At 46.4% G+C, this 112,902-nt stretch overlaps 3 protein-coding genes and 5 non-coding genes across 10 annotated transcripts; 1 reads left to right on the top strand and 7 right to left on the bottom strand.

The window, feature by feature from the left end:
- Positions 1-18,794: 18,794 nt before the first annotated feature.
- IDH3B (isocitrate dehydrogenase (NAD(+)) 3 non-catalytic subunit beta) lies at positions 18,795-24,232 on the top strand. 3 transcript variants are annotated; one of them, XR_004957036.1, is made up of 13 exons: positions 18,795-18,852; positions 18,977-19,057; positions 19,184-19,282; positions 19,382-19,502; positions 21,545-21,605; positions 21,682-21,814; positions 21,918-22,051; positions 22,144-22,246; positions 22,344-22,490; positions 22,676-22,770; positions 22,867-22,927; positions 23,819-24,012; positions 24,121-24,227. XR_004957036.1 is itself a non-coding variant. In XM_036244439.1 (12 exons), exons 1-12 carry the CDS (start codon positions 18,817-18,819, stop codon positions 24,220-24,222), a joined length of 1,173 nt encoding a protein of 390 aa, XP_036100332.1. In that variant the 5' UTR covers positions 18,795-18,816; the 3' UTR covers positions 24,223-24,232. The 3 variants fall into 3 exon arrangements, 2 of the variants coding, with proteins under 2 accessions (XP_036100332.1, XP_036100334.1); XM_036244439.1 differs by lacking the exon at positions 23,819-24,012 and having other exon boundaries at positions 24,121-24,232; XM_036244441.1 differs by having other exon boundaries at positions 23,819-24,223.
- Positions 24,233-24,243: 11 nt separating this feature from the next.
- On the bottom strand, positions 24,244-29,696 carry NOP56 (NOP56 ribonucleoprotein). Its single transcript, XM_036244438.1, has 12 exons — positions 29,579-29,696; positions 29,335-29,424; positions 28,898-29,012; positions 27,973-28,134; positions 27,600-27,798; positions 27,056-27,243; positions 26,823-26,974; positions 26,536-26,636; positions 26,037-26,185; positions 25,690-25,811; positions 25,364-25,501; positions 24,244-24,689 (listed from the first exon to the last, which is right to left on the bottom strand). Exons 1-12 carry the CDS (start codon positions 29,579-29,581, stop codon positions 24,315-24,317), a joined length of 1,794 nt encoding a protein of 597 aa, XP_036100331.1. The 5' UTR covers positions 29,582-29,696; the 3' UTR covers positions 24,244-24,314.
- Positions 25,574-25,644, bottom strand: LOC118619450. Its single transcript, XR_004957225.1, has one exon. It is a non-coding gene; the product is annotated as a small nucleolar RNA SNORD57 (small nucleolar RNA).
- On the bottom strand, positions 25,900-25,969 carry LOC118619451. The gene has a single exon (XR_004957226.1). It is a non-coding gene; the product is annotated as a small nucleolar RNA SNORD56 (small nucleolar RNA).
- Positions 26,387-26,472, bottom strand: LOC118619490. The gene has a single exon (XR_004957258.1). It is a non-coding gene; the product is annotated as a small nucleolar RNA SNORD86 (small nucleolar RNA).
- Positions 27,374-27,507, bottom strand: LOC118619471. The gene has a single exon (XR_004957244.1). It is a non-coding gene; the product is annotated as a small nucleolar RNA SNORA51 (small nucleolar RNA).
- LOC118619492 lies at positions 28,282-28,348 on the bottom strand. The gene has a single exon (XR_004957260.1). It is a non-coding gene; the product is annotated as a small nucleolar RNA SNORD110 (small nucleolar RNA).
- A 9,349-nt stretch (positions 29,697-39,045) lies between the features above and the next one.
- Positions 39,046-99,418, bottom strand: TMC2 (transmembrane channel like 2). Its single transcript, XM_036245499.1, has 20 exons — positions 99,377-99,418; positions 98,730-98,777; positions 91,687-92,005; positions 88,863-89,015; positions 80,882-80,972; positions 77,850-77,931; positions 77,377-77,483; positions 71,036-71,134; positions 69,565-69,707; positions 67,508-67,655; positions 64,528-64,716; positions 61,576-61,755; positions 59,975-60,124; positions 58,233-58,361; positions 55,916-55,983; positions 54,970-55,209; positions 46,785-46,910; positions 43,580-43,658; positions 42,338-42,440; positions 39,046-39,263 (listed from the first exon to the last, which is right to left on the bottom strand). The coding sequence occupies exons 1-20, from the start codon at positions 99,408-99,410 to the stop codon at positions 39,046-39,048; spliced, it is 2,706 nt and encodes a 901-aa protein (XP_036101392.1). The 5' UTR covers positions 99,411-99,418.
- Positions 99,419-112,902: the final 13,484 nt, after the last annotated feature.

Here is a 112,902-nt window from a genome sequence, read left to right as displayed (position 1 = left end):
GCTCCATGCCTTTACTCTGGCGTTCCTTCTGCCTGCAGGGCCCTCACTTCAACGCCTTTCTTTTCTGGGAGGCAAGAGGGTCCACATTCCTTTTCATGATTGAAGGGCCTTGGTGTTGCAGATCTTCATGGTTTTAAAAGACTCTTTCGAAGGTACATTTGGGAGATAGGTGCTCAGTGTTAACCTGGGGCAAAAGGGAAGTCAATCAACCCAGGAAAGTGGTACTGAGCTAAGGCCAATCTGGATGGGCTCCTGATTTATATGGGTTTCTATTCTATCCCTATCCCTATCCCTATCCCTATCCCTATCCCTATCCCTATCCCTATCCCTATCCCTATCCCTATCCCTATCCCTATCCCTATCCCTATCCCTATCCTAACCACGTGGATGAGAAAGGAGCCAACCAGGGTGGTGTTTGAGGCTTCTCAGGGTCTGCAGCCCCAGAGAAGGGCTTCTGGGTTAGTACCGCTGAGCCAAGGGGTAAGGCCCCTGGGTGATGAGGGTGCCAACTGGGCTCAGCAGGTGAAAGGCCAGTGAGTAAATTCTGGATCAGCCTTTGGGGTCAAAGGTAATCATCTCTGCTTTAGATCCAGCAAGTATGTATGTTTCTTGGGGCCTCTACATGTGAGTATTTTTCTCATTTAAAAAATCCTCACCAGAGGATATGTTTTCACTGATTTTTAGAGTGGGGGGGAGGGATACACGCACACGCACACGCACACGCACACGCACAGAAACATAGATTGTTTGCCTCCTGTATGTGCCTGACCAGGGATCAAACCTGCAACCTGGTAATTACCTGACTGGTAATTGAACCTGCGACCTTTTGGTACACAGGATGACGCTCCAACTGAGCCACAGTGGCCAAGGCTTTACATGTGTTTTTATTTTGCATTATTTATCTTGGTTCCTTTGGCAAATGTCTACTCTCAAACTGCTGTAACTTCTCCATGAGGAAGGGATTTGGGGGGCTGCTGTGACTGTGGTCACAGAGAGCTGGAGGGGTGGTGGTGACATAGAGGAGGCTGGGTCCAAGCCCTCAGAGAATGCCATCTTTCTGGCTCAGGCAGAGGCTCAGCTCACATCACCAGCCCAGAGCCTCTAACCTCATCCTTCCCTGTCATGGACATTTATGCTCACATTCACGGGAAGGGCTGGTGTCATGTGCCCAGTGCTAGAGTAAGCGAACACTAAAACACAGACGCTGTCCTTATGGGCACCACTGAGTGTCACTCCAGAGTGACCTGGGCTGTTAAAGACACACAGGCAAGCATGGGGACCAGCACCGGAAGGCCTGAGCCTGAGAAGAGGCAAAGGGGGTCTTGGGCAGAAGGACCAGCATATATAAGACTAGAAGAGCTCAGTGAGTGGGTTTGGGGCACTTGCTTCATAGTGGAAGCTTTTAACACCTGGAGCATCATGCTTGTGCCTAGGATGTCACACTGAGAAGCCTGAAATATTTCTTGTACCTGGACTTAAAACAGTATCTTAAAAATTGGCAGAACTGCCCAGCCAGTGTGGCTCAGTGTTTGAGCATCGACCCATGCACCAAGAGGTTGCAGGTTCGATTCCCGGTCAGGGCACATGCCCAGGTTGTGGGCCAAATCCCTAGTGGGGGGCATACAGGAGGTGGCCAATCGATGTTTTCTCTCATCGATGTTTCTGTCTCTTTCTCTAAAATCAATAAAGGAAAAAAAATATATATATATATATATATTTTTTATTATCCTCACCCAAGGACATTTTTCCATTTTTGTTCAGGTAGAGTGGGAGGGAGAGAGAGGAACAGAGAGAGAGAGAGAGAAACGTCGATGTGAAAGGGACACATCGAGTGGCTGCCACCCGCACAACCCAACCAGGGCCGGGGACAAACTGCAACCTAGGTACATGCCCTTAGCGGGAACCGAACTTGGGTCTCTCTGCACCGCAGGCTGATGCTCTAACCACTGAGCAAAACCGGCCAGGGCAAGAAAAAAATATTTTTTTAAAAATTGGCAGAACTCTTCCATACCTTCCTCTCTCTCTCTCTCTCTCTCTTTTTTTTTCCCCAAAAGGGGGTGCAACGCCATAGAAAACAGATCCGAAGTGGTGCAGTGGCAGAAGTTGGGCTGTCGCGCCCCCTGGAGGTCCCAGGGTGTCAGATCGGTACTTGGATCCACTTCACAAGTTCCCTGATGGAAATTAAAATATAGGAAGAATAAAAAAAAAATTCAAGCATGAATTAAATATAGCTGTTCAAATAGTTCCACGAAGAAAGCAGAAGTGACTAGGGCCATCCCAGAGTTTTCCTGGTCAGTGTGTCCAGCTCTTAGCCTTCCTCCCTGTTGACTCCTGTGGGCTCTTCAGCTGCTTCAGGAAAAACCTGCTCTACAGGTGTTAGTCTTGCCTTAGGATCCATCCCATTTGCCACATCTGGGCCGAGTTATTCAATCCTAAATAACAAGACAACGAGACTATCATGGTGGATGCTTTGGCAGGGGAGTTGAGCTGCTGGAACAAAGGCTGTGTGTCCCCTCCATATTCCTGGTTGTTCACACCCCTACCAATCACGAACCATCTCTAAGACAACCAGTTTGAACCCCACTGAGGAAGATGAAGGGAACCATTTTTCTTGGCGCAGCAAGATCTTCCCTAGGCTGGCCTCTTTGCCCATCTTCCAGCTTTAAGAGAGGGCCCAGGACCTGCAGTGGCTAACCTAAAGCTGTAACAGCACCCACACTACCCCGGAGGACTGCCCCTTAGCTACCCACAGGCAGAGGCACTTACATACCCCGCCCTGTTCTTCCCGCCCTGGTTGGGGTCCTGCAAGAGGCAACCGGTCGATGTGTCTCTTTCACATCGATGTTTCTTTCTCTCCCTCCCTCCCACTCTATCTGATGATAAATAGAAAAGTATCCTTGGTAAGGATTAAAAATAATAATAATAATAATAATAATAATAATAATAAAACTACCAATGTGATGTTACTGAGCATATTGGGAAAAGATACTCACAATAGGTTCTCCAGAGCCCGTGGAGGCTGACTCGAGCACACCTCAGTGTGATGCCTAATGACAGAAGTCTCCCCTTATTTGAAAAAGAGTGATGGACAGCCCTGGCCGGGTGGCTTAGTTGATTGAGCATCGGCCTGTACACCAAAAGGTTGAGGGCTTGATTCCAGGGCACATACCTAGATTGTGGGTTTGATCCTCAGTCGGGGAGCGGACGGGAGACAACCAATTGATGTTTCTCTGTCACACTGATGTTCTCTCTCTTTCTTTCCCTTCCTCTATCTCTAAAATCAATAAAAATAAAAACCATATCCTTGGTTGAGGATTTTAAAAAAAGACTGGTGGACAAAGGGGCCTCATACTCTGCCAGGCTGTATGTGGGCATTTCTATTTACTGGTAAGATCATTTCATGTGGGTGAAATGTATGTGGATGATCAATGTGATCCAGTGCAAAACTTTTTTTTTTTTAGCTTTTCAAAAAAGTTATTTGATTTTTAAATTATGGCACAACACAGAAAATTGCACATGTGTGCCTCAATAAAATTTTACACATGTATATACACATATAACCACCACCCAGATTAAGACACAAGCCATTTTCCAACATCCCATCTCTGGTACCTCCTCCCGGTCAATACCATGCCCCTTCGAAGTGACTCCTCTCCTGACTTCTAGCCTGTCAACTGATTTTTCCCATCCTCGGAGTTCACATAAATGGTATCATGCACTATGTAGTTTTTTTTGTATCTGGTTTTCACTCATCATTATATCTGTAAGATTTATCCATGTTGTTTTATGTAAGAGTGGCTCATTTATTTTCATTTGTGTAGTATTCCTAGAGCATACTTTTTTTTTTCTTTATTGATTTTAGAGGGAGAGGAAGGAAGAGGGAGAGAGATAGAAACATTGGTGAGAGAGAACATTGATTGGCTGCCTCCTGCAGCCCCGCACTGGGGATCGGGCCCACAACCTGGGCATGTGCCCTGACGGGGAATCGAACCAGTGACCTCTTGGTGCATGGGTCGACGCTCAACCACTGAGCCACACTGGCTGGGCCCTAGTGCATACTTTTAGTAACTTTAAAGTTAAAAAAAAAGTTTTTTTGTGCTTCTCATGCCTATTTTTGTCACTCATTTATGAAATTGTTGATCCCATAGTTTGGCCCTTCTGGACATATCCAGTCCCATATCGCTCTTTTCTCCCTGGCCCTGACTCATCTCTATCACTTCTTCATCTCCCGAAACATCTGCCATTCCCTCCAGAAACCCTTCTCCAGTATTAGTCAACTTTCTCACATTTTCAACATTTCTTCTAGAGATTTCTCTCACCCCCAGCCTTAACTGAAACCTGGACACCTGTTTATGGACTGAATGTGTATGTCCCCCTGAAATGTATATGTTGAATCACTAACACCCATTATGACTGTGTTTGGAGATAGGGCCTATAAGGAGGTGATACAGGCTAAATGAGATCATAAGGATGGAGCTCTAACCTGGAGAGCTTGGGCTCTTATAAGAAGAGAAAGAGAGACCAGAGCTCTCGCTCCACCATGTAAGGACCAGCAGGAAGGCAGCCATCTGCGAGCCCGGAAGAGAATCCTCACCAGGAACTGAATTGCCTGGCACCTTGATCTTGGACTTCCCACCTCCAGCACGATAAGAACACTTTGTTTTTGTTTTTTTTGCCATGGCGGTGTAGCTCAGTTGGGGTGCCATCCTGTGCACTGAAAGGCTGCTGTTTCGATCCCTAGTCAGAGTGCATGCCTGGGTTACAGGCTCGATCCCTGGAAGGGGGCATGCAGGAGGCAGCAGATTGATGTTACCCTCTCACACTGATGTTTCTCTCTCTCTCAAAAGCAATAAAAAAAATCTTAAAAAGAAAAGACATTTTTTTGCCCTGGCCAGTTTGGCTCAGTGGTTAGAGCGTCGGCCTGCGGTCCGGAGAGACCCGGGTTCGGTTCCCGCTAAGGGCACGTACTTCGGTTGCAGTTTGTCCCCGGCCCTGGTTGGTCGTGTGGGTGGCAGCCACTCGATGTGTCCCTTCACGTCGATGTTTCTCACTCTCTCTCCCTTTCTCTCTCTCTCTCCCATTCTATCTGTACAAAAAAAAAAAAAGGAAAAACATCCTCGGGTGAGGATAAAAAAAAAAAAAAGAAAAGACATTTTTATTGTTTGAACCCCCAGCCTATGGAATTTCGCTATAGCAGCCTGAGCAGACTAAGACCTGGACCCTCTTTCCTCTAAGGTAAGGTCCTTTCTAGCAGTTACTGTTTATTCTCTTTCATCCCACTACATGTAAACATTTGGAATCTGCCACTCCACCCACCACTGCTTTCAAGCCAATAAATTAAGCTCTTAACTGTTTCATGGATGCTGGCAGAAGCATGAAATTCCTGGAGCAGAAACAGAGAAATGTATTACAGCACAGCACGTAGCAAAAGCATCATGTTTGCATCAGTTCTTCTTGCCCCCAAGTCCCACAAGGGCAATGCGGAGGAGCCCTGTGGGTGCTGTGCAGACAGTGGGTTTGTGTTGCGTCTGAGGAACATGAGCATGGGGAATTCACTTCTTCCGTAGAAGGCAATAGCATGCTCTTTGTCCTGGAGAAGACATTACTTCGTTCCTCAAGGTTGACTGCTGCACACACAGCCCTGAGAAATAGTCCATGCAACAAACAAACAAAACAAAGAATCCCATAGATACAGAGGACATTTTGCTGGTTTCCCGGTGGGAGGCAGGTTGGGAGACAGAGTGGAAAAGGTGAAGGGGTTAAGAAGTATAAATTGGCAGTTATAAAAATTCTCATGGGGACGTAAAGTACAGCATAAAAAATATAGTCAGCAATACAGTAAACACTATATATGGTGTCAGATGCGTGCTAGACTTACTGGGGTGATCCCTTTGTAAGTTATATAAATATCTAATCACTATGTTGTACACCTGAAACTAATAAAATACTGTATTTCAACTGTAACTGAGAAATAAATAGAATTATAAAAGAAAAGAAATAATCTAGGCAGAGTGGTCAGGGCCTTAGATTCTGGGCATGCCCAGTATAAATGAGCAGTGACACACAGGGCCTATGGCAGCTTGTCTCTCCCAACAACTGGCCCTATACGTTCTTGACTGAACGCGAATATTCACATGAGTATGCCTTGCCACCCACCACTCTGATTAATCTGATCAGCAGAGGCTGTGACCAAATCCGTTCAATCAGTCTCATACAGAATCTAATTAGGGCTACTATCGTAGAACTTCAAGCAGCAAAATGAGGCCAACCTGAAATGTTGGCTTCAACCATGCCACCCAGGGTCCCACACTCGCATGTGAATAAGTCCCAAGAGGTTCAGTATGTCTTTTTTTTTTAAGCTTTTAGAAACCAGTGTTTATTGCCCTGGACAGTTTGACTCAGTGGTTAGAGAGTTGGCCTGAAGACCAAAGAGTCCCGGGTTCGATTCTGGCCAAGGGTATGTATCTTGGTTGCGGTTCGTCCCCGGCCCTGGTTGGGGTTGTGCAGGAGGCAACCAGTCAATGTGTCTCTCCACATCGATGTTTCTCTCTCACTCTCTCTTCCTTCCTCCCTCCTTCCTTCCCTCCCTCCCACTCTATCTGAAGATAAATGGAAAAATATCCTTGGGTGAGGATTAAAAAAACACACCTCAGTGTTTATTTTAAAAGTAAAATGCTTAAGAGACTTATAAAAGGTCCAAAAGCCTAGAGATATCCAGGTTTCAGAGAAGATTATAGGCAGGTGCTGACTGTTGGTTTCTTCCTGGCTAAGGCCTAAATTTCCATTCGCTCAATTCTGTACCTACACGATTCTTCTACTTGAGGAACAGTGAATTTCCTCTGACTCGGCGTACGTGGCCGTTTGCCATACTAACAGCGATAAGAAAAACAGTGGCAGTAGCAATCGTTGTCATTGCATTGGGAAACAGTTTATGGCCCAGGGTGAAAGCTGCCACAGCAATTCCAAAAATCACAACCATTAATCCAGTAAAGAAGAAAAAAAAGGTCGTTTGCAGAATCTATATGTACACTTTTCTTGGATTATGCTCTGCAACCCGGACTGCTGACTATAAACTTGAGATGCCGAGATTATGATGATGAGTCTTATCTGGTATTAAATGCAGCTCTTGAACAACCAGAAAAGTCAAACTCCTTTCAAGATGAAAATTGAAGTTCACTATATCTTATTTCAGGCAGCCAGGATATAGTCCAAAACCAGGTTATTATCTATCAAAATTCTCACAAGTGAGTTTTAGACTTATCTGCAGATCTTTGTTGTCATTGCCAACAATTATAGGAGAAAGCAGATGGGCCAAAAAGCAATTCCCAACCCTAATAAGGAGACATTCCATGGCCCACATATGCATATACACTCTGAAGGGTCACATACAAACATACACATGTCACTCCAGTTCAAGGTCTGGTGTTACATCTGATTTGCATCACCATTACACTGGTTTGGTTGTCACATGGGCAGTATTACGAAACAGTTGCAGCCTTAGTTGCCATATGTGAACCAAGACCATTTGGGTAACTGGAAAAATATGTGCATCTGTACCAGTCAGTTTGAAACAAGCTTGTGCTGGATGCTGTGTTTGTACAAGTATGGTGGTGGGGGAGGTTCCACATTCAGGAGCTGTCACTGATGGCAAAGGGCACAAATAGCTTAGGAATGACCGTGCCCACATGAGTTCTGTTTCCATAGCATGAGGACAGAATGACAAACCCAGTCAAGCTGCAGTTTGACTCAGATGAACTCGGTGATGGTTGTGTGGCTGCAGTGCCGGATTTAGGGGACAAAGAGAACATTACCACCCCTCTCCCTGCACCTGCTGGCATTTAAGGTGTCTTCTCACCAGGCCTCCACAGCCACCAAAGCAGTGTCCCATTCCAGTAGTTATGACTTCATCTCTATTCCTACTCGTACCCTGACCTTTCACTTGGAGGGGCCAGATACAAGTGAGGCAAAATTGACGAAATTGACAGAGACCCAATATATTTCCCACCCTGGCCTGTGTGGGCCAGGGTAAAGGGACTTGGCAACAGTGTACTCAACCAAGTCGTTGTCACTTTTACGAATCATGTAAATCCAAAAAGAGAATCCAGGTGGTAGAACAGAATTGCATTTGAACCTCCCCGTGCCTTCTTTTGCCAGGCTGACACCTGGGGGGTCTACACACTGGGATGGCCTGTGGTTGTTGTCGGTGGGGGAAACATGCCCAGAAATAGTAAAAATTTAAAATCTTCAAAATAGGTTTATATAACCTTCCACCCTTTATGTCTTGAAAATTGCTCAGGAAATGGTTGAGAGGAGATTATTCTTGTGTGGAGACAGCTGCATCCAGTGACCACACTGCCTCACCAAGTATATGGGTCAAAAGGAGATGCGGGAAGTAGTCAGAAGCCTTTTGAGTTTACTTTTGGAGAAGCCATTCCAGAGCTCAGTAATATGGGATGCCTGTAGATGGTAGGGAGCAAGGCATGGTCATTGAATACCTTGACTATTGGCTCACTGTTGGGTGACTTTTGCAACAAAGATGGCGTCATTGTCAGACTGTAGGTGTTCTGAAAAACCCAAAACTAGACATGGCTTAGTTACAAGGGCCACAATGGTATGGCCAGAGTCTCCTGATCAGACTAAAACAGCAGCACTGTAACTTGAAAATGTGCTCTCAGCAGTGAGGCACCAATGATAGAGAGGGGGTTGAAAGACTGAGGTAGCCAATCAACTGGGAGCAGGCAGTAGCAACACCTGTGCAATGTGACCACTTTACTGTAAGACTTTGGGAGGTGTCACAAGTCTGGTATGTAGCAGTGGTTCTGCATCAGAAACGTACAGTCCTTTACTTTGTGACCAGTCTATGACGGCGGATGTGTTGCCATGATTAGTGCCATCGTGGTGGTGGTGGTTGTATGGGCAGTGCAGGCAGGATCAGCAGCTTGATTCCAGTTGGTCTCATCAGATACCCTTACCATGAGCATCTCCATGAATGACACAGACTGTTTGGCAGCTGAATTTGTTTCCATAGTTTGCAGCTCCAGAGGATGTATTTAATCTGCCAATCTTGCAGACAAGACAGTGAGGCCATTGGCAACAGCACAAAAGACAGTCAAAATGTACCAAGCTTCGTCAAGGAGTTCAGCCCATTGAGCAGAATGATGATGCCTGCTTTTGAAATTCTGCCGATCTGGTGCTGAGGTCGAATGTGGACGCCATTGGGTGTCAGCATAGCCAAACCACCAGCGAACCGGGCAGGCACTTAGGGGGTCCTCTGTGAATTGTGGGCCCCATTGAGCTAGCAGCCTTGCTTTAGGTGATGAAGTGAGGAATGAAGTTTCCCCAAAGGAATTGCCTCCACTTTTTCTTGTAAAACCCACATAGTGTCAGGGCTAGGGCAGCTGTGCTCTTGAATACAGCATTTACATTTGGCTAGTAAGACTTTTTGTGCCCTTCCCTTGGTAACCACCAAATCCACGTTGATTTGTATTAGTCCTGAATAGGGATGTCAGGTTGGAGAGTCACAGGACTTCTATGGGTCAGTAAGAGGTTAGCTTCCTTTTTATTTATTTATTTATTTATTTATTTATTTATTTATTTATTATTATTTTTTAATCCTCACCCCAGAATATTTTTCCATTTATCTTCAGATAGAGTGGGAAGGAAGATACACTGGGAAGAGAGAGAGAGAGAGAGAGCGCGCCCCGGGACGAACCGCAACCAAGGTATGTGCCCTTGACCGGAATTGAACCAGCGACTCATTGGTCTGTGGGCCCACGCTCCAACCGCCGAGCCAAACTGGCAAACTGGCCAGGGTAAGTTAGGGTCCTTTTTAAAGGTCCGCAGAAACATCACGTGGATGTTTCTCTCTCTGTCTCCCCTCTCACCCCCCTCTGTAAAAATATCCTCAGGTGAGGATTTAAAAAAAAGGGGGATGTACTTGGTGACTATGTTCGGCAGGTGGCGGTGTTGTGCTGAAAATGGGCTCAGTAATTGGAGCCATTGAGTCCATTTTTCCGTTAGGTTTCTCCTCTTGGAAGCCTGTATGGTTTCTTCCGGACCATCCCAGACGGTTCAGGGATCACCTCTGTGCACACAGCAGTCTCTGAATGGGCGAACCCCCTCGGCACTTCGGGGCGCTTACAGTGCAATCTGGACAAACATCAATACCAGTTATACTTTCAGCAGTGGCAGCCCCAAGGGCAGTGCAGTACATTGAACTGACCCAAAGGACCCGCCCACGAGGCCACTTCAATTTCCCTTTCCCACGGAAAACGTTGCTCAAAGCCATCCATTGACATTGGGTGATTTTTTTTTTTTTTTTTTTTTACCTTGTGGGAAAACAAACCGAGTTTAGTGTGTGCAGATCAGGAGCTATGGCAACAGCTACAGATGATGCTATTCCAGCAGGGAGAGCATGGAGTGTGGGGGAGGCTAACCCATGCGTGTGGGGCAGCTGGGAGGCTGGCATTTGCCCTTGCCCTCTGGCGTCAGGGTTGGTGCCACTTCATTCTCAGTGCAGACAGCACACAAGCCCAGGACCATCGCCCCCCCCCCCCCCCCCCCCCCCCGCCCCGCGGAATTCCTTGGTGCCTTCAGCCACCCCTGCCTGATTCCAACAACAGGACTGGGTAAGGCGGTGACATGGTGCTCGGGTCCCACAGAGTTATAGACGTTTGCGGCCTTCTCTTCCACGAAAGTTCCCAGCACAGGCCACTGTTTCTCAAAGCAGCTGAGGGTGGGGTAGTGTGGGAGAGCTGGGGGAGCCAGAGGGAGGGAATCGGTCTGTGCACGAAAGCGAGACTTCTGCTCACTTTGGGATTGAATGGCCACTGTGGGACTCAGCCAAATAAACTGGTGATGTTTTTGGTTCACCTAAAGCTCTATTTCAGCCACCCTGGCTAATACCATTTTATTTCAGCAGCCACATCCATATTACTTTTCGGGTGGGTCTCTGGGGCTTTGTCACAGTTTCCCTCCCAGCAGGGAGGAGTGAGGAAGAACAAGGCACCGTTCAGGTGGCTTGTGTCCATTTGCTTCTCACTGCTTGGCCTTTTTTATTTTTTTTTTATCCTCACCCGAGGACACTTTCCCATTTTTTGTTCAGGTAGAGTGGGAGGGAGAGAGAGGAACAGAGAGAGAGAGAGAAACATCGACGTGAAAGGAACACATCGAGTGGCTGCCACCCGCACAACCGACCAGGGCCAGGGACAAACTGCAACCGAGGTACGTGCCCTTAGCGGGAATCGAACCAGGGTCTCTCAGGACCGCAGGTCGACGCTCTAACCGCTGAGCCAAACCGGCCAGGGCTGCTTGGCCTTTTTAATAGGACAGTGTGAGACCCCCTCTCTAGCCACCTTCTGCCTGCCACCCACCATTTGGAAGATTCACTGACATACGCCAGGGGTCTTTCCATATCCTCTGATCTGGTCCACAGGGACCTTGTCCTCCCTCTTCCAGAAAGCCATGTCTCTGTCAGCACACCATCCTCAGTGCCCAACTATCAAGGTCTGCTGATAAGTGACTACTCTCTCACTATTCCATGGATGCTGACCAAGACGAGACTCCTGGGTCAGAGACGAAGGACTTTATTGCTCATGCCACGGCAAGTGACACAGCATAATGTTTACACTGTCTTCCTTTCCCCCACGTCCCGCAGGGCACCGTGGATGGCCCAGTAGATGCTGCAGTAAATGGGTTTGCGTTGCATCTGAGAAACATGGAATTTGGGGAACCCAACTCTTTTTAAATTTATTTTTTTGTTAATCCTCACCCGAAGATATTTTTTTCCATTGATTTTTAGAGAGAGTGGAAGGGAGGGAGGGAGGTGGAGAGAGACAGAAATATCAATATGAAAGAGATATATCGACTTGTTGCCTCCCACATGACCCCAACTGGGGCCGGGGATGGAACCTGCAACCCAGGTATGTGCCCCTGAGCAGAAATTGAATCTGTAACCCTTCAACCCATGGGCCCACGGGCCCACGCTCTAACTGCTGAACCAAACAGTTCAGGGCTTGAACCACCTCTTTTATGGCAAGAAATAAGCAAACTTGCTCTTACTCCTAGAGGGAGATATTACCTCATCCCTCGAGGTTGTTCAGCAAATACAAGCCTGAGAAATGGTGTGGGCAAAGAGCATTTAGGACCTTGCATTCTTGGCATAGCCAGCAAGAATGTGCAGGGACACCCAAGGACCATGGCCAGTTGCCTCTCCCAGTAGTTCTTACCCTATGTCCACTTCCCAGTCATGCTCGTCTCTTTTTTAAAAGCCCTGTATCTCTCTGGCCAGTTTGGCTCAGCGGTTAGAGCGTCAGCCTGCGGTCTGGAGAGACCCGGGTTCGGTTCCCGCTAAGGGCACGTACTTCGGTTGCAGTTTGTCCCCGGCCCTGGTTGGTTGTGCGGGTGGCAGCCACTCGATGTATCCCTTCACATCGATGTTTCTGTCTGTCTCTCCCTTCCTCTCTCTCCCTCCCACTCTATCTGTACAAAAAATGGAAAAATGTCCTCGGGTGAGGATAAAAAAAAAAAAAAAAGCAGCCCTGGCCGGTTTGGCTCAGCGGTTAGAGCGTCGGCCTGCGGTCCTGAGAGACCCGGGTTCGGTTCCCGCTAAGGGCACGTACTTCGGTTGCAGTTTGTCCCCGGCCCTGGTCGGTCGTGCGGGTGGCAGCCACTCGATGTGTCCCTTTCACATCGATGTTTCTCTCTCTCTGTTCCTCTCTCTCCCTCCCACTCTATCTGAACAAAAAATGGAAAAATGTCCTCGGGTGAGGATAAAAAAAAAAAAAGAAAAGAAAAAAAAAAATAAAAGCCCTGTATCTCAGTCATGATGCCTAAACTAGTTGGTGGCAGAAGAAAGAAAGAAAAGAGAAATCCAAACTCTTTTAAGATCACAGATGCAAGTGACTTAAACAGATGTTAGCTGATCGAAAAGAGTAGCATACTTAAAGAAGAACACATCGCAGCCAAGCTGGCTTTTCTAACATATAAGGATGGCTCAGCATTGAAATGTGTGTCAATATATATTAACAGATTCAGAAATAAATTTCATGCATTCAGTTAGCAGATACATATGAGGCAGTGGTCGACAAAGATGACAAAATCCCAGCCCTCATTGTACTTACATTCAACTGAGAAACACAGACAATAAACAAACAAATATACAATATTATATCTAGTGACAGATGTAACTGAGAAAATAAAGCTGAGTGAGGTAATATATATTGGCAGTTTCACATGGTTTGACTTACTATATATATGGGGATTTAGTATTTGATAAAGGTAGACTTTCTTATCTGGAGGAAAAGATAATAAATGATACTGAAGCAATTAGCTATCCTTTTGGAAAAGATAAAGTTAGGTATTTATCTTTCATTTTTTACAAGACTACATTTTAGATAAATTAATGGCCTAAATCATATAAATACACAAAACCATAACAGCATTAGGAAAAAATATTGCAAAGTATGCTTATCGTTTTAAGAGAAAGGGGGTCTTCTGGGACAAAAGCTAGAACTTTGAAGGAAAAAAAGGCTGACGTGTTCGCATGTATCACATGTGTCCATGTATCACATAGGATGTAAGCAGAAATGGTGTGTGTGATTTCCAGGAAGTGCCATTAGAGGGCTGGGGGCTGCCGCTCTCCTTCCCTGTCCTTCTTACTGGTTGAAATACATGCACGATGGCTGTAGGTAGAATAAATGTCTCAGATCTTGAATGAACTTGAGAGTGGAGGTCTTGTCAGGTGGACCAACAAGATAGCAGAGTCTGAGCCTCTGACACTATGGAGGACCAATCCAGCCCTGAACCAACTATTATTGAACTTTTATGTGAATGAGAAATAAACCTCTCTCTTGTTCGGGCTGTGGTTATGCTATGCATTGTCATTCACTTATCCTAACCGATGCACCTGCCCACTCCCAGGTGAAGGATCATGATTGGTGTAAACCACTGGTTCTCCTCTATGATAACTTTTAGACTCATCCAGGGAGCTTTCAAAGAACAACAGTATCTGGGCCCCACTCCTCTGGTGGTGGGATCCAGACATAGGTATTTTTTTTTTAATGTTTTTATTGATTTTTTTAGAGAGAGATAGAAACTTAGATGTGAGAGAGAAACATCGATTGGCTGCCTCCTGCATGGCCCGTGCTAGACCTGGGCATGTGCTCTGACCAGTAATCGAACCAGGACCTCTCAGTTCATGGGACAACGCTCAATCCACTGAGCCACACCAGCTAGGCCAGGCATAGGTATGTTTTCAAAGCTCCTCAGGTGAATCTAATGTACAGCCAGGGTATGAAGAATTACTTTAAGCCAATCAGGACAAACCTCTTTTCCTCTTTCCCAGTTTTTCTTTCTTTCTTTCTTTTTTTATCTTCACTTGAGAACATATTTTTTTCTTTTTGATATTTTGTTCAGATAGAGTGAGAGGGAGAGAGAGAGAGAGAAACATCAACGTGAAAGGGACACATCGAGTGGTTGCCACCCACACGACCCAACCAGGGCCGGGAACAAACCACAACCGAAGTACGTGCCCCCGCAGGCCGACGCTCTAACCACTGAGCCAAACCGGCCAGGGCTTTCCCAGTTTTTCTTGCAGTAGGAATGGTCATGCACCTACTTCTCGTCTGTCATGGACCTACTTCTCGTCTGTGATACTTAAGTGGAAATCTGCTGAAAGTGTTTCTGAGAAAGGTTTTAGATTTCTGATAAAAGGAAGCAGATATGGCTGAAACTGTTCTTTCTCCCCCTTTCCAACTCTGAATGCAGATGCAATGCCCAGAGCTGCAGCAGCCATATGGTTAGTATGAGGCACCCAAGACACGTATCTGAGACAACACACTGGGCTGGCAGAGTGGAAAGTTAGAGTCTGGATCTCAGAGGGCATCTCCAAGCAGCTAAACCAATTCCAGGAACTCCTTTCCTTCTAAAGCAAAGAAAAAAAACCCCACAACCCTTATTTGTTTAATGAGTTATCATTTATTGCAGCAAAACACATTCCTAACTGAAACATACACATGGGCACAGGTGCTTCGTAGGGGGCGTTTTCTAGCATTTATCATGTGTACAAAGAAAGTCGTACAGAGATGTACACAGCAATATTGCTGATAATGACCCAAACTAGAAACCATTTAAGTATCCATCAACTTGAGAAAGGCTCAATAAGTTGAGCATATTCAGAATACTATGCAGCAAAATAAAATAATGAGTCTGCTCATTCTCTAAGACATGGTATCTTATATCTCTAAAACAGTGTTGAGTAAAAAAAGAAAACTGTAGGACAGTAAGTATATAGAATTTGAAACCATTTATTCTGAAGCACACACCCATACTCTAAAAACAATACTGTATAGCCCTGGGGGTGTGGCTCAATTGGTTGGAGTATCATCCCATGCACCAAAAGGTTGTGGTTCCATTCCTGGTCAGGGCACATACCTAAGTTGTGGGTTCAGTCCACAGTCGGGGCACATATCAGAGGAAACTGGTTGATATTTCTCTCTCACATTGATGTTTCACACACTCTCTCTCTAAAATCAAGAAGCATGTACTTGAGTAAGGATAAAAATTTGTTTTGTTTTTTTATCCTCACCCGAGGACATTTTTCGATATTTTGTTCAGGTAGAGTGGGAGGGAGAGAGAGAGAGAGAAACATTGATGTGAAAGGGACACACCCACATGACCCAACCAGGGCCAGGGACAAACTGCAACTGAGGTACATGCCCTCAGCAGGAACCGAACCTGGGTCTCTCCAGACCGCAGGACAACGCTCTAACCGCTAAGCCAAACTGGCCAGGGCAAGTAAAGATAAAAATTTAAAAAAAAAATAAATAAAAACAATACTATATATTCTGTGTGTGTGTGTGTGTGTGTGTACATGTGTAGGAAACAAGATTCTGAAGGAGACAATTAACTGCCTCTGAGGATTGGGGGCTGTGGTTGGAGTGGTAGAAACTTTGGCTTTATTTGTAATGTACAATATTTTTATTTATTATTATTATTTTTTAAAATATGTTTTTATTGATGTTTTGAGGGAGAGAGAGAGAGAAACATTGATGTGAGAGAGAAACGTTGATCAGCTGCCTCCTGCATGCCCCCTACTGGGGATGGAGCCTGCAATCCGGGCATGTGCCCTGACCAGGAATGGAACCGTGACCTCTCAGTCCATGGGATGATACTCAGTCCACTGAGCCACACTGGCTGGAAATATGTATAATATTTTAAAAATATTTTACAAAAAATATTTTATAATATTTTAAATTTATCATTTACTTGCTGTCTAACTAAAAATACCCAAGCATAAAATAAAACAAATAAGACTACAAAGAAAACTCATTATATTGGCATATAGTAATGATAAATAACCTTGTTATATAGTACTATGTGTGCTGTTTTATTAAGAATTAAATAATAAAATCTATTGGGTCAAATAATACCAAAGCAGGAATGAGAGTAAATGATATTTCAGGAAATCTGCCTCAACTGAAATGCAGTATGAAAAATAATTTCTATTAGTGACAAAGTCAAGGGCACCACAGGTCGCCCTGTGGTTTCATTATACATTCATTATGAAATAAAAATCTAAATTTCAGTTAGAGGTTATGAGGATAGAGATATGATTTTTAGATTTTCTCTATCCCAGTTCATTGTACTGATTTGTATTCATGGACACCTGAAGGTTCTGTGGACCCCAGGTTAGGATCCCTGTACTAGATGATTTGTAGACCTAGGAAACTGATATTCAATTCACTCAGCCTCACACTGAACACTCATATATGCTCCATAAGAGTCATAAGGAACAAACAAGATGATTTGCCCAAAAGACTTGTTAAAGAGATTTTCAAGGGTTCTAACTGAATTTCCCCATTCTCAGGCAGTATCAGTGAATTCACCAAGGCCAGGAGAACTCATCAAGCTCACAGGGAGAACACAATGGTCTTCAGACAATGGTCTCATCTCTTCTGCCTGAGTCAATTAGTACACTTCATCAGTCCCTTTCACCCTGCTGACGGCCACATGATGTTATATCAGTTAGCAGATATTGTTTGAGTGTCAGACTGGGTTCAGGTCTGTGCAGAATTTAGGAATGTAAATAGTATCTTAGTTACTGTAAAGAAAATTAGTATTATCTGAGATGAAAATGATTATTTTCAGATTGGACCAAGATGGCACATCTCTCTTCTTTCCCATTTAATTTCCTAAAGTAACATAAAATATAGTTTTTAAAAGAGTTAATCTCCCACTTTTTCTTCATCAGAAAGAGCAATATTTGGAGGAGAAAAATGGTGGTGGGTGGCAATAGCAGTGTGGAAGCTGGGACTAGAAAGTCTATGAAAACAATGTGGTGAAACTCTCTTGTTTTGATTTGTTTCGTGGACTATATGAGTGGAGATAGAGTATTTTACATTAATATTATACATTAATAAATTATATTATGTATAATAATATATATATCTGTTGTAATTATTATACCTGATATAATGTATGTATATATATGTATATATAGATATTATTTACTTGAAATTTTACACATTGGATAAAATTTTATGCATTGGTAAAACTCAGAAAAGAGGTGTGATGTCTTTGGTAGAGTATCTGAAGAAGGCACAAGGGCATCTTCAACAGTCTTATATTTATTTATACATTGTTTTATTTGTTCAAGACTCTTACAAATTTATTATCTAATTTTCAAATCTACAAATCTCTTCATTCCACTACTGTAGAGAATGCCCTGACTAAAGGATACCGAGACAGAGGCACAAAACCTGTGCTTGGTTCCCAAGATTAGAACCACTGCATTCCCTCTCTCAGGCTGGGAGAATGCTCTGCACTTTTTTTTCTTTTTTGGGGGTGGGTGGGTGAGGTATATAAATCACAGATAACTTAGCTAGTGATTCTTAAATTTCAATGTGTTATCACCATTGAAACATGTATTAAATACACCATTAAATATGTATTTTTCTTGGTTCCCAATATTGACATTTGGATTCAGCAAGCCAGGGGTGGGATTCATAAGTCTGCATTTTAAACAAGTGCCCCTGGTCCACTTGGACTGGTGATTCAAAACCACAATTCCAGAACACTGGCTTAGGCAAATCCTCCCATTCTTTTGTTTTTAGGCATGTCACTTGTAAACAGCGTGTGACTAGAATTTTAAATATCAGCCTGAAATTCCCCTTTAGTCATGTTTATATGCTTAAGATAATTTCTGTCTCCATTTACAGTCCTGTGCAGGGGAGTTGAGGCCTGGGACACACTCTTAGAGAAACAACTGTCTGAGCCAAGAACAAGACAACACAAAAACAATGAGGAAACATGACTAATGCCGAGTACCTGGGCAGGCTAGAGGATTGAAGGAGAAACCAGACACACACACCTTCTCCCACGGACTGTGTTGCGTTCATTCACGCCTTTAGTGCCTGTCCTATGAAAGTTCAGCAAGGTATTGGTTAACAGAATAACAAGGAGAGAGACACAAAGAGCATTAAGACAGATTCCCCAGTATTGTCTCAACTTGGTATCAAATTCAGGTCTTCCTTTGATAAACATAAAATCTCCTATTCTTCTTTAATGTTATTTCGAAGTCGCAACATAAACATGGTGACTGAAAATAAAACACTAAACAAAGTGGTTGTGTGTCCCGTCAGCCCCCAGGGGAGGGGGTGGGGAGAAGAGGATGAAAGAGAAGGATGAAGAGAAGTGGGAGGGGGTGTTGGTTGGAGGATGAGCGACCCGTCCAGGGTCCTGGGACAGACCGGAAGTCAGCGTGCCGGGCCGCGCAGGCTTCTGGCGTCACTTCCCTCGCGACTCCCTACAAAGAACATGGCGGCTCTCAGCGGTGTCCGCTGGCTGACCCGAGTGAGGCCCGGGAGCAGGCCGGGCGAGCAGCGGGTGGGGGGTCGGCGGGCTTTTACCCGGCTCACTGCAGTATTCTGGATCTGGGGGCTCCAGACCCGACTCACAGGCTGTGTCTCTGTCGCAGGCGCTGGTCGCCGCCCCGAAACCCGGGGCATGGAGGGGCCTGTGTACTTCGGCCGTGGCGCACTCCGTCTCGCGGAACCAGGTAAGCGCAAGGCCCGCTCGGGTCTCGCCCCCACCCCTATCACCCTCTTCCCCTCCTCCCCTCCCCCCCTCCCCCCCAGGGCTCCTGCTCCTACCCCAGCACTGGCTCTGATGGTCCCGGTCGCAGGCCGAGGACATGAGGGTGGAGGGCGCCTTTCCCGTGACCATGGTGCCAGGAGACGGCGTGGGCCCTGAACTGATGCATGCTGTCAAGGAGGTGTTCAAGGCGAGTTGTCTGGGGGAATCAGCTGGTAGGGACGATGGGGTGGGTTGGAAAGAACTTTCTTGAACCTGACCCTGTAATTTTTGGGACCTGTCCCTGAAGGCTGGCTGTGTCCCGGTGGAGTTTCAGGAGCATTACCTCAGCGAGGTGCAGAATATGGCTTCCGAGGAAAAGCTGGATCAAGTTCTGAGTTCCATGAAGGAGAACAAGGTGGCCCTCATCGGTATGTGTGCCCTCTTACCCACGTGTCATTTAAAATGAAATGAACAGTCCTGGCTGGTTTGGCTCAGTGGGTAGAGCTTCCGCCTGCGGACAAGAGTCCTGGGTTCCGTTCCTGCTGAGGGCACGTACCTTGGTTGCTGTTTGTCCCTGGCCCTGTTGGGGTCATGTGGGTGGCAGTCACTCGATGTGTCTCTCTCACGTTTCTCTCTCTCTCTCCCTCCTCTCTCCTTCCTGCTCTATCTGAAGATAAGTGCAAAAGTGCCCTCTGGTGAGGATAAAAAATGAAATGAACAAATGTTCATTAATCTTCCTTCTGCCCATACTAATACATTGACTCCCCCTGAACCCCCATCAGGTTTGTGGCCATTTGTTCCTTTCAGTTGGGAACATAGGAGTTGAGAGATCGGGTTAACTGTCTCTGTAGGAAGACTCCAAGAATTCGGAGTCTATCATGAGGCTACACCATGGGTCCACAAGCCTTGTTGTGTTTATAGAATGCTACTTCTAGCCACCTCTTTTCTATCATCCCTCTGCTTCCCTACTTGAATCTCCTCCTTAGATTTTTTTGGCTTCCAGTTCTGCCCTTGCAGTCTATTTTCTGCATCTGTTCTCTTGGAAGGACCAGCATGACTTTGCCAGGCCCAGCCTTAGCATAGGAAAGTAAGTTCTTTATACAGTGACCCTCAGCTTTCCTGCCTTTATTTCCACAGTTGTTCTGTGCTTTGGTCACACTAGTGTTAGTTTCTAAATACATTACTATCTTCACTTACGCTGTTTCTTCGGACCAGAATGTTTTGATACTACCTGTCAGAATCCTCTTCACTTACTGTATTACTTTTCTAGGACTGTCGTAATCAATTGTCACACAACTGGTGACTTAAAATAACAGAAATTGTATTATTTCACAGTTTGAGAGGCCAGAATTCCAGAATTAAAGTCTTTGCAGGGCTCTCTCTGAAGCCTTAGGGGAGAAACCTTCCTTGCCTCTTCCAGCTATTGGTGGCTCCTGGTGTTCCTTGGCTTGTAGATGCATTACTCCAGTCTCTGTTCCTGTCTTCATATGGCTTTCTTCCCTCTGCCTGTGTATCTGTTTCTCCTTTTCTTTTCTTTTTTTTTTCCTCTGTCAATTTTTATTAATTTATTTTTATTACAGATGTTTTTCCTTTTCTCCCCCCTAAACACCCTCCTTCCCATCCCTCCCCCACAACCCCTTTAGCATTGTTGTTTTTGTGCATGCATATAAGTTCTTTGGTTTGGGTTGTCATTGGATTTTTGGGCCCACCCTAATCCAGGCTGATTTTATCTCAAGATCTTTAACTTAATTATATCTGTGAACACTATTTTCCTAAATAAGGTTACATTTACTGGTCCTGAGGGTTGAGGCATGCACATACATTTTGGGGGTCACTCTTCAGTCTACTATACTCGTTTAACCTAAGATCTGGCTGAAGTGCCAGCTATTCAGTGATATTTCCTGATATTACCAGAGGGAATTTCTTTTCTGTGTTTATGTATGTCATTAATACCTCTTCCATGGTTTTTAAAATCATGTCCTTCATATTATCTGTCTTCCCCACTGTATTGTTTGCCCCTTGGGGACAGGAGTTATGTGTTGTGTTTTTGGTTTATATCCCTAGTACCTTTCTTACATAGTCAATATTCAGTAAATGTTGGTTGAGAAAATGTCAAATAGGTAGACAGAAATATCAAGAATGGTCACATATCCTCCCTCTAGCATTGTTTCTCAACATTTTAAACCCAGGCTCTTTGATAATGTGAAAAAATTTTCTGTTCTCATATAAGGTAATTTTGAGATTTCAACATAAATATGGTGACTAAAAATTAAACAGTAGACAAAATGTTTTAGGTTTTAACTGCATTATTTTCCTTTGCCCCTTGCATCCAGAGGAGTTTAAGGGTCACTGATTGGGAGTGATAGATGGGAGTCTGGTATGTCACTGAGGAGATTGGACCCTGATCTGGGTTCCCTTGGGCTTGGTTTGTGCCTGACATTTTCCTACTCCTGCAACTTTGTTTGTGCAGGAAAGATCCATACCCCGATGGAGTATAAGGGGGAACTAGCCTCCTACGATATGCGACTGAGGTAGGTGGTGGGGGCCATGGGTCAGAGGGGTACTGGGGCATCAGGCACAGTGCTAATGGCTCTCCCCCACCCACAGGCGTAAGTTGGACTTGTTTGCCAATGTAGTCCATGTGAAGTCACTTCCTGGGTACAAGACTCGACACAATAATCTAGATCTGGTGATCATTCGAGAACAGACAGAAGGGGAGTACAGCTCTCTGGAACATGAGGTGAAGAGGTCCTAGAAATTGGGGGCGGCAGGGGTGAAGGTGGGAGAGAGGCATAACTCCTTCCTTTCCAGTATTACTCAGCTCTTCCTCTTTCTTTACCTAGAGTGCCAGGGGCGTGATTGAGTGCTTGAAAATTGTCACCCGAACCAAATCTCAGCGGATTGCAAAGTTTGCCTTTGACTATGCCACTAAGAAGGGGCGAGACAAGGTCACAGCTGTCCACAAGGCCAACATCATGTGAGGGACATAGCTTTGAATGGGGTAGGTTCCTAGGAAGGTAGTGTCCTGCACTCTCTTGACTGAATCTGTTTCCTTTGGCCCATGGACAGGAAGCTTGGGGATGGATTGTTCCTGCAGTGCTGTGAGGAAGTTGCTGAACTGTACCCCAAAATCAAGTTTGAGACAATGATCATAGACAACTGCTGCATGCAGGTGAGGCCCTGACCCTCCCCATGTGTGTACTTTCACAGTGCTGAGGGAGGACGGGGAGTGGAGTTGACATCTCCTTGCCCACATTTCCCCCTGCCAGCTGGTGCAGAATCCTTACCAGTTTGATGTGCTGGTGATGCCCAATCTCTATGGGAACATTATCGACAATTTGGCTGCTGGCCTGGTTGGGGGAGCTGGTGTGGTACCTGGTGAGAGCTACAGTGCAGAGTATGCAGTCTTTGAGATGGTGAGTGAGGTTACCTCCTCTCTAGTTGGGTGTACCCTTCTTCTGACCTCAGGTAGCCCTTGATAACTCCCCCCCCTGCCCCCCGCATGCCTCTTCTCAATGTACCTGGCTTACCTCTCTCTTCCCTGATCTTATTTTCTGCATAATGTTTGCTCCCAGTGACTGGCCTGCCCCTCTCTTCACAGGGTGCTCGGCACCCATTTGCCCAGGCAGTGGGAAGAAATATTGCCAACCCCACAGCCATGCTTCTGTCAGCTTCCAACATGCTGCGACACCTCAAGTAGGTTGTGGTGGGCTGTGGTGAGGGGAGCAAGAGTGGGGAAATTGGGACCTCGTGAAGGGGGTAATCTCAATTTCTTCCTGTCTACATCGACAGTCTGGAATATCACTCCAACATGATTGCAGATGCGGTGAAGAAGGTGATCAAAGTTGGCAAGGTGAGTTTAGAAAGACTATGGGGCTCCAGGTCTCAGCAATACTTTTCTGGGTAACCTGAATTGGGGTTTCCTTTCCTTTCATGTCCCCAGAACATCTGTTCTTTGATCTTGACCATCACTCTCAGGGCTGCTCTTCACTACCCTCCTCTTGGCTGTTTCATCCTTTTGATCTTTGTCTTTGAGTTCCCATGTGCTATTCCCTCTTTCCTGCTCCATTGGCTCTTTTATGGGGCATCTCTTATTTTTTAATCCTCACTTGAGGACCTGCTGAGAAAGAAACAGAAACATCACTCGTTTGTCTTTTGTATGTTCCCCAACTGGGGATCAAACCCACAACCCAGGGACGTGCCCTGACCAGGAATCAAACTGGCAACCTTTCCGTGCACAGGACAGTGCTCAACTGAGCCACTCCAGCAGGGCTTATGGAGCATCTTAATGCTGAACTTGCAGCTCTCTATCTAGGGGGAGAGCATTGGGGATGGAGTAGAGGGAAATAGCAGGCAGGATGAGGAAAGGGTGTCAGTCACCTCCACCCATCCTCATTTGCATTCCCCTGCCATTTTGTTTCCTACTTGGTCTCTGTCTCCTTATTTCCTCCAAGGCATCTTCATCCTCTCTCCAGTCTGCGTTTCCTGTCTTACTTCCTGCTCAGCCTCCCATTCATTCTGTCTAGGCTGCAGCATAGCTGTAGTGGTGACTCTGGCCCTCAGAAGACCTGAGTGGACAAGTCCACGTTGTTCCAAACCTAGCAACCTCCTTGCATCTCTGCTGCATTTTCTTGTTTCTGGCTGTCACCCCTTCTTGGACTCCCCTTTTCATCACACTGCCCTACCCCCCCTTCATGGGCTCTCTTCTCTTCTTCCCCACGGCTGCTGCCGGTGGTGACTGTAGGTACGGACACGAGACATGGGCGGCTACAGCACCACAACTGACTTCATCAAGTCTGTCATCGGCCACCTGCACCCTTATGGGGGCTAGAGCTCTTTATTCCCTCCAACCTCACTGAGGACCATTCTCCCTTCAGTACAGTGGACCAGAGAAGAGCCCTTAAACCTCTAGACCATAATCACCTGGGCAGAGCCTAGGTTGTCCTGGGGCTGGCTTCCTTAGGGAACTATATATTGGGTGGGGGGAGGGGGTGGGTGGTAGGGATGGGCCCAGGCCACAGGGGTGATGACAATTCTCCCCCACAGGTTCGAACTCCTGACATGGGTGGCTATGCTACCTGCAGAGACTTCACTGATGCTGTCATTGATGCCCTGTCCCAACCACATCCATGTAAAGGTGGCCAATAAAACGCATATATCAATCAACTCTGTATTTATTTTTATTGGGAAATAGGGGTTGGGTGATTGGGAGGTTATGCCCCACCAGGGTGCTGTCCATTCTAATCTTCCTGGGATAGCTTTTGGAGCTTTTTCTTTTTCTTGGAGCCGCTGCTCTTGCTACTAGCAGCCTCTTCAGGTCCACTGCTAAGAGGCTCCTCCTTTGAAGAGAATTTCCTCTTTTTCTTGGGGGCACTCCTGTTTCCTGCCTCTTCAGGGTCGCTAACCGGTCCCTCTTTGGGGAAAGATTTCTTCCTCTTGGGAAGATTTCCGCTGCCAGTTGTCTGTTCAAGATCACTGTTAACCAGCTCCTCCTTGGAAAAAGATTTCTTTTTCTTGGGTTTGGATAAAGAGACAGGTAGGTCTTCCATTCCATTCTCCTGAGGAGTCTCCTGGAGCTTTTGCTTTTTCTTCTTTTTGGGTTTTTCACTTGTCTCCTAAAGGGGGAAATGAGCATATAACAGTGTCACTCACTGTTATCAACACCCCCACATCCAACCCCGTTAGAGTTCCAGCAATTAAGTAGGGTAGAGAGACTGGTGAAAATGCTGTTAAATTGTCCAATGTTTCTGAGATGGGTGGAACTTTGGAAATGTATCCCAAAGGTGACTCCCACTTAGGTGGGGATAAATATATTATTGAAGCCTATTTAAATAAGAGAAAAAACTCACCATGTTGATCACAATAGAAGCATCATGCCCAGTTCCAGAGGGGACGCTGAAATACTATTTGACAAACTGGGCACTATGAAAATCCCAGGGAAGATTCTAATGTTGGAGACCTCCCTGTTTGCATTCCCACTATGAAACTGCTATCACCTCCAGACACACAGCCAGGAATAAACAGTAGGAATTCACGCTACCCCCAGTTGAGGACTCCTGGGAGGCAGCTGAGGACAGAACATGCCCAGGGAACCAGTTTCCTACAGTCCGCTCTCTGGGCTCTATCTCCTTCCTATAGAATCAAGAGGCAGTTTTAGAGGTTTCAGGCAGGTTCCTGTTTCAGTCCAAAGGCCTGGATTCAAGACCATGGCTTTGAGGCCACACATCTTTTGTTCTGTTGAAAATCCTACAACCCAGGATCTTCACTCAGAGCCTATCTGCCTACTGACCTCACACTCCTCTGGTGCACTACTGCTGTTTCCTGAAGACGCGAGGGCAGCTGCAGCCAGCCGTTTCTTTTCCTTCTTCAAGCGTTTCTTCTCCTGTTTCTCCAGCTTCCTAGCAATCTCAGCAGCCGCTTCCTCTGCCTGACCAAAGAAAAGTGCTGTAAAGGTTCTGAAGACCTCTGGCCCTCCAGAGTTCTCCCTCCTGGCTGCACTAGATCAGGCTCATTAAATCAGTTTTTTGCCTCCACTCTCCAAGGTCAGGCCAAGATAGTTCATCACCTCCAACAGCCAGCTATGGTTCACCCCCACCTAGCAAAGCCCAAACTGACCTGAACCATTGCCTCCTTCATGACCTCCAGGTTCTTTCGTGGGATCACTCCAGTCTCATAGAAGGATAGCCGCTCCTCCACTTGTTCTCGAAGCTTCTCTCCAAATACATTTGTGGGTACCTCTGGATATGTGTATGTGCATAAACAAAGCCTGTCAGCTCCCCAAGGGACAAACTATTCCCACCCCTACTATTTCCTCCATCCTTAGCTTCACTCAGACCCAAAGTATCAACACTCACTAGGTGAACTCTGTTGACGAAAAATGTTACCATCATTGTAGAAGCTAAAGTGTGGAGTTCCCCACTCCCTCCCAGCCCTTTCTCACATGCCAACTCCCCGACCCATACCAGAGAAGCAATCAATTCGTGAGGCAATACTGCATTTGTTTGCCAGGTATCGGGAGATGCGGCCTTTGTTCTTGGCAGCTGCTCGGCCAATGAAGGTGGAGTGGAAAATGAGTCCATATTTTGGGGTGTTACCCCTTGTCTTCAGGGCTCTGGGAGAATAGTCAGTAGACAGTTTAAGATCAGAAATTTCAACCCTGTTAGCCAAGGTAGCCCCTCCCCCCAGTCTCCAGAGTGAACCTTAGGCTGGTGAGTCTCTATCCCACCTCATGCCAACCCACAGCTCCCAGAGGCAGAGAGAAGGCATCCAACGTCGCTGACCTGGAAACTTGGTCCCTTTGCTGGGCCCTGGGAATCACTCAGACACCAGGACTGGCCATCATCCCCATAGCAGAGGCCTGTATAGGTCAGGATGTCCTGGTCAGCCATCACTGTGATTCCTCAAATAAGCAGTGCGCACCAGAAGCAGCACCTGAGTATGGGCAGGTGCCCTCACTGGTACCTGAACAGGGCCTTTTCAGCCCCAAGGATCTGCACTGTGGATGCTGGATACTTGGCCAGGTTGGTGAGGCTGCCAGCATGAGCAATGAGACGTGCGCCTACCTAGAGAAGGATTCAAGAAATTAGTCACAAAAGCTAGATTTGCCAACCTACCAACCGCATAATCCTGCTTTACTTCTCCCCATCAAGTGCATACAGGGAAAACATGGAGGATCAGGAAATACAGCAGTCTGGATATATATGGTTAGCAGTCCTTATTCTCCCATTTTTGTGTTTCCCATGACGCACCGCTTCTCCAATTAGGGCCGATAAGCTGGGGGCTACTTGGCTCATCTTGGATCGCAGGTAAGTGTGCAGGCTCTGGCGGTACTCTGACAAAGACACCACACGACTGGAAAAGCTCTCGATGTTTATCAAGTCGATAGCTGATATGTCCATGCCTGAAGGACACAAAGTATGAATGTGGGAGCCAGACATTCAGAGCCCTGTACCTTATTTTGGCTGCCAGGCTCTGTACTGACCCATGGAGGACCGCGAGGCATCCAGAATAGCCTTAGCCTTGGCCCCATCCATTGTCAGCTCCTCCAACTTCTCTAACTTTTCTTCATTCAGTTCTCTTCGGTTCCCAATGAACTGAGCAACGCGGCAGTATGTGGCATTGTCATTGATGATCTTCACCAGCTCAGGAAAGTGATACCCATACCACTCCCTAAAAAGAACCACAATCACTCCCTGGCCCAGCTGCCATGTTTCAAATAAAGCTACAGCCTCAGCCCTGTCTACACCTACCATTTGCCTGGTGGAAGTGAGAACAAGCCAGATCCCAAACCTCCTTGATCCCATGTCCCCCCATTCACAATACAAACCAGGCAAAGGGGGCCTGGGTTGAGGTGTATATGGGGTGGGTTTACTCTGCCTCCTCTTTCTATACAGTCAGTGTAAGAACACAGCCTGTGGTAAGCACCAGGAGGCCCAGCCCCCGCCCTGTGAGTCCTCTTATCAGGATTCAAAATAAGCTAAATCATAGACCACAATCTGTTTGCAAGGGTCGCCCCTACACTTTACCTGACACGCATGGAGAAGGTATTGATGTCCTTATCCAGCTGGTCCAGGAGGCTAATGGACTGTATAATCATATTGTCCACCCGGTTCACATTAAACTTAACTTTGGCACGAGAATAGCTGTGTCCCAGCCCCAGCTGGGCCTTACAAGCAGATATGTCAGTCAGGCCCTTCACCAGGTTGTGGAAGTGGAGGCGAACTCCTGGAGAAGGATGTAAGACTATGAGCAAGGAGGGCTCTGAGCTAGCTTCTGCACCCATGCGCAACAGCCAAGCAGGACAACTACCCAGAAGCAACCTTCAGTATCCTAATATTTCCAGAACCCTCCTTAAAGATGTCAAGAATGGCAATGCATGGTAACAGAGGATGGTCTCACCTCGAAGAACCTCAGCTATCACACCTCCAGTCTGGCAGTTGTACCCTAACTCCTCTTGTATAGCAGCACCAATCTTGGGGTCACCAACCCCCAAGAGCACTTTCTTCTTTTTGGATGGCAGATGAGTCTCCAAAAACAGACGGAGGTCCTCATGAACAACACCTCAGGGCAAAAAACAGAACTTTCACTAACAGACCGAAGAATGTTTAAATCACAAAAGAGACCCTTGTCCCTTAACTGCTGACTGCCACACCTCTGGTCTAGAAGAGCATGCTGGGATGGCTTTCCTAGACCCCTCCCCTTCCGGCTTTGCTCAGAGACATGGAGACATCAGTGATTGCATCAGGGGATTGACAGACTCAAGTCATCACTGCAAAGCCTGCACTAACCACAGGAGGAACAGCACTCAAGTTGAATAATACAAATGTGAAATGCATAATTGAAAGCTTAAAACACACCCTGGAGTACTATGAAAATATTTAGCGCCCGATTTGCCTTCTGGGACCAAACACTTTTTTTTTTTGGTTTTTATGTATCAAGATTGCTCTTTCCAATCAATTAAACAAAGTAGCTGAGAACCACATGTCATATGTCATTGGGTTTAGCACTAAACTAGTCCTGTCAGATTTCGTTCACCAACCATTTATCACTAGTACCCACAAGTTAGGACTGCATGCTGAACTGTGCGCTTTAAATATAACATTTAATCAACCATATCCCCCAGAGCCTGAGTTCGGTGAAGACTATCCTAAATTACATCCTGTACACATCAAATACCACCCAGAATATATTAGATTTAGAACAAATTAGCCCAGGAAAGGCAGAAATACTATCACAAGCTCCGTAGTAAAAAGAACCAGACAGTAGCAGGAACTACATCTCAGCTTATCTTCCTAAAATACCTGGAGGTGGCTTATTCACTCACCTTCAGACACAGCGTTAGCATTTTCCAAGGCAACCTGGGATGAGGCAAAGGGACAAAAGGCCACGAGACGAACAATGTTGTGGAACTTGCCCAGATTGAGCACGGACTCCTCCACCTGGGGGTGGGGGAAAAAAGGATGAGTATCTTCCTTAGCTCCTGCCTCTAGGGTGCCGTGAAGCAGCGTACAGAAGAACCAATAACCCTTAAGAATGAACTTGTCATGGGCCCTAAATACCGGTTCTGCTTCCTCGGTAGCGGAAGGAGTGCGGAAGGCTTCTAAATGATCCTAACGCAATTCTACTCGCTAGTGCTGGTAGGACCCTCTGCTCTGGAGTTTTCGGGCTCAGCGTACACCCCAGTGCGCGTGGCCGCCCACGTGGGAGCGCGCGGTGGATGCTGGGGCTCTCGCAGCCCCCAAGCCCACTGCTCGCACCCACCTGCGGCTGCAGCAGGCTGATCTCCTCCACTTCCTTCAGCGCCAGCAGCGCGTAGCCGACCGCGTGCTCGAACAGCACGTGCAGCAGCACCTGGAAAGAAAGCCGGGGCGCCCGCGTCAGCGCGGTCCCCACGTCCGCCCGGCCCCACTCCCACGGCAGCCCCGCGCTCCAGCCAGGGCTCCGGCCCGAGCCCAGGCCCAAATCGCGGCCTTCGCTTCTCCAGCACACTACCACCACTCCTCACCATGGCGCCCGCTCCTGGCCCGGCTCGCAATGCGGCGAGCGGGGTCTGGCGCGCGGAACCAGGTTCCGGAAGCCACGCCCCCGCGCCGCCGGCCAATCGGAGGCCTGGGACGATACCTTTCCGGGTCCTCGGAGGGGTCCGCTTGTGGTATCGCCCGGCGGGCTGTGGGGGTGGTGCGAGCGCCGGCGGGCCGGCATTTTCCGGCCTCAGCTGTGGCGCGGGCTGGCGAGGTGGCAGGGGAAGCGTGGGTCTGGGCCAGGCTCTGCAGTCTGCAAAACGGTTTGGAAAAACGCTTTGATGTTCTCATCATATAAATTACGGGCCGCCTCTTCTCCTCATATAAATTACGGCCCTTACGTTCTCATCATGTAAATTACGGGCCGCAGAGATAGGTGAAGTCCGGACCGGAGGCCCCGCATCGGCTGCGGTGACCGTTCCCAGGCAGGAAACGGACACCGAGCTCACTTTCCCCAACGCCGGCCCCGGGCCCCAGAAACCTCCCCGCGCCCCATGCCCCCAGGACCCTTTCGCCCCCGCGTCCCACTAGAGGCCGCCCCGCCCGGGAGCCCGGGAGCCGCGCGCCCCGCCTCCTCACCCGCACGGAAGCGGGGCTGGGCGTGCTGGCTCAGACCTGAGGAAACGTCACTCCTGGGGCCCGGTGTTGTGCTTTTACATGGTGTTTCGTGTATTTCCTTCTTAAAAACGAGGGTGGCAGGCGAGAAGGTAGAAGAGAAAGACGATTCCACCTTTTCCTAGGCCGGGTTGTCGTTCCCCTCGAGCAGAACCGGCGCCTTTTGGGGGAACACGTGCTGCTTGCCCTGTCGAAGGCCCTTAAATCTCAACACCCGCTTAGCTCCAAGTGAATCGGAGCTGCTGCTGGCGCAGAGGGTGGCTTTTGGACACTAAGCAACTTTTGAAATTACCTTTGCTTTAATAAATATTAAAACTTGGCTATCTTAAAGTAGTATATGTGCTGATAAAATTTTAAAACATCATTTTAAGGGTTTTTTAAATAAATTTCTATAACTAAAGTACATTCGTAAATTTAATATATTTTATTTTCTTCTTAAGCAATTCAGTTACTTGACAAAATTCAAGTACTGAGCACCCTCTTAAAGCCGAATATATTAAACTTAAAAATATGGATGGGCCGTGGCTAGTGTTGTTCAGTGGTTAGAGAGTCACCTGAGCACGGAAGGGTCTCAGGTTCTAGTCACCATCAAGGGCTTGCACCTGGGTTGCAGGTTTGATCCCCAGCCCCATAGGGGCATGTGTGGGAGGCAGCCAATCGATGTGACTCTCTTACATGGATGTTTTTCTTTTCCCCACCCTCCATCCCTCCCACTCTCTCAAAAAAAAAAAATCAATGGAAAACATATTCTTGGGTGAGGATTAACAAATATATATATATATATACACACACACATGCACACACACACATATACATATACACATATATATGCATATATGTATGATTGTAAATATTAAAATCTCATAATCTCAATATTGCTTGCAAATACTAATCCACTTAAAATTATGAGTCTAAACCAGTTATTCCATTCCACATTAAAATTTTTTGTCTTTATTGATTTTAGAGAGAGAGGAAGAGAGAGGGAGAGAGAGATAGAAACATCAATGAGAGAGAACATTGGCCGCCTCCTGTATGCCCCCCGCACTGGGGATTTGGCCCACAAACTGGACATGTGCCCTGACTGGGAAACAAACTGGTGACCTCTTGGTGCATGGGTCGAAGCTCAACCAGCCAGGCCCATTCCACATTTTAAAATGGAATTGCAAAATTAATTTATAATGTTAAATTCTCTTGAATGTAATAAATACCAAATTAAATAGATGATTTTAAAATGTAATGGAGAATATTAATGCTATGACTTTGTTTTACTTCATTATTTCTATACTTAATCCTAAATATTCCTGGGGTTATAGGTGTTTATCTGCTAAGGTAGGGATTTTCAAAGAAGTCAGAATCTATTAATGGGTTGAGGATTAAATTAGACAGTCTTGGCCAGCATTAAAAAGAAGTAGGATGAGCCCTGGCCAGTTTGGCTCAGCGGTTAGAGTGTCGGCCTGCGGTCCGGAGAGACCCGGGTTCGGTTCCCGCTAAGGGCACGTACTTCGGTTGCAGTTTGTCCCCGGCCCTGGTTGGTTGTGCGGGTGGCAGCCACTCGATGTGTCCCTTCACGTCGATGTTTCTCACTCTCCCTCTCTCTCCCTCCCACTCTATCTGTACAAAAAATGGAAAAATATCCTCGGGTGAGGATAAAAAAAAAAAAAAAGAAGTAGGATGAAAGAGAGTAGGAAATAATAGTATGTCACATAGAGTAAGGGGTATTGATTTGTAAAACTGGTCTCAGCTAAACATGTATATGTATACATATATGTATAAATATATATGTATATATATATATGTAAATAGTATATGTACACATGTAGGAATACATATTGTACACACACAAATATATATATAATTTCTGTGGATTAAATACAAAAAGCCTGAGAGTTATAAGCTGCACGTTAACCACATTCATATTTTGGATAGATAAATTTGCATCTGAGTCTGAAAGCATGAGGACCAGAAGCACCGATGTCCAAAGGGAGAAGATAGATGTCTCAGCTTAAGCAGAGATAGAATTAATTTGTTTTTCTTTCACCTTTTGTTCTGTTCTGGCATTCAAAAGGTTTGGGTGATGCCCATCCACATTTGGGAGAGGCAGTTCACCAGTTCAAATGCCTATTGCATTTTTAGGTGAAGGGATACAGTAGTAAGCAAACCAAGTCAGTGCCATCATGGAGTTAACATTCTCTGGGGAGATAAAAAATCAAGTAAGTATGTTGATAAATGTTAAGGGATGTTGCATTGTTATAGAGGCCCTTAGTGAAGAGGTGACATTTGGGCAGAGATTTTAAGCAAGGGAATAAGCGATGCAGAGACCTTGGAGGAAAATAAAAACATAACCCTTGACCTCTGTTTTCAAAGACTATAATGCGAGAGGAATGAACATAACTGACCAAGAGCTGAAATGCAGAAGTATGAGAGGCTGACCAGGAGACAGTTTGGGGGGTGCGGGGCAGTGCTCCTGAGGAAGACTTCATGGCCAGAAGGGGTTTTAGACATTTATAGAAGAATGTGTAGGTTGTTAAGAGATGAAGGAAAGAGAGTGGGAGCAAAAGCCAGAAACAAGAGAAGAACCTGCTAGAGGTAAGATTTATCCTGGTCAGTAGTTGGTGAAAGACGGAAGGATCTAGCATGTAAGATTTAAAACATAAGCCTTGAATGAAGGCCAGGATGAATGGCTTGGTCTGATGAGAAATCTTATTCTCCACTAAACAGTGTTTGATTGGAGATTAATTTGGAGGTGATTGAAAGACAGATTTTCCAAAAAATTCCAGCTGAGAAAATGTCCTTTAATGGCAGCAGGTCCTAGGGAGAGCTGTGGGTTTCCCAGGCATGTTCCAGACTCAAGCTTTAAAGCCATGTGGCATCTGGGGCCTTTTCTTTCTCTTTGTAGATAGGACTGTTTACCCATGGGGAAGGACCATACACTGTAGCATCTATTACTCCAATATTTAGCCTAGTCTATTGTTCATTGTGTCATTTTGGTGTAAATTAACCCAATTTTTACTTTGAGCATTGGGCAATGCTAATGGAGACCTACGGAAATGGAATGAATTATAGTCATGTGCCACGTAAGGACTGGCCTGAATGTGACAGTGGTATACCGTATAGCATAGGTGTATAGTAGGCTATACCATCTAGGTTTGTGTCAAGTACGCTCTGTAACATTCGCACAATGATAAGATTGCCTAACAACACATTTCTCAGAACTATCCTTGTGATTAAACTGAGGATGACTGTTTAAATCTGGCTCGGGCCAGATGGCTCAGTTGGTTAGAGCATTGTCCTGATACACCAAGGTTTCGGGTTCAATCCTGGGTCAGGGCACATATAAGAGCCAACCAATGAATGCATGAAAAAGTGGGAAAACAAACCAATGTTTCTCTCTCTCTCTCAACAAAAAAAAAAAAAAAAAAAAAGAAAAAAAGAAAAGAAATCCAGTCACTAGGAGAGCTTCAGGAAAGTAAATTGCATGGAACAATCACAAATTGGCGGCACTTTACACTCATTTCACAAATGAGACAACCCATCCAAGTTGAAGGCTTCTGGCAATTCCTTAGCCCTTTTCTCAAATGTGGAAAGAAACTCTGCAAAAGTCTTTGGTGATGAGTTACCCATATAGGCAACATTATTTCCATAGACACAGAAGAATGAAAAACATTGAGGAAGGCCATTTAGCCCAGTGTTCCTTGTCTTTTTGGCCACAGCTTCTGAAACTCAGAGTTGATTAGAATTATAGGGTGAGCCCTGGCCAGTTTGGTCCAGCGGTTAGAGCATCGGCCTGCGGTCCGGAGAGACCCGGGTTCGGTTCCCGCTAAGGGCACGTACTTCGGTTGCAGTTTGTCCCCGGCCCTGGTTGGTCGTGCGGGTGGCAGCCACTCGATGTGTCCCTTCATGTCGATGTTTCTCTCTCTCTCTCCCTTCCTCTCTCTCCCTCCCACTCTATCTGTACAAAAAAAAAAAAGAATTATAGGGTGAAAGTTTTGTTCAGTTGATGTTAGTGTTGGTGTTCATAAACAACCTGAGGATATTTTATCTTATCTACACCTGTGATAATGTCTGCTATTTACTGATCACTTAGCATAATGCTTGGCACTTAGTCTTACATATGTCAACTGGTTGAATCTTTATAACAGAATTTGGAGGTTGAGTTTATTTTATTTTATTTTTATCCTCACTCGAGGACATTTTTGCACTTATCTTCAGATAGAGTGGGAGTGAGAGAGGGAGGAAGAGAGAGAAACATCAATGCGAGAGAGACATATCGAGTTGTTGCCACCCACACGGCCTTAACCAGGGCTGGGGACAAACTGCAACCAAGGTACGTGCCCTTAGCGGGAGCCATACCCCAGACTCTCTGGTCCACGAGCTGACACTCTTAACTGCTGAGCCAAACTGGCCAGGGCTGGAGGTTGGGTTTATATGGCTTATATTCCAGACATGGTTTGGTGATGGAGATATCTGTATGCTGTATATACCTCATGTGCCCCAACCATGAAGTTGGGCCTCTCTTTTTTTTAAAATCCTCACCCGCAGATATTTTTCCATTTATCTGCAGATTGAATAGGAGGGAGGTGGGGATGGGGGGAGAGACATCGATGTGAGAGAGACACATGGACTGGTTGCCCAGACCAGGGCCGGGGATGAACTGCAACCAACGTACGTGCCCTTGGCTGGAATCAAACCCCGGGTCTCATTGGTCTGTGGGCTGACGCTCTAACCTCTGAGCCAAACCGACCAGTACTTGGGCCTCTCTTTACATTTTTCAAACTAACTGCATTGAAGAATAAATTATCTGGCATAGTACTGCAGACAAGTGCCTTCAATAGAAATTACTCAAAAACAAGCCCAGCTTACAAAGTGGGATGTACTACGTACCTGGTGATTTTACCCTTGAAGATTATATTTCAGTTTTTGTTTCCTAGGAACCAAAAGGGATAAAGTGCCTACTTGCCCTGGTCTTAGGTTTGAAAGGTATCTCTTGGATACAACACATGGGATTTAAAATATTAATTTGATAATCTTTGTGTTTATCTGGAGAGTTCAGTCCATTAGCATTTATTTTGATTTCTGATATATTTTATATCTATCCTCTTACACGATTTCTATTTATGTTGTTGTTTCTTTACCTTCCCCCTCAACCCCGTCTGTCTTGGAAATACTATTAACCTAAGATCACTTTAAAATTTTCCATTTGACTTTTTTGGAACATATAGTTGGTATGGGAATTTAGATTCTTTGTGTGAGGACTGCCTTGTGGATACAAATTCTCAAGGGAGACCTTTTTCCTCCACTTTTGGCAAGACCAAGAGAGAGAAATGCTCCTTTCTGCAAGGCAGGTTTATTTCTTATTGTTTCTTACAGATGAAGAACTCTGATGCCCCAGCTTTAGGTGGGACTCTGCAGAACATATCAGAAATGACTTTACTGAACTGAGGATCACCAGTGGATGCTGTTGGTGCTCTGACCAGGTCCCCTTATTGGCTGGTGCATCACTCCCCGGTTCCTGTGAGTGTGCAAGGCACAGGGAAATCAAGTGTCCACTTGATCTTCACCAAAAGTATGTTCCTGTTTACCTGGTTCTGTGTGAAATGGAGCTCTTTATGGACATTGAGTGTGTAGAGTATTAGAAACGAAAGGATCTGCCTGCAAAAATAGCTTTTGACAGATAAAATTCAGTGTCTGTTTCATTTTCCCTCGGTAAGGAATACACAGACAAACTGGTAGAGTAATATCAGTAGTGCACTAGTTATAATTCTCTGGATACATTTTTAAGTGGACTTTATAATTCAAATTATTCTTAGATGACCTGAGGAAAGAAAGAGAGAAGGAGGGGGAGGAAGGGAGGAAAGAAGAAAGGGAAGGAGGGAGGAAGGACGATGGTTTTCATGCCCGATGGCCCCTGGACAGGCTGAATAGTGAAGTTTTAAGATGGAATGAGCTGGAAGGTCAAACCAAGAGTGCAGAGATGATAACAATCTTTGGACAGTTCTCTAATCAATGTCCCAGCTGAAAAGCCACGGCACAGCAACACCTTCCCTCCCTCACCTATGCCTTTTTCCTCTACCCATTTCCCACCCTCACCCTAGCTTGAGGGTCCAGGAGCCACCATTAACTAATCCTCTGATGGATGCCTTTCAAAAAAGCTTTAGATTTTTCTTGATAGAGGTCTTGCAACTACTTGAATTAGGACATCTCCTGTTAAAATATTTTTTAAAATTCTTTGATAACCATCCCCTGAGATGCAACCTAATCTCCCTCCTTTTGAGTGTGTGCTAGACACAGTGACTCAGTTCTAAAGAGTAGAAAGTGGTAGAATCGATGGTGTAACTTTTGAGACTAGGTTGTAGAGGTGTTGTGGCTCCCCCCGTGCTTTCTCTCAGATTACTTGCTCTGGGAGAAACCAGCTGCTATGTTATGAGGACACCCCGTCGGCCCTGTGGAGAGGTCCATGTGGGGAATAATCAAAGTTTCCTGTCAGTAGCCAGCAACGAACCAGAGCGTCCTGCCAACAGCCATGTGTGCGCCATCCTGCGAACAGTTCTTCCAGCCCCAGGCAAGCCTCCCCATGGTTATAGCCCTGCCTGAGTTCTTGACTGCAGTATCCAGAACCGCAGTGGTCCAGTGAAGCTACTCCCAAATTCTTTTTATTTTAGTTTATTATTTAATGACAGTTGACATCCAGTATTATTTTATATTAGTTCAGGTGTATAGCATAGTGGTTAGACAACTATATAATTTACAGTGATCCCCCTGGTAATTCAAGTACCCACCTGGCACCATGCATGGTTATTACAGTATTATTATTATTATTTTTTTATTTTTTTATCCTCACTCAAGGACTTTTTTGCATTCATCTTCAGATAGAGCAGGAGGGAGAGAGGGAGGAAGAGAGAGAGAGAGAAACATTGTTGTGAGAGAGAGACATCATCTGGTTGCCATCCACACAACCCCATGGGGCCGGGGACAAACTGCAACTGAGGTACGTGCCCTTAGTGGGAACCGAACTTGACTCAGAACAGGATAATTTGTGTTTATGGTGGGTGTTTAGATATATTGATAGCCATCAGAAGCCTGACAATAATCACTAGGAGTCTGATGACAGTCTCTCTTATTCCCTTCCCTGGGGCTTGGATGGGAGGGACAGGATGACTTGAAGGCCAGGTGTCAGCATGGTGGCCATTATTGGGTCTTCCAGACATGTTTGATAGGGTTAGATTCTGTCAATTCTTTTGTTGAAGTGTCAGGTAGATTAGTTCAGAGCCAGGGTGTATCCTCCCAAAAAAAGTCATATGATGCACAAACATTTTTAAAAATATGTTTTTATTGATTTTTTTAGAGAGAGAGGAAGGGAGAGAGAGCTAGAAACATCAATGTGAGAGAGAAACATCGATCGGCTGCCTCCTGCATGCCCCCTACTGGGGATCAAGCCTGTAACCCAGGCATGTGCCCTGACTAGGAATGGAACCGGGACCTCTCAGTCCACGGGACAATGCTCAATTCACTGAACCGCACCGGCCAAGTCACAAACGTTTTTGGATTTGGGGGTTGGATCTCGGTTCCATGGAGATGGGGCATCTTAGTTTTGTCTGGAAATGGGTCGTGGTGATTTCTCCCAGTTATGTGTCCTCATTCCTACTCCATCCATATTGTGTGTGAAGTTTTGGAGCTGGATTGGTAAGGGGAAGGAAGTTAGAAATTATTTTACTTGTATAGCTTATGAAATCTCTAAAATCTCCAGCAGGACTTTGCCTGACTTTCAGGGTGGGGGGATATGGTGACTGAGGGACAGGACTCCTTTTAGAACATGCAGAGATGGAGTGAGATGGTCCCTTGATCCTGAAGCCACACGCTCACCTGGGTCTGGGAGCAGCAGGTAGAAGAGAGGAGGGAACTGCCTGAAAGATACCTGGGCTGTTGAAGAATCTTGGACTGACTTGCTGAGCCTTTGCCCTTCTGGTAAAGCCTTCTCAGTGGTCTGGCCTTCCTGGCTTATGCTGCCTAGGAGACATTCTGCATAGAACCCTGGGACACTAGGTGAACACAGAACTGTCAGAGACCAGGCTCTGCATTGCACCCTTTGCAAAACTCCTTAAAGATCCTCTTCAACTTCTCTTATACAGTAAACAGCCCATCACTTTCCTTTTAGGATTTGGTGTATGAGAAAGATTTTTCTTCCCTGAACAATCTTAAGTTTCTTCAATCGGATAAGAAGGACGATGTTACTCACTCGCTCCTTGCCCTGCTGCTAGGAGGCTCCGGTGCTTTTCTGGTGCTCCATGGCGTCAGCTCCCCTCAGACTGGGTCTGGGTCACCATCTTCCCACTCACCGGCTGGACTTTGATCCATTGACTTTTGTTTTCATTGGCCTCATGTACCTTTTATTTTAACCATCTCACCTTTGTATAGAGGTAATGGTCAGGAATATGGGCCCCTCTGCACCCTCCTCCCAGTTGGTGGAGCTGACAGAAACCTGTGTCCCAGCGTGAGCACCATGAAAAGAATCTATGATGATGGACACAGTCACACGCCATCCTCCCAAAGTCTGGAGCCAAGGGAAACCGCCATGAGTGCAAGGTCCAGAGCTACCTGAACCAAGCTACTGGGAAGGCCAGCTATGAGGAAGCAGAAGGCTCAGCTCCCCTAAAGAGCAGGTGAAGCCATTGTCCTCCAGTTTGGATAGGCAGCAAGGACTGAGACGAGGAACTCAAAGTCCCCACATTCAATAAGAGGAGAGAGAACGTGTGTGTGTGAGAGAGAACGTTGATTTGAGTGTGTGGGTTGATGGGGCTCAAGGTTCAGCCCCAGGATGGGGCTCCTGTGAGTCCAGCTGTCAGTGGGGAGGTCTCTGAGCACTCTTTCTAGAGGTTGACCTCCCAGGATGAGTCTGAGGCCTGGCTTGGCCAGACTCTGATCTGATGCCAGGAGGCCGAGATATAGGGAGGTGACCGGAGGCAGGCAGCATGTTCCGCCCAGCAGAATGGGAGGTCCCAGGGCCCTGCACCTTCTTGTCCAGGCTCTGGCTTTGGCTGGCAGAGTGAGGCATGGTCCCTGGAAAAAGAACCAAGATAAGAATGAAGATATGAGAGATTTTGCTACAGTTTTTTGGTATCAAACGGAGCCCCTGGAGTTGCCCCGCTCTGTACGTAGATTTCTGTCCTATTGGGTGATTTGAGAAAGGTCAGATTACCCTCAGGCATCTGAGGGCAACTGGCCTACCCTTTGCATGAACAAATCTGCTGGAGGAATTTGCTCTGCTGTCTGGGGAACTAGAACTTGAATGCTGGTCCTAGGCTAGACTCTCTGAACCTGGTTTTCTTTAGTATAAAATTGGGACAACAAGAGCCTCACAGGTGGCTGCCATGGTCAATTATGATGATGGAAGGGGCTGTGTAAACTGGAATCAGGTCCAATTTCCAGCTTTCACTCACTTGTTTTCTTCCCTCACCCTAACTCCAAGTTAGGGCAATTACTGGCTTGTTCTTCACCAAACCCAGTTCCTGGGACGCAGAAATGGCTAAGTTTCCATTATGGACGGCTGTGGCCTATGACTGAAGTCCAGGCTTTGATGTATGCCACTTCCATGTGTCTTCTAGGTTTTCCCCTTGCATTAGCTTGATGCACGTGGAGTCACAGGATAGAAGGAGCCGTGGTTCCCCCACCATCACTTGGGAAGAAAGTGGCCATCAAATGGAAACACCCAATTTGGACATTAGGTTGACTGAGAAGTAAACTTTTATTGTTTGAGCCATTAGCTGTTTGGGGCCTGCTGGTTACAGCAGATAAGATCATTCCAGTGAATACTTTCAGAAGAAAAGCTAAGTGAGGCAGCAAGGGGCTATTGGAATTTTCTAGACTAAAGCTACCTAGATATTTTCCTGGAACGTATCTTCCTAAGCTCCCATGGATATGTACATATTACACTTTCAGTAAAAAAATAAAATAAAATACTGCAGTACTGATTTAATCAATATAAAACCGAAAGAGCTTTAGATCTGTAATAAAAATTAAAGTTTGAAGAACAAACTTTAAAACAGCCAGTAGAGAAGGGGCGGGGGGTAGGTAAGGTGGACAGGCATCTTGGGATTCTGGGGGCATGAACTGACCACTGACAAACCAGTGTAAGTTTCTTGGTTTCTCATGGAAAACATTTTGTACACCTATTTTTTCCTCCCATGGTTAAGTCCATCAGTGTCCAAATATGTCCATTTCATTTTTTTTCCTCACCCAAGGATATTTTTCTATTTATCATTAAATAGAGTGGGAGGGAGGGAGAGAGAGAAAAAGACAGAGAGAAACATCAGTGTAATAGAGCCACATCGACTGGTTGCCTCCCTCATAAACTGACCAGGGCTGGGGCCAAACCACAACCGAGGTAGGTGCCCTTGACTAGAATCGAACCCATGACTCACTGGTCTGCGGGCTGACACTCCAACTGCCGAGCCAACTGGCCAGGGCTCATTTTTTGTTTTGTTGGTGATATTATACCATAGTATTGCATTTACTCCATTTTCTGACCTGTGTGGAAAGATTAGGTGGTTTCGGATATATATATCCAAAAATACATATGTATTTTTGGTACGTGCCCTTAGCGGAAACTGAACCCGGGACTCACTGGTCCGCAGGCCAGTGCTCCAACTGCTGAGCCAAACCGGCCAGGGCAGGTTTCAGATATTTTCCTCAGCTTCACAATAATAAGCTGCCAGTCAGCCACTCTTCTGCATTTCTTCTCTGACCCAGTCCGTGAAGCCACCGGCGGACTGCGGCTGATCTTACTGACAAGAAGGCCTGTAGCTGTGAAATGTCTTCTGTGCGTTTTAGGAGACTCATCAGGCATAGGTTCTGTTTTGACACAGACTTCTTGTCCTCTTTTTGCAACATCCATTTGTTTACTTGTAACTTGTTACTATTCAATAGTAACTTGTTACCATTCTAATATCAACACTCAGTACTAGAATACTTACTATATTAATATCCACAGAATGTTTGCTATGGATGTACATGGGTGCCCTGTTTCTCCTGATCTGTTTCCACAGTCACTCCCTTTCCTAGTGGATCTGGAGAACTGAAAATACACTGATGGCCGATTTTTGTCTTGCAGGGAAATACTGCTAGGTGCTTAAATTCTTGTTTCTTTTTCTGATAGTCTTTCCTACATGTTCTAAAAACATCAAATACATGATAAATAATTTCTGCACTAAAAATTGTAAGTCCTAAACTATCAGCCATTTCTTGTGCATCTTGCTCAGTTCTTACACCAAAGGCCAAAGTCACAGCATGCTGGCACTGTTGACTTTTAAAACGGACAATCCTTGGAAAATGGGGTCGCCCCAGAAATGATCTCTTTCACTTTGACATTTTCTTACTCCCAAGCTGAAGATGGTTTTTGATTAGTCCTCTCTGAAGCCCTGTGACACTTTCTTCAGAACATATGTGGCCATTTCTTACCCTTTCATTCTAGATAGTCTAATGTTTTCTTTTTAAATGTAGCAGCTGCTGGATACAAATCTCCCTATTTGTCCTAAAGAAATCATTCAAAACAACACAGGAAACAAATACCTCCCCCATCCCCAGGCAGCTGGGCCCAGGTCAGCCAACACTTTGAGCATCTTAAAGGGGTGTGCTGGGACACCAGTAGTGCTCCTACATTGGGGTAAGGAGCCAGACATTAAGGGGATGTGACATGGGAACTAACAGATTCAGAAGGAAGAGAAACTGAAGAAGACAGAATCACTTTAGAAACGACTACATTACAAGGAACATAAAGAAGAAAGGTCACCACAGAAGGTGTCGTGAGAGACTTGGAGGATAGAAGTGAGTGAGACAGCCCTGCAAGACAAGTGATGCTATTTCCCCATTTTATAAAGGTCTGTACCGCCTACCAGCTCATTTTCATTGCCCTTTCTCTGTGCCAGGAATTCTGCGAAGCACTTGAACACATGATCCATCTCATTTCCACCACCATGAGGTCGGCACTGTAATTTATCCTTATTTTCACTGGCCCAACTTCATACAGCTAATAATCATCTGGACTCTGATTCAATCCCAGATCTGTCTGATGTCACAGCACATGCTCTTTATACCTTTCCATGTGGCTCTGTAAAAAGTAATTATGAACAAGTTACCTGCTTTGGTGGCATTTTTGGAGCCACCTTTAGCTGTGTCCTCCGACTCTCTGGCTGCGGCTCTGCCTTTGACAGATTTGTGGCTCTTTTCAACTTCACGGAGCTGCAGGAAAAACATAACAGTTGTTCTTGGCCAGGGAAATGGGTGTTTGAGGCTCAGAGCCCAGGACGGTGCGATCTAGGGGGCAAGGACTATCTTCCATTCTCGGGAAGACCTTGCATTGCCTGTTACTAGTACTCGTGGCTGACTGCAGAGGGCAGCCAAGACTCAGTTTGCACAGCATTTGAAGGAGCATCAGGCCCGGAGGCAGAAGCCTCCAATCCTCTAGTTCAATGGTTTTCTTTATCTGGGCAGGAGACCCAGTAAGATTAAGGAAGTGGGGATGGGGATGGGGATGGGAAACTGGCTGTGAGGCAGACGAGATTAGTTCCGGAAGAGGCATCGGAGAAGCAAGGAGAACAGAGCTTAGAGAGGGTTTACCATATGAAGGAGGTGGAGGAGGGGGCTGGGAGAGTGGAGAAGGCAGGCAGAAGTCACTAATGTTGAGAGGCTGCCTGTGCTTGGAACTTACAACCCTCCTAGACCACAGGTCACAGGCAATATGTGATTTTGACAACACTATTTTCTTTAGTCTTTATAGTATTAGTTTTAATCTATAGGAATTACTACAGGTACTGGTTTTATTATGTGTGAACACTGGTTGAAATTGAATTTCTCCTGTTCTTCAGCAACTTCTCAAAATGTAAGTACTTATTGTAATCTATACGCAAATATCCTCAAATATAAATGCATGCTGTTGAACCTCACAGGCTGCTACCTATCATACAGATCTTTTTGGCTTTGGTTTAGAAGAAAGCCATTTAAAGCATGCAACTGGGTTCACAGAGCCAAGTAGCAAAACACAAAAACATGACATCATTTTTACCTTCTAGAATGAAACTCTCTCTCTTTTTTTTTTTTATCCTCACCTGAGGACATTTTTTCATTTTTTGTTCAGGTAGAGTGGGAGGGAGAGAGAGGAACAGAGAGAGAGAGAAACATCGATGTGAAAGGAACACATCGAGTGGCTGCCACCTGCACGACCGACCAGGGCCAGGCACAAACTGCAACCGAGGTACGTGCCCTTAGCGGGAACCAAACCCGGGTCTCTCAGGACCGCAGGCCAACGCTCTAACCGCTGAGCCAAACTGGCCAGGGCTAGAACGAAACTCTCGACAGAATACAACTCACAACAGACTCACCGCTTGGATTTTCTTCCTCAGCTGGGCATTAGCTCGGGAAAGACTTTTGGAGACTGAGTTCAGGTAGTAGATGGCCAGGCTGTAAGAGAAAAGCATGCCTTCTGTGGTATGCTGCCTTGGAGAACTACAAGAGCTGGATGTCTTTCCCAAGAAATCAGGGCAGGCTTCCTGGAATAGGTGCCAAGGCTCTGCCTCTGGGCAGGGTGGAGGGAGGTCCTGCCATCCTAGTCCCCCACTTAACATGGAGCAAAGGTCCTGGACAGCGCTGCTCTCTCTCTTGGATGGAATGTGGTAATAAGCTACACATTTCTACCCCTCAGAGTGCTCCATAAAAGTTGGCTAAAGGAATCATCCCTCTTATGGGAAATCTGAAGAGGAGGGGGAGTGGCAGAGTTTCTTGTCTGCAGAAGAAGCTGCTTGTGTTTCCTGGGCACCTGCCCGGTGCCAGACTCTGTGCCATGTGCATCCCACCCCACATCTCACTAGGTCTGACGAAGCTCCATGAAGTAGAAAGGGTGACTCCCATCTTTACAAATCAGTGTCCTGGAATTCAGAGAGGTTAAGTAATTTGCCCAAGGTTACCCCACCGATCAGCACTCCTCAGAGCCCACAGTTGAAGTCAGAGCTCTTTCCCCAATCTTCAAGTATAGAGAGAGGCAGAGCTGCTAAGGACCTGCTTGAAGTTCGCCTAGAAACACAACTGCAGATTCCCTGAGGTCCTCTGCTCAGGTGCACTGATGGGAATGTCTGTCCCAGGCTGCTGGTCTCAGTGTCTGGCTCCCACCAGCTGACTTCATGACGGGGAGTCCTTTGAGGCTGTCACCTAGACTTCCTTTTCACTGGACCTGCTGGGGGCTGTGGCCTGGACTGTACCACCTGAGAACAGAGGGGCCACCTGGATTGGATGCTCAGCCAGCCTGTTACCTGGGAGCTTTTTAGGTTCATCCTAATTATCACTTTTCTCCATGAATTTCAAGCCTTAGCTACTCCAGCTTGGGTCTTCTGAACCTTTCCCACAGGGTGGGCCACCCACAGCCACTTCAGGAGAGTCTATAAGCTCTCTCCCTAGAGAGAAGAGGAACCACATCATCTTTGGAGCAGAATGTAGGTCGAAGGCTGTCATGTGAGCCCCCTGGAGCAAAGGAGAGAAGGGAGGACAGGTAGGGGACCACTGTCTGTTTCAGCACTTGCTCTGCACCAGGCCTTGACCTTTCTCCTAATTAACAACCCATTTGTTAGGGAGGAGCTGGAGGTCAGAGAGCATAAAGTGTGGTGGGTGGCTGGGATCCTCCTGAGGCTGCCTGCAAGGGTCAGGCTTGGTGTCTGGGTTCCAGAATCTTCTCAGGCATCACAGGGCAGTCCACGTTGTTATATCATGTCAGCCCTCTCTCATGCCAGGACTAGAAGCAGATGTTTGAAATTGAGGATGTAAGGAAATACACCTATTTTGGAGAGCAATTTAGCACTATCTAAAAAGAACAAAGTAATGCATACATACCTATGACCCTGCAGTTCCACTCCTAGAAGAGAAACTCACACAAGGAGACACATACACAATTGCAATAGCAACAAAGTAGAAACAACATTAAGAATGTCTCTGCAGAAAAATGAATAAACTGGTTTATTTACTCATACAATGGAACATAATAGAGATAAAATCTGTGCTCATGTATCCACATGGGTAAATCCCCTAAACATAATGTTGAATGAAGAAAGCTTCATGAACATTCATGAAAAAATGTTAAACTTAGAAAACAATAGTATATACACACATGATGAAAGTATGAAAATAAGTATGAAAATGATTAAAACTAATCAAAATAGTGGTTACCTTTGGAGAGGGAGGAAGAGAGGATTAGGTAGAGGTTGAAGTGTATCTGTAACATTTCGTTTCTCTTAAAAAGAGAGATCAAGCCCTGGCTGGTTTGGTTCAGCGGTTAGAGCGTCAGCCTGTAGTCTGGAGAGACCCGGGTTCGGTTCCCGCTAAGGGCATGTATCTCAGTTGCAGTTTGTCCCCGGCCCTGATTGGATTGTGTGGGTGGCAGCCACTTGATGTGCACCTTTCACATCGATGTTTCTCTCTCTCTCTCGCTCTCGCTCTTCCTCTCTCTCCCTCCCACTCTATCTGAACAAAAAATGGGAAAGTGTCCTCGGATGAGGATAAAAAAAAAAAAAAAGAGAGAGATCTGAAGCTAATATTGCTAAATATTAACATCTAATCTTGTGATCACGTATGTGGTTTTACTTTTCTGTATGTTAGGAATAGTTCATATTTTAAAAAATGCATGCCAAAAATAGGTATTTATAAAGAAACAATTCAGTAGTATATTTTTGATGATGGTAATTCAAATTCAGGGCTCCAACTTCCTGCCTTCTTTTCTCCTTCCTTCCCCTGGTCCTCCCTTGAGCATTCATTGTTTGCCTCCTATGCTAGGTGTGGGGCTGGTGTTAGGGATACATAAATCATCAGACCCACCCACTCTCCTTAGGGGTTTCTCAGTCTTTGAGAGGACCATTGATGATTGCATGAACCAGCTGTTCTAGGGCAAGGGTGCTCTGTGGAGAAGTGCCATGGACCCTGCCAGGACAGGCGGAATAAGCCCCTCAGCTTTCTCAGAGACTCAGAGCCCAGAGGTCTTTGATATTTCTAGTGAACGTTTAGGAGGGTGTTGTAGATACTGTCAGCACCCACTCATATTCCTTGGCACCTTTCAATGTACTTCCTGAAAGACTTGCAACTTCCAATGCCTTTACCTGTGTGCCTGACGCTTCCCCTGCACCCCTCTCCACAGAAACCGTTCTACCAGGGACGGCTGGCCCACACTGCCGGGCAATGAACCGGCGCCTCTCCCTCCTGGGGTTCCCAGCGGCACTCAGCCTGTGGCTGATGGGAGCTGGTGTACAATGCCCCAGATCCCTCACCCTTGAGCAGGTAGCTCTGAAGCCACTGTTTTCCAGAGTTCTCCAGAGGAACTAAAGTCATCCCAGTCATAATAAAACAGCTTCCTATCCCTTCTGTCTTCCCTACCCCCTTCTCCTAAAAACTACTTGCATTTGAATCTTTTTCTCAGGATCTGCTTCTGGGAAATCCAGGCTAGGAGGGCAAGAAAGAAGGACCTGCTGAGGAAGTTTCAACTGTGTGTGTGTGTGTTTGGGGTGGGGTGGGGGGTGTATGAGGCAGAGCCATGGGCCTTGGCTAACTTACAACATCAGCAGGATCGCTGGAATGATCAAGCCTGGGTTGGCGAGGAACGCAAAGATCTTGCCCAGGAAGGTTGGGAAATCGTTTTCAACGGTCTCTTGGATGACATCATACATTCTGTTTTTCCCACTGGAAAGAAGAGAACATGTTATGGTATGCTGCAAGGCTCACATGGCACCCGACTGTGTGCATGCCCCCCTGCTCGCCCCCTTGCAGATCCCACGCTGCCATTCACCACGGCTCTGGAAGAACCAGAGTTCTGCTCCAAATGGACTGCAAATAAAAAATGTCCCACCATCCCTGGCCAGTCTGGCTCAGCAGTTAGAGCGTCGAGGGTTTGATCCCTGGCCCTGGTCGGGGTCATGCAGGAGGCAACCAATCGATGTGTCTGTCTCACATAGATGTTTCTCTCTCTCTCTCACCCTCCTCACACTCTATCTGAAGATAAATGGAAAAATATCCTTGGGTGAAGATTAAACAACAAAAACAAAAACAAAAAAACCTTACCAAGGGCTGCCCTTTTGGTTTGGGATTAAATTTAGGTCAGTGCTCTGGCCACCAGATTCACGTCCTTAGTACTTCACAACTTCTCAAACTACACTGGTTCCTGTGTCTGACATCTTACGAGCTTTTGCCTATACTCTCGTGGAAGGAAATTGCCAGTGATAAAGCTATGAGATCGACATAGAGCTTCCCCTGCGTGGAAGCCGTTCTCCAGGGGCTGATGTGATGGACAACCTCATGGTGCATTTCGGAAATACCCACAATGAGTCTTCAGATGAGAATTCCAGGAGACTGGATTGTGAAGCCCTGATAAACAATTTGCATAGGAGAAAAATGAAGCTTCTAGCTGTAATATTTCAGAGGGCGCTCATAATTTGACAGTCCTATACTCAATAATTTAAATGAATTTATAACAAGCTACTGACTTCCACAGATGCTTGTCCAGAGATTACTGGCCACTGCTGGATTTTGGCTGGTAGTTTTAGTGCCATGAAGTAGACTTTGGGGGTTTAAAATTCCTGGTTTAAATCTTTGCTTCTCCATTTATTAACTGTGGAATACCATGAATAATTTATTTATTTTCTTGCCTATATTCATACCCCTACTCTCCCCACTAGAGCTGTACTGTCCAATGTGGCTATTATAAATAAAATTTAAATTAAACTAAAAATTCAGTTTCTTAGTCACATATTTCAAGAGGTCAATAGTCAAGTGACCAGTAGCTGCTCTATTTGAAGAGCAGATATAAAAATTTTTCATCATATAAAAAATTATACTGGTCAGTGCTGCTTCTGAGGTTTGATATCTTAGGGAAAGATACTGAAAATTTATCAGCCCTCATTTCCACATCTGTATAATATGGTGTTATAAGTATAATAATAGTGTTTTTCTCCGAAGATTGTTATAAATTCCTATTAAACACTGAGTATGGGGCTGTCTAATTATAAGTGCCCTCTGAAATGTCTCAGCTAGAAGCTTCATTTTTCTCTTATGTAAAGTGTTGATCTGGAGTTGGCAAATAATAACCCATGCCACCTGCCATTATTTGGTGTGTGGGCTAAGAATGGTTTTCATGTTTTTAAATGGTTGTAAATATATCAAAAGAAGGATATCTTTGTGACACATAAAAACTGAAGTATGAAGTTCAAACTTCATTGTCTATAAATAAGGTGTTATTGGGCCCAGCCGGTGTGGCTCAGTGGATTGAGTGTCGTCCCATGGACTGAGATTCTTGGTCAGGGCACAAGCCCGGGTTGTGAGCTCGATCCCCAGTAAGGGGTGTGCAGGAGGCAGCTGATTGATCTATCTCAGACTGATGTTTCTATCTCTCCCTTCCTCTCTCTCTAAAAAATAAAAAAAATAAAGTATTATTGGAACACAGCCATGATCGTTTCTTTGTACTTGTCTATGGTTGTTTTTGCACTATAATGGCAGACATGAATTGTGTCTGAGACCCTTGGGGCCATTGAAATACTTAGCACAGCTACACAGCGCATTATGAATGGTAGTGATGTAGTTGTAACACGACAGCACTTCAAGTGCCATGCATCTCACCATAATATGACAGTTAACTATTTCTTAAAGTACCAGTGCATACCCACCATGTAAAAACAAGAAAAGGAAAGTGGACTTCAAATGTTATGCTCTTAAGTCATAGTTGAGTGTGGATTATATGATGTATTAGTTTTCAATGCCCACTGTAACAAATGATCACATTGGTGGTTTAAAACAATACAAATTTATTCTCTTACAGTTCTGGAGGCCAAAAGTCTGAAATGGTTTCACTGGGCAGACCAACGTATTGGCAGGGCTGCTCTCCATCCCAAGGGGGCCCTAAGGTAGACTCTGTCTCCTTGCTTTTCTTCAGTTTCTAGAGCTCATTCCTTGGCTCATGGCTCCTTCCTTCTTCCATTTTCAGAGCCAGCAGCGCAGAATCTTCAAATCTCTCTCTGCGTCCATGGTAATTATCCTTTTCTGTTCTTTTTATAAGAGCACTTGTGATTTAGGGCTCACCTGGCTAATCTCCCTATCTCAAGATCCTTAACTTAATCACACTGACAAAGGCCCTTTTGTTTTATAAGGGTAACATGCACAGGTTCCATGGATTAGGACCTGGATGTCCTTAGAAGCCATTCTTCAACCCAACAATCTGCTCTATGGCCCCCAAAGATTCACATTTATCCCACCTGTAAAATACGTCCCCTGCCATCCCCACATCCCCAACAGACTCAACCCATCAACTCAAAATCCAAAATATTATCAGCTCAAAAGTCCCAAATCTCATCTAAATCAGGTATAGACCCACCTTGGGGCAAAACTTCTATCTGTGGACCTGTGAAACTAGAAAACAAGTTATTTACTCCCAAAATACAAGGGTGGGCCAGCCATAAGATAATGGTTATAGATGTCTAATTCCAAAAGGGAGAAAACGGAAGGAACAAGGGAATCACCAGTTCCCAGCAAATTTGAAATCCAATCAAACTGATGAAGCCAAACTTCATCAGTGTTCAAAGGCCTGAGAATAATACTCTGGACTCTTGGATCACCCTCTGTAGCTGCAGCTCTGCCTCCAGGCCCAAGACTCTGCCCTCAGTCATCCTTCCTTTTTCTTGAAGAACAGTACTCGTTCTGGTGAGCAGATTTTATCAGCCTGTTTGCTAATTGCCTGAAGAAATGTCGGAGTCCAACAGCTTTCCTTCATTTTGTCTCTTCTCTGTCCCTTCCAGTCGAAGCTGGTACAGTAGTGTTACTGCTCAAAAATCACTCTCAATACTCCGTGGGTCTTCATTCAGTCCATTAGGCAAGAAGGTCCTACACAGATCTTTCCTGGATAAATCTCTCTCTACTTCTGGCTTCTGCTAAGACGGATGAGAGGATCTGAGTCACATGCTAAAAGGATCCTCCGTGCGAAGGCATATTCCGATCTTTGGAGTCTTCAGAAGCACTAGCAAAAGATGTCCAGCCTCTCCTTTGGCTTTCTTTTCAGAACATGTGTTCCTGACAGCAAATCTAATTTTGGTATCTTTTGCAATCTGGGTAGACAGAGAATTCATCCATCCTGGTTTCTTTTGTTTATCAGTTCTTTCTTCAAATTACCTCTTTCTTCTCACATTTTAGTATAAACAGAGAGAAACAAGGCTGCACCTTCAACACTTTGCTTAGAAATCTTCTCAGCAAAATAACCAAGTTCATCATTTATAAATTCAGCTTTCCATGCGACTGTAGGACATATTCATCTGCTTTCTTTCTCTATAGATCTCCTTTTTTCCAGTTTCTAACTCATGTTCCTCATTGAGCTGTGGTGAAGTAATTAAATTGTGTTTGAGGGCAGGCACCAAATAAATATATCCAGAGAAAATAAATGTGTTTAAGACTTAGAATTTCCAGCAAGAGCAGATGCAGGAAGAGTTGAGGACTCTGACACCCTGTCTGGTTTGGCTCAGTGGTTAGAGCGTCAGCCCACGGACCGAGGGGTCTCCGGTTTGATTCCCGGTCAAGGGCATGTACCTGGGTTACAGGTTTGATTCCTGGCCCTGGTCAGTCATGGTTGTGTGGAAGGCAACTGATCGATGTGTTTCTCTCACATCAATGTTTCTTTCTCTCCCTCCCTTCCTTCCACTCTATCTAAAAATCAACGGGGAAAAATTCCTTCAATGAAGATTAAAAAAAAAAAAAAAAAAAAGGATCGAGGACTCGGAGAGCAATGTCCCATTCAAAAACACGGCAAATGATTTTGAGTGGTTTCCCCTGTTCTTTTATGAGTTGATAGATGGTGCTGATACTGCTCAGTGGCCTATTTGAGGAGTTAATGCCAAGTTAGAAGTGACTGAAGAATTAACTTCTATAAATATTCTAAATGTGGGTGAAATTTTCTCAAAGAAATTGAGAAAACACGAGTTCAGTACAACTCAGTGGAATGGAATGAAATACAACTGAATGAAGTGGCATCTCCTGTGATGTGCTATAACTGATAATGGTCAAAATATAAGCAGACTAACTACTATGCTGTACCTGAAACTAATATAAAACAACACTGAATGTCAACTGTAATTAAAAAATAAAAAAAATGTAATAAATAAAAAATAAAAATAATAAAATATATGGAGAGAAGAATGTAAGGACAGAAAACTGAGCTTTCTTTTTGTTATGATTTTTTTCCACAATTTATGAGAAGCACCTGGTAATTAAACATGGAGATTGCTGGTGTCTGCAACTTGAAACTGCCTTTCTACTCAAACAGTAGAATAGATAAGGGCTGGGCTGTCTTCATTCCCCCCTTCCCAGCTGTTTTTAGCGACTCAAAAGTAATTCACACAAAAGCCTCTAATGAATAGAAACTTCCCCCTTCAAACAAATCTCCCTCTTCTAAGCTCTTTGCAACCCCTTCAGATGAAATCCCCCTTTTTATACTCTCGGTAACTCTCTTTATTCCAAGGCATATTTTATAGGCTGAAGAAGATATAATAAAACACAGCTCGTCTGTCTTTTGTTGCCCTGTGCCACCTGGGACTTGGCCCTTTCCCTGACTATGGGGTGAGTAATAAACTTTCTCCTTTTCTCTCTCGTCTCACTGTTGTGAATTCTTTCACAAGCCTGCATCACAGGCCCAATCCCCTAACAAAGAAGAAGGCTAAGCTGGACAATTTACAAAACTTGTGAAATTTTAGGTGTGTCCAGACTATGGCTATACATTGTCTTACTCATCCATAGGTAATTTGCAGAAAATATCTGAATCTATCATGTATAATTGAATCAATAATGTCAATGGTGAACTTCATTTGTTCTCATGACCTAATTAATTTTAATATCTAAATTTTTGTTAACATAAAAGCTGACTATCCTGACTTCTCGCAACATAGCCGTTCAATGGCTTGGCAGTAGTAAAGCTTCGTGAGATTTTTCCTATGGTAGTAGAAGTGCTGCCACATCTGGTACAATGGTGGATCCAGGAGATCTGGACAGTGTAATTGATCCTTGAGGACAGGAAACAGTAACTTTGAACCTCTATCTATTGAAATATTATCACCCCCCTCCCCCCAAAAAAAGAATTTCATTCTTCTCATTGGTAGACCTGTTTACAAAAAATTATGCTCTATCATCATCATATTTTTCATTTTGTCAATTAAAATTTTCTGGGCATTTGTTTCTCTCTTGTTATATAAGTATCTACATAATAGCCTTGTTTTGTCTTTTGATCCCCAAAGCCTAAAACATTTACTATCAGGCTCTTACAGAAAAGGTGAGCCTATCCCTGGGTAGATAATTCTTTCCACTTCATGGCATCGTTTTGAGTACCTGCTACCCCCAACCTGGGCAGGGCTCAGGCTTAATATGTATGCGCCTTACTATGGGTTGGCACTTTACAAATAATAACACACTAAATCTTCAAAACGACCCTATGAGGTAGGCCCTACCATTATTTCCATCACATAGGCACGGAGCTGTGGTGTAGGGAGTTAAGTCACTCGCTCAAGACGACCCAGCTGGCGGATGGCAGAGCTGGTCTAGAGCCCATGCTCTAATCAGAGGCCTGGCGATCGTTTTCTGAAAAGGGCTGGATAGGAAAGATTTTAGGTTTTGTGAGCCAGAAGATCTCTGCTGGGACCTACTCAGTTCTGCTGTTGCAGTGAGAAGGCAGTCAAAGATTTGAGGTGAGCGGGTGTGGCCGTGCTCCAGGACAACCGTGTTCACAAAAACAGGTAGATAGTGGTCTGGATCTGGTCCGCGGGCTACGGCTCACTAACCCCAACTTTCACCTGTTCGCTGTGCCCGTTCCATTCGTTTATGTTGCCTGTTGGGATCTGATCCAAACCCCAAGTCCCTCCATGTAAAAGTGAATTTCTGTGAGGTGAAGGGTCTAGTTTAAGCATTGACCCAGGGTTCTCTTCTACACAGTGGGTATAAAGCAGCGAAAAAGGAAACAAAAAACACACCTTCATGGCGTTTATGTCCTGGTGGGGGAGACAGACAACAAACTAGATAAACAGGCAGAAGGAATGGCGTGCTAGGTGTTGGTAAGGAGATATAATAAGCAGAAGCGATGGTGTGTGTACGTGTGTGTGACATTTTCGTCAGGGTCTCCAGGGAAGGCCTCACTGAAAAGGTGACCTTTGAGTAAAGACCTGAAGCAAGTGACAGAACAGTTGGGAAAATGTCTAAGGGATGAACATTCCAGCTGTTGATGAGATTTGTTCAGAAGAGTGACGGGAAGGAGGTGGCAACCACGTTCTCTGCTGAGTTCCATGTTCAGGTCCCTTCCCCTGCCACCTGGGTGGCGGCTGTTCGGGCCTCTGAGGGTAGCAGATGAAGCAGGGCGGGGCAAAGGGTGAGGACCGGGCATGGCACAGGCCCACTCACTGACGCCTGCCTGGAGACAGATGGGCAGCCCGAGCAAGGGCGCTGGTGTTTGCATCCAGAGCCCAGCCTCCCAACCTTGCTCAGGAAGGCTTCCACCACTTGTACCATGTGGTCTGCCTTCAGCCAGGCATTCCTGGTCTTCCACAGCTCAGCCTGTTCTTCCACGTTACATCTCCTTCCTTTTCCTTCTGTCTGAACCTCTGTTCAACCAGACTGTAGTCTGTTGTGAGCACTCCTGCCAATGTCTCCTCTGAGCTCCCATGACACTCACCATGGGGCACTAACCACGGGCTTTCCCTGGCTAAGTCCCCAGGAGCTGAGAAGCACCAGATCGGCATTTCCCACCGTGTGCTGATCCACGCTAGCAGGCAGGGCAGGGATTAGAGCAAGGCAGGTGAGGCTATGGGGTGCACAGTCCAAGGAGGTATTCACTCAGGATCATGCAGGGCCGGCACCTGCTCCTACTCCTGGCCTGGGTGGGCATTACGTGAAGAAAGGGTCTGTGGCCAATAAGGATGGAAACATTAGCTTGCACATCTTATCGTATTGCACAATTCCGCCAAGCCTTCAATAAAGGATTGTGCGTTGAGCATTTGTAAGGGAGGAAGTGGCAGATAAAAGGAGCAGCGTGTTCCCAACTGCTTTAACCACATACCCCTTTATATGGAGTAGAGAGAGGGCTTTGTTTCAAGAAGGTCTCACGTTTGGAAAGAGAGTAGTAGATGCACATGATTTCTCTATCTACTTCCTTACATAATTGTCGATCTCTTTATTTAATATCCAGTCTCCTAAACTAGTCTGGCTTACGCCCTGAACTCATAGTACTGGCAAATGCTCTGCATATCTTGGGGACCCAGTCAGGAGTCTCAGTAGCTGACATTTGAATGACATTTGTCAATATATGGTCATTTCATCTTCAGAATACCCACCCCCTTACATTACTCATCCTATGATGAGGTAATCCGGGGCAGTAGGTTATCCATCCATATGTTGAAAGGTTAGAGCTATGCTGTCCAGTATGGTAGTCGTTAGCCACGTGGGGTTATTTAAATGAATATTAATTCAAATGAAAGAAAATTAGAAAGTCAATTTCTTGGTCCTCATTTCAAGTGTTCAACAGCCACGTGGCTGGTGGCTACCACACCGGATGGCGCAGACACAGGACATTTCCATCCTGCAAAAAACTGCTGAGCAGCACTGAGAGTTGCCGAAAGCTCCACGGCCTTTCGCAGGCCGATGTGACACCAGAACTGGGATTCCGAGCCACTGTCCTCTGAGCAGGCTGCCTGGGGGTGGGGGAGCTTCTCGTCTGCAACCCAGACTGCACCTGAATGGCCCGCAGTCAAAGGAGGGCGGCAGGGACATGATGGTGTAGGCCACGGGCAGGAGGCTGAGGAAGAGCACCAGCAGCAGGAGGCCCATGTAGAAGTTGTTGGATCGGGAGGCTTTGAACACGCGTTCGTGGGGGACGTTACTGCTCATCACTGCCCAGCACTGGAAGTACATGGAGGTCAGCAGGCGCAGCACATTGATGCCCACCAGTCCCGGAGCATAGAAGGAGCCCATCCTGGAGGGGCAGAAACCACACACCTGGTTGGCCTGGCAGCAGGAGAGGCCAGGGAAGGATGACCGAAGGATGTGGGACTGATGGGTTAGGGGACGAGGCCTCGCTTTCTCTGCAGGTCCCAAGGGAAGGGGCCTCCCATTTAACCAGGACATTTATCACCACACCATAGCCATTCATCCCTCAGGAGAAGGAGACACTCCAAACGTTATTGCCTTACCACAGGCATCTAGTAAATTATATGGTCTCCTCTCTGTTTCTCCATGGTCTCCCTAAAATAACACTGCTGCTCAGAAAAGTATGTGAAAAGTTCTTAAAGTAAGAGAGTTGGACATTGACTTGCACTGAGCTGCTGGCGTCTTGAAAGTCATGGCTGAACATCCTCTAACTCCCTTCTTAGAGGATGTTCCCTAGTTCACTTATCTCCCTCCTTCTCTCCTTGTTCTCCCTTCCTCCTCCTCCTTTCTGCCCTTCCTCCCCTCCTCACTCTTTTCTTCCCTCTGTCCTCCCTCTGTCCCCTTCTTCTTTCTGTTTTCCCTCTCTCTCCGCCTCTTCTTCCCTCGATATGCCCATCAGCGCCCAGGGTGGGCACACACTGTCCTGGTCCACCTAGTCCAGCCTCTCCCCAGCTAGCTGAGAGGCCAAGCCCGGGATTCTAGTTTTTCGACTTCCCAAATGAGGTGAGCCCCAGATGAACTGGATAACTCACCAGATCATTCCTTGGTTGAAGATCAAACCGAGCACATTTCCACTAATATCAAACTCAGCGTATGAAGGCTGGAGAGAGAGAGAGAACGTGTTAGATGGCGTCAGCCAGACTCTACTACCAGCCGACTGGCCAAGCCAGGGCCACTCCATCCCAAAGAGCCTGCTCTGCTCTGGTGGCCAGAGAGGAACCTTAGACTGAGGGTACTGCTCAAAAATGCTAGAGTTTATGCCTTTTAGGGCCTGCGGGCTGGCTGTGTGCTCTTGAGAGGACCCTGGCCCCTAGAGAACATTTTGTCAATGCTCTTGTCAGAAATGTACCTTGCGATTCTAATCAAGGGGTAACTCTAATACATAAGGAAGTGCAAATAATTAAACGAGAAGTCAAATGAAAAGGAAGCTTAAAAAACAATAAATAAATAAATAAATAATCTCCTCTAATTCTTTTCTCCTTTTCATCTTCCCCCAGCCTTAGAGCATCCATGGCAAAGAAAAAGCTCAGCTAGATACGTATTTTCAGCTTGACTCCAATTGTCAGAGTTTGAGAGATTTGTGACGTATGTGAAAGAATACACATTTGTGAGCACCGGGTCCTCATGAAACATGCTTAAACCTTCTTCCCAATTTGTCTTCCAGGAATGGAGGCGAAAGGTTACAGGAGTGAGAAGTAGGAGAGAGAAAGGGAGGCCAGGCGAGCATTAGGTCGGAGGAGGAAGTGTGCATAATCCAAACACATGAAGGTTAAACCTTGGGAATGCATAATTTAACATGTAAAAATATTTTTAAAAAACTATTAATCTATTGGGTTTTGAATCTTCCTTAGAAAAATCTGCCTCATTCCAAGATTATAAGTTTTATATTATGTATGCCTTCTTTTAGAAAGTTATGATTTCATTTTTTTGATGTTTAAAAGTTTGATTCAACTCCAATATGTTTATTTAGGACAGTTCATGTGAAATGAGTGAAAGATATAACTCCCCTTCCAATGGTTAGCCAGTTGTCCCAACACCTTTGCCATATAATTCTTTCACTTTCCCACTGATTTGAAAGACTCCCTGTATCATAAATTAAATTTCCATATAGAGTGCACCCATTCTGGACTTTCTATTCTATCTATTGGTAAGTTTGTCTATTTCCTAGTATCAGTTTTACTTACTATAGTTTCTTAGCATGTTATTTATTTATTTATTTATTTTTAATTTTTTATTTATTAATTTGTTTTTGTTACAGATGTTTCTCATTTTTTCTTAGCATGTTTTAATGCAAGAGGAGGCCCAGGCCCTTTCACTCTGCTGTTCTAACTTCACCCTGCCTATTTCCATATGCTTGTTTTTTAAATGAACTTTAGCATTATTTTGGGATCTTGCTGAACTGATAAACTATTTTGCGAGCAATGACATCTTAGCAATGTCATGACATAAAGACGCCATCTTTGTTGGGCACGAGGTTCTTGCACCCTTGTTCTCAGATAAGATTATACAGTTTTCTTCACTGAGGGGGAGTTGAGTAGGTCTGTGTAAAACTGGCTGGCGACTAAAGAAAAAATAAAAGACAGAGACTGATACTTGGGCCCTTACCTGGGCCAGGTGCCCTGCTGCAGGCCAGGATGAGGATCACAGTAAACAAAATATGGAGTCTGGTCAAGGTGCAGGTCCCTCCCAAGACCACTGGGTGGGTGAGTGGGGTGTTTTTGGAGAGACACTCACAGGACAGATGGGGCTAGAGGTCCTGCCAGGTCATAGAAGGCCACGACAGAGAGGCAAAGACACACATTTAGAATGAGCAGTTTCCCAGGTAGGTGGGGAAGAGGAGTAGCCCAGGTGGAGGGAATGAGTCAAAGAGCTTAGTCAACGCACAATCCAGAAGATGGGCCAATGGTTATTGTGTTCTTGGTGTGTTCCAGAAATTTCTGAAACATTCACGTCCATGTCTGCCCTGCCCCACTCCAGGATTTCATTAGACTTTTAAAAATGAGGAACTACCATTTCCCCTCATCACTCTCACTCCGTTCCTGTAGCTTGCACAGTGTGGACGCCGAAGCCTAGTGCTTCAGCATTTCTCTACCAGCATCTGCTCGGCAACGAAGCATCTGGTCCACCTTTCCCAAGGCCAAACACCTCCATTTCCCAGAGAAGAATTTCATAGTATTAACTGCATTGGGAAAAGGCAGATTGGATACTTAAAGGAAATACACATTAAATATGTTTCTACTTCACAGACCAGCCTTGAGCATTTAAAGAAATGCACAAGAATGTGTGAGACTCTATCAAAAAGGATGGTTCAAACAGCTTTCTGCAGAATGTCTGTGAACTGTGACATACAAATCCAGCCTCCAGGTCCCAGCACCAGCAGTAGTTCATGAACCGGACGAAACAAGCCCGCAGGAAGTCCCCCAGCAGGATGGTGATGTACGTTACCAGCATGTCGGACACTGTCAACCTCATGAATTCCTGCAAGGAGGAACATAGAGGATGGTCAGGATTGGACCTTGCCCACTTTCCCCGACTGCAGCCATGAAAACTCTCCCCCACCCACCTGCATTCTTCTCTGTGGTCCTCTGATTTTGGGGGGCAGAGCGGTGGAGGTACAGAGCAAGGACCCAGGCTTTGAAAAATTCTCTTATAGGTCTCAGCTCTATAATTGTATTGCTTTGGAATAGTCTCTGAACCTCTTGAAGTTGGTAATATTAACCTTGCAGGGTTAATGGGAAGCTTAGTGATTACGTGTGCGAGTTGCCTGGTACGCTGGCAATGCCCGGTGCGCTGGCAATGCCCCGTGCCCGGTAGTTATCAGCACCACTGCACAGATATAGGATCTGAAGGCTCACTGCTCACTTTCTGCACCTGCTCTGAAATACCAGCTGCCCCAGCTAGGACCGAATCTGATCCTTGTCACTGGGGAAAACAGCAGGCTTTCTTTATCGCCTGCTAATTGGATTTTCATGTTATATAGAGAAAATAATGTAGATTTTTCACAGAAGCACATAGCAGAAGAGGAATAAACAAAAACTGTTCTTTGTAAAGTATATATGTGTTGCTCTTTATATATATTTTTTGATAGATTTAAAGAATAGGGGGGTGGAAGCGGGAATAAAGGGGGGGCATCTGTAATACTTTCAACAATTTAAAAAAAAAAGAAAAATTTAATAGACTATCAGATGTCATTACAACCTTTAAGACTCGGGCCCTGGCCGGTTTGGCTCAGCGATTAGAGTGTCGGCCTGCATTCCAGAGAGACCCGGGTTCGGTTCCCGCTAGGGGCACGTGCCTCAGTTGCAGTTTGTCCCTGGCCCTGGTTGGGGTCGTGTGGGTGGCAGCCACTCGATGTGTCTCTCTCACGTCCATGTTTCTCTCTCTCTCTTCCTCCCTCTCTCCCTCCTGCTCTGTCTGAGGATAAATGCAAAGATGTCCTCTGGTGAGGATAAAAAACAAAACAAAACAAAAAACACTCTTGTTTGATGCTCTGTGTGAGTGGATTCTTCAGGGAACACACGGAAAGATAATAAAATCTGCATTTCAGTGGGGTTGCTGATGAAAGAAGCCTCATGCAAAGAGATGGACTTGAGGAAGAGAAGGCTGCTGACCCCTGTGTTGCCTGTGAACTTGGCGTTGCTGCCTGTGAAGGCCAAGAAACTAGGCTGTGAAGTCCTCCCTGTGCAAGTTACAGGAACGGTGGTAAAGGGGGATACGGGGAAATGGTAGTTGTTCATTTCTGAGACTCTAATGAAAAACATTAATTTTCTCTTTACAGGAAAATGCGCAGATGCATATACGCACAAAGTCCTGAATCCAATTTTTAGGAGTATTTATGATTTCCAGGTGGAGAACCTTGGGCTTTTAGGAAAATCTACAGTAAAACTCTAAATAAAGTAAAAAATTAGATTAATGAATGAAGCATATAGAGAAATATATGAAATATTGAAAAAAAATGGGGAAGTAAAAAAGTGGAACTTCCCTAAGAAATACTGGCTGGACATTTTGGTGGCTTAAAATGGAAACATCAAGAAGAGAGGACCGAGGACTGAGGACAGGGATGCCCTTTTCGGGAGAGCACAGCTACTCACAATGCCCACAGCCGTCTCCCAGCAGGAGCCCCGGGGCACGTCGGCAGGGTGCAGGGGTGGCCGGGGGACACTCTCGTTCCAACCCGAGGAGTTGTAATAGTTAAACAGAGTCCAGTGAGTAATGTTCTTTATTGTCTCTTCATTAGAAAGCTGGAACAAAAGATGGAGATGCGGGGTTGGAAGGAACCAGGAACGGCCCAACTGTTTCCACAGGAACAACAATTAAAGCCAGCACGGGCCCATCCTTACCACTTCACCTCTGCCCCACCCGCAACAGGGTCCCCCAAATCTAAACAGAAGAGGGGCAACTGGCTGAAGTCCTTGGGTCTTTTCCAAGAAGTTATTATCTTCCATCCATCCACCCATCCTTCCATCCATCCACCTATCCTTCCATCCATCCATCCATCCATCCATCCATCCATCCATCCAAACATTCATTCTTTTGAGAATAATTTATTCAGGGTCTCTTACGGACGTGTAAGGCTGTGGTTACACAGGAGTGAACAAGAGAGCTGGACCATTCCTCTGGAAGTTCACAGTCTTGTAAGTGACAGAGATGAACAGACAATTACAGAATAGAGTGATAAGAGCGATGGGAAATTTTCTCTGGGGATCAAGGAAATTCACTTCGGACAACGGGGGCCAGAGAAGACTTCCTGGAGGCAAAGACATCTGAGCCTAAACCTCAGGGAGATTAGTCAACTAGTCAAACATGGGAGGAAGGCTGGAGAGAGACGTTTGCCCTGCGGAGGAAATGTGAGCGTTAGGAGGGTAGAACAGCCACTGGAGCGAGAGGGAAGAGGGAAGCCAGAGACGAGGATGGGGCGGTGGGCAAGGGCCAGATCCAATCATTGCCATGCTTAGAACCTTCTTCTAGCTTCCCTGTTAACCTCAGGGGAAAGGTTCATGCAGCTCAGTAACAAGGAGAGAGGGGTAAGGAAGAGGAGCCTCATCATCTGGGCCTCCCCCAATTTCATTTTTCTCTTTTTCCCCTTGACTCTGTTGTTCAGCCATCCTGCACCAGCTGGTCTCTCTGCTCTCCCCCATCTCTGCTAAGATGCCCTGGGGGGCGGGTCTGGAGCCCCTCCTGTGCCCTGCAGTGCTGCCCTGGGCTTGCCCCCACTGACGCATGCAGAAATGAATGGCTTTCTGCTGTGCCCTGAGGCCTGGCACAGTGGGTGCTCCATAACCATCTGGTCGATCATGACATGTCATCTCAGTGGACACTTACTCAGCTGGTAACCCTACGGCAGCTGTGAAACAGTACGGGACAGGCTGCAGATAAGACATTAAGCTTCCAATTGACACATGTATGACGTGAAAAAAGACAACCGAAGGGAAACAGCACAGAATTGCAGCCAAATGGTAACAGTGGTTGTCTCTGTACCGCAGGCCGACGCTCTAACCGCTGAGCCAAACCAGCCAGGGCGTAACAGTGGTTATCTTTGGGTCAGATCCTGAGGATATTTTCTCTTCATTTTACTTTTCTGAACTTTGCAAAATGTATTTAAGTAATATGATTCATACATTAGGAGAGTATTCTATTTTTAAAAAGTTAATTTGGTGGGCACCAGGGACTGGGGGGAGTTTGTGGTCTTTACCTTGAGGTGGACGTCATCCATCAGAGCCAAGAGAAATGTGTACAGGTTCCCCAGGAAGAGAGCGAAGATACGTCCCAGCTGCCACTTCAGCCCAATGCGTGGGTGGTAATTCTCCAGGGCAGCGATCGTTTCAAACAGAGGGGGACAAAACATCCCAAGCAGGGACATCACGATTTCAACCTGAGAGATCAGCAAAGCCTCATCAGCATCACTTGGTTGGCCACCATCTCTGCACCCCCAGGGCCATGCAGCTCCCTCTCCTTGTTGTCCCCCCCTCTGCCTCTGGAGATACCCTGGGGTCGCCAACTTGCTGTGTGACCCTGGCGAAGGCGCCAACACGCCCTGAGCAGACAGCATATGTGTCACGCGTCATAATTGCTCTGCCACTGGCTGCTACCGTGATTGTTGCTATTGATATTGATAAAAAAGCAAATTCTTTGAGAAGTAAATGAATTAACAACCTATGGGACACTACTCGGCGTTCTGTAAAGTTGTGAACTAGTTAACACCCCATCTCAGGAGACCGGAAGTCAGGAAGCTCAGCTCACACAAGGGAACTGTGGTTGAGAGCGTGGCTTTTGGAGTCAGCTCTCTGAGCCTGAGCCCGGCTCTATTACTTGCTGGTTTGGTAATTTAGGAAAAGTTACCTAACTTCTCTGAGCTCCTTCTGTCTTCATGTGTAACACAGTCCTGACAGTCCTTGCTGTGAGCATCAGAAGAGACAATAAGCACACATCTACTCGCCCAGAACCTGGGAGGTGGGAAACACTCAATTTCACCTCCAAGTTAGGGAGAATCCTGACTCTGTGACTGAACCTGACCGCAGTAGAACATTCTCTCTGCAACTCAAACTGCTCACCCAGGGGAGGGTAAATTCTTGAGCTGCTGACCAAATTGTAGGTTGGTCAATATTTCTGGGCTGGTCCTGACTCCCCCAGTCTCTCACACTGACTATTGGCTTGGCTTCTCATCACCTCACACCTGTATATGTGCTTAGTCCTTCCCACCTAGAGAACCTCCCACCGCTGCCTTTCTTTACATTGTTTGTCTGATGCTCAGCCTAATTCCTGCCTTTGCCCCCAAATCCTGATCACGTCATTCCTGTCTACTGCTGTTTGTGCTTTGGTTTATTCTGGTCAAGCCTGCTTCCTAAGGAAACTGTAATCCACTTAAGGAGCAGAATCCATCTTGGGCATCTTTTGTACCCCCACATAGCTTAGTGACTTGATGTTTTAGATGAGTTAATTGCAAATAGCATGTACTTTAAAAAAAATTCAATCTGCCCTGGCTGGTTTGGCTCAGCGGTTAGAGTGTCCGCCTGCGGTCCAGAGAGGCCCGGGTTTGGTTCCCGCTAAGGGCATGTACCTCGGTTGCAGTTTGTCCCCGACCCTGGTTGGTCGTGCGGGTGGCAGCCACTCGATGTGTCCCTTTCACATCGATGTTTCCCTCTCTCTCTCTTCCTCTCTCTCCCTCCCACTCTGTCTGTACAAAAAATGGAAAAATGTCCTCGGATGAGGATTAAAAAAAAAAAAAAAAATTCAATCTGATCATGATTGCCTTTAAACTGTAGCTTTAATTCAGTTTACATTTACTGTAACCACTGATATATTTAGATTTAAATCTATCTAATTTTGTGCATTCTATTTGTCCTACCAGTTTCATTTTTTTTTTTTTCCCTAGCCTTCCTTGCTTTGTGGGAGTGACAGATTTTTTTCTTATTATTAAATTTACTTAGCTTATGATTCTGATGGTCAGTATTTGTTTCTGGGCTTCGCTAGGTGGTTCTTTTGCTGGTCTCATCTGGATTAATTCATGAATCTATGGTCAGCTGAAGGTTGGTGGCTTCATTCACATGTCTGGTGGTTGACTGGCTATAACCTGGGGTGATGAGATAACTGGGCCGGGAATCTCACCATTCAGCAGTCTAGCCTGGGATTGTTTAAATCATGGAGGTCTCAGGGTTCCCAAGAGAGCAAGTTCCAATGCACAAGCACTTTTCAAGTCTGCTAGTATCATGATGGTTACTGTCCCTTTGGCTAAAGCAAGTTACATGGCCAAACCCAGCTGGATTCAAGGGACGGGGAAGCAGATTCCACCTCTTCATGCGAGAAGCTAGAAAATCACATTGCAAAGAAATGTGCAGACAAGGATGGGAGGACTTTGCAGCCATTTTGCCAACTACCACAGATTTCCCCCAAATATTTATGGATTCAATATAGTCACAATGAAACTTTAATGTGTTTATTGTGGATCTCAATGAGAAAAATCACTCTACCAGCTATCAAGACATACTATAAAGCCATAGTTTATGTGTGTGTTATTAGTGCAGGAATAGACAAGTAGACCAATGGAATAGAAAGGGGAGTGTGGAATCGCAGCCACGCATGAAGAAACACGTGATTTATGACAGATGGCCCTGTGGAGCTGTGGGAAAGGACCACCTGTTCGTGGCTGGTGTTGAAGGCTGTCCTGACTGACATGCTAATTAAATCCAGCTCTATCTAGCTACAGAAGCCTAATAATGGGCGACTCTTGGTTCAAGACGTTTGTACTACCGGACTAGAAAGAGATGTCATTTCACTTTTCTTTTTTTTTTTTTTTTTATCCTCACCCGAGGACATTTTTTCGTTTTTTGTTCGGATAGAGTGGGAGGGAGAGAGAGAGAGAGAGAGGGGGAGAGAGAGAAAAAAACATCGATGCGAAAGGGACACATCGAGTGGTTGCCAACCATACGACCCAACCATGGCCGGGGACAAACTGTAACCGAGGCACATGCCCCCAGTGGGAACTGAACCCAGGTCTCCCTGGACCACAGGCTGACGCTCCAACCACTGAGCCAAACCAGCCAGGGCTAATTTCACTTTTTAAAACAAGTCTTCAGCGGAATGGCACAGGAACCAGGTAATTTTAGCATTTGCCCTTATTTCACTTCCACAGAGATGCCCTCTTTACCTCATTCCTTTCATACCAGCTGACGTTCTGCATTTTGGAGAATTCCTGGGATCGCTTCACCACAAAGTAAATGAGGTACCCACTCCCACACAAACAGCAGATGATGAGGAAGTTGGCCAGGACACGGAGAAATCTGGTCAAGTGGATGTTTTCTTCTTTGTTACTTTCTTGTTCGTCCACTATTGATTCCTTAATGTGTGAAAATGAGATATAAATGACGTAAGGCCAGGGACCATTGTTGGGTTCCTGAGATGACTGTATTTTCATAAATGAAATAATATAAAGCACTGTTGCCCTATGAAGAAATTAGTTCTTTCCTTTAAGAAAACATATTTTGTTATTACTGTTATTCTGGTCCATATAGTGACAAAACCATATAATTACTATGTACCAGATGTGGTACTAAACACTTCCCATGCATTTTCCCTCTTAATCCCAACAACAAACCAATAGCATAATTTCTGTTATTACCCAGATCACAGATACTAAAGATCAGAGAAATTTCAGTAACTGAGTGGGATTGTTTTAAATCTATAGACCAAATAGATTAAAATTTATTCTTATCATTGAGTCTTCTAATCCAGAGGCTGGCTTTTCCTATAAAAACAAGTTCTTGCCAAACGTTTTCTATAAAAAGCCAGAAAGTCAACCTTTTTGGCTTTGCAGGCCATTTGGTGTCTCTTATAACCACTCAGTTCCACCATTGCAGCATGAAAGCAACCACAGAGAAGCTATAATATATGGGCATGGCTTTGTTTCAATACAATCTTATTTACAAAGATAGGTAACAGGCTGGATTTAGATACTGGGCCATAGTTTGGTGACTCCTGTTCTAATCCATGAGCATGGTACATCTTTCCATTTATTTAGAGTTTCTTAATCTCTTCCAGCAATTTTTTGTACTTTTAGTGTAGCAATCTTTATTTTTTTCGTTAAATCTATTCTTAGGAATTTTTATAATTTATGTAATGTTATTATAAGTGGAATTTAAAATTATTTTCTAGTTGTTTGCTGCTAGTGTATAAAAATACAATAGATTTGAAATTATTAACTTTTTCTCCTGTACCCATAACTATAATAAAGACACAATTAGTATATGGCAGACCAAGATGAAAAATGAAGTCTCTTAGATACAAAAGTACCTGGAAGAAGATTTTGGCAATCAATGAACAGTTACTGTGTTTAACTAACCCCTCAGGTTTAACTAACCCCTCAGGCAGTTAATATACATTAACACATATAGTTCTCACAACACATGCCCTGATATGTAAATGTATTATCTTGGTTTTTAATAGACTCAGAGGAGAAGCCTGTCCCAGATGTTCAAAGTGCTTCATAGGCATTGACCTTTTTTGTCTCTGTCTGGTAGGCCAGGGGGAAGAGACAAAGGCCCTGTTGACCCCTACCCAGTCCTGGGATGCTCCATCACAGGCTCCCCACTGCTGTGAGAAGAAGGGGGACAGGACCCAGTCAGCTGCCTGCTCCACCCACTGCCAAGCTGACAGGACCCTGGGGCTCAGGAAACCCATGTAAGTGATGTGCTGAGCCCAAGTCTGCCCCTGGTGGGTGTACCTGCCATCTGCAGGCATCCAGGCAGCAGGAAGGGCCTGGAGAGAGGAGACAGAAGAAGACAGGAAAACCCAGCACAGTTGTGTCATACATCTGACTTCTGCCAGGTCCGGAGGGAAAAGTCTGACTGATCAGACAGGAGAAATATTCTACTATCAATAATGGAATGTTTTTCTGGTCATGGAGGAAAAAACAAGACGTGCAGTGCTTCAGCATGACAGCTTCCGCTTTCGTTAATTTGGTGACCCTCCGGTTTGTTTTGCATTGTAAACTAAGGAGAGATGTGTAGTTCATCTCACAGCCCCCTTGTGAACCAGTTAATGAGATAATTTAAGTGTGGAGTTGTGCACACAATTGATTCCTTTATTCCTACACTCCCAAACCAGGGCTCTCAACTCTTTCTGGGTGTTCTCATCACTTGAGGAGCCTTTTAGAAAATCTAATGCCAGGCCCTGGCCTGTGTTGCTCAGTGGTTAGAGCGTCAGCCCATGCACTGAAGGACTGTGGGTTTGATTTCCGGTCAGGACACATACCTGGGTTGCGGGTTCAATCCCTGGCCCTGGTAGGGGTGTGAGCAAGAGGCAACCAATTCATCTCGCTCTCTCTCCTCCTCCTCCCCTTCTTTCCATTCTCTCTGAAATCAATGGAAAAAATATCCTCTGGCAAGGAATACAAATAATAATAATAATAATAATAAAATAAAAATACAATGCCAGGACCCCATCCCACACCAATCACACCAGAATCTCTGGGGGTGGGACTGAAAAGATTTTTAAATCTCCTTAGGTGATTCAAACATGTGTAAAATGTTAAGAACATCTACCCCAAATGCATTCTTTCATGTCCCAGAGCAGAAAACACTATCACAAGGAAACAGGCAGAACCAGGCCCCAACATCCATGATTCTCTGAAATATTACGAAACAGATGTTAGGTACCAGCTGTGAGCATGTTTTGTTGGAGGCTTGAAAGCTGGGCTCTTGCTTCTGGTAAAGTTCTTGCCACAGATTACTTGGTAATTTTTAAAAATAGTTCTATTTTTTTTTTTTTAAATTTTATTTTGTTAATCTTCACCCGAGAATATTTTTTCCATGGATTTTTAGAGAGAGTGGAAGGGAGGAAGGGCGGGAGGGAGAGAGAGAAACATCGATGTGAGACACACATCAGTTGGTTGCCTCCTGCATGACTCCCCCAACCGGGGCCGGGAATGAACCTGCAAACCCAGGTACATGCCTTTGACTGGAATCAAACCTGTGAAACTTTGGTCCGTGGGCCGATTCTCCAACCGCTGAGACAAACCGGTGAGGGCTACTTGGCGATCTTATTTCCCATGACTCAGCTGGGAGAAGTCTCCCAATGACTGGAGGCACCCAAAGTGCCCCCAGGAAGTGGGAACTGCCCTGGGTGTCTACCTTGAAGCTGGTGGTGATGGAGGCATATTTGTTGTCGGCCGTCTCTGAGTTCCCGATCAGGTAGTCCCAGCTGGTGAACATCTTGAAGCTGAACGTGAAGTTATCACTCTCCCCCTCGCTGGTGCTGCCCTGGGTGTTGCTGGCCATGCTGCAGGGTGCACAGCACTGTTATTATTTCTGCCCTATTTTTGCTGCGTCAGCCCCACGGAACCTTGGCCCGAGCCAATCTTGGGCACAGGTAGCAGACATCCAATAAAGGGAATGAACCACTCAGGGACATGGGCCAAGACAGATTTGGGGCACTTGCCCCCCAGTCCAGAGCCCACTGTGAGCAGGTACAGTGTCAGCTGTGTAACAAGAAACCTGTAGGCTACAGGACACTTAACCGTGTTTTCTACCCTGATGTCTGACGTCCTGTGGCTTGATTTGCCTACAAATGTTTCAGAACTCTTTATTCTCACAGAGAGACATCCCTTTCTAATTTATCTATTTTCTTCAATAGAAAATTTATTTTTTCTGATATAAAATCCAACAAGCCTTGAGGCAGTTGGTACTGTACCCAGGTAACATGCACATCCTTTTCTTAAGTAAGTTTGGTTGAAAGCAGTTTGGACCAGACTTGTTACCCACGCACTTCCGCCTACCTATCCTCAGCCTCTCTTTGTGGCATTCTCTCCGGAGGTCAGCTCTGTGGGAATCACCACATCTGAGCAGGGTCTCTATCAGAAACAGTGTGTGTGTGTTGGGGGGTGGGGGGAGGAGTGTGTGCCTCCCAAACTCTGTCTCACATGTTGGTTTTGGGAATTTGCTGTTCCAGGGGCTTGGTTGGCTTAGTTAGCTCTTTGGTTCATCAGGGAAACTTTCCATATCCTTATACTTATCTGAGATAAGAGCAGGGGAAAATGTAACCACATGAGGCTAAGAATGAAACCAAGCATGCCTGGTCTGTGTGGCTCAGTGGATTGAGTGTCGTCCCATGGACTAAGAGGTCCTGGTTCAATTCCCAGTCAGGGCACACGCCCAGGTTGTGGGCTTGATCCCTGGGAGAGGGCGTGCAGGAGGCAGCCGATTGATCGTTCTCACCTTGATGCTTCTATTTCTCTCTCCCTTCCTCTCTCTTTAAAAAAAATCAATTAAAACATATTTAAAAACAAACAAACAACCAAGCCTGTCTCCTTTTTCTTTTTCCTGTGCTTGAGAGAGCGGGCAGCCAATAGCACCTTGCGGTCACTGTTGCGTGCTGGGCAGGTTCTCGTGAACAGCAGCACTTTCCCTGTCAGGGGTCTACCCAAGCTTTGGGGTGCTCTACTCCTCTCCGGCAGACAGCTACCCCTGTTCCTCTGACAGAGGGGTGGTCAGGTGTATACAGGCGACTGCGCCACCCCACCCTGCACCAGGCTTTGCTGATTGGGGTCCCCCGACTTAGAATAAGGCAATTCATGGGGTGGGCCAATTTTTTTTAGAGTATGCATTAAGAAACAAAGACCCAATTAAGACACAATTAAGAACCAAACCCATTTCTGACCACAGAGACAGGGAAAGTTGGGACCAATGAGGATACCAAGGTTAATCAGAGCCACATATGTTCATTTAGGCTTACACAGTTTATACCATCATAAGTACTGGGCTGGGTTCTCACATGCAAGCTAGAGGTATAGAGTTTTTCTGAGAAAGCTGAGCTCTGGGAGTAGCAAAAACAGGCAAAAATTTCTAGTCTTACCTTACCAGATACCATGCAACCCACAGTGGACAGTTTCTGGAACTCACTAGAGTATTTCCTACCTCAGGGCCTTTGCACATGCTCCTCTTTTGTCTAAAGTGCTACGCCCCAGAATTTTAGCATGGCTGGCAGTTCTCAGCTTCATCTAGAGGGTGTCTATCCCATTTCACAGACCTTCCCACATTACTGTTTGTCACTTATACCACGTATGACAATCTGTATTTGCTTTTCCTCTTTAAATCCCCCACAAGAAGGTAAGTAGTCACACAGTAGCCATGGGAGTGGGATGTTTGTATGAAGAAAATTAAAAGCCTGTAAATAAGATGGCCATACTTACGATCTAATGACAATCATCAGGCTATAGCCGAACACGCTGACCCCCACCATAAAGTAAGCCATGGGCAATCTGTACCTCAGCCACCCGATGGTCCTCTGGTCATTGTAGTAGCCATAGAAGAGAGCAGAATACTTCATGTAGCCCTGTGGGACAGCAAATCCAAATGCTCTGCGTGTGTACGCATGGCGCAGCCACCACACACTTCCATTCTACCAGGCACGTCTTTCTCGGGGGCTAGCGGGAGTCTAGTGGGGGGAGGAAGAGGTGTTTTTCCCTTCACTTCTCCCAGTTGCTCCCAGGTCTACCCATGTCTCCATATCTCCCCTTCTTTCCTTTTTTATTGTCTCTATTTCTCTACTATACAGAGCGCCAAGAGATATAGGACAGAGAGCAGAGTGTTGCTACCATTTGGGATAAAACTAGGGATAAGGGGTGTGTGTGTGTGTGTATGTGTGTGTGTCTGTGTGCACAAGTAAAAATAGCTCCAAATTCTTACCCTGAGCATAGGACCCTAAGCAAAGGACCCTGAGCAAGGCAGGGGGGCACCAAAAGTGTGTGATGCATCCAGGGACTTCCTTGTCCCAAACTTGATGATACTGGGAGATAGTATGAGGTCTTAGATACACAAGGGACTCAAGAGTAGAAAGCAACCAGGTCATGAACAGTTTTTGTAAACCCAACTCAGAACACTGGATTTTTTTTCCATTTGGGAGTGGGAATAAGTGAATATTAGAGGTAGTTAAGTGGCAGGGGCAGCTTTGCACTTTAGAAAGATCACTCTGGAAGCAGAGGGAATGGAGGTTGTAGAAGCCAAGCCAAGGCAGGGAGCAGAGGTAGAAGATTCTGACAGTGGTCTTAGTGTCGTGGGCACTATTCAAAGGAGAGGTAATAGAGATGGAGAAAAGGGGCCAATTCAAGAACTGTTTAGGATAGGCTCAGACTTAGTGATGGGTCAAATGTGGGGAGTGGTGGTGGGTAAGAGGGAGAAGTGTAGCATGACCTCCAGGTTTCAGACTTGATTGATTGGATGAACCATGGTTTCATTAAAGGAGATGGGAAAAAGACGTGGATTTGGTTGAATACATGTTGGAATTCGAGGAGCGGTAGGACATTCACTTGAAGATATCATGTGACACTTGGGGAAAAACTGGAGTAGCAACTTGGCGATCTTCCTGTGGGTACCGGGAGAGAAAACCATACTGTAAGATCAGCTTACACTGATCTAGCAGAGTGAGGGGAGCAGTGTTCTCATGGGGACACATGCCCATCAGAATGTGTGCCTGGGAGGAAGAACCTATGAAGAGGACTGAGGAGGACATAGCTGGCTGACTCATTTTGCATAGTGCTGGAATTTCATTTGATTAAAGCACTGATTTTTCAATAATTAAGTGTGACATGTCTCACGTATCCATGCAATCTTTAGACCTCACCATCACAAAATGGAAATGCATTGGCATGCTGGCGACGGTACCTCAAAATCCCAAAGGACGGAAAAATCCATGGCTTGTTCTTCCTCAGCCCGAGGCACTGTCTTTCTTGGTATACTTCCATAGGGCATGCCCATCAGTACCTGTGTAGGGACACCAACACAAGTACATGTAGAGAAGACATAGACACACAGGTTGAAGACTTTCTGTCTCAGAACAGGACACACCCATTTTCTTCCTCAAATAACATTCATCACTTCCCGATTTTAAAAGTAACACACACTTGCCCTGGCTGGTTTTGCTCAGTGGTTAGAGCGTCGGTCTGCAGACCAGAGAGGCCCAGGTTCGGGGTCGTGTGGGTGGCAACCAGTCGCTGTGTCTCTCTCATGTTGAGGTTTCTCTCTCTTTCTTCCTCCCTTTCTCCCTCCTGCTCTATCTGAAGATAAATGCAAAGGTGTCCTCGGGTGAGGATAAAAATTAATTAATTAATTAATTAATTAATAAAAATAAAAAATAAAAGTAACACACACTCATGGTAGAAAATGTGAAAAAGTACAGAAAAGCATTTAAAAACTACTTATCACCTCCTCATCCCCAAAATAATGACTGTTAGATACTCATGTGTTTCCTTTCAGTTGTTTCTGACTGTCATATATATTTCAGTCTGGTTATTTAGCTTAATATTATTTTTATGTTCAGTTCCTTATGTCATATGGTATTCTCAAAATAAAATGACTTCAGGATATCTAATAACATGTATGTACATAAGCTTAGTTAACAAGTCCTTATTGTTGAACATTAATCTTAGTTCTTCATGAGTATGTAATTCTATTATTATACATTTACATAATGCTTGTATTCATATCATTAATTATAAAAAATTAGAATTATATTAAATTTACATATTGATTTGAAAAAGATTGACTTTTTCATGATATTAAGTTTATACTTCCAAGAATGTGTCTTTTTGTTTATTTAGTTGTATTTTTGTCCTGTAATGCTTTATAATGTTCCTCACAGAAATATTCTAATTCGTTAAATTTATTACTAGCTATTTCATAAGTTTACTACTATTGTGAGTGTAAGAATTTTAAATTTTATTTCAAACTGGATATTGAGAATATAGAAATGCCGTTGATATTTATTTAAAATGATCCAGCCATCTCAATATGCTCTTCCATTAATTCAAGTAACTTTCAGTAGGCTCATTCAGATTTTTTTCTGGTATACAATAATATCACTTGCAAGCTAAAGTAGTTTTATATTTTTTCTACAAAATGCAGGATTTTAATTTTCTTGATGTACTATGTTAGGTAAAAATTTCAATATCATGTTGAAAGGTAATGGGATGGAGCATACCATGCTGCTCTTGATTTTCAGTAAAACAGGCTCTAGTATTTCACTATTTAATGTAATATTGCTTTTGTTTTTATTATGTTCACAATTTTTAGGTAATTCCATATATCTCTTTAGTTTGTTTTTAAATGTATATGCTTATTGGAAAATGTGAGATAATAAATGCTTGTTTTCAGCAAAAACATTTGGGGTATTTTTGTTACACAGCCATAGATAACTAATACAAATGCAAACAACAGGAAAGAAATAATAGGAGTAAAAATTAATGACATAGAAAATAAAGATACATAAGACAAAGCACTAAATATGACAATTTACAGTAGATTTATTCATAATAGCCCCAATTGGGAACAACCCAAATGTCCACAACTGGTGAATATGGTATATCCATATTCTAAACCATGGTATATCCATACAGTGGAATATTACTCAGCAATAAAGGAACAAACTATTGCTAACATGCAACAGCATGGATGAATCTCAAAGACATTGTGCTAAGTGAAAGAGGCCAGACCCCCACAAAAAAACTACATACTGCATGATTTAATTTATATACTATTCTGTAGAAGGCAAAACTTTCAGGACAAAAATCAGATCATTGCTTGTTGAGGGCTGGAGACAAGGAGAGGAGTTTGCTTGTAAAGGAAGCACAAGGGAATTTTTGGGGTGATGGAAATATTCTATATCTTAAATGTGGCAATAGCTACCTGATTGTATATATTTGTCCTGACTCATTGAACTATACATCTTAAAAGAGTAAATTTTACAGTATGTAAATTAGGTCTCAAGAAAACCTGAATTAAAAAGAGACACAGAAGAAATCAACAAATCCAAAATTGTTTCTTTAATAAAACAACTGAGAGACAAAACTTTGATATAAATGAGAGACTGAAAAAAATTATGCTGTAGTGCAAAAGGGGATATAACTTCAGATACACAAGTGAGTTTAACAAACAAAAAACTAGCCCTGGCTGGATAGCTAGGTTTGTTAGAGCATTGTCCTGATATGTATGTCAAGGTCGTGGGTTCAATCCTGGTCAGGGCACATACAAGAAGCAACCAATAAATGCATAAATAAGTGGAACAACAAATTGATATATCTTTCTCTGTCCCCCACCCAAGTAAATAAATAAGTAAATAAGTAAATAAATAAATAAATAAATAAAAGAAACTATTTGACTTTAAGCCAATACATTAAAATATATGACTTGAATGGAAAGTTCAGGAGAGTAGTTACATGTGAGGGTTATGTAGGTAATACAACTGGAAGAAAGAGGACTTTAGTGTATATATAATTTTATTTTTATTTTTGAATTTAGTGGTAGGCAAATAGGTTTGTTCTTTATTTCTTTCCATATACCTGAAATATTTTAATAGTTATTTTTGAGGAAGTATCAATATGAGGCTTACTGACTGAATGCTGTGTACATGATCCCTAGAGCAGAGCTTATAAGGCATTTTGAAAAATTGTTTAATTTAATTAATTAAAGTATAAGAGCAATTATCAACCCTGGCTGCATATTAGAATCACCTGGGGAGTTGTATGAGTCATGTAATGTTGTATAACCAAGTACTCTAACACTTAGAAATTTAAAACAACCACATTTGTATCTTCATGTTTCTGAGGGTTGGGAATCTGGGTGTGGCTTAGCTGGGTCCTCTGCTCAGGGTCACTCACAGGCTGCGGTCAAGGTGTCTTCCAGGGTTGGGGGTCTCATCTGAAGGTCTGGCTGGGGACAGATCTAATTCTACATGCACTCATGTGCTTGTTGGCGAGTTTCAGTTCCCCATGGGTTGTTGGACTGAGGGCCTCGTTTCCTTGCTGGCTGGCTGAAGGCCACACTCAGTTCCTGGACAGGTGGGCCTCTTCAACCCGGCAGGTTGCTTCATCACCGCATGCAAGTCAAGAAGGGGATCGAAAGAGAATGCCAGCAAGATGAAAGGCGCAGTCTCTTATAACCTAATCATGTAAGTGACAGCCTTTGGTTAGAGTCTATTAAAAGCAGGTCACTAGTTTAGCCTCTACTCAAAGGGAGGGGTTTGTTGATGGACTAGACACCAGGAGGAGGTGATCTTTGGGAACAATCTTAGGTGTATGTCTACCACACGAGCTTTTAAAATGACAATGCCATGACCAGGCTTGGAGAGTCACGTTCAATTGACTTAGGATCTAGTATTAATTTTCTAAAACTCCACACATGATTTTCACAATCAGCCAATGCGGAGACAAGAAGTACATGAACTTGTCATCCAGTAGGGCCTTGACAGCCAGCTTCTGCAACATGACTTCCCCAGGGATCGTGCAGGCATTCTGAGCTCTGCAGGCAATGATCATTAAAACTGAACAAGATTCATGGGAGCATTCAGAGCTGTCTAATTCCATTCCAATTATATTAATAATTTGTGGCAAAGGAATATAAGTATGAGGAGAAATTCTTTCAAAGTTGTCTAACATTTGAGCACCAAGGGTATTCTTATTCTCAGACCCTCTGATCCATCACGGTTAGCCTTAAGACATCCATCGGCTATGGGAATATCTATCTGATCATCAGGCTTAGGCTGAAAACCCTTGGGCCCCGACATCCTCAACTGCTGTTATCCAAACTGTTCTACTTTTCTCTAATTCCTTTCTTTTAATCCATTCCCATTGGTAATGCTCTGACCTGGGACTGAGGTTTGTATCAGGCTCTTAATTAATTCATCTTTGGGCTCTTCATTCCAGCCAGCTTCAGCACCCCCCCCCCACCCCCCACCCCCGTTCCTATATGACTTTCCCAATCACATCCAATCAAGTGCTTTTGCCTGGACAGTTCCAGTTGTGGCTGCTTCCTTGGAATACACCCATCACTAAGTTTCCATTGTTTCAAACAAATATCTCCCTTCATATGAAATATTTAGAAATTATACTAACTTACAATAATTACATAATAGTTAATGTTTCTTTTTGTTGTTAATCCTCATTGGAGGATATTTTTTCCATTGATTTTTAGAGAAAGTGGAAGGGAGGGAGGGGGAGAAAGAGAAACATCGATGTGAGAGAGACATAGCCATTGGTTGCCTCCCACTGGGGATTGAACCTGGAACCCAGGTAGTGCCCTTGCCAGGGAATCAAACCTGGGACCCTTCAGTGTAAGGGCCAGCGCTCTAGCCACTGAGCAACATCAGTCAAGGCAAATTTAATGTTTCTTATTAGAAAAAAACTCAGTGTCCTTAACATTATTCAACTTCTCAAAATGACTGCCTTTCTGAGCCACTGTATAGCAAAATGCCAGCGATGTCTCAAAGGCCTACAGCATTTTAATGTGATCCCTTATGGAAACACCTTCATTTGGAATCAAAAACTTCCAGGAAGAAAGCAAAGGCTCTGTGAAGGCAAATTTCCCCTGTGGCTTCTGGGGAAAACTGACACTTCCTTGGCTGTGGAGGGAAGAAGTGAAACTTCTTGTTGGCTTCTGACAATGTTGTCCCCTCGGGAGAAGTGGTCTTGGAAGAGCATTTGTACACACCTGCTAGGAGGGTTAAAACCTTGTCTCTAGGCGGGAGAGTGATACTGGCTCAAGGATATGTGTACAACTAAGTGGACTCATAACCCTGATTCCCAGGTATGTATATAAAGGAGTATAAAGACTAGTTAATGACATATTTGTCAGTGTACTTTTTAAGTTATGTAGAAGAATTCAGTGGATTTATAAATCATGTAACATTTCTTTGCTACCAAGTGCTATTATAATACACCATCAGCTTCTTCCACTAATCTGGTATAATTCACACTATGTGGAAGTCCTTTGAATTTCTTTAAAAAACAGGTGGCTGGTTTGGCTCAGCGGTTGGAACATCGGCCTGCAAACCAGAAAGTCCTGGGTTCAGTTCCCGCTAGGGGCACGTACCAAAAATCAAACAAAAAAACAGATGTGCAAAAAGTTGCCCAAGGATGTGACTACAGATAGAATTGACTCCCTATACTCATGGAGCCATTTATAATAAAATAGGAATCAGTCAACTGTCATAGATCCCATTAATAAACCTGGAAGGAAGAAAATACTAAATGCAGACAGACAGTGACCACGAGTTTCTGAAGTCAATCCACTGTGCCCCCAGCCCTGGCATCAGACAGCTCAGGCAGGACTAGAGCAACTCGTGTGTTCAGGGCACTGGACCAGAGGCGCCGTTGAAGAGACTCTAGGCCAACACTCTGAGGACCTGGGGTCTCACTCACCACAAATTTACTGTGTAACTTTGCACGAGTCACTCATTCTTTTTTTGTCTCTCAGTTGCCCATTTATAGGCAATGATCTACATCTATATGCACGATAGGATTATATTTAAAAGAACAGTGAGGAGTGCTACTCAATTCCAATGTTTTGGGGTAATAAGTTATGATATAATGCATTATATCCCTCTTTTTTCTTTTTTCAGGGTAAATGAGAAAAAACTCACTGAGATATTAATTCTCCACTGATCTTAAAGTAAAATGAGAGCTAGAACAATGTAGGGTCCACCTCTTAATTCAGAAACACAAGTATTTTGGTTCCTTTTATTTTTTATCCTCACCTTAGGACCTTTTTTTTTTTTTTTTTTTTTTTCATTTATCTTCAGATAGAGCGGGGGTGGGGGTAGGAGGGAGGAAGGGAGGAAGAGAGAAACATCGATGTGGCTGCCACCCACACAACCCCAACTGGGGCCGGGTACAAACTGCAACTGAGGTACGTCCCCTTAGCGGGAACTGAACCTGGGACTCTCTGGTCCATAGGCTGATGTTCTAACCACTGAGCAAAACTGGTGAGTACCTCCCTTTTTTTTTAACTGAGCTATCTGGGCAATTGATGTGAATATAGAATTTTAAATGAATGCCGGTGTCTGAGGGTGGGGGGGAGAAACATCTGTAACAAAAATAAATTAATAAAAATTGCAAAAAAAAAAAAAATGAATGACTGATTATTTGTAAAACAGAGAGTATTTAATATAAATGAAGACTGTGGTCATGATAAGCCTCAATACTATCTAAAGACATATGGAATTCTTTTCTTACCTCTGGGATTATGACTAGACCAAATATTAAGCCAAAAAGGACAAGGTTAACGCCATACATCCATCGGAGAAAGATGAAATATGATGCCACTGAAGAACCAAAGTGGCCTGCAGGGAGAGAAATGGTGGGATTTAAGTGTTTCAGGAGGATGAAGTTAAGGCTACCGAGCACTTTTTGTGTGTGATGGATCCAGTGATCACATCAGTTAGCGGAACAGACATCCTGAGCAGCGTTTTCTGTTTCTGGATAAATAACCCGAGACTCCATGGGGCTGGACGGATCTGCCTGACCTCCCGCAATCCGAAAGTGAAGAAACACAATTTAAATCTTCGTCTAGCTAGTCAAAACTGCATTCTTTCCCCCAATACAACAGGGCCTACAAAATCACCTAATCAGATGGTCAAGAACACAATCCCAGCCCTTGAAAAACCCTTCAGCGAGCCAGCTAAAAGCAGTGGCACCGAAATACTCACTTTCAATGTCCTTGATCTTCATTTCCCAGGGAATACATTGAGTCTTGAAATTATCAAAGTCTCTCTTAAACTTGACCCATTTCTGAAATTAGACAGGTAACACCCTCAGCTCATTAGCGTGCTGCCTTGGGGCCTGTTGAGGTAGTGGTTGCGGTGGACACGTCGACATGTCAGAGCTGCCACCTTGGAGTCGATGAACCCGGGCTGCCGGAGGTGGACGCTAAATCTTCGCTTTAAGTCAGGTGTGGAGTGAGAGAGAAACTGGGGCAACACAATATTTTGCATTTGTCTACAGAGCTGGTAAAATTTCAGGTGTGGACATTTTATATATGAATTTAGACATTTTGTATATAATTTCTGGTTTGGGGGGTCAAATGGGTTAGCAACCTGTGATACAACTTCCTTTGCCTTCAAACAAAGTTCGGGGGAAAAAGAAATCTCACATCTCTCACACCCACGCTTGGCAGACAGCCAAGTGCCTAAATCTGATGGGAACCGTTGCTAAACCACATGCTGGTGGCACTGGTCGAGGCCTCAGCCCATGGCGCCCCATCTTCTCCTGGTGAAACCATAACCTGTTTTTGTGTGTATGTGTGTTTTCTGAAAAAACATCAGAAAGGCATCAGGCACCTTTCCCCAGCTCCAACCCTTAGAGTCTGTGGCAGTCAGAAACCGGAGTGAGCTGCCTGTCGGCCAGCTGGGCGAACATGTGTCCACCTTCAGGGGGCTGCCTTCCCCTAAACCCATCCCCTGGAAATAAGTCCACTTGGAATTCTAAAAGTTCATAGAAAACAGCAGAGAGGTAGTAGGGAGAAGATCCTAAGATCAATTTCTATTATTACAAAGATCTCCTAAGAACTTGTTCATGAAGAAAATGAGATTTTCCCTTGAAAATTCACTAAGGATGAAGGGGAAAGTTTGTCTGAAGGAATCAGACAGGTTTCCAGACCTGAATGCTTTGACCATGTCCTAATTGGGTGACTACTCGATCAGGAAGGAACCCGTCCATCAGAAGAGAGAAAGGGGGAGAGAGGCCCACCAGCCAAAGACTGGTTGATAACAACGCAAAGATATCCCTCAGACAGGCAGGGAGGGCTGTGGGGACGGCAGGTGGTGGGCCTCGGGTACTTCAGTCCATTGCTTCATCTACTTTCTTAGTCCCAATTCTGTGCTCAAAAATTACCTTTGGCTTATGTGGCTTCCTACGCAGGTCTGCCTACAAGGGAAGTGTCTGCTCGTCACCTGGGCTCTGAGTATTTTGGTTTCTGTGGCAGTAATTTTTGATCACAAATGAATAGATTAGAATTAGGATGATGGTTTAACTTTCCATATAACTAATGCTACTTTAAAAAAAAAAAAAAAGGCATTGCTGACGTGGACTTCAAGTTTTCCAATTCTTGTATCAGTTATTTCTCCTCGTAAATGAATAATCCAGCATCTGGTTTTATATATCAGTCTCATAAGCTTTATTAATGTCAGTCCTCCCCCAAGATGGATCTCCTGTCATGGTGCTGATAAAATCAGTACAAAATATAGGCTTGCAAGGCTGAGGCTAGGAGGGGTAATGAACACTGCCAAGCAAGGCCCCTGGAGACACAGCCTGCCAGTTGGTCACTTGGCAACCATCTGACAGCCCCTCAAGGCTCTAGGCATCTCGGCCTGAAAAGTGATGCCCTGCAGGTGGGGCAGAGGCAGAGGGAGGCCAGGAGAAGCTCATGTTCTTCACGGACTTAGAGAATCAGGGCAGGAGAAGACCCTCACACCCGTCCTCGGAGCTCGGTGAGATGGTAGCACTGCCCCGGGACTGGGCTGTGAGCTGTACCTGTCATCTTGCTCTCCAGCTACACAGGAAAAAGCCTTCAAATAGTGGCCGAACAGGACGTGGGCAAGCTGTACATCTGTCTGTGGATGAAACCCGAATGACTAAAAACAGCCCCTGAGAAATACTACTGCAGAACAAGGAAAACGGGACACCACTCTCTGAAATACCTGGAAAGCACTTCCTCTAGGAGACATTAACACATTTTTGAGAAATGGTTCAGCATTCTTAATAGGATACAAGAAATATGGCTTCTAGAGTACAGGATAAAAATTTGAGACACAAAGGAATATAGGTGAAGCGTGCAAGGCTTACAAGGTAGGTAAAAGTTTAGTAATAGAATGAAAATAGACATTATATTATAAGTGAGACAGAAAAAGTTGATTAGATGATCCTGAGAATAAACCGGAGAAATTTCAGGGAATGCAAAGAGAACGTGAGCAAAGAATAACAGTGCGGGGAAAATAAAGAGGACAGGGGACAGGCAGAAATCTTTTTCCAAGGAAGAAGCTAGAACTCTTTGAACAGAAACATCATTGAACAACATTATTTATCAAAGATATAGTTAAAGAGTACACTCCAGTTGGAAAGAAAAGATCGGAGTGTGTAGTTAAGTGGTAAATAGTTCCTAGGTAAAATTAACAAAATGACTGACAGATAGTTAGTTGTCAGGCAACTAAAACTGAAAAAGGAGAAAAAAATAACATTAGGGACAAAAAAATTCAAACCCACTACATATAGAAAGTAATGACGGAAAGTATGGGACGACCATCTGCAACTTTCTGGTAATACATGTGAAGATCTTATAACATGATCAAGTTTGGGGAAGAATATAAAATCTCAAAATGGCCCTAAGAAAAAGTTAAAGCTTGAATACACCAAAAACCATGGAATACATAAAAAATTATCAAGGTATACTCTAGAAATGGATGATTCATCAAGCAAGATTTAGGGTTTGAAAAATAAGATCCCAGTGGTTTTAACACCGTTAATTTTATAAGTTTAGGTCTTCACTGGAGAGGAAACAAGTTTCAAATATCTTGAAACCCTCACAGATAGTGGAGAGAAATTGACCAGATACAGCTGGTTTCCATCCCCGGATGAATCGGAACGGTCAGCTGGACCTCCCTAGGATTCTGGGGGAGCTCGACCCGAAGGGCGAGGCTGGCAGGGGCCTGCAAGAGTCACCAGGCTCAGCCTCTGCACCACACACCTTAGCCATCAGCATCTTGTAGGCGTAGAGTCGCTTGCCTTTCCCCTTCCCCAAGGCTCCTTCATACGTCTCCACAAATTCTTGGGCTTCCCTGGTTAGAAAAGAAAAAGGGGGTGGGGGGCAGGAATTCAATTAACACCCAACCAGAAGAAATCTCAACCATGAGGGTGTCTGTGGCTGGGAGCCGCAGTGTTTTTATACTCCTAGCTGAGTATAACGTTAGTTCCATGAAGGGCACTTTGTCTTTTGTGTCCCTGAAATGTCCCAAATACAAGCACAGTGCTTGCTACAGGGTAGGCACCTGTAGGCAGAATTGTGGCCCTCATGACCTTCACTCACTGTGGTACACTCATGAATGACCCAAGGGATTTTGCAAGTGTAATGTTACTGACTTTAAAATAGGGACATGAGCCCTGGCCAGTTTGGCTCAGAGGTTGAGCATCGACTTGCAGACCAGAGAGTAGAGGATTCGGTTCCCGCTAGGGCACGTACCACAAAAAAAAAAAAAAAAAATAGGGACATGATTTTGGATTATCTGGAAGGGTCCAGTGTAATCACGGGAGCCCTTAAAAACAGAGGAGGAAGGCAGGAGAGTCAGAGGGACATGCCACAGAAAGGAAAGTCAAGGAGATTAGAAGCAGGAGAATTTCTGACGTTATGTTGCTGGGGCCCCACATGGAAAGCAAGAGAAGAAAATGAATTCTGCCCCAACCAGTGAACTTGGAAGAGGATACAGAGCCTGAGATGGGAACTGCAGCCCTGCTGCTACCTTGATTTTAGGCGGTGAGACCCTGAGCAGCGACTCCAGGCTGTGAGCTAACAGATGGGTGCTGTCGGAAGCAGCTGGGCTTTTGGTCATGTGTCACAGCAGCAATAGAAAATGATTACAGCATTCAGTGGATATTTGTGGACTGTATGAACGTCGAGTGGTGCGTGAACAACCAAGGAAGGATGGGTCAATGAAATATTCTGGGGTGGTGTGCTGGAGCTGGTGAGGACTGGCTCCCGAGAACCTATTGCTAACTATTCAGGAACATGGCCAACCAATTGTTGAACTGCTGGTACCTTGAAATTGGCCATGGTGGGAGCATGTAGACCATGCCAGCAAATGCCACAAAGCAGGGCTCCCACCTCCCACTCCTCTAGAACCAATTATCAGCAGCTAATGAATAAACCCAAGCAAGCAGATGAAGAATGAAGTCCATCTCAGCATGGATGCAAGAGGCCTGGTGGGGCTGTGTGTCTCGCTGCTGTTGCAGCTGTGTGTCTCCTGCTGTTGCAGCTGTGTGCCTCCTGCTATTGCAGCTGTGTGTCTCCTGCTATTGCAGCTGTGTGTCTCCTGATATTGCAGCTGTGTGTCTCGCTGCTGTTGCAGCTGTGTGCCTCCTGCTATTGCAGCTGTGTGTCTCCTGATATTGCAGCTGTGTGTCTCGCTGCTATTGCTACAGTTCTACTGCTCACTACATAAAATCTCCACCACCTCCACAGTGCAGGTGTGGGCTGTTGACACGTGTCAAAGTCACATTCTAACCTGGGATTCATCCCAAGGCTGGTTTTATTAGGATATCTCCATGATGTATGTATCAGTATTAATGAGGCTGACTGTCTAGCTCCTGAGCCCATAGTTAAAACTCAGGCTATATGGTGTGTGGTACCCACACTATATAAAGGCACATACATAAAGGATGCTTCTGAGAGTAACAGAATCTCAGTGCATGCAGGTAGTGACATTTCAGTGAAAGAATGTGTTCATCGCACATGTTTCATAAAATTCACTCTTTATAGACGCTGTTGTAAAATTGTTCTAAGAAAGTAGCTTTATATGTGATCAATAACTTTATTTCTTTTAATGAATGTGTTCAATACATGGTGCTGCGTTTACTCTGTAAAGCACAGGAACAGGAGATGTTTCTAAGGACAGTAGTTGTGCATACGAATAGATGAAACGTTATTTCAGTGAGTGAGTATGTTCACCACACTGTGCTGCATAGAACACACTGGGTTATTTCACAGAAACTGTAAAAAATTATTCTGAGTTGTAGCATTTGTTGTAATCAGATTGCTTTATTTCTGTGAAAGAATTTGTTCACAACATGGCCCGATTCAAAACAGTCTCTAAATGTCTAGCTACAGAAGATGTTTATAAGAATGCTTGTTGTGTATGTGAATACATACAGTATTATCTCATTAAAAAAACAACAACCTGGCTGTATGGGATTAAGGCTCCCTAATGAGACTAGCCACCTGTGCCCCCTGGAGGCCGGACACGCCTGGCAGTGACTTATCTGTGACTACCAACACCGCCGAGACACCAAAGAACGTTTTCATGAAATTCGTGCTTTTGTCGCCTTCCTGTGTCTTACGAGTGGACAGAGACTTGTAAGCACTTGGAGCTTTGAGGTTAAATGTGCCCACTTTGAAGATTGGGGACTTCAGATGAGAATCCTCAGCTCTTGTGCCCGAGTCACCGAGCCCAGCAGCAGATGCTTTCCTGCTCCATGTCCGCGCTGTGTCCAGGCCCCGAAGGCCCTCAGGAGGAGTGCCCGGCCCCGGGTGCAAACTCCGAGGCTCGCTCACTGCGAAGATGCCACCTGGTTTAAGAATTTTTTCTTTTTTTTTTTTTATCCTCACCCAAGGATATTTTTCCATTTTTTGTACAGATAGAGTGGGAGGGAGAGAGAGAGAGAGAAACATCGACGTGAAGGGACACATCGAGTGGCTGCCACCCGCACAACCAACCAGGGCCGGGGACAAACTGCAACCGAAGTACGTGTCCTTAGCGGGAACCGAACCCGGGTCTCTCCGGACCGCAGGCCGACGCTCTAACCGCTGAGCCAAACTGGCCAGGGCAAGAATTTTTTCTTTTTAAATCCTCACCCCAGGATGTTTTTTCATAGAGTGGGAGGGAGGGAGGGAGGGAGGGAGGAAGAGGGAGAGAGGGAGAGAGAGCGAAATGTCTACTGGTTGCCTCCTGCACAACCACAACCAGGGCCCGGGGACGAATCACAACCGAGGTCCGTGCCCTTGACCAGAATCGAACCTGCGACTCATTGGTCTGTGGGCCAACGCTCTAACTGCTGAGCCAAACGGGCCAGGGCTGATTTAAGAATTTTGATGGAGGAATGAACCTCTTGTGCTTGTGGGGTCTCTGACGCTCTCCTGTTTGCGGGGTTCCCATACATCCACATATATTAAATTTGGCTATTTTTCTCTTGCTAATAAAAAAAAAAAATTGATGGACACAGCAAGCTAACAGTTTTACAGCAAACTCCTTCACATACGTGACCCAGACTGTCTTCCTGACCAGAGACAGGGTTTGAGTTATGGCAACATGGGCTCCTGCCCGCACTTCCCAGTGGCTGCAAATCTCTCTTCTGTAAGGTGTTTCTGTCCCCTCCTGACAACAGTGTCCTTGCAAACTGAGGACAAGAGCCACATTCGAGAAATGTTCAGTCATTATTTCTTTGAAGACTTTCAATCCCACCTTTTTTCTGCTCTTCTTCTGGGTCCCAGTTTTCTCCTTTACACCCAGGGCAAGGGATTTGGAGGAGACACTGATGCTGATCATTTCTTATAGCCCCACAGGTCCCCGGGGCCCTGTCACGCTTCCCCCGCCACCTCGTCTCTGTTGTTCTGTTGTTCAGGGTGGTTTCTCTGCTCTACCTTCAACTCTATTACTTCACTCTGTTCTCTGCATTCTGCTGTTGAGCCCAATTTTTGAGTTTTTAGACATTTCTGTTTCATTTTTTACTTTTAAAATTTCTAGTTCTCTATATCTTCTATTTCTTTTCTTAGCCTTTTTTTTCTTCATTTGTTTCATGTGTTCATAATATAATGGTTTCTTTAAAGTTTTTTTTTTTAAATACTTTTTTGTTGAGTTTTAGAGGGAGAGGAAGAGAGATGCATCCGTGGGCTCCCTACTGCACGCCCCCCACTGGGGCTCGAGCTGCCCTGACCAGGATGGAACCCGTGACCTCTTGGTGCAGAGGACAACGCTCAACCACTGAGCCACACAGGCCAGGGCTCTTTAAAATATTTGTCCGATAACTCTAACACCTGTGTCATCTTGGTATTAGCATCTGTTGATGGCTTTTACCATTCAGCTTGAGATCTTTCTGGTTCTTGTTATGACAGGTGATTTCCAAGTCTGGACAGCTGGAACGTTACCTCAGGAGACTGGGCCTCACTTCAGCCTTGTGATCTAGCAGGCGTCCCCCGACCCTGCTCCAGGAGGCAAGGGGGGAAGCTGCCTGGTCACTTCCAGGTGAAGGCGGGGTCTTCACTTGGCCGCCTCTGACCCGCAGGGCTGGGCAGGAGCTCCCTGTTACTTCTGAGCAGGAGTGGGGGTTCAGGCTCCCCACCAGGTTTCTATTCATATCACCCTAACTAGGAGGGACACCTTGTCACTGCCAGGTGGTGGTGAAGACCAGACTCTCCATGTGGCCTCCACTGACGCCATGGTGGGGGGGGCTCCCTGCTGCCCAGTGGGGCTGGACGTCCCTGCTCCCCACTCAGTTTTCTCTGACATCTCCTGGCAGGGGTGTTGGGGGCACCGTGTTATAACCTGCAAGGAAGAAAATCTGGGCTTCCCACTTGAATTTTGTTGCTAGGGGTGGACGTGGGGCTGCTGTCTTGTTTGTGGGGTTTGGCTGGAATAGGGTTGTTATTGTCTAAATGTTTTCTATCTTGCTGGGCTGTCCCTTTCTCGGTCCTTTGGCCAGAGAGAGCAGACCTTTCTTCCGGAACTTCCTGTCTATGTTGGTCTTTCTGGGTTGCCAGCTTCTCCGGTCTGGAATACACAGGCAAAAAGGACAGAAAGAAATCCCGGACTCCACGCCCTTTCATGTCTTTGGTCTCGAGGCCTTAGCCCGTCGGCCTGCATCTCTGCACTTTACAGAGTCTCTTACGTTTGTTACATGCAAATGTCCGAGGTTGGATTTGTACTTAGATGGGTTCCTGGAAGTGGAACTTTTTGTCTCTCAGAAGAAAGCAAGCCGTTCGGATAACGTTCTGATTATCAGGCTGCTGACAAAGCTGAGGGACACAGCTGTTTAATTCTACAATTAACGCAAACATCCCTGCCTTGTGGGCACTAGACACTCTTTGGTCAGCATCACAGCCCACCTTGCGTCATTATTAATGATGTCCATTAATAATGCCTTTTCTGATTCATCTTTGTTCCCATCCTCATGTCTCAGGGCTCAGCATAGTGTCTGGCACAAAAGACATTCAGCTTTAATAATAATAATTGCTATTTATTAATTCCATATTATGTACTGGGCACTTCATACAAATATTTTGAATTTGTCAGGACAACTCTATGAAGTGGAAATTATTATTCCTATTTTACAACCAAGGAATGAGAGGCTCAGAGAGGTTAAGGGGAGGAAACCAGACGAGAGAGACTGAATGGCCAGCCAGGCCACCCCAGGGGGTGGGGGGCAGAGGTGCGAGCGCAGGCTTGCCCCAAGTCACTGCTATTGCTCCTTCCACCTTGCCAACCTCTTTTGATTGTCTACAAAAACTCTGCCAGGTCAGCCAGCTGCCCCAGTGGGCTAGAGACTGGGGTGCCCAAACCATTGCTTCTGAAAAAAGAAAATGTAATTGGGGGATGCTATCTGCTATTGAAGACTTTACCGCCACACAGGAGGCAAAGGGGTGCATTCCGGAATGTCTGGCAATTCTGGAGAGGTGACACAAACCAAGGATGCAGGTTCTAGAGCTAGGAGTCCTGAGTTCAACTCCTGACCAGGCCGCTTGACTCACTGTGTGACCTTGGGCAAATCCCTCAATTGCTCTGGGTCTCAGTTTGTTCACCAGTAAAATGGGGATAATGATAGTAGTCCCCTACACTACAGGGTGGTTATGAAGATTAAATGAATTGCTACACATATAGCACTGAGGCCCATGCCTGGCACACAGGGAGCCTGAGCACCTGTTGACTATATGTATAGAAAGAAAATGAATCAGATGTGGTTTTGCAAACGAGCATCCAGTCCAGTAAGGGGCAGTGCCTGGGGTTCAGAGGGGCAGCAAATAACAGCCTGAATGCGAAGAGGGGCAATGGGGACTTTGCTGCAGAGGAGACACTTGGACTGTCTTACAGGTGTGTCGGAAGTAGCTAGGTGGGCTGGTAGAAAGCAGAAACCTTCTAGGAAGAGGCACGGGCTGGAGTGAAGCCCCAGAGGCTGGAGAGCCATAGACTTGAGTCTGGGATAAGGAGTCTTGCAGGAGGGAAAAGGAAGGAATGAGGTCTGGAGGGAGGAGACCACTGTTTGCAGGGGAGACCTGCCCCCCTGAACAAGTGAAAGAGACAATTCTTTCTAGCTTTTTAGGCCTTAGCCACTTCGCACCCCGCCAAGGGCAGGAACTGCTCATCATGCTTAGAGGGGGTGTCAGACTTCCCCTCTGGACAGCTGAATAGTCCTGGGGGGTTTCATGGTCCCCGAGACTTCCAGCCAGCGGGGATCTCATTTCCATAAGCATCAAGGTTGCTCTTTTTCCACTGTTAATAAAAGATGTGTTCAGGCGACACCTGAGTGGGGATGAGGTTCTGTTGGAGCGACAGGTGGCTGTTCTGCTCTGGCTAACAGGAGGAAGAATCAGGCCCTGAGGGAGCAGGGGGGAGACACTAGGCAAATGGGAGAAGCCACTGCCTGGAGCGGAACCTACAGCCCAAACCGTAGCCATTTAATCCAGTATATAAAAAATTGCAATTTCCATATGTGATCAATATAAAAAGTATTAATCAGATGTTTTACATTCTTTTTGTACTGTCTTCAAAACCCAGTGTTCATCTTGCGCCACGCGTGATGATTAAATTTAAATAAATTAATGTAAAACAAAACAATGCAGCGTCCCAGTCCCACTAACTGCTGTTCCGGGGCAGGTTTGGAGCGTTTTCGTCCTCTCGGAGGTTCTGTGGGTCAGCACTGGCCTGGAGGTGCCCAGGGGGGCATTTCTTCCACAGCCGCAGCCGCGGGAACCTTGGCAGGGTCTGCACCATGCTGGGCAGCCGGTGTCTTTGCTATGCCACTTGGGGGCAAACCGAGTTAAAATAAAACGGCCAGTTTTATAGGTAATAAAGGAGAGGCAGTTGACTTGAGCCAGGAAGAAACTCAGGTGTGAGAGGAGCCAGGGAAATGGCCTTTAAGAGAGGGAAGGGGAAGGGAGCGTCACCCCAACCCTGTGGCAGGAACGCGGAGGAAAGACGGGGAATGGGAATTGTGGATGGGAATTTTTTAGTAGAAAAACAGAAGTTAAGCCCTGTGACTCCTGCTCTTATCTCAAAACTGCAGTAGGCGCTCAAGAAGCATAAGATGCTGGGTGTGCCAGTGTCGCATGGAAATCAGAGGAGCGGCTGAGCTGCCCGCAGGGCCCGGGCGGGCGGTGTGCGGGGCTGGAGCGATGCTCACGGGGCTGGAGCGATGCTCACGGGGCAGCGCAGCCAGCTTGGCCCCGTGGTAGGCATTCGGGACATGTGAGCAGCTAAGACGGCCCCTCCCTGCTCTCCACAAGTGTGAGCTCACTGCACACGGAGAGATTCTGGGTGCTTAACACACGAGAAAGGTCTAAACCTGTTGAGGTGGGGGGTCATAGAAAGCCCTGAGGAAGGCTTGTCTGTGCTGGGTTGTGAGGCCAGCGCAGAAGCTGCCAGGTGAGGTGGGAGTGAGACAGGGACCGCCAGGCGGTGGCGCTGGGCATAGACTGGAGCACCATGGTTGTCTGCGGCGGGCTCTGCTCCACGCTGGCCAAACAGCAGGGCCCCAGTCAGCAGTCACGGCTCACACTTCTCTTGGCTGTAATGGCATCGCCCCTGGCACTGCGCTTGTGCTGGGGCAGAAGGGGACCAAAGGGGGGGGGTGAATTCCCCTTTTTGTCAGCCCCCTTGGGCAGAGAAGAGGAAGGAACTACCATGCCCATGAGATGCAGTGGAGCCTTTTGGGCGTTGAGAGGCCCTGGCTGACCACCACCTGCTCACCTGAGCTCTGCAAGCTTCTTCGCCATGGGCCAGGGCTTGTTCCGCATGGTGCAAATGAGCTTCTTCTTGTCTTCCACCTGCTCCAGGATCTGAGCTCGTTCCTCCTCGGTCAGAGACTCCCCCCCAGAGGCGCTGGAGGCCAAGGAGGGCGACCTGGAGGAGAGCCAGGGTGGAGCACAGGAGAGGGGCAAGGAGGTGAGTATGGAATTGGAGGAGCCCATAGCAGGACAGACCGGCTATGTGCCCGACACTCACTGCTCTGACCGCCCCTCACAGGCAGTGAGTCCCCTCTCCTGTCAGAAGAGGCCACAACTCTGTCCTGTAGCTCAAGGCACTGGGAGGGATGCCTCCCCAGATTCCACCCTCCCAGTCCTCCCCACGGACCACACTCTAGCACAGTGCTGCCCAGTAGAAACACAATGCGAGCCACATGCTGTCATTTTAAATTTTTTAGTAGCCGCATTACAGTGGTAAAAGAAATGAGTAAAATTAATTTTTAATAATGCCTTTCACTTAATCTAATATATTAAAAGGTATAATTTCAACGTGTAACCAATATGAAAATTATTAATGTGTTTTTTCCATTCTTTTTGTACTGGCTTCAAAGTCTAGTGTTCATCTTGCACGCACGGTGCCTGTCAATTCAGACATTCAATTTTCCTTACACATATTGGATCCGTATTTGAATTTCATAAAACTTATAATTGAAAAAGTAGATTCACATACTTCAATTTTTGAAACATACTTAAAAGTTTCCCGATAAATGAATCAAGCGGCAGAACATCATTTTCTTTGACATTTGCATCTGCATTGACAAAATCAGTTTGTCTTTTTTTTTTTTTTTTTTTAGAAGAAATGCTTTGCCTTCAAAGGAAACTTGATTTCAACGCTACATCTGTCTGTCCAAGTTAAGTAAATTCACTAAGTCTTGTGTCAACTCTGCATTAACATCACATTAACATGAAATCGAATTGGAAATGTAGTTCCTTGGTCACGCTAGCCACCGTCCAAGTGCCCGGCAGGTGGCTGGTGGCTGTCGTATTGGACTGCACAGCTACGGAGAACTTGCGCAGGAAGGGCTGTGGTGTGATGACCCTCAGCATCTCATAGACAGGACTGTTCAGAGTCTTGTGTGTGCCCCTCACAGCCTCCTTCTGTCAGAAGAACAGTGACTCTCAGCTGAGTGACAGTGGCCAGGGGTAGGAGGGTAGGGGGACTGGAGAAGAGTCCTGCCAGGGCAGCCTTCTCAGCACGTTCATTAATGGGAATTCAGGATGTGGGCTTGTGTTACCATAGGTTTTAGAGACATACTGCAGCAGTCTCCATGAGTTGTAGCTTCTGATGAACTCCTGAGGAGCAATGGAGGTGGAGGGAGGTGGAGAGGAGGGGCCCGAGCTCCTGAACCCTGAAAGCCTAGAGCACGGGGATTTTTTTTTTACACACCTCATGCACATCCCATGATATCTACCTTTGGGTCTTTGCATTGGGTGTTCCCTTAGTCTGGGGGGCTTTCAGTTATTGCCCTTTCCAATTCCACCTTTGCTTCAAAATCCTTATTGAAATGCTTATCTTCTGCACGGTGGGACCCTGGTGCCCCAGGCCCCCGTCAAATCCTTTCTCATATACATACTGCTTTCTGCCTTGTCTTATGGTGACTGGTGCCCGCGTCCTTTCTCCCCTACTAGTCTGCCAGCATCTGGGGAACAGAGCTGAGTCTTTGGCATCTATGCCCTGCCACAGGCATGAGTGAATCCTTGTCGGCGCCCCTTACTTTGCACCTGCCATGCAGACACCTGTGGTCTGTTTAGGATGATGCAGCCTCCTTCTAAAGTTCAGGACACTCTAGGGCCCATTAACAATGCTTTCAAGTTTCCTTTAAGTTGTTAAGGGCTCTTATTCATCCTCTACCCTGTTAGCTCATGTCCAGGGACAACCAGACAGTAGACAAAAGCCCTGACTGAGCCAAGGAGGGCTGACACCGGTAAAAGAAGAGATCAGTGACCCCATTTGAGGGCCTGCGTTCCATCTCTGTGAAGGTGGAGAGGTACCAAGGACAACAACAGGATGTGGGCAAGGAGGGTTTGTTGGAACCCAGTGGGAAGGAGTGTCAACTTCACACTCTTAATACTTCCGACTGTCTGCAAAGCTTCCCACCCATTATCAACAAGGATCCTTCAAACATCCTGAGAAGTGAGCAAAGCAAAAGAGGGAGGCAAAGAGGGGGAGCTGTTCCCTCAACACAGGGAGCAAAACGTGGGACTAGAATCCCGACTTGTTGATTCTGTAAGCTGGTTCTGTTCACCAACCCACGTGTGCTAGTGCGAATGAACAGAGGAAACAAAACAGACCAAGCAAACCCCAAATCCTTGAACTTCAGAGCTGGTGGGACCCTCGAAGGTCTTTGAGATCAATGCTGCATTTCACAGACGAGGACACAGGCCCAGACTGGGGAACGATGCACTTGAAGCCCTCCGATGACTCCCAAATCCAGTTTTGTCATTTCTATCAGCTCTTCTGCACGAGCTGTGGGGTGTCACCAGCTGGAATTCAGGCGACTTGGGATCGTGTCCCACTCTGCTGCCCTCTCACCTCCCCACTCACAGCTTCCAACTCGCAGGTTGAGTGGAGAGTGCCCAGTGACCACTCCACCTGGAGGCTGTGATCCTCCTCCGGGTTCCGCCTCAGATGTGGAGAGGTGGGCAGGGCTGCCTATCCACCGCTGTGTGTGTTTGGGGAGACCAGGCCCTCGGCAGGAGCGGGAGAAAGACCAGCAGGAGAAGAGAAGTGTGACTGAAAACACACCTGAACCAGAGTCACAACACACCTGTGCTTCTTCAGCTGCTTCCACATCTCCTCCTTCCTCGGCACCTCCTTTTCCTTCTTTGAGGGTGCTCTCTGCTCCTTGAGGGAAGCCCTCCCATCCTTCTTCTTCCTCCCCTCCCGGGTCCTCTGGGCTGTGCTCCGCTCCTGTCTCCCCAGCTCCTCTGGGTGTCTCCGGTGCTCCGCCTGCTTCCTCCTGGGGGAGTCTGGCCTTGGGCTGCCCCTGGCCCGCTTCTTCTGGCCACTGGGGTCTCCTCGCCTGCCTGCCACACCCTCTGCGTTGGGGGCTTGCTTCTTGGAGGGTCTCCCCCCGGGCCTGTCACCTGCAGGGGCAGGAAAAGGACAGTGCACCCAACTGTGAGAAATCAGATGTTCAAGATGCTTCCCAGAGCTTGTTGGCTCCAAAGGCCTCTTTTGAAACCTCTGGTCTGGGATGAAAATTCATGTCTCTTTCCTTTGACCATTGATACTCCTACACGCTCTTGCTATCCTCAGGTAGAGCTCTAGGCACATGCCTTTCCTCTTCTTGGGTGTGCAGTCCCTGGAGTCAGAGTTGAATCATCTCCTGACCCCAGGTCAAGGCCAAGTCTGGGCCTCTGTTTGGTCAGGCTGGACCACAGGGACAGGAAGGGCCCAGCTGGCTCCGTTCTCCAGGGGCTTTCTCCCTCGCGTGCCCCTGCCTGGCAGGAGGGAAAGGAAAGGAGGTGAGGCAGCAGTCAGCCCAGGTCCGGTTCCCCAACACTGCTGTGCAGGGCCACAGGTCAGTCTGGAGCTGACTGGGAGAGGGGAAGGTGGACACTACTGTTGTAGTGTTCGGGGGAAGGAATGGATGAGGCAGCGTGAGCAGGATTAGGGTTGGCTGGTTTAAATAATTTTTAAAAGACCCAGAATAGCCTACATAAAATTGAAGGAGAAGAACAAAGTTGGTCAACAGACATTATCCAACATCAAGGTTTGCTATAAAGCCACAATAATCAAGGCAGTGTGGTAATAATGAGAGAATAGACAAATACACCAACAGAACAGAATAGAGAGCCCAGGAATAGACTCACATAAATATAGCCAACTGAGCTTCGACAAAGGAGCAAAGGCAGCTCAGTAGAGATAGTCTGTTTCACTAAATGGTGCTAGAACAACTAGACATCGCATTACATGCAAAATAATAATCATCATCATCTAGACACAGACCTTATACCTTTCACAAAAATTAACTCAAAATGGACCATAGATCTAAGTGTAAAATGCAACTCATAAAACTCCCAGAGGATAACATAAGAGGAAATCTAGGGGATCTTGGGTTTTGCAAAGACACTTTGAATATGACACCTAAAGCATGATCCATGAAAGAAAAAAATGAATAAATTAGACTTCCTTAAAATTAAAAAGTTCTGCTCTGTAAAAGTCACTGTTAAGGAAATGAAAAGACAAGCCATGGGCTGGAAGAAAACATTTGCAAAACACATATCTGACAGAAGATTTATATCCAAAGTCTACAAAGAACTATTAAAACTCAAAAATAAGAGAACACTCAACTAAAAACGGGCAACAGATCTGAACAGGCACCTCCCCAAACAAAGCCACAGGTGGCAGACAAGTATATAAAGAAGTGAACATGATATGTTCATGGGAATGAAAACAAGAATGACTTACTAGAATGACTAATTCCGATAGACTAACGGCATCGATCGCTAGTGAGGATGCGGAGCAACAGGAATTCTCGCTTATTGCCCACAGGAATGCAAAATGTGACAGCCACTTTGGAACACAGTTTGGCAGTCAGTTTCTTACAACACGAAGCACAGGTTTACCATAGAATTTTGCAATCACACTTGTAGGTGTCTACCCAGATGAATTGAAAGCTGTGCCCACAAAAACCTGCACGTACATGTTTATAGCAGCTTTATTTGTAATTGCCAGAAATTGGAGGCAAATATTATGTCCTGTAACAGGTGAATGAATAGATGAACTGTGGTCCATCCAGACAATGGAATGTTATTTGGTGATAAACAAAATGAGCTATCCAGCCATGAAAAGGCACGGAGGAACCTTAGTGCATATTCCTAAGTGAAAGCAGGCAGTCTGAAAAGGCTACATGCTGTATGAGCAACTACAGGACATTCTGAGAAGGGCAAAACTACAGAGGCAGTGCCCTGGCTGGCTGGTGTGACTCAGGTGGTTGGAGCATCGCCCCGTGCACCAAAAGGTGGCGGGTTTGGTTCCAGGTCAGAGCACATACCCAGGTTTCGGGTTAGATCTCTGGTCAGGGTGTGTATGGGTGAGTACAGGAGGCAACTGACCCATGTTTCACGCTCACTTTGATGTTTCTCTCTCTCTCTCTCTCTCTCTCTCTCCCTCTCCCTCTCCCTCTCCCTCTCCCTCTCTCTCTCCATCAATTACAAAAGTGTATCCTCCAGCCCTGGCCGGTTTGGCTCAGCGGTTAGAGCATTGGCCTGCGGTCCAGAGAGACCCGGGTTCGGTTCCCGCTAAGGGCATGTACCTCGGTTGCAGTTTGTCCCCGGCCCTGGTTGGTCGTGCGGGTGGCAGCCACTTGATGTGTCCCTTTCACATCGATGTTTCTCTCTCTCTCTCCTCCCACTCTGAACAAAAAGTGTAAAAATGTCCTCGGGTGAGGACAAAAAAAAAAAAAATTGATAAAAAAACAAAAGTGTATCCTCCAGTGAGGATTTTAAAAAATATTTAAACAAAAAAACATAGAGCTAGTAAAAAGATCAGTAGTTGCCAGGTGTGGAGGGGGAGGGGCGAGGGATGACAGGTGGAGCGCGGGGCATTTTTTTAGGACACACTAGTCTGTCTGATACTGCAACGGTGGGTGCATGACATTATGCATTTGTCAAAACGTGTACAGACAACACAAAGAGTGACCCCTAATGTAAACTGTGCACTTGAGCGAATGATAATGTATTAATACTGGTTCATCAATTGCAACAAATGTACCACACTAAAGCAGAATGTTAATAATAGGGCAGTCTGGGGAGAGGGAGAGGGAAGGAAAAAAGACTGCATACGGGAACTGTGTATATTTTCTGTGCAATTTTTCTGTACATCTAAAACTGTTCAGCTCGGGCTAGAGAGAGACCACAGGACAGAGTGAGAACCGAAACCATCAACCCTATGCCCAGATGGACACAGAGGACCCAAACTACACTTCAGTGTCTATATTAAGACTTTGTGCTCTATCTGTCTTCATTAACATGACTTTATTTTTTCGGGAATCTCCTGCCCAAATGGCTCACTATAGCATTTTCCCACAGATCCATCAACTCTTCAATGAAAAGCATCATGGACAATTTGTACCCTAAGACTCTTTGAATACTTTGCCTCATAATCCTGGCCTTGCTGTTTATTGTGGGCTGTTATATCATGATTCCTACCTAATCCTAACCAAGCCTTCACTTTGAAAGACATGCCTTAAATCAAACTTTCAATTCTTAATAAATTCTGACCTTCCCTTTCCCTCTCTGAGACACTGCCAAAACTTTGCCTGTAAGAAATAAATCAGCTTTATCTTATCAACAGGCTGTGTTCTTGATATTTAGGGAGCCAGCTTTTGACAATAAATTAGATAAATGTATTTTTCTTTTAAAAAGAAGAAATAAATGGCATACTAAAGAAAAAAGGCCATGGAAATAGAGAGCAATGAATTACCATTGGGATGGATGAACATGTCTCACTAAGAGCTGATGTTTACTCTGAATCTTGAAGGATGACCGAGAGTTTGCCAAGAGAAGAAAGAGGTAGAGCCAGAGAGGGGGTGGTGGTCACAAGGTGGAGGGACTGTGAGCAGAGGAAAGGGATTGAGGGGTCCCAGTGGTGATGCTGAGGGGTCTGGGACCTGGTTTCCCAGGCAGAGCTGAGTCTCGGGTGAGATCTCTTGTTGGGGTGGGGAGTGGGGAGAGAACAGGTTACCCGGAAACAGTACCTGCCCATGGGAAGTTGGGTTGAGATCTGGGGCGTGAGGGTGCGGCACTGCAGATGTTTTGCAGGATGTGGCCGGCATGGATGGATCACACTAGCAGCAGTGAAGAGACCGTTGTGGGGAGGGGACACTGGTTCCCAGTCGGTGTAGGGCAGACCCTGTGAGCCTGTTTGCTGTGGTCGCTTCACTCGTCGTGAAGGCCAGAAGAGGCACCAGGCAGGGGTCTGACTCCACCACTAACAATCTCCATGTCTCTGGGACTCGGTCTCCAATTGCTGCAATTACTGCAGGGACTGATGAGGCAACTGGTATAAATGAGCATGTTGAAAGCATAGAGTGCCATTTACAGATTCGAAGACAGGCCACCGTGTTTTCCTTGCCCAGTCCTGCCCTAACCTCTGTCTTCTCCTTCTCACCCTCTATGGGAAAAGGGGTTTTGGCAAGACAATGTAAAGAAAGGTTATTTGGATATAGTGATAACTCATCCAAGTCAGGAAGCTGGTCAGTGTCAGCCAGTGAGGAATGGGTTGTCTTATAGATGCTCGTCCATGGCTCTGGGAGGCTCGGCCCCCTCTTGGGGGAGAGATGGAGCTAGAAACAAATCCACTCCCTCCAAGGACGTGGGAGGAGTGTGAGACAGCCTGTGTCACCACAGCTGTGACCCCAGAAGAGCGCAGAACTGAGCTAGGCTCTCAGTGCAGAGCAGCGAGCGAGTGGGCGAGGGTCTCCTGGGCCCTCGTGCAAGACGGGCTCCACGTTGCTTGAAGGACTGGATAGGGAAGTCAGTCTACGTTTGCATCCGTTTCTGAACTCTGTCCTCAATCAGCTAACAGAATGGTTTTCGTTTTGGTCATGAACTACACCAGGCATCTGGGACAGCTAACTGTACAGAGAACTTGGGGGAGGAGGTGTTCACACATTTTTTTCAAGCTACAATTTCTGTTGTAATCTCATTTCCCAACAGAATGAAATGCATGAGGAATGAAGGAAGCAAGCCCGAACTCGCCTTTCAATCTCCCCCAACCGCCCCTACACAGAAAACAACTCCTTTTTGAGTTATTTTTTTCATAGTTTTCAATGGACTCCGCGTGAGGCATACTTTAGGGGCCGGAAAGGCAGCTGCCATGTTAGGAAGACCTCCTAGGCCAGCACGCACTCCCTGACTCAAGCACGTGTGTACCGGACTCGAGTCAGATCACCCAGGGCAGAAAACAGGCCGAGCAGCTGGAGGGCTGGCTCACCTGCACCTCAGTGACCTTCACGGTTAGAGCCTTCCCCGGGATATGGGATATGGGAGGGGGCTTCGGCCCCTCCTCTTCAACTCATGGAATAACAGATTGCGGTTATTTTGAGGAAAGACCTCTGTATTTGCAGAGATGATTTCCTCCTTGTAGAACGTAAGGTGAAGGAAAGGATATCAGGGCCCCTCAGAGGGGACTCCAGAGATTTTAATTGGAATCTTTGTGTAATTGGGTTTCAGTTTATTTAATAGATTCCCATTATTTAACTTCACTGCATCCCTTGACCATTTGGATCCCTGGAGCAAAAAGTCTGACCCATTTCCTTTTGTTCTACGACAAAGAGAAGGTGGCAGGGGATAGGTGTGTGTGTGTGTGTGTGTGTGTGTGTGTGTGCGCGCGCCCCTGCGGGGTATTTCAGTAGGAAAATGTGTTTCTTTTGGTTGTTTTTTTTTTATCCTCACCTGAGGACATTTTTCTTAGAGTGGGAGGGGGAGAGAGAGGAAGAGAGAGAAAGAGAAACATCGATGTGAAAGGTACACATAGAGTGGCTGCCACCCGCACAACCCAACCAGCGCTGGGACAAACTGCAACCAAGGTACATGCCCTTAGCAGGAACCAAACCTGGGTCTCTCTGGACCGCAGGCCACGCTCTAACTGCTGAGCCAAATCAGCCAGGGTGGAAAATGTTTGTGTTTTAGGCAAAACAACTTTCCATTCAGTCCTTCCCAAGGACCATTTGCCCACAGGTGACCCGCACAAGGCCAGCCCATTCAGCTGGGGTGGAGGGCAGCCGGGAGCGTGCGGAAGCCCAGGGACGACGAGGGGAATGGACTGTGGAGAGCCACACCCAAGCATCCAGCAGGCAGCCACCACCAGCGGAGCTGACCCCTCTCTCATCCGGCCACACCGAGGCGCTTTCTCAGGCCGGCTCTCGTGTCTCTGGAGGCAAGTAAGGACTGGATGGGGAGGCCGGTGGGGCAGGGAGGAGGGACAGTGACCAAGGGGCAGCTGGAGTGTTGGGATCCAGTGTTGCCTTCACACCTCCTCCCCCCTGCCCGGAGCCCTGGCTCCTAGGCACATCCCTTTGTCACGGAGCTGCCTTCCAAAGACTCAGGCCCCCCGCAGTGGGGAGCAATGGGGGGCAAGAAGGAAGGGCTTGGCAGAGGAGGCAGATGAGGTGGACCTTGGGGCCAGCTCCCCCATGTACTGTGTGCCAGGGTGGGGGCCAGAACAAGTCCCTTCCCCTCAAAATGGGCTGGGGAGATCTCTTCCACCTCCTCAAAGTCCATCGCTCCCCAAGATTCTGACTCCTCACCTACGAGTGGGGACCTGCCTGGGATGTGAGGAGGAGAAAATGGCATTGTATCCAGAACACATCTCATGATATGACAAGCAGGACCCCCACCCTGGGGGCACGGCTTCTGCCCTCCTAATGGCAGTGCAGGGCCTTCTCTCGGCCCTTGATGGCCTCTGGCTTTTCCTAGAGTAGGTCGCCCTCTGGGAAAAGCCCTCTCTGGCTCACAGGAAAGCTATGGCCACATTCTGGATGGGAAGGGGCATGAGCACTCACTACCGCTGGCATTTGTGGAGGCTGAGTGTGCCCGGTGGCAGTCAGTGGCCTGGGTGCGTCCTGGCTCCACCCCCTACCAGCTGCCTGCAGGGCGCTTCCCTCCCCTTGGGCTGGTGAGGGCTCCCTGCTTCCCAAGACCCAGCTCGAAGTCCCCCTGGGGCTGAGGGCAGGCCCTCCCTGTGCAGCATCCACCCCCCTCCAGTTAAATATCCGCTTGGGAGGGTTCCTTACAAAGAGCGGGAGGGAGGGACTGTCAGGCTGAGCGGCCCTGCAGGCTCCCGGAAACCACCCCACCTCACCTGTGCCTGGAGAGCCGCTCCTCGACCTTCCTCTCACTCCACCTCCTGCTGTAAGAGATGGACCGGGATGAATGGCTGACCTCTGGAAGGTCCCCCTCCCGGCCCCACCCCCATCTCACGGTGGGAACCCACCACTGGTTTGCAGTTGCCTCAGCCCGGAACCTGGCTCCCATTATTTTACTAACAAGCTCCAGAATCCCCAGCCTTGACATTTCTGACACCCTGGAAAAACCATGAGGTCAGAACATCCTCACAGCCCCCTGCCCCAGACAGACAGAGACAGGCAGAGGAGTGGGCTGAGGCGATTGCTAAGGAAAGACAACTCTCACTGAGGCTGCGGGAGCCTGAAAGAGCCTGGAGGAATCCGCCTGCCTCTGCAGCTCAGAGCTCAGCGTTAACACACGGTGTTGTCCACAGGTCGTTTTAAACTCGTCCAACAGTGGAGCAAGGAACGAGGGCTGCCTTCACCTCGCGGACGAGGCAGGGAGAGGTTAGATAACCTGACTGAGGTTGTTCAGCAAGCAGGTGGCAGGCCCTGGCCTCAAATCCAGGTCCCTGTGTCTTGAAAGACCCTTTCTGCTTCCCTGTCCCCTGCTGCTACTCAGGAACCCTGGGGGCGGGCCCTGCACAGAAGGGGGCAGACTCACCTTCCTTCCCCAGGCCCTTTGGCTGGTGGCTCATGGTCAGCAGGGCTGGCTCGGCCCCACGCGGGCTCAGGGGGCTTGCTGGTCCACGTGCACCTTCAGCCTGGGGTGATTTTCTGCCCTCATGATGGCTCGCCTCCCCTCAGCCCAAGAGCAGTCAGGGCTCTGCGGCTTGATTGAGATTGAGTGTGGAGGTAGGGAAAGGGTGGGAGAGAGGCAGGAAGGAGGCGAGGCAGTGCGTTCCCAGCCCTTCAATCCGGTCGCACACTCCTCAACTCAGGTTTCCCTGGAGGGAGGCGGTGTAGCCTCACCTTTCAGGCATCACTTACAACACAGGGGCCCTGGAGGGGCCAGGAGCTGCTGCTCATCTCCACTTGCAAGGGGAGGTGTGGAGGCATCACTGGGCCCTTCCCATCCATCTCGTCCCAGATTGGGACAAGGCGCCAGGGAAGTTCTAGGAAAGTTATCTCAAAAACTCTGTTTAAAATGCAAATTCCCAGGAGTACCACTGGGCATTTGAGTCAGTAGGTCTAGGCAGGGCCCCAGGACTCCGCACTCTGAATCCCGATGTAGTGAGTCCTGAGCCCTCAATGAACTGTTCCCACTCCTGTCTCCTGCTCACCGGCAGCTCTGTGACTGCTGCCCAGCTTCAAAAAAGGGCAGCTTTGGTGCTCTGAAATCATCACCAGAGTTTCAGAGTGGACACTCTGGAAGACAGGCAGAGGCCCCGAAGTGCGGGACCCTTAACTCGGGGTCCCTGGACTCGGAGTCACAGATGGAATTTTGTGGGTCTGTAAACAGGGATGGGGGGAAACATTACATTTTTACTTTTCCTAGCCTTTAACTGAAATTTAGCATTTCCCTAAGACTGCGTGATTTAGTCCCCAGTAGAGGTCACAGATCTTTTCATGCACATCACGCCGTGGGGCTCTCAGAACACCCTTTACACTCATCTCTGCTTTGAGCCTGAGACCTGCCCAGACCTGCCGCGTAATGGTCAGGAAGCACGTGCATCGACCTATGACAGATTCTTCAGAACTGTTTTGATACCTATTTCAGGATCACTGGTCTCTCTTATAATCCCAGTAATTGATCTTTGGATTTAAAACCAATGTTTTGAGAAGGGATCTGTGGATCTCACCAGGATTCTGAGACACAACGGGGTTAAGCACCTGGCCCCCCAAGGCAAGTCTCAAGTGGATGTAGCAGACAGACAGACATGGCCTCGAACCCTCTGCTGACCTTGGTAAAGGGAAGGGGCAAAGGAACCACCACAGGAGGTGGCCCCTGAAATGCACACACAACCCTAAAGCTTTAAACGTTTTATTTTTGTCATCTCGCCTTTTTCTCTGATAGGATGGTTCCTGCCCCAGGGTGCAAGGACAGTGAGGGACTCTTATTCTCCTCTGTCCTCCAGCTCTAGCCCTGGGGCGTTGGGGGCCTGCAGCCAGCCCCTCTCCCAGCTGGACAGTCCCACTGCAGGGCCCAGGCTGGGCAGCAACAGGCGCCTGCCCAGAGGGATGAGGAGGGGCTTCCTGCCGAGGGCGCTCCCAGCTCTCCTGCCCCCTCCCCTGTCCCCTGCTGAGTGAGACCTCACAGCCGCTCTTTGCCCTGCCCTTCCTGGTTCCCTCTTGTCAAAGGGGGAAGGCTTCCCGCCCACCTTCATCTCCGGAGGATTCCCTTGTGTTCCAGCAGCAGCCCCGTCTGCACAATGGGACGCGTCTCTGCTTCCCCTAGAGAGTAAGGAGCACCCGCAGGGCCTGGCCCAGTCGCAGGCCCTGGGGAGCCACCAGCGAGTAAACCCTGATGAGTGTCTGCCTCTAAGGCAACTAGGTTTGGTCTGTGGTGTCTGAAGGTGGAGATCTGGGAATTTAGACCTTTCTTCTCTCTCAACCAACCCTGTATGGGATTCAAAATCCATGTTTGGGAGTCAAACGCCGAACAGAGTATTTTGCCTTCTCTGTAGCACACCATCTGTATCAATTCCGGTGCTCCCTGAAGTAGTACACATTCAGGGGAACCGGAGGTCTCTGAGTCCGTCCCCATCTCTGTGGGGCCTACCCGAGGGGTTTCTACCAGCGCGCTCTGGGAAGCTGATGGGTCTCAAGGCACAGGGACACGGGTTTGAGCCGCTTGCTCAAGGAGAGAGAAAAAAGAATGACATTGATATTTTAAAACTCTTACCCATGCAGCACAGCGCTCTGTGCTAGGTCCTGCTCAGCTCCCCAGGAGACCTCCTTGTTTAATCATCACAACAACCCTTTGAGGCAGACAGTCTCATTACCGTTATGTTTTTACAGGTGAGGCTGAGAGAAATCATGTGTCTCCACAGCCCCTGGAGACAGGGATCCGGGACCCTGTTGGCTTTCACTCCAGGGCCCAGGCTTTTACTCTACACTCTTCTGACCTCTGGGGAAAAATCTGGACCCCATTTCCTGCCTTCCTAAAGTGCCTGCATTTGCCTCCCACCTGGGCACCTGGCTTCTGGTTCTGCCCCTTCCTTCTTTCTCCCACGCAGCTGCCTGGGGAGCCCCTAGAGCAGAAGTCTGACCTCAACTCTACTCTCCTTAAAGCCCTTCCAGGAACCCCATGGCCTGGGGATACAACTCGGAATCCCTATTGTGGCTTCTGAGGCCCCCCGAGGGCTCCAGGCCTCTGCGGCCCCCCTCAGCCTCTCCCGTTAGTCCAGCCTACTAACCAAGTCACTCTCACTCTGAGGCCCCTCCCCCCCCAGGGCTCCAGGCCTCTTCGGCCCCCCTCAGCCTCTCCCGTTAGTCCAGCCTACTAACCAAGTCGCTCTCACTCAGGTGCTGTTTTCCTTTACTGTTGTTTTTGCCTGTGCACAACTTGGAAGGATGCTGCCCTCAGGACGTGGGTACACTGGACAGTCAACATGCAAAAATATGTCTTACAATGACGTTTCTCAAGTTTTCTGGAACATGAGCTAAGACATCAGATAAAGTCTAGTTTTGCATGACCTTGTGCATGTTATTTATTCCTCCTGAGCCTCTGTTTCCTCATCTGGAAAATGGGGATAGAAGGACCCCCTCTGGGACTTGTGAGGGATACATGTATGAAGGCAGGTAAAGGAGCCTGCTCGGGCCTGAGAACGCAGTAAACGGAGAGCATGTCGCATTGCTGCACGCTCTGGGTCCTCCTGGGCCTCGTTTATCTCCCCTCACTCCATGTTCTCCATCCGTGCCTCCCTGTGCCTGTGGCAGTCATGCGAGGAGGCCTTGTCTCATCCCAGGGCCAGCAGCGTGCCAGCCGAGAAACTCTGCCCACCTGTCAGCAGGGACGCACGTGGCCTCAAGCCAGAGTCCAGGAACAGCTCTCAGAAAGCCAAGCTGGGCAGCTGAGCCCATTCAGACCGGCTTTCCTACTCGGAAATTATATCTTTCAAGGCTTTGGGCAACATTCTTCCCGACCAGGGGGATGTTGTCCGAGGAATAACCACACCAGGGTGTCGCGGGGTTGTCTGCCCTCCCACCTGCTGCTTCTCTGCACTGGTCTCACGTCGCCGCACGCTGTGCTGACTCCTTGTACACCTGCTGCAGGACTGCGGGCCTCTCCGGCATGAGTCCAGTACCTCCAGGGTCTGGGGCTCGCTCCCTCTCCAAGCTGCTCTTTTCACTGACACACATACACTGGCTTCTGGGATGGCTCATTCTAGTGACCACTTATGAAAGATTCACACGCACAGAAAACTCATCATCGGAAGCATACAGAGCTCTCATCCCCAGGTGGCCAGGCACCCACAAGGTTTGGTTGTTTGGATCCATGAAACCCAAACCAGTCTCCAACCCACTTTACACGACTCTCTGAATGTGCTGACCACACTTGACAACTTTAATCTCTCTATCTCTCCTTCTCCTGTGTGCTTTCAAGTGTGAAACAAGCCATGAGCCTCCACAATGCCAGGGAAAGGGGTGTCCAGCCTTGTTTGAGGGGAGGGATCAGGAGAGACCTCCAGGAAGCAGCATGCCGAGTTGAGTTTTAAAGATAAGAGGCCAGAGGAGGGCTTCTTGGGCTGAGGTAACAGCAAGAACAGGGCAAGAAGTCTGCCATGCATCCTTTGGTGCTGCTGGTGGGTAAGTTCGAGGAAAAGCCAGAAGGAGGGTGAGGCCAGTGGGCCGGCTGGGAAGATTGTGGAGGAGACTTACAACTGTCTTTTGTCTTTTTTTGTTTTTCGTTTTATCCTCACCCGAGGACATTTTTCCACATTTTGTTCAGATAGAGGAGAGAGAGAGAAACATTGATGTGAAAGGGACACATCGAGTGGCTGCCACCCACACGACCCCACCAGGGCTGGGGACAAACTGCAACTGAGGTATGTGCCCTTAGCGGGAACCGAACCCAAGTCTCTCTGGACCACAGGCCGATGCTCTAACCGCTGAGCCAAACCGGCCAGGGTGCAAATGTCTTTTAAGGATACAGAATCTTTGAATCTTGAAGCATAAAAATCATCTTTCAAGGATACAAAACTCTGAAGGGTTTTGATCAAGGGCACAACTGGTCTCAAACTAACAGAGGGTTAGAAGCAGGTGAGTCATAACCTCTGTGACGCTGAGTCATTGAATCCTAAAGGTTTTGCCATCATCGAGGAACTCCAGCCATCGGACTTGGAGAGTTAGAACACAATGTCCAACTGCGGCTACCAGGGGGAGAGAACAAGAATCCTGCCTATGGCCTCCGGTGGGTCCAGAGCAGGTGGGGCAGCCACAGCTGTGCACGATCTTTCCTGGCAGCTGGCCTGGGTATCACAGTCAGAGTGATGTCTATATTTGTTATACTTTGCTGTGAGGCTTCTGAGCCCACTAGGGATAACTCAGCACTTGGACAAATGTCTGATTCTGCTCACATTCTCCTTGCATCATTGCTGTCTGCACTAGGGTGGGGGTTACACCGGTACTTTGTGCAACACTCCAGTTCCCCTGGGGCAGGTGACAGATTCCTTTCAGAGGATGAGGAAGCGGTGTACCTGAGACCACCAAGAGACTTCCAGTCAGAAGACAATCTCTGCTTCTTATTTGGGGGAGATGCAGCAAGGTCAAGAGTTCATCTCTGAGAATAGACTATACCCCAAATAATGGTCAGGCGGGGTCTGGTGTCTGAGATCAATCAAGCCTCTGGGACAATTCCTTCTCTGCTTTGCCCTGGAGTTTTGTCTCATCAAGATTTGCCTTTTCTTTGTGGTGATTTCATCCAGTCTGTAATATGAAACCTCTTGACTTCACACATTTGCAAGTTTTAAGAAACATAATCTAGTTTGAGGTCAGTGAAACGAAATCAGGTGGCACAAAAATGTCTTTTCACTTTTCATAAAATATGCTTGTTTTTATTTTTTAGCACATGCTTTAGCTAATTAATACTTGAGTTACATTTATTGGGTATTCAACTCAAACATTGTTTCAAAGAGTAATAATATTGGAGTGGTGTGCTCTTAATATTTTATCAGGATGGTGAACATTTCTCCTGCTAGGGTTGAGGATGGTAGGTGCTGCAGTAACGCTCTTTCAGGGGTGTGGCTTGGTCTGAGAAAATAAAACCCTAAAATTTAATATGACAATGACAAAATAGCATGTGCAATTTCAACCGAAAGTCACAGAGCATCCAAATCCAGCGGTGCTTTTGTCTCAAAACCCCTTGTTAATGGGAAAGCATGTTGGTCCATCTTGTTGATTTCTCTCTCCAATTAAAAATACATATGTATAATTAGCTATGGGTATCTGCTTACAAAACATCCAGTGTCGCTCACAGAACCTTGTAAACCAGCACAATGGAGAGGATCCGATGACGGGAGGTAACACCCTAGCTGGGCTAACGTGAGCTGGCTCTGTGGCCGGTCGTTGCCCTTCACCTACTGCCCACATCAAACAGCTCCCTGCCGGGCAGTGTGGTGCAGGCAGCAGAGGGGCATGGAGAGCTGGATGGCAGCAGGTGTCCCTGCAAGCCTGGGGTGTGTATCATGAACAGGGTGTTTCTATGGCTCCTTTGGGCAGTGTCTGAGTTCCTAGACTTTACTCTGTCATCACTGAAGGTGGAACAGAGGGGACTTGTTGGCAAGGAACTGCTGGTGTTGTCTCTGCCATTTTGGTTCTTAGTCAGGAAGGGAGACCTACACCCAGGTAATGCTCCTGAGGGAGCATTATCACCAGGGCAGGGGATGACTCTTGCCAGCCAGAGATAAGCCAGACAGACCAAGAGATTTGGCTGGGCACACCCTACACAGCCCAGGAGGAAAAGGGCAGCCAGGCAGTGTGTACGTATGTGTCTGCCTCTCCTTCCGCTCCTCACCCCAGTAGGCAGAGTATGGGGAAAAGATCTGGGAGCCAGGATTCTGTTACTTCTTCCCATTGCGCATAAGGACAATTAATAACTGGAATGCTCCTCACAAGAAAATGTGTTAAATGAGTCAAGTCAAACTGCATTTAGAGATGTCACCTGAATCACAGGTGACAAGTCCCTCTTTAGTCCCCACTGTATATGGGCCATAAGCAAGATACAGAAGACTTCTGTGCCTTAGTGTTTTTCATTGGTTTGGTGGAGGTGATTCTGCTCCGACTCCTACAAGGGTCCTGGGGACCCAGTGAGATGATGTGGCTATAACCGAAACACCCAGAAGCCCTAAAGAGGGGTCTCTGTGGAACTCCTGTTCACTGTCACTTCATTCACAGCCCCAGCTTGGGCTGTAGGGCACCTCAAGCCCCACTTTGACCAGGGCACAGACCAGCCCCCTTTCCTCTACTCCTACACACCGGCCACAAAGCTTTTTATGGCATGTGACTACTTCAACAAGGTGTGGCCACATGGTGGCTGGGGGGGGGGGTGGTGGTGGCAAATTCACCCTGCTGCCGCCCCACCTCTATCTTCTGCTGTGCAATCTGGGGACCATTTGGCTCTAGGAGGGGAGCAGCTTCTACTCCAGTCCGCGGAGCAGCCCTAAGCCCAGGCTGTGGTATGCAATCGCCTGCCATCGACAGTTTGTGTGTAACCCAGTGTGGCTGTATCAGAGCCCGGGGCCGGAAATGCCAATCAGGGAAAACTGGACAGCTTGCAGTTCCTTGGCCACTTCTGCCAAGGACTAATCCCACCCCCACTCCCACCCCAGATGTTTGGAAACCCACCTCCCACTTTGTTCCTAGAGCTCCCTCTTTCTAGCAAGACACTTACTCCTCTGGTAAACTAGTGTATCAGGGTAATCACCCACAGTTTGGGGTGCTGAAAAAGACCTTAGCTGAGCGGGTGGTTCCCCCTGTTTTAAGACCCCTGGGAAACCACCCGCCCTGCAGCTGGAAGGCTGCTCAGTGAACAGGGACAACGCAAAGTGAGCTGGAAAAGACTCAGGGGTCTTTCTCACTGAGATGTGTATGTCTGCTGGGGACCATATTAGTCTCCCTCAGGCACTGGGTCGATTCTCACCAGTGCTCACTCTTAGTTTTTTGTTTTTTTTTTATCCTCACCGGAGGACATTTTTCCATTTTTTGTTCAGATAGAGTGGGAGGGAGAGAGAGGAAGAGAGAGAGAGAGAGAGAGAGAGAGAGAGAGAGAGAGAGAGAAACATCGACGTGAAAGGGACACATCGAGTGGCTGCCACCCGCATGACCCAACCAGGGCCGGGGACAAACTACAACCGAGGTACATGCCCCTAGCGGGAACCGAACCCCGGTCTTTGGACCGCAGGCCGACGCTCTAACCACTGGGCCAAACCGGCCAGGGCACTCTTAGTTTTTTTTAGTGCATGTCGTTGGCCACCTGCATGTCCTCTTTGGAGAGTCCTCACTTTTTTGGTATTTGTTTTTACTGTCTGCCCCATCTTAGTCTCTGGAGACGAAGGTACAGACTTAGACCTTGGGCCAAAAATTCTGGGTCTGCTTCCAGGGTGAAAAGGTTGGGACTCCCGAGGAAACCTCAGCCTCCGGAGGGGAGAAGGGACTAAGTAACCAGTGTGGTCATCCGGGATCTAGGTAGACTTCGAGAGAGGGACTCGGCTTCTGAACTGAGAATGGGACCTTGGCCTCCGACCAGCTGTGCGGAGGGTCCCCCATGAAAGGCCCCGCACGCTCTGCGGGTTGGACCCGGGGCTCTCCATCCTCCCCGCCTTAGAACAGGGGCCGGGAAAGGACCGGGTGGTGGAGGGCGCCGCCGGCTGCTGTCGGCGGGACCCGGGGCTTCCCGCCTGAAAGGCCTCCAGCCCTCCGCACAAGCCCCTGGGGGCTCCCCCCAGCCCCCGTTCCTGCGGCTGTCCCACCCCCACGAACTGAGAAACTGTGCGGGGGCGGGGGGGGGAGGGGAGCCCTCTCCTCCGCCTGGGTCCGGGCGGTTCTGTCGGGCGCCCCCTGTCGGCCAAATCTGGCCATTGCGGCAAACCCGGGACACAAGAGCCAGAACCAGAAACAGCCTCCGGGGTGGCGAGCAGAGACTGAGTGGCCGCAGCACCGGTAGACACTGGCCAGTGTAAGTGGAAAAACAAAAACAACACAAATCATACGTCCTTTGCCAAGGTAAGAATTTGTTGTGAGCTAGAGCAACTTCAGGTGAATCGTAGCACTATAATGAAAAGAGACTCGGTTATTTGATCGCAAAAGTAACTTACTGCGAGTTAAAGAAAATATGAACGTAGCGAAGCAGTTTACCTCCAAATGAAAACTGAGCCCTGCTGACTTATTGTGAGCTAGAGCACATTCGTTCAGAAGGGCAAGTGAAAGTAACTCAGAAAGACACATCTCTTACTCGTCTAAATGTCTTACTGCAAATGAGAGCAAACTAAGACAAATCTACGTAGTAGTCCAAAACCTAGCTTCATATGGAAAATTAGAACAAATCGAGTTTATGGGAAATCACCTCTAAATCAGTCCTTTAAAATAAAATGTATGAGCTTTAAAGTATAGAAAAATTTCTGTGCAAACAATTTCAGAAACACAGTCACCTCAAATATACTATCTTAGTGCAAATTAGAGTAAATTAAGTAGGTTAAGTAAAAACAATATATATGTAAGGTAAATCAGAAGTACCTCATGGACTTCCGGTCAAGAAGGCGGCTAGGTAAACGCGGTATCGCGTCCTCCCACAACCACATCAAAGTTACAACTAAACTACAGAACAACCATCATTCAAAACCGCCTGAAATCAAGCTGAATGGAAGTCCTCCAACTACGGAATTAAAGAAGCAGCCACATCGAGACTGGTAGGAGGAGTGGAGGCCGACGGGCTGGTGTGGGACCACGTGTGGCGGATAAAAATCAGGAGGAGCCCTGGCCAGTTTGGCTCAGCGATTAGAGCGTCGGCCTGTGGTCCAGAGAGACCCCGGTTCAGTTCCTGCTAAGGGCGTGTAACTCGGCTGCAGTTTGTCCCTGACCCTGGTTGGTCGTGAGGGTGGCAGCTACTCTATGTGTCCCTTTCACATCGATGCTTCTCTCTCTCTCTGCCTCTCTCTCCCTCCCACTCTATCTGAACAAAAAATGGACAAATGTCCTCTGGTGAGGATAAAAAAAAAAAAAAAAAAATCAGGAGGACACCTCGGCTGGGAAGATCCTCCCTGAGGACTGAAGGGTCCCTGTCCCACACCAGGCACCCCACTCAGGGTTCCAGTGCCAGGAGGAGAATCCCCATAACTTCTGGCTGGAAAAACCAGCCAGAACTGAGGCTCAGGGAGGCTGAGGTGGCTGGAGCCCCAGGCAGCTCCTTAAAGGGTCCGCGCACGGACTTATTGGACTCATTTCCTCTAAGCTTGGAGGGGTGGCAGCTCTAACGGCACCAGAGACATACAGGGAAGAACTGAGCTGTTTGGCACTGGAGCGAGGACTGGAGAGGGGGCTTTCTCCAGGACAAACGTGCTGTCAGAGGCCTTTGTTCCTTTGGTGAGCCCTTCCCTGGGTGAGCCATATCTGGGATTCCAGCAACCTGGCTCACACTGGTTGCCCCGCCCTGGTGATTCCCTGAGGCCCCGCCCCACCCAACTTTCAGGCCCACCCAAGCTGGTTTCACTTGCTTAACCATAGGATTGGCCTGTCTTGGATCCTGCTTCAGGTTTTTCTAAATTCTTTCAAACAAGCAGCATCTGGTCTGAGCTAGCCCCATACCTCTCGTTCAGTAATACACAGAAACACAGGGAGGCAGCCAAAATGAGGAGACAAAGAAACAGGTCCCAAATGAAAGAACAGAACAAAACCCCAGGAAAAGAACTAAGCGAAATGGAGATAAGCAACCTAACAGATGCTGAGTTCAAAATACTGCTTATAAGGATGTTCAATGAACTTAGAACCTCAGCGAACTTAGTGAGGGCCTCAAGAGCATAAAAAAGGACCAGTCAGAAATGAAGGATGCACAGTCAGAAATGAAGGAGGCTATACTGAAATAAAGAATAATTTACACAAATTCAATAGTAGAGTAGGTAAAGCCAAGAAGCAAACCATTGATTTGGAATACAAGGAAGCAAAAAACACTCAATCAGAACAGCAAAAAGAAAAAAGAATCCAAAAAAATGAGGATAGTGTAAGGAGCCTCTGGGACAACTTCAAGCGTGCCAACATTCACATCTTGGGGGTGCCAGAAGGAGAAGAGAGAGAACAAGAAATCGAAAACCTATTTGAAACAATAATGACAGAAAACTTCCCTAACTTAGTGAAGGAAACAGACATACAAGTCCAGGAAGCACAGAGAGTCCCAAACAAGATGAACCCCAAGAGGCCCACACCAAGACACATCATCATCAAAATGCAAAAGTTTCAAGACAAAGAGAGAATCTTAAAAGCAGCAAAAGAAAAGCAGATAATTCCCATAAGACTGTCAGCTGATTTCTCAAAAGAAACTTTGCAGGCCAGAACGGAGTGGCAAGAAATATTTAGAGTGATGAAAAGCAAGAACCTATAACCAAGATTACTCTTTCCTGCAAAGCTGTCATTTAGAATCGATGGCCATATAAAGACTTTCCCAGACAAGAAAAAGTTAAAGGAGTTCATCACCACCAAACCATTATTATATGAAATGTTGAAGGGGTGAAGAAATAGATACAATATATGAACAAACAAAATGGCAATGAATACATATCTACCGACAATGGAATCTACAAACAAAATGAACAGGCAGAACAGAAACATTCTCATAGATACAGAGAACATTTTGTTGGTTGCCAGATGGAAGGGGGGTTGGAGGAATGGGTGAAAAAGGTGAAGGGATTAAGAAGAACAAATTGGTTGCTAGACTGACAAACCTCAAAGGGAAGGGGGGTTTCGGGGGTGGGAAGAAATAAACCAAAGAAGTTATATGCATATGTGCAAAACCAATGGACACAGACAACAGTGTGGGAAAAGGCAGGAGGAGGGCGGGAGTGGGGAGGAGGGGGTCAATGGGGGGAAAAATGAGGAACATCTGTAATACATCCAACAATAAAGATTAAAAAAAAAAAGAAAAAAAATTGGGAAAAAAAAAGGTAAGATGATCTAAAAACAAAACAAAAGTACCTCATTATATTGTTAGTGAAAATAAAGATGAAATTAAACTATGTGTACAAACAAGCAGTATGTTTGTAAACAAGCTAAGAATCAGAAAATCCTCTCGAAGAAAACTACTGGTGACAAAGAGCAAATAAAAATGTGTTAGAACCAATTTAGATACATCTAAGCAGAGTCAGGGAATATGTCATTATGCCTTAACCTACCTTGATATGAGTAGTTAGAGTAAATATAGTTAATGCCAAGCATGTAGATGGAATCAAGCTCGAAATCACCTATTTATTTTAAAGGAAACTTTTTATTACTCCTTAGAAATAATTCATATGTAACAGTTGATTCTGAAACAAGTGCAGACTCAAGCATTCTCAAGTGACTAAGAATTTATATAAGAGTGTATCTAAGAGTTTATGTGAAATTGGGCTCGAAATCACTCATTCATTTCAAACAGATCTTACAAGCTTCTAAAGTACTTTGTAAACTTGAAGTGTGCAAACAAGCTCAGATGCACACATTCATCTCAAAATTTCCTCAGGCCCAGACAGAAATGATCTTTCCTGAGACCACCAGCACCTGTGCTCCCGCTTCCACTCCAGGGGCTGCACAGGAAGTCAGTCCCTAGCTCCACCCCAGAGGCCACACCCCTACTCTTTCCAGAGGATAAGAACTCACTGCTGGCCCCAGAGCCTAGGTCCCAGTCCCCCTTCCAGAGCTGTCCCCATTTCAGCTTGTCAGCTTATGCTTCCTTCTACCCCTCTAGAGGCTACCATTCTGCTGCCTGCCCCATACTCTTAAGTCCCCACTTTTCCTTGCAAAGGACAAGCCTCCATGTTGGCAAGTGCCTTCAAGGGGGTGGGTGCTGACCAAATTGCTGGGACCAGCGCTGACAGGTGATATTCCCAGCCCAGTTTCCTGCTGGTTCCCCCTCTCCTTAGGCGAATTAGAGTGTCTCTAGTCAAAATCAAGCAGTATATTAATAAGAACAACTTCAGAATTAGATTTCATTCTCAAAAGTAACTAACATCTTAGGGAGAGTTACCTTGCTGTTGGAAACAGGCGTCTTCCACGGAGTCGCAAGAAAAGCTTTTCGGGGACCCATGCATAGGAGGCTGAGTAACTGTGGTAATGTTTATTGGAGCGAAAACAAAGGACTGCCCCCAGGTGCCCGATGTCTGGTCCACACCCAGGTGGCTCAGCTCCATGCCGCTGCGGGTGTAGTCCATTTCTGGGGCTGCAGACCCGCACTTGTCCTCACCAAGCCCGGGAGGACCAGGACCCAGAGATGCTGTGCCATCACCCGGGCATTGGCATCCGAAGCTCTAGCAGTCTGCCTTAGTCTCTGGTCCCGTCTGGCCCATGGCTGGCACAGCACTTCATGCTTGGCCCGAGTTTTTACCACACTTAGGCCCCCGTGGCTGCTACAGAGCGAGTGCATGAATGAATGAAGGGGCCTTGTTAAGCTTTATCTTCTTGGGTTTGGGAAGGGGTAAGCGTTCTTTCAAAGTAACCAGTCTCTTTCCTGGCTCTTCACAGGTTTGTGAGGGGCCTTCCTCCTATCATATCCCTTCCCCAGACCTTCCCGGTTTCATGCCCTTATCCTATCTGATCCCTTCCCCAGGTTAGACCCCTCCCCTTTATGTTGCCATTTTAGCTCCTACTGCGCATGCCTCATAGAAGGACCTTCCTCTGTGGCATCTTGGCTTCCACTGTGCGTGCACCCAGCAAAGGAACGTCTCCTTTACTGTATCCTCCCTCCACCTGCTGGGGATGCAGTCCCCTTTTCCAGGATGTGGCTGTCCCCCGGGGTGTTTGTGAAGCTGCCCCTTCCTACTAACTAGCTACCTACCTACTCTAACAATGTTGTAAATATTATTAGATTCTTAGTTCACTATAACTCTCAATAAAAAGAATCTTTTAAAATAGTGTGTGATTATTGGGTTGTTTACACAAATCTTGCTTTGATTCATTATGTTTCCTCCGTATCACAATAAGAAATCTTTGGAGTGGTCCCCGCTGGTTTTGCTCAGTAGTTCGAGCTAGTCCCTCAGACCAATGACTCTCCGGATCGATTCCGGTCAA

The sequence above is a fragment of the Molossus molossus genome, unplaced genomic scaffold (genome assembly GCF_014108415.1).
Source record: "Molossus molossus isolate mMolMol1 unplaced genomic scaffold, mMolMol1.p scaffold_m16_p_6, whole genome shotgun sequence".
Lineage (NCBI taxonomy): Eukaryota > Metazoa > Chordata > Mammalia > Chiroptera > Molossidae > Molossus > Molossus molossus.
The sequence above is the reverse complement of the archived record's forward strand: the minus strand, read 5'-3'. Positions and strand labels throughout refer to the sequence as shown.

Bases quoted from the DNA above. Each gene is read 5' to 3' on its own strand.
- IDH3B (XM_036244439.1), top strand. From the start codon at position 18,817: ATGGCGGCTCTCAGCGGTGTCCGCTGGCTGACCCGA. The intron at 18,853-18,976 runs GTGAGGCCCGGG...TCTCTGTCGCAG, and splicing joins GTGTCCGCTGGCTGACCCGA to GCGCTGGTCGCCGCCCCGAA. The intron at 22,928-24,120 runs GTGAGTTTAGAA...TCTCCCCCACAG, and splicing joins AGGTGATCAAAGTTGGCAAG to GTTCGAACTCCTGACATGGG.
- NOP56 (XM_036244438.1), bottom strand. The intron at 29,013-29,334 runs GTGGGTGCGAGC...CCCCACCCCCAG, and splicing joins TCAGCCTGCTGCAGCCGCAG to GTGGAGGAGTCCGTGCTCAA. The intron at 26,637-26,822 runs GTGCGTCATGGG...ATCCTTCTCTAG, and splicing joins CGGCCCTAATTGGAGAAGCG to GTAGGCGCACGTCTCATTGC.
- TMC2 (XM_036245499.1), bottom strand. From the start codon at position 99,410: ATGAGCCACCAGCCAAAGGGCCTGGGGAAGGAAG. The intron at 67,656-69,564 runs GTAAGTATGGCC...TGCACCCTGCAG, and splicing joins CTGATGATTGTCATTAGATC to CATGGCCAGCAACACCCAGG. The intron at 55,210-55,915 runs GTGAGTTATCCA...CTGCCCCTCCAG, and splicing joins TTCAACCAAGGAATGATCTG to GATGGGCTCCTTCTATGCTC.